General features: G+C 42.6%; 5 protein-coding genes across 8 annotated transcripts; 4 read left to right on the forward strand and 1 right to left on the reverse strand.

The window, feature by feature from the left end:
• Nucleotides 1–35,359: 35,359 nt before the first annotated feature.
• Nucleotides 35,360–48,114, forward strand: xpc (xeroderma pigmentosum, complementation group C). 2 transcript variants are annotated; one of them, XM_071903162.2, is made up of 14 exons: nucleotides 35,360–35,474; nucleotides 36,952–37,227; nucleotides 37,894–38,002; nucleotides 38,840–38,924; nucleotides 39,055–39,212; nucleotides 39,430–39,550; nucleotides 39,679–39,768; nucleotides 39,875–40,762; nucleotides 41,389–41,549; nucleotides 42,630–42,711; nucleotides 43,377–43,508; nucleotides 44,738–44,907; nucleotides 46,763–46,856; nucleotides 47,371–48,114. In XM_071903162.2, exons 1-14 carry the CDS (start codon nucleotides 35,360–35,362, stop codon nucleotides 47,725–47,727), a joined length of 2,838 nt encoding a protein of 945 aa, XP_071759263.2. In that variant the 3' UTR covers nucleotides 47,728–48,114. The 2 variants fall into 2 exon arrangements, with proteins under 2 accessions (XP_071759263.2, XP_078144367.1); XM_078288241.1 differs by lacking the exons at nucleotides 35,360–35,474; nucleotides 36,952–37,227 and having other exon boundaries at nucleotides 37,951–38,002; nucleotides 38,805–38,924.
• Nucleotides 48,115–51,751: 3,637 nt separating this feature from the next.
• arih2 (ariadne homolog 2 (Drosophila)) lies at nucleotides 51,752–75,597 on the forward strand. 2 transcript variants are annotated; one of them, XM_078288365.1, is made up of 15 exons: nucleotides 51,752–51,804; nucleotides 57,711–58,274; nucleotides 61,037–61,104; nucleotides 61,581–61,653; nucleotides 62,509–62,650; nucleotides 64,773–64,894; nucleotides 65,947–66,056; nucleotides 68,563–68,680; nucleotides 69,417–69,467; nucleotides 70,014–70,035; nucleotides 70,649–70,800; nucleotides 71,130–71,273; nucleotides 72,122–72,190; nucleotides 72,462–72,587; nucleotides 73,571–75,597. In XM_078288365.1, the coding sequence occupies exons 2-15, from the start codon at nucleotides 58,008–58,010 to the stop codon at nucleotides 73,640–73,642; spliced, it is 1,536 nt and encodes a 511-aa protein (XP_078144491.1). In that variant the 5' UTR covers nucleotides 51,752–51,804; nucleotides 57,711–58,007; the 3' UTR covers nucleotides 73,643–75,597. The 2 variants fall into 2 exon arrangements, with proteins under 2 accessions (XP_078144491.1, XP_071759261.1); XM_071903160.2 differs by having other exon boundaries at nucleotides 51,786–51,804; nucleotides 57,732–58,274.
• A 2,659-nt stretch (nucleotides 75,598–78,256) lies between these two features.
• impdh2 (IMP (inosine 5'-monophosphate) dehydrogenase 2) lies at nucleotides 78,257–90,876 on the forward strand. Its single transcript, XM_071903153.2, has 14 exons — nucleotides 78,257–78,756; nucleotides 81,206–81,254; nucleotides 82,451–82,552; nucleotides 82,655–82,729; nucleotides 83,433–83,639; nucleotides 84,195–84,282; nucleotides 84,556–84,755; nucleotides 85,618–85,708; nucleotides 85,833–85,928; nucleotides 88,752–88,895; nucleotides 89,289–89,433; nucleotides 89,635–89,778; nucleotides 89,928–90,011; nucleotides 90,386–90,876. The coding sequence occupies exons 1-14, from the start codon at nucleotides 78,659–78,661 to the stop codon at nucleotides 90,405–90,407; spliced, it is 1,545 nt and encodes a 514-aa protein (XP_071759254.1). The 5' UTR covers nucleotides 78,257–78,658; the 3' UTR covers nucleotides 90,408–90,876.
• Nucleotides 90,877–97,634: 6,758 nt separating this feature from the next.
• On the reverse strand, nucleotides 97,635–103,681 carry LOC139914764 (uncharacterized). 2 transcript variants are annotated; one of them, XR_013507156.1, is made up of 5 exons: nucleotides 103,146–103,681; nucleotides 101,632–101,878; nucleotides 98,518–98,830; nucleotides 98,184–98,270; nucleotides 97,635–97,664 (listed from the first exon to the last, which is right to left on the reverse strand). XR_013507156.1 is itself a non-coding variant. In XM_071903164.2 (2 exons), the coding sequence occupies exons 1-2, from the start codon at nucleotides 103,645–103,647 to the stop codon at nucleotides 101,580–101,582; spliced, it is 801 nt and encodes a 266-aa protein (XP_071759265.2). In that variant the 5' UTR covers nucleotides 103,648–103,681; the 3' UTR covers nucleotides 100,325–101,579. The 2 variants fall into 2 exon arrangements, 1 of the variants encoding a protein (XP_071759265.2); XM_071903164.2 differs by lacking the exons at nucleotides 97,635–97,664; nucleotides 98,184–98,270; nucleotides 98,518–98,830 and having other exon boundaries at nucleotides 100,325–101,878.
• A 6,191-nt stretch (nucleotides 103,682–109,872) lies between these two features.
• dalrd3 (DALR anticodon binding domain containing 3) lies at nucleotides 109,873–120,251 on the forward strand. The gene is made up of 13 exons (XM_071903163.2): nucleotides 109,873–110,318; nucleotides 112,064–112,371; nucleotides 113,320–113,660; nucleotides 114,706–114,764; nucleotides 114,972–115,073; nucleotides 115,175–115,239; nucleotides 115,963–116,021; nucleotides 116,202–116,284; nucleotides 116,559–116,685; nucleotides 118,154–118,212; nucleotides 118,480–118,596; nucleotides 118,797–118,865; nucleotides 119,574–120,251. The coding sequence occupies exons 1-13, from the start codon at nucleotides 110,082–110,084 to the stop codon at nucleotides 119,691–119,693; spliced, it is 1,746 nt and encodes a 581-aa protein (XP_071759264.2). The 5' UTR covers nucleotides 109,873–110,081; the 3' UTR covers nucleotides 119,694–120,251.
• The last annotated feature ends 15,355 nt before the right edge of the window (nucleotides 120,252–135,606 follow it).

Genomic DNA, 135,606 nt, shown 5'->3' on the forward strand with positions numbered 1-135,606 from the left:
CTTTTCTTTTCTTATTGCTTTCCTCCATTGTTGTTGTTGCTGTCCCCTCCCTGCTCTGTGGCCGCTAGCCTCACCTTGATCTAGGGCTGAACAATTAATCGAAATTTTATCGAAATCGCAATATGGCCTACTGCAATTTTCAAATCGCAGGAGGCGCAATATTTGTTAAAGGCGAAATGTGTGTCAAAATACCATTTTAAATGAAATATTGTCGTGCTGCAGAGATGTCCTGGCCTACACATCATATTCTACAGACTTAAGAAAACATCTTTGTTTGGTACAGATCCCCGCAAAAATCACACCGTAATCATTTTAATACGTTTTTCAATGAAAATGAGAATAATGATGTAAAAATTATCATTCCCTCTAATATCGCAAATCATATCGCAATTGCAATATCAGTCAAAATAATCGCAATTAGATATTTTTTCAAAATCGTTCAGCCTCACCTTGATCCTTGAGCTACAACCCAGTTCACCACTGGCCACGCCCACAGGAAATAGTTTACGCCCCAAAACCTCTCCAACATCATTGAAAAGCCAATTTTACGCAAACGGGGAGATTTAGGCATGAGCACAGACTGATAATGTGTAATACATCCTATTCATTTATTGTTATTTTAATGTGGGAAAAAGGTGCATATTGCAGCTTTAAATACACACAAACTTTTGTTTATAGTCATCCATCGAATCCTATAATGAATTCCACTCTCATTTAGATAGATGCTCAGTCTGATCCAGGATCCAGAGGTTTTACTGCAGAGTTCATATGTAGAAGAAGTAGAATCGCAGCTGATGGCACATTGCTACCAATGTGAGGTGTGTGCGGCATGTCAATAACACACACACACACACACATGCACACAAACATACACATACATTCAAACACATTAGAGCGTGTTAGAGCGGTGTAGCGTGTGTGTGTGTGTAGTGTGTGTGTGTGTGTGTGTAGCGTGCCTGCGTGTCCCGGTAACCATGTGAATCACAGCTGAAACCTAAATGTAGTGGAAAGACGCTGGGAAAATAGTGAGTGAATTTCTTGCTTGAACTTCTGATTTTGTGCTCGGGTGAGCGTGTCTGTTTGGTGAGGTAGGAGGCGGAGACGTGTGAGTGTATACGTGAGTGTGTGTGTGTGTGTGTGTGTGTGTGCGTGTGTGTGTGTGTGTGTGTGTGTGCTAAACCACTACTTGCAAGCAGATTTTGCTGTTTTTTGATGCAGAAATGGCAACACAGCGGTGAAAGTTGGTTAACTTGCGCTCCTTGCTGTGTTAAGCACACAAACACACACACACACACACACACACACTCAACGCCCAGGCGCCTGTATGTGGCGTCTCCAGTCGAGTCACAGTTGTCTTGTCACCCCTCCTTGCCATGAACCCACTTGACCCTGCCACACACACCTACACACACAGACACACACACACACACACACACACATACTCACAAGGAGAATTTCTATTCTTGTGGGAACATTTGTATCCCACAAGGAAGTAAAAAAAAAAAAATCTAACACACTCATACTCTCTATCACACACACACACCCACACACTTAAACACACACACACACACACACACTCAAACACACACCTCTTTTCTTACCTCCTGAAGTGCAGACATTCACACCCCTCTGTGACTCTGACAACAGGGCTCATCTCTCATCACGCACACACACACACACACACACACACACACACACAGAGGGGGAGAAAATAATGATCAGCATGCCTGTAGGCCTGTGTGTGTGTGTGTGTGCATGTGTGTATGTGTGTGTGTGTGTGTGTGTGTGTGTGTGTGTGTGTGCGTGTGTGCAAACAGCACGCACATTCCTGGAGCCGCTGACCCGGGCTCTGTGGGTAACCATGACGACCACTGCTTCACCATGGAGACGACCGTTACTCCTTTACTCACCCTCCTCCTCCTCCTCCTCCTCCTCCTCCCTTCTTCCCCCCTGCTCTCCTCTCTCAATCTCTCTTTCCCTCCAGCATTGATATCAGTCGATCCCCTAAAGACCAGCCAGGTGGACACCCATTACTCGGTCTCTCTCTCTCTCTCTCTCTCTCTATCTCTCCCTTTCTTTCTGTCCCTTGCTGTCTCTCTCTCTCTGTCTTTCTGCCCCTTTCTGTTTCTCTTTCTCTCTACTTTCTCTCTATATTTTCTCGCTTTTGTCCTCCTCTCCTCCTCTCGTCTCTATTTTCCCCACTTTCAATCTTTATTTTCCTCTCCATCTTTCTCTCTCTCTCTCTTTCTGTCTTTCTATCTCTCCCTTTCTCTCTCTCTCTCTCTTTCTCCGTCTCCCTGCCTCTCTCTTTCTTTCACTACTCTCTCTCCTTGTCTATTTTCTCTTGATTTCCTCCTCTCCTCTCTATTTTCCTCACTTTCAATCTCTTTCTCTCTCTTTGTCTCTCTCTCTCTATCTTTCTCTCTTTCTGTCTCTCTTTCTTACTCCATCCCTCTCTTTCCCTTTCTAATCTCTCATTGTCTATTTTCCCTCGCATTCCTCCTTTCCTCCTCTCTATTTTCCCCACTTGCAATCTCTCTATCTCTCTCTCTTTCTCTCTGGGTCTCCCTTTCTCTCATTCTCCATTTCCCTCTCACTTCACCTTCGTCTTCGTCTCAGTGTCTCGTTATTTCTCTCTCTCTCTCTCCCTCATTTCCATTTCTTCATCGTTTCCTCGTAACCTTTTCTCCTCTCTTTTTTCCCCATACCACGTTTCCAGTTGTAAGTTTCTCAGGAAAAGAGTCTTATCAGAGAAGACACTCCGATTTTTAGTAAGCGGATGAACACAGCACATGATTTGTTCAAATTTAAAGCTGCAGTAGGTAACTTTGCACAGTGGCGACCCCACATGGCAGCGAGAGGTAACTGTTTGTATTCTGAGGACTTCAATACCCAGAAATCCTGCGCAGTGAAGTCAGTAAACGTCACACAGCTCGCTCATGTTTACCAACCGGTCGGTCTGTGATGCTTTATTATACCAAAGAGACGAGAGAGGAGAAGATCTAACGTTGGTGAGTCCAGCTGCTCTCTGCTGTTTAGGAGACAGTTTGGATTTCACATACAAGTTTCAATTCGTCAGGTTTCCCGCCAGTGATCATGCCTGACATCTAGGGTGAATCTACAGCGTCTCAATTAGTGGGGATGACGCTCTTCTCTGTTGCAGCACTATTTACACCGACAAGACGGATGGATTTTTACATAAAAATCTTGCCTAGTGCAGCTTTAAAGGATAATGCTAGCCTGATATTCAGACTGAATGTCCATTTCATTCCCACTCCATTATTCAGCCTGAGATTTCCTCCTCGTTAGTCATTTTCTGTGTGGGGGGGGTTGATTTTCCCCGAGCCAATCACTAGTGACCGATGTATCTGAACCAATCACTAGTGACCGACGTATCTGAACCAATCACTAGTGACCGACGTATCTGAACCAATCACTAGTGACCGACGTATCTGAACCAATCACTAGTGACCGACGTATCTGAACCAATCACTAGTGACCGACCTATCCGGCCGCTCTGACTCTCTTACTTGAGTCACAAGAAAATATGTTGGTTAAGTCAGTGATTTCAACAAATCTATTCTGCCGAAACACCAATGAAAAACCGTCGCACAAACTTTAAAAACGTTAGTCCCGCCCACTAAGGCTCTGATTGGCTCGATTGTTTCTCCGATCTAGAACAAGCCGTTGACGAGGGAAACACCAGACTCTCTGAATCGCTCGACAAAATCCGAAGAGTGGGCGGGGCGAGATTCAGGAGTCTGGAACCAGGAAGGAAATGTTATGTGATGATGTGTCTTTGGCCTAATATTAGTCTAAAAACCATTAGAAACTGGATTCCAATGGTTTAGTCCTTTGGTAATTGCTATACAGTTATCAACAAAATTAATCTGTAGCAAATGGGAAGCAAAACCAAAGTCTTTCCTCAGCTGTTCCCCTAAACTGTATTGGCAGTAAGAGGAATGTGTTATATATTGTGTGGATGCCTTCTCTCTTCACTCGCTGTTCCTCCAAAAAGTCAATTTTTCAGCAGTTTAGAAAGGCAGCCTTATTTTAAGATTGATGACCATGGATCTTTGAAATCTTATTATGGGTTTTGAATGGATTTCGCCGGCCCTGCAGGGTCAGGGAAGTTGCTCTACCTCTGAAGCACCACAAAATCCTCCAGTTCAAGTAAAAACATGAAAATATGAGGTATGAGGTTTTTCCGCAAACAGCAGCAACTTTCTCTCACCCGCTGATGTGATTAAACAGTTCTTTGTTTAGCTGTTTATCGTGAGGATCGACAGTTGCTCATTTTCAGCATTGCCCTAAATAGTGTTATTTTCAACACATCCACGGGTTTAATTAGGATCGGCAAACATCTTGGGTCATTTTCCAAGACGTGTTTAGAGCAGCTAGCGTCATGTCCACATTTGCTGCTATTAACATATGTCAATAACAGTGTGCTGAAGGTCACAGAAGCTTTACTGTGCCTAATTAGAAACGCAGATGTGTTGGAAATCCATTTTGACAGTGTGTTATTCTGCTGTTAGCGACACACGCTACGTTGATCTCCACCGACATTGGCACATCCTTCACACGTTCGGTTTAAACGACACAAGAACGTCCTGCTATAGATCTGTTGAGGCCAACAGCGTGTACTGGCAACACCACAGGTTTGATTCCAGCTCGTAGCTTTTCTCTGTCATTCTTTCATTTCCAATCCCATCTTTCTGCACTGTAGATTTTTTCTTTTCCTGTGTATCTCTCTCTCGTCTCTCTCTCTCTCTGTCTCTCTCACTCTCACCCTCTGATCAGTTGAATGTATGTAGTCAAGTCAATACAAAGAGGCGAATGGAGCAAGATGGACGCAACTTCACTGTAGGCGGCGTGAGAAATTTTGACTGACGCAGTAAAGTGAAAGCAAGTCATCTTCAAGCGAGACTCTCGGCATTCTGTAAATTTCTCACCCCATCTAGCATTTACTGCAGGACAACGAGTCCACTGGGTATTTGTGACCAATAACAGCGAATGAAAGCTAGATGTTAGCAAGGTGTTGGAGGCTCTGTTGGAGCAACAATGTTAGTAGAAGTAGACGGATGCTAGGCACGGATTGGTGGATTGCTATGCCAATCATTATCGCAAACGGTCAATTGAAGGGGCTATTTATAGAATTCTTACACTATATATCATTGTTGAATTAATTGTGATACCTTGGTATAATTACTATAAACAAATAAGACTATGGTTTAGATGATTGGTCGCCTCTATCTCACACTAGTGGTATGGTTAGTGCTTGTGTTTCTCTAAATTAAGAGCACATTTCCCAAAAACCTGTTGCTTCCTGGCACAAAGAGGATGTTGTCCCCCCTCCCCCTCCGTGGTGTCGCTCTGCGTGTGTTTGTTTTCTCTTTGGCTTTCCTGAAGAGGATCAATATGTTGGAAGTGATTTTTCCATCGGCCTTTCCCTCCTCCCACCATGTGCCGTTGCCAGAAACTCTTTCAGCTTTAGCTCCGTTTGCTCTGGAAGAACAGAACCTCTTCCTGTTTTGTGCCGTAAAGCGATCCAGCAGATTTCCCTCCAGATCCACCAGGTGGAGAAACAATGTAAAATTAAGCATAGAGGCCATTAGAAACTGCCAATGTTCTCAGCGATAATCTAGTTTGTTCACGGCAATTATATTAATGTCTCAAAATGAATGTGGCAATGATTTATTGATGTTAAAATACACATAGCACCTTTAAACCCTCATCCTACCAACATATTTAACATACGAGGACTACCGGGACCCCAAGAATAAACTACTGTAAGAAACAACCATCATAGCAAAATGTTAACTTATTTTCTTCTCAAAACATTATTAGTTATGTAATTAATGTCATCTGAAAAAACAAACAGATTATTATTATTTTAGGAAAGTTACAGTTAATTAAATTATGTATTGTATTTCTGACTTTGAACATCATCTTACCTTAGGAAGAGCAGTATTTAGGGTCGTCGACAGAGCACATGAGGAAATCTGTGTCTGCTGCATCTGTGTCTGTCTCCTTCAAAATGACTGACAGAGTGCCCCTACCCCCCCCTGATAGTGTGTGATACTTTAAATTAGGACCCATGGCAAACATGAACTCAATAAATAGTTCCATCTATTAAAACTGCATAGGCGGAATTGGGCGCTTTTGACTGGGATCCCCCAGGACCCCGATACATTGGTATTTTTAAAAAGCACTAATTAAAACAACTAAAGAAAACAATGATATGAAGTCATTAGGAACAAATTGATTGACAAAGTCATGAAAAATTGGAATGATAGAATAAAGCACCTGTGAGATATGACAAAAAGTATACCTCTGGGGTCTGCGGGTACCCCAGTCGGTAGGATGAGGGTTAAAAACAGAAGTCAAGGAAGATGTCAAGCAAAGCCTGTCATCATAACAGCCGTGATGACTGGCCTCTGTCGGGTCAAGTGGAGTCGAGGAACGCGCTCGCATGTCGCCACGCCGATTCCTCCGCTTATTTTTCAGGTCAAGAGGATCAAACTCATGCGAGAAAAGCTCGGTGAAAGATGGAAATCGACGGTTATAGATTGCCGTCTCCCTCTTTCCGTCTCTTTCTCCTCTCCTCTAATAAAGATGAAATGCCATGAAATAATAAAAAAAATAAAAGAACACATCCTTATTAACAGGTGGAGGTTCGGGATGTGATTGCACAGCGGTGGCGTCATGCGCCGACACATCTGACACCACAGGTGCTAAAGTCTAATACTGCTGTGTTTTTTTTCTTCTTCTTCTTTTTTTTTTCCCTCCCTCCTGTCTTTCTTTTATCTCATCGTCTCCGTTCCTTGTCTGCACGCATCTTCCCTGTCTGTTCGTCTTCGCCATTTCTTTCCTCATCTCCTCCTTTTTTTTTTCATCTCCTGTCAAATGATCTCTGAGACCGGTTTCATCCCCAGACCACCCCCCCCCCTCCCCCCTTTCCCTCCCTTCGATCTGTCAGTCTGTCTCTCTTCTGTTTTCTCTCTCTCTCTCATTCTTATTCTCATCTCTCTGCCTGTCTTTTCTCTCTTTTCATTCCCTCGCCTTCTCCATCACCTTACAAGTCTTTTCCTCTCTTTCGATCTCTCCGTTCTCTCTCTCTCTCTCTCTCTCTCTCTCTCTCTGTCTCTTTCTTTTCTTCTTTGACCATTCCACCTTTCGGACTCTCATCTTCTCATCTCTTTCATCCTGCCTTCCCCCAATTTCCCCCCTCCCTTTCTCTCCCATGCCCTTTCTCCATCACTCTACTGGTGTTTTTTTTTTGGCCTTTTCCACTTTCTCTTCTCTCTTTCTTTTCCTCTTTGACCCTTCCGCTAATTCTTCTTTCCTTCTCCCTCTCTTCTCTCTCTTTCTTTCCCATACCCTTTGTCCATCGCACTAAGAGTTATTTTTCTTCTTTCTTTTCTTTTCTTCTTTGACCTTTTTCCACCTTTTTCGGTCTCTCATCTTCTTCCCGTTCATTTGCTTTCCTTCTTTCTCTTTCATACTCTTTCTCTATCATTCTACCAGTTTTTACCTCTTTCCATCTTCTTTTGCTTTCTTTTCTTCTTTGACCCTCCAACCATTTTTGTCATATAGTTTGGATTCCTTCTCTCCCTCCTTCTCTATCTCTCTTCAGCGCTAACACTCTTTCTCTCCTTTTCTATCTTTTTTGTTTTTCTTTTTCCTTTATTGATCCCCTCTCCATCATCTAACCCACCTTTCTCTCCCTTTCCATCTCTCTCTTCTTCTCTGACCCTTTCTCCATCTGTCTATCTTCCTCTCTTCCATTCCCTTATCTATCTTTTTTCTCTCTTATTGTCCTTCGCCATTAGCTCACCAGTCTTCCTCTTCCTTTATCTCTGCTGTTTTTATTTCAGTCTCTTTGACCCTCGCTCCATTCTCCCTCCACATTTCCATCTTTTTTCTGTTTCCATCGGTGTGCCTTTTCCCCTCTCTCCCTCTCTCATTGACATTTCTCTCTCTCTCTGTCCCTTTCTTTCACTCTCTGTGTCTCTCTGCCACGCCACCCCCTCTACACACACACACACACACACACACACTCTTTCTCATTCATATTCCACCTGTGTCACTCTCCTTGGAGTTGTCTGAGGGAATCCACCTTCAAATTCATCTTTTTTATTCTTCTTATTCCCTCGCCAACTCAAGGTCATATTCCATTCTCTATACTCTGTGTGTGTGTGTGTGTGTGTGTGTGTGTGTGTGTGTGTGTGTGTGTGCGTGCATGTTTGGTTGTGTAAGTAATGAGAGGCCATGTTAGACTTCATTCAAACTTAGCTGTTCACACAAACACATTTGTACATAATATCCACTAAATACCCACACATAAATATATGAAACACTTGCAATATTGTAAAATATATATTATAATGATGCATACATGTGGAAAATATATGCATTAAACACACATACATATACTGTATGTACGAGTGTCTCAATCTGTCCGGAGGGCAATTCACTAAGAACAAAAGGTAGAAAAAGAAAAAGGCAAGGTGACTGGTCACTGCCAAGCAGTCTAAACACCAAGGTCAAAAAATGAGGAAAATCTGTCTTCTTAGTAGAGAATAGTGAAGTCTGTTTGCTGCGTTAATGTTGACTGACCCCCTGTAATATTTCAACCTAGGGCTGGGCGATATGTTTGACATCAATATCATGATAATCATAAGGATGTTTCTCGATATCAGTATATATCACGATATGGTTCACGTATGCAAAATCACGTTAAATAATCAAAGTAATGTTCATCTCATTGAACCGAATGGTAATGTTAGGTGTGATGTCAAACAAAACAGAAATATCCAAATAATATTCCTACCATACCTCATTTTATGAGAGTTTTTAAGTAAAATTTGCTTGTCATCATCAATTTAGACAGCAGAAATGTGTGTCACGATATTAAAATATCTTCATATCATCACGATATGATTCCACTGAAAGACGATAAACGATAATATTGAATTATCGCCCAGCCCTATTTCAACCCTGTGGAAATAGTAAAATAAAGTAATAATTTGTGACATTTTTATATAAATAAATGTCCATTTTGCTACACTCTGTCTCTGATTGATAAAACAAAATAGTGATTCAGCCTACAGTATATCCAGTTGATGAAAGCTTCTCCACTGTAAATAAATAAATATCCATTTTGCTACTCTCTATCCCCGATTGATCTTACTCAATAGTGACTCAGGAAGTGATGCGTTTTCCGTTTCCCGTTTGTTTGGAATCAACAGAAGAAGAAGAACTGGGTAGTTAGCATGAGCAGCGATAGCCACCATGACTGAACAGACAAAGAAAAGAGAAACTCAAACTGCATCGACAGAAATATCCAAGCTCCGCCCCTGCACACTGTTTGATTGACAGGTGATCTGTGGGAAGTGCAGAGTGGAGATGGAGAGTAAATAAACAAGGAACTCACACTTATCACTTATCACTTTAAGCCAAGCAATCTGATTGTGATAAACACAGCTAGCCTTGATTTATTGGTTGCTATGCCAACTTGAGGCAACCAGGGAGCGAGTTAGCGATTTTTCAGGTTTTCTCTGCGGAAACAAATAAAACATTTGAAATGTGTGAGAGCTCACCTCCTCTGCTTCAGTCCTTCCCTTCCTCCCTCTCTCTCTCTCTTTCCCTCTCTCTCTCTCTATTTTCTATCGCTCTACCATCCTAGTTCCCTTCCTCCCTCCCTCCCTCCTCCTTTTTCCCTCTCTCCCTCTGTCTCTCTCTCTCTCTCTCTCTCTCTCTCTCTCCCCCCCTCTGACAGGCCGGTGGGTCTCCTGGTGAGAGCTGACCTTTCCTCCTGAAAGAGAGAGAGAGAGAGAGCCAGGCGGTGAACGGAGCGAGAGACAGAGCGATGTGTGCGTAAATGGATGAATGATAATTTACTGTGATAGAAAGATAATTCTGTGTGTGTGTGTGTGTGTGTGATGGGTGGGGGTGAGAGAAAGATATGTGTACATGGGGGTTGGGATAGAGACAGGTGGGTGGGGTGAGTGATGAGTGTGTGTACATGTATGTGTATATATATGTGTGTGTGTGTGTGTGTGTGTCACACTTGATAAAATGTGTGTGTGCGAGAGAGGAAGAGAGAGAGAGGCAGAGTGCTTGTACGTGTGCGTGCATACCTTATGTCCATGTTTGTGTGTGTGTGTGTGTGTGTTTGTGTGGGCGTGTGTGTGTGTGTGGTGATGGTAAATAGAGATATTTACAGCATTCCGTCTCCATGTGGTAACCATGACGATGTCACAGTGGGAGAAGCTGTCTGTCTCAATGCATCATGACATCAATGTTTAACCCCACCAGCACACACACACACACACACACACACACACACACATTTCACTCTCTCCATCATTCTCTCACTATCAAATATACACACACACACAACAAAAGTATACAGACACTCATTCACACACACACACACACACACACACACACACACACACGTCTGCTTGTCTGCGCATACATATACTGCATTTACACAAAACACACACACACACACACACACACACTATCAGACTCCAGGTGTTTGGCTCTCCAGCCTCGGCTGTTGCAAACACTAGAGTGGAGAGACACTGCTCTTACCCTCAGAGGGAGTCACACACACACACACACACACACACACACACACACACACACACATGCAGATGCACACACACTCCAGTGGAGCTGGAAGAAAACCTGTTAACACTCTCAGAGGGAAGCTGACTGGTCTCTGAAGTACTCTTAAAACACACTTACACTGGTAATACACTTTGTGTGTGTGTGTGTGTGTGTGTGTGTGTGTGTGTGTGTGTGTACTGCAAATACATTGTGGATATATGCGTATAAGTGTGTGTGGGTCCAACTGTGCGTGTGTGTGTGTGTGTGTGTCAAGTGTGTGTACTTAAATAAGAGAACATTTACACCGAAAAATAAAAAATAATAATAATAAAATACCCATTATTTGTACAGCACTTATCTAAAAGCAGAGTTTTAAAAATGCTTTACAAGAATGCATGAAAACAAGAATAATAAAATAAATGAATAATAAATGAGGAGATAGAAACTGGAAAAAAGGCATTAGTGTCAATACATGTGGGTGTGAATCTGTTTGTGTATGTGTGCAAATACAGAAAATACTAATGAAATACTCTGTGATAGCTAAAAAAAATATCCACTCTGTCATGAGCCTTTTTTCACTGGGGTTTAACCATCTGTGGAACAAAACATTTTAGTCTTCAATAGAGTTTCAAACTGACATTTATTCATATGAATACATGGTGGAGTATTAGTATAGGAAAAATCCACCTTAAGACACTTAAACATTAAGTTATCGGTGATGTATCTTGCATTTCTGGGTCCATTTTGTTGTTTGTTGTATTTTTCTTATTCCTGTGGAAAACTGGCCAAATGTAGACGATGTGATGTCATGTCAAGATATTTCCAGCAGCTAAAATGGAGATTTTTAGCAGAAAATGTTTCAGCGATCTGAAACATCAGCGGTAAACGTCAGGTTTTGGTGTCAGTCCCTCAGAATCAAAGAGCGAGGGCTTCTCTCTAATTTTGCACCAAGAGACGTTCAACAATCATACGGGGAGAAATCCATCGTAGAAGAGGAGAGAGACCAGTTTCTACACCGACAGCAGCCTCAATAGACCAGAATGCATTGCAGCCACAAGACATGTTGTGTTTTGAGTAAGGGGGACGCAACTCTCACTTTTTCTTGACTGGAAAAACTCGCTCTCTTGCTCTTACTGTACTATTGCTATCGCTTTCTTCACCTACACATACTTAAAGGGTAACTTCGGCATTTTTCAACCTGCACCCTATTTTCCCAACTTTTTGTGTCTAAGTGACTAAAGGGGACAACAATTTTTGAAATTGGTCCAGTATTGAGCGAGATCGCATCAGCCGGCAGCCGAGAAACGAGCTGCAATGTAATCCGACGGGGCAAATCTCACCGTCAATGTACGTCCACTAAAAGTTCTTGTTTTTGTCACTGACAGGCTCAGATTATTATTATAAGTGTCTGACAACATTATGGAAAGGACCCTACAGAGAAATGAAACGTTTTTCTTTACCTTTCGCTTGATCCGGTCTGTGTGTAATTTCCTGCAACAACTCAACTCTCGCGAGACTTGAGCGAGACTTGGTTACACACAGACCGGATCAAGCGAAAGGTAAAGAAAAACGTTTCATTTCTCTGTAGGGTCCTTTCCATAATGTTGTCAGACACTTATAATAATAATCTGAGCCTGTCAGTGACAAAAACAAGAACTTTTAGTGGACGTACATTGACGGTGAGATTTGCCCCGTCGGATCACATTGCAGCTCGTTTCGCGGCTGCCGGCTGAAGCGATCTCGCTCAATACTGGACCAATTTCAAAAATTGTTGTCCCCTTTAGTCACTTAGACACAAAAAGATGGGAAAATAGGGTCCAGGTTGAAAAATACTTAAGTTACCCTTTAATGCAACAAGTTCCGACGCGTTCTCTAGGGGTTGTCGAAAGGCATTCTGGGAAATGTAGGAAATCACCAACAGAAGTAGAAATAGACGAGACAGGTTGAGGAGAAAAGCGGGTACAACAAAAAAGTTAATTTAATAACATTTCATCACAAAATAACTCGTGGGATACACGGAACACAGACTGATGATATCTGACGCTGATCTGAAGGAGGATTTTTCCTTTGATGATACTGAAGTAAAACTGTGTCCAAGGAATATCCATCATCCATCCGCCTGTGTGTGTGTGTGTGTGTGTGTGACAGACAGTGTGTGTGAGTTACTGCAGGTGTGTGGGAGGTAGAGACAAGAATTGGACAGGGAGAGAGAGAGAGAGAATGAGAAAATGAACGAGAGAGAGAGAGAGAGAGAGAGAATCATTCCCAGAACAGACTTGCCTCGACAGCGTGATATCAGATGCATTATTTGATGATTGGATCGCTGGCTACAAAAGCTGATAGATCTCCGCCTGAAATTGATTTCTGTCTGGATGTGACTCAAGCAGACGCACACACACACACACACTCACACATACACACACACACACACACACACACACACACATACTTGAAGGAAAGCCAGGAGAAACTAATTACCAGTTCACTGAGTGTCTGAGAAACCTGAACATCAATGAAAACACCTGAAGGACTGGCAGACTGGCAACTAGAGACAAAATAAATCGAGGAATTAATGTTCTATTATTGGACTAAGAACTAAGAGTGTGTGTGTGTGTGTGTGTGTGTGTGTGTGTGTGTGTGTGTGGGAGGGTATTTGCAGATGTGTTTTTTGCTCGGGATATGGGTCTGTTTGAAGCATTTCTTAGAGGCATTTAAGTCCTTTTTGGGGGCAAATTTATTGAACTATAAAATAATACACTTGCATTGCATATTGGCAAATAAACACTCGGTTTGCACCACTAAGATTTGTATATTTTAAAAGATAATACACCTTTGCATACTGTAAACAGAGGAATAATCAGAGAAATGTTCTACTGCTTCAGGCTTCATGTTCGGTTGGTTTCTTATCAAAAAAGCGTTCCATTTTTCTTACCACTGGAAAGAATCACAGGGTCACAGGCTACGGTGGCCCATGAAGGACAGTAGTCACAGTCACTCATGATTATATGACAACTGAAGAACAAGTAATCAGTAAACATGTCGTCCTCCATGAATGACGCAGAATTGTAGTGGAGCAATGAGAAAGAGAATAGAAACTATGTTGGCTCATGTTACTTAGGTAAAAAGGCAACAGGTGAGTGTACCTGTCTTCAACAAAAATGGAAGACAACGTTGCAGTGCTTTCTTTTTTGTCTCCACAAATGTTTTTGCTGTGTTTATGTATTATATTCTATTTAGAATATGTTCTGTTCTGTGCAAAATGCAACTGTGCAAAATGCAACCTTTGGAAATGCATGGATGTATTGACTGATTTTACTATGTGGAGAGAAATAAATATTTTCATCAGTGTGCAGTACTGGTCTTGTGTGTTGTGTTTGGTCAATATATTCATGTACTTTACTCTAACAATATCTCTGAAAAAATCAAACCCAAGCTATATCATTAGAAAAGTAGAAATGTTAAAAGTGTTTTACATTGAGCACAGCAGTGTGTAACTGGTTCAAACAGAATCAGATCGTATGAACCATGTGTGTGCCATACGGTGACAAAATTGGGTTTTTATAAATTATTGTATAGTTTTGAATGAAGTGTTTCATTTTGCAAAAGATCTGAGGTGTTCTGCTACTTGTGTGTGTGGTTGTGTGAATTGTGTGTAGTGTTTTGACAAAATGAGCCCTGTTTTCAAAATCGTGCTTAAGCAATCGTAAAAAACTGTAATTGACATACAGACAAACAAACACTGTTGCGCCCCCTTTAGGCCAATCAGTAAGATTCTGAAACTGCAGAAATGGAGCAATGAGATGCATCATTTCCCGAAGTTTAGTCAAAATCCGTTAGCGGTGTCCGAGATATTGTGCGTGACACACAAGACAATTAAACAAACGTTGTAGCGCCCCCCTTAGGCCAACCAGTGACATTTTGAAAATGCTGGAAAGGAGCAATGGCTAGCATCCTTCCCAAACCTTTTGGTAAAATTCAATCAGTGGGCATCCCAGATATTGTCTGTGACGGACCGGGGCAGATCCATAGTCCTTCAATAATGTGTGAATATTGAGGTGAAATGCAAACAAAAACATCTTGTAATTATTGGGGGCATTTCTTACCACCTCATTTTTAATTTCACAGGCGTTTTATGAACTTTGAGGAGCATTTTTACCCCGAGCTCCCATTACTTTGTGTGTGTTTGTATCTGTGCAGCTAGATTCATATTTGTATTTGTGTGTATATTTGCACACATATTTCAAATAGTGTGTTAGGGAGGAGTAGAAATGGTGGCGGATGTGTTTGTTTGTGTGTTAGTGTGTGTTTGTGTGTGTCTAGATACATGTGTGTATATGAGTGTGGACACACTGCTAATAGTGTTCTAGGAAGATGAGCAGCAATTGAGGTGTGCTGGTGTGTGTGTGTGTGTGCGTGTGTGTGTGTGTGTGTGTTTGCTTGGAGTGTTTATGTGAGCATGTGTGTTTGTGATAGCATATAAGTGGCAGTGGTTGTAGTAGTGGTGATAATGATGGGGTGTGTATACGTGTGTTTACTTGCTTGTGTGTGTGTGTGTGTGTGTGTGTGTGTGCGTGTGTATACCTCTACCCAGTAATGTAAGGTGGGTAAACTATGACCAGTTAATGATCACCATAAGGCAAACAGCCAATGGTGCCAGCTTTCGTCTGCAAGCCCCCATGTCCCATGTCCCATGTCCAGCCCCCACGAAGATCAGTCTTTAGCACTTTTTGAATTTGCATGGTGATTCATAGCGGTCTGGTCAAGCCTATCCACCACTGATTCACCGACCTAATTTCTCACCCTGACCGATTGGTTGGTGTTAGTTGTCAGTTATCAAAATCTTTGACCAATCACAGTAGCAAAGCAGACTGACGTAATGTGGAAACGCCTGAGAGCAACGACAATCATGGCGGCGTTCACTTCCCAGCTTTTAAACAGCTGATTGTTCCTGTTTTAATTCATCGATGCCATGAAGTTTTTTAAAGGTCCCATATGGTGTAAAACAGGATTCCCCTTGCCTCTTTGATTATAAAGGAGTTGGATGTGCTATCTAAACATCGTGAAAGTATCAAAATGCACAGTAGCCAACTAAATCCACACAACCGGTTTTTAATGGACCTCAAGACATAAAATAAAACACTGGAAAATGTAGAATATGGGACCTTTAAGGACTGACAAAATCATTAAATCTAGTTTGCTATCATCCAGTTACTTTGCTGCCACTGTCATTTTGGTAGATGTTGTCACCCTCTGTAATGACATCATAAGTAGGTTTGTCCCGCCTACATAGACCATCCAGTCAGGTTTGTTGGACAGTATCTATCTGAATTAACAGCCGGTAGATAGGCTTGGTCCAGACTGCTGTGAATTGCCAAGCAAATACAAAAAGTGCTAAAGACTGTGATTCATGGCAGCTGGACACCAGGCGAGAGTTTAGTAGGTTAGTTATCGATTTTAGACAGTTGTTAGGTTCAATTTTTCGAATTTTAATAGCTGTAGGTAGCAAAAGCTTTAACTGGTTTTATGTTCATAGTGTGTTTTAGATAGTTGTTTGTATTTAGCGTTATAATTTGAGAAGAATGGGTGAACTCTATTCTTGCTCATTTAAAGCTGGGTAAACTGAGCGTAGGTGGTTTACTCTCCGCTACATCCCTTCCTCTTCCACTGTAGCAGTAACAGTAGTGGTCGTGCTGATGTTGCTGTTGTGTGTGTGTGTGTGTGTGTGTGTGTTGGGTAGGTGGGGGGGGGGGGTGTTACCTCTCTGTCAGAACTCTTCTGTCACACTCGGTAATGATCAAAGCTCTCCCTGGGACCCCCTACCGAACACACACTCACAACCAGTCAACTGGACAGGAATTGCTCAGCCATGCAGCCCACGCTCCACACGGCTCATACAGGATCTCACACACACACACACACACACACACACACACGCTACTCCTTGGCTGCTTCATGTCTTTCATCCCTTCAATTCCTTATTCTTTTTACATCGCACGGCTGACTCCTCCGCCGTTTCAGCCCCTTCAGCTCGGCTCCGCTTCCTCCTGTCGCGTTTCAAGTTCCCCCGTTAATCTGCCGCCCGCTCGCTGCTTTCGGGGTCGCCCCTCGTTTTCGTTTAGGCTCGACTCGACGTTACGCTTCTCGCGGCCGTCTTCGCGGTTTCTTTCTTTAAATTCCTCCTCACTTTGTTCACTTAGTTGTCAGATTCACCGCTGGAGTCCCTCGGGGTCAGCCTGTGTGTGTTTTCCTTCCCCGTCGCGTTCGTACGATTTCACCGTTTCAGTCTTTCACTTCTCTCTGTTTTGCACGACTCGCTCCTTCCTTCACTGTCTCCTCGCTCTCTTTCTGTAACATTATAATTCACGCCACTTTGTGACTCCTCCAACCCTTCATCCTTCGTTTCTTTCTGTCATTTTCACTCCTTTTTCCTCCATTCTGCTGCATCTTCCCTGTTTTTTTCCTACAGTGGATTATAGTCTTATTTCTTACCTTCCTTCCTTCCTTCCTACCTCCTTCCCTCACCTCAACTACTCAACTATTTCATTCCTTCCTTCTTTACTTTCTTTTTTCTTTCTTTCTTTCATGACATCACACTCTTGCTCTTTCAATTCATCTTTCCTCAATTCCTTTTAGCACCAGTTTGTCTCACTTTTCCCTTCCTTCCCTCCTTCTTTCCTTCCCTCCTACCTTCTCTCCTTAACATCTTCCCCCACTCTTTCCTTTCTGTGATCCTTATCTGCAAAGACAAATCTCTTTGCTGTAGTTTATTTTTTTATTTTTTCACTGCAGTTTCTCACTTCTCTGTCTCCGAGTCGGTCTCAGCTTCAAGGCGGTCCTCGGAGGATTTCGTTAGCCTCACTTTCAATACCAAAATATTGCTAGCCGAGGCTTACTCATCACTTTCCGCAAACTTCAAAAGGTTCAATATTGCTCTGATTCTTGCTGGGGTTTTTATTTTGTTTTGTCAAGAGGATACAACCCCAATGAAAAACAATACACTGTTGTACCGTCGTCTCTGTGATTATTGGAGTGAGTCAAACCCCCCCTCCCTCCCCACCCTCCTCAGGAACCTCTGATTCATGTTACGTCTCTTTCATTTTTCGGGAGAGAGGGCATCCCACCGCCGCCCCCCCTCCCTCCTCTCCACCGGTCCCTGTGACAGCCCACAGAGCGGAGAGACAGGAAATGGAGCAGAGAGACGCGACAGCTCAGCACGAGACTGGAACCAAACCCACACACTCACACACTCACACACACACACACACACACACACACGTAGCCTAACATCTGCACTGATCGGCCAAACCACCAGGAAGCCCCATTTGTTTTCTGACTCGTCGCCCCCAGAAATGCTTTTCTGTTTTTCACATGTAGAACACGCTGGGATATTGCTTCAAACAACCTAATAATGCTTTGGATTGCATGTCAGGAAATATTTGGAGTTGACCTCTGATCCTGTGATAAAATAAAAACACCTCGCACACAAATCTCCTAGCAACAACGGCTGGTGCAATCATGAAGGTCCACTGGAGTATTGACTTTGCACAAATATTGCATATATTATACAAAAGTGAATAGTCTGATAAGATAGATTTGTTTCCAAATTCAGGTTACTGTGTCACAGCAAACTGTCTTGTCTTTAGCTCATTTAACCTACATAAACAGTTAACTAGCTAACTAGCCAGCAGGCTAAGTTAGCTAAAGTAACTGATGTTAGCGGTAGCACTACAAGAAAAAAGGAAGTACGCACACCTGTATTGGTGAGGTGCAGCGCAGGCCAACGGGGCTCGACAAACTTAAACAAGAGTCGCTGCACACTCAATGTCTTAATAAATCTATGCATCAGAGCTACGAGTGTTCGGCAACTCCTTTTTGTTGAAGTATGTGACTATTAGCCACTACTAATGCTAGCTTCTACTAGATATGTTAGCTAAACCTAGAGAGTTGCATCTCCCATCCAGGTGTAACTGGAAAGTGACAGTCCAGACACCTGAGATGGAGCTGAGCTATGTGCTCCAATCAGAATGCACTCAACCATTGAGCTTTAATTTTTATTGGTTGCCAGATATGTCACTCAAACAAGGGTAGGCAGCGCCATTAAGTTCCTAGTCAGGTTAATACCAGTCAAATGTTAGCTAGTATGCAAATCAGATGTGGCAACAACAGAAAAGTGATGGTCAGCTGACCAGATACTATGGTTAGCTAGCTAACAATCTGACATTAAATCAGTGGTATCAATCAGTGGCAAAATGATCAGTTCCCAGTCAAAAACAGCACAAAAATTAAACATTTCTATTGAATTCTATTGAGGCGGACAAGTTGCATAAACACAATCAGCTGTTCATAGCCACTGTTGCGCAAGATCTGACAACCTCCAATATGGCCGCCAGAGACTGCATTATGTGTCCTGAAAGCCCTCTATAGTGCCAACCACAGTCCTGCATTAGTAATATATACACAGTGCACAGTGCACTACAGTGCTTGGCAATGCAGATTAAGTGGAAGTCCTCCACCCTGCAGATCCTGCAGTACTGCAGCATGCTCGAAACATTTCCTCCAGTGGAGCAAGTGTGAAAGTGGGACTTCTATAGTGTTTGTAGGTCATATTGTATGTTAAGCCACTTATTTCCCTCTCAGCATGATCACTGGAAACTGGAATCTCTAGTTTCATTTAGAACTGAGTGCTTCATAAGGGAGCAAATTTAAGGCTCATCATGTTATTAAATTAAATATATCTGTACTGCAGAGTTCCACCACTGAATAGCTGGGTCACCCTGTCTTGAGGAGCTGCCAGCCTACCTGAAAGAATCTCATTAGTATTGGTTTCAGTGGAGAGTTTTACCCTCCGGTGGACTAAATGCTGTTTCAGAGGCTTTTCCACTCTGCCAAGAATAAAATTCTGGGTGAAACAGAAATAAAAACAGGTTAACAGGATAAGTATGCTTTTTGACTCTCAGTCAATTAAACAAAAACAGCTCAGTCTAAAAAAAAAAAAGCTATTTATTTCTCACTTTCAACAACTAACCAGGTCAAACTGTAAAAGCATCCCACTGAACACTAGGCGTCATTTCAACGTTGCATCTATGCTTTAGCTCTCATATGGCCCAGGATCTTTTTGGCTATGTATAGCGCAGTTTTAGACCATTAGTACATATTTAAACAATGCATAAACATCTGTAATATCTAAAATATGCACCAGAGAAGTCCATATGTACAAGATAATGCTTTATTTTTCATATACCTCAGAAAACATATAAGATGTAGACGTTACTAAACTTAAACCCTATGGGGCCTGGTTTTAGCCTTGACGTCTATAACCATTTAGATGTCTTTTTTTTAAATGGCTAAACAATGTAAATTTGCTCAGTGGGATAGTAATAAACCACATAAATAAAATATGATAACCTAAAATCTACTCTATGTATCCTCAGGTGCAGGTCCTCACCCTGAAACCTGAACCGGACACCAGACCTGAACCGCTAACCCCGGTCACTCGCAGATCGCTACTATAGCCGGCGGGGGGCTGACTGTGCACTGTGTCCAGCAATACTGGAGCGAAAGAACAAAGGAGAGAGACAGCGAGAAAAGACAGACAGGATAAAAGAGAGAGAGAGAAAACGAAAGAGAGGGCGATAAAAAAAAAGAAAACCCTGCTAGTCATCGGCTCTGTGGAGCTGAAATCCCCTCTCTCAGCTCTCTGGCCGGTGAACAAGCAGGGAGCCACAATGGCCAGCAGATTCCCCTGGATTTGGAGCACAAAGGGTGGGCAGCCGTCCACCCAAGCCCCCCCCCTACACACACACACACACACACACACACACACACACACACAGCGCATCCCTCCTCTCATCCCTCCCTCTATCCCTCCATCCACACGGCCTTCCATCCGACCATCAATGGCTTCTGCAACCTCCTGAATCAGCAGCCGGCCAACTGAGAGAATAGGACACACGTGTGAGTGCATGTGGGCGTGCACACACACACACACACACACACACACACACACAAACACACACACACACACACACATAGAAGCATTCGCAAGCATGCATGCACACAGACACACACATATACACATCAAATTGTAGAGTATTTAGGCAACTATCACTTCTAGGCCAAGCATGAATGTTAGAGTTATGGTGATTGGAGTTTGGAATTAGGCATTGGCACACACACACACACACACACACACACACACACACTCTCATGTTTGTCTTACTATACTTGTGAGGACCTTACATTGACTGCATTCATTCCCTAACCTCCTGACTCTAACCCTAACACTTACTCTTAACCCAAGTCTTAACCCTCAACTAGCCTCAACCCTCAAACCCTAATTTAAACCTGATCGTAATTCTAATCTTAACCCTAAACCCAAGCCCTAACCCGAAACTAACCCTAGCTTTAACCCTGAACCTAACCTAAACTTAATCCTAATGCTAATCTTGACCATGAACCCAAGTCCTAACCATAAAGTAAGGATAGAAGTACAAGAGCACACATGCGTGTTCATAAACCTTTTCAGCCCTGGATCCAGACTCAGTTCAGCCTTGTCCTGGGCTTGTTAAAAGTTACCAGTTGTTCTCACATGTGGACCCACCAGAAGTCGGCCCGTGACCCATTTAGGGCCCCCAACCCTAAGCTTAAGAAACTCTGGCTTCAAGTTTATTGCAGCCAGGTGTTTAGTGCACTTGAGATTGGCATTATCATTAGGTTGGTCTCAGACAATTAAACAATGAGACAATTAAGCTCAATTAATGACTAATGTCTAATGTCTCAGGAACTGTTATGTCCCTGCCTGGAGCGTAGGTATGGAAACGGCAGCAGGTGGCTGAGTGTACCACAGCAATGGAGCATCCACTTAGCCAAGTTACAACTTCCAAATGTGTGTGTGTGTGTGTGTGTCTGCATTTCTGTGAGTATGTGTCAAAGCCAGACTCCAATCACCAGGATTGTGCCACTTGTGTTTGCCATGACAGTGATAGTAATTGCAGCAGCATTTGGCTCCGGCGCTAATAGAAGTGCGATGAGCAGCCAGGCGGACGCAGGGAGGGACCGCCTCTCCAGAAATGGACATCAGACGGTCTTTAATGCTGTTGGGTGGGGGGGGGGGGGTGGGGTGGGGGGTGGGGTAGCTGCAAGTTTTCTCAATTGCAATGAAACTTCAGCTGCGATGTAGGTGGAGAAGAGCAAAGGGTTTCCAAGAAGGCAAAATAATCGATATATATAAAGGGAGGGAAACCAATTCTAATGCAAAAACAACACTTTTTACGTGTTTTTAACAGTCGGATTGCTGCATGAGGAAGAGTGTATCAACTTGAAACACGTTGTCCATAGTGTACATGCATATTGTGCTGTATTTACTAGAGATGCTTATCTCATGATTCGATACACGATATGGGGTTCACAATTCAATACAACCACGATACGATGGAATAAATAAAAGTTCAGTGACAACAAAGTATGACTGTGCAGAATTATGTTTATTTCTGAGCCACAAATCTTTCTAGCGATGGCATTGGCTCGCTAGAATGTAAACAACAATTTCAAAATGTCGTTACAAAGTGCAAATAATGTAATTTCGATGACATTTTGTGAAATTGTGATGGTCAAGCCGTCTCATTTGTGATTACTACAGCAGAATAAAATGGAGCTAATATCACGATTCATTTTTCTGCCCCACAATACGCATTGTCTCATTTTTGTATTGCGATATATTGAATTCTGATATATCCTCCCATCCGTAGTATTTATTGTTCCACAGCCTTTTTATCTAGGCTTTTGTTAGCTTTGAATTGAAAATGTACTTTAGTGTCAAGACTCTTTGGACTCTTGAAACCTGTTAAAACCCAATTATATAATTTCAAAAAAATACCTGGAGCTCTTTTCTTCATTCCTGAGTGTTTTTTTTTTTTTTTTTTTGCAGATATGAGTTTTCTCCCTGCCAGCGGTGACACAGCGCATGGCGCCCGCCGTCCCCAGCATGGCTCCAGGAAGTGTTTTCACTGTTCAGTCTAGAGTTGTTTTTTTTTTATTTTTTTTTTTATAAAGGCTGGTTTCATGCGGTTCCACACATTCAATCAGTCTGAAAAAAAAAAAAAAACTACTACTGTACAGTTAACTCAGAAATGCCACACAATTTGTTACTGCAGTGTTATCAATCAAAAAGTCCTGGGTACAAGCTTTTCATAGACAGTTTTTTTTACTATCAATCCAAACTTTTTTTTTTTTTTTTTTTTTTTTTACAACTGTTCTTTTCAAGGCTGTCTGAGCAGAGAGAAGCCGCTCAGCATTGAGACAGCAGAGAGAGGATCAGCGGCTCAGCGCCACAAAAGGTTAAAAATCTGATTTTCTGCTCCCTTGTAAATGTAACCAGTGACTCATACCAGGCTGTCTTCAAAGCTGGCTTCCACTTCCAAACAGTTTCTGGGCAAATGACCAACGCTATCAAAGAAAAAGGCTTTGATTCCCGTGGCATATTTATTGATCATAACACTGCCTTTTGATATGTGCTGCTAGAAGGGGAGCTCTCCCCTGAATATCAATGAGGCCCCACTGACAGGCAGATAGAGTGGGAATATCATCAAGGGCCTATTCATATTTCATGTTTTTCTATTGCAGCCTATTCTGTTCTGTTGTATTCAATTCTGTTCTGTGCTATTCATTTCTCTGTTCTGCTCTGTTCTTTCTCTACTCCATTTCATTCTTTTCTCACCTCTCCTCCTCTTCTCTTCCCGGTAATGTTTTCTATATAATCAATGATTGTTCCACAGGTAGGCAGAGCGAGATAGAGTTTGTATGAAACATTAAAAAACACCAAATTCCCCCTGTTCTTTGCCAAAAAAGAAGATCAAACGCCGAAAGCGAAGATCAAAAGACACATCAGATCTTTTTTTTTTTTCTTCTGTATGTTTTTCCTTCCTTTTTGAATGTTTATATTACCATTCTGGTCCATCAGTAATGAAACATTTTAACAGTAGATATGAATGTGTTGTGGATCTGCACACAGCCTGATCTCCAATTCATTCAGGTTTTATTTCTCAGTTCAGGAGCTAAAATAATAATAATAAACATGTGCCTGAATGATTTTACTTATGCTTTATGTGTTTTAAAGTCAGATAAAATATAACAACATAATAAGAAATAATGTGTTGTAATCAAAACAAAACCGATGAGCCAAAATGTAAAGCCGACTGTAGCTTTTGCCTAAGACATTTCATTCTAATGAGGTGGAAATTACCTCCCTCTCTTCTCTGTGGATTAGAGGCATTGCCAGTGTCTCACTCTGTAAACTTGGAAAAGAAAAAATCCATACTATACGCGGAGTGTCGGCCAAGTTTGGTCAGACGCGGAGGCGTTTTTTTCTTTGCATATGCTGAGAAATTAAAGTTCCCATTACTTCCAGATTGACTGTGCTGGGTGTTTGATTGCAGCTGTAAAACGCCGGTGCTGCTTCGCTGCTGCCTGCTGCATCATCGTCGAACCTGTAATCACAGTAAAGAGCAGCCTCCTGGGTGTTATGGCTTTTATACAACGGTTACCAATACAGGTGCACTGACTAAAAAGTTTTCTTCAAAGTAGTTAAGACACAAAAAGAAGTGGAGAAAACAAGAAAAATCGCTAACTAGCTCCCTGGTTTCCTCAAGTATTGGAATACTAACCACTAAAGCACAGCTAGCATGGGGATTATCAGCTCAGTTGTAATGCATCTTTCATCAGTCAGGCTGCTGAGCTTAAAGTTGCTGATTTTGTTAAGCGATGTGGTGTTTCTGCACTGCACTTCCCAGACATCACCTGTCCATCAAACAGTCCTTGGATTTGCTGTTGCTGCAGTTTGAGTTTCTCTTTTCTTTGTCTGTTCAGCCATGGTGGCTATCGCTGCTCATGCTAACTACCCAGTTCTTCTTCTTCTGTTGATTCCAAACAAACCGGAAACGTAAAACGCATCACTTCCTGTGCGGAAGAGGATTTTTCCCAGGAAAGAGCTACCAGACACCGGCTGATTAGAACAGACAATGGAAAACGGACATTTATCAATATGAAAATGTCACGGATTATTACTTTAAAGTATTTGTTTGATATTATAAATTATCATGATGGACTGTTCAAGTGACTGAAATCTTATATCTGTCACACTGTTCACTCCAATGTGTCTATTATTGCTCTAAAGAGACATTTAACATATGAAAGAAACGTATGAAAAAATGCCTAAGATTAAGATTTGTAGACTATATTGTCAGAATGCACAGTATATTTCATCTGGGAGTAGTGTTAATATATTCTGTTGTTTAAGACGCTGTGTGCATGTAAATGTGTGTGTGTGTGTGTGTGTGTGTGTGTGTGGTATAAAATAAGACCTGGGTAGCGGTAGTGACATCATTTGGCATTTGGATCAGAGTGTGTGTCGTCAACATGAACAGTGATGCTATCTTCAGACTCTGGCTTTCCTCTCTTTTTATCTCTCTTCTTCTTTCCTTCTCCTCTCCGGGGTTTCCTCCTCTTCTTCTTCTTCTTCTTCTTCTTCTTCTTCTTCTGTTCTATTCTTGTTGCATTATGTTATGTGTGATTCTGCTGTTATTTTCTCTCACTCCTTCCTCCTTTGCCTCCCGGCTTCCATACTTCCTTCCCATCCTTCCCTTATTCCTCCACTCCTTACCACTCTTCCACTCTCCTCTTCTCTCCCTCTCCATCCCTTCTAGGGTTAAACTGATATATCAATTAGACAATATTGGGCCTTTTATTAAATATTGCATTTCAGCCAGTCGATATAATGATATAATCCTGCACTGCTACATAGAAACACTCTATAAAACCTGACATGAATTTTTATTTTCTTTGCACATTTTGTTTGTTTGTTTTTCATTTAATTGTACAATATTTTTTTTTGAACATTGATTTTTCACTTTAAGGCAGTAATATATCCCAGAGTTTCCCTACCACTGAACAGGTGAAATGGGTCACTTTGTCTTAAAGAGCTGCTAACACTAAAGGAATTTAATTATTATGGGTTTCAATGTTTTTTTCAGTGAGTTTTAGTGTCCCATGATGGTCTGAATGCTGTTTCTGAGGCTGTTCCACCCTGACAAGAAGAAAATTCATGGGGTAAACACTGAATACTTGTCATTTCTGGGCATAAAAATGGTCAAATTTCAAGATTTTAAATATCAGAGCAGAATATTGGTGTTGGCCTTCACAGCCTCATATCAGTTGAACCCTAATCACTTCCTTCTCTCCTCCTCTCTAATCCCTTCTTTGCTGTGCTTGTCTCTTCTACTCTTCTCACACATGGATCAAATATTATTTCTGTTTGTTTTAACCTGCATGTAGGAGCAGACAGGTGAGGTTTATCATGTTAGGATACTTCACCTTGTGCCAGGGAAGATGTCAAAGAAAAGTAGCCTAAACTGACTTTCAAATTCTTGCCTTTGTCTAAAATTCCTGAGATGTTGTACTGTCCTAAACCCCACCCATCTGGTATTCCAAGTATGTTAAAACAAACGCTACGACTTTCCAAACACTATTTCAACCAGGTGTTCCTCTGTCATCTCTCAATCTACTACTCCATCTTTCTCTCATTCTTGCTCTCCCTCTTTCTTTCTGTTTTACTTGTTGTTGAACTTTAACCAATCAGTCCCATACTCTCTTCTTCCTCCAGTCTCCCTCTCCCTCTCTCTCTCTCTCTCTCTCTCTCTTTGCATCTCTTTCCCTCTGCCTCCTCCTCCCTCCCACCTGCTTCTATCTTCCTACATATCATGACCTCTTCTCTCATCTCCCTCTCTTTGTTTCTCCTCCTCTTCCCCCTCCTTCCTTCCTTCCTTCTCCCCTCCCTCCCTCCTCTTTCTTCTCCTCTCCTCTCACTCAATCCTTCTCCCTCTTCTGTCCTCTCTGTCCCGTCCCTCACCTCCTCTCACCTCTCTCCTTCTGCTTTCACTCCTTTCTCCTCCCCTCTTCTGTCTTCCCCTTCCTCCTTTCTCCCCACTCTCATTTCACCCTCCTCTTCCTCCTCTCTTGTCCTTCTTCCCCTCCCACCCCTCCTCCTCCTCTCACTCCTTCCTCCTCACCCTCTATCCTCCCCTCTCCTGTCCTTCTCCCTTCTCCTCCTCTCATTCCTTTCTCCTCGCCCTCCTTCCTTCCCCGATCCCCTCCCTCTCTCCTCTCCCCTCTCTCCTCCTTTCACTCCTTTCTCCTCGCCCCCTTCTCCTCTCTGCCCTCCCTCCCCTCCTCTCTCCTTCCTCGCCTCTCCTCCTTTCTCTTCATCCTCCTCTCTCCTTCCCCTCCTCTTACTTCTCTCCTCACCCTCTACGTCCCGCCTTCTTCTTCCTCCCATCCTCCACCTTCTCCCTTTTCCCTCGCCCTATCAGTCCTCCTCTCCCCCGTCTTCCCTTCACCCCCCCCCCCTCCCCTCCTCCTCCTCCTCCTCCTCCTCCTCCTCCTCTGCCCGGCATGACGTGGGACCAGATCAAGGAGCCGTGTTGCCGGGAGTAACGGGGATTGAGAGCGACGCGTTGGAATGCAACTCCAGCCGAGTCCCTGAGAACAGGAGGAGGAGGGGAGGAAGGAGAGGAGGGGGAGGAAGGGGGGAGGAGGAAGGGGAGAAAGGGGGTCGAGAGCAAGTAATTCCACTCTATCCCTCTGAAGTGTTTCTCCCAAATTCTCTCTCTCTCTCTCTAACGTTTTTTCTGTTGCGTCTTGTTCTCTTTCCCCCTCTCTGTTTCAGCTTCCTTCTCCTTTTCATCCTCTCTCTCTCTCTCTCTCTCTCTCTCTCTCTCTCTCTCTCTCTCTCTCTGGTCCGTAGACATTTTGGGTTCCTTCCCTTTTGTTTCCCCCCCCCCTCCTCCGTCTCTGATGAGAGCAACAAGAAACTGGCGGCACCCGGCTGCCAAGGACCCGCCGCCCTCTGTCTTTCTCTCCGCCTGTCTCTCTCTCCTTCTGTCTGTCTGTCTGTCTGTCTGTCTGTCTGTCTGTCTGACCTGCTCACCTGTCTGTCAGCTCATCTGTTGATATATATTTTGGCAGGATCTACCTTGTTTATCAGGTGTTTAATTGGCTGACTCTCTGTCTCTCTGTCTGTCTGTCTATCTGTCGAGCTGAACTGTTTTTCTACCCTCTGTCTGACTTTCTGTCTGTTTATCCGTCTGTTGGTCAGACTGTGTGTCCTAACCGCCTGTTCGTCTGTCTGTTCGCAGTGTAAATGCCAGTGAAAGAGAGAGAGAGAGAGAGAGAGGCAGACAGAGAGAGAGAGAGAGACAGAGAGAGACAGAGAGAGAGAGAGAGAGAGAGAGGCAGACAGAGAGAGAGGGCAAACACACGGAGATGCAGATGGACCGACACTCAAACACACACACATTCACACATTCCCTCGCTTCACCACCCCACCTCTCTCTCTCTCTCTCTCTCTCTCTCTCTCTCTACTTTATCAGCAGAATGAAAGTGCTTTCTGGCGGTATTTGAATGAGAGAGAAAAGAGCCCTATTCAGCCCCTCTACCCCGCTTTTATTAACACTGCGCGTCACTGAGGCGACACAAGCACACACACACACACACACACACACACACACACAACCCTCCCGGTCTCTCTCTCCACACACACACACAACCACAGGGAGGTCCTGCTCAGGTATGATGATGCCCCCCCCCCTCCATCTCTCCCTCTCTCATCCCTCTTTTTCATTGCCCATTGGCTCCTCGTCACTCAGGGGGCTTTTGTCCCCCCCTACCTCCCCATCTCCTCCCCTCCTTTTCCACCACACCACCCTCTCTTTCTCTCTCTCTCTCTCTCTCGCTCTCTCTCTCTCTCTGTCTGTTTGCCTCTGCTGCTGAATGGAAATACGCACAGATGCGTAAAGGGGCGGTCAAACTCCACAGATCCACTGGTGGCGGCGGCAGCATCACCGAGCCTTCTCTTGGACAAGAAGAGCACCGAGCAAAGGGGGACAACTATTATTCTGGACACTTGTTCCGGGGCTTAAAACAAGAAGCCACGCGCCCCTAAGGTTGCAGCCCACCTGTTTGAAGCCGGATCCGTGTTTTCCCGTGCTCGGATCACCGGGGGTTTGGATCCCCGGCTAGCCGGCCGGAGGGAGCGCGGGGAGCGGGGGACAGAGGCGCCGGGAGGAGCCGGTGTGTCCCGGCTCGGCTGGGATGGATGGATGGATGGATGGATGGATGGATGCCGCTCCGGGCTCAACAGCCCGCCGCACTACGCTACTACCGAGCTGCTGTTATTTTGTCTGTGGCGATCCTGAATTAGCAACAGCCCGTCTAGAGGTTGTGTGAGGAAACGTTATCGCGTCTGATGTGGCTTATTTGCGGTAGCGCGTCTGTTTTCGGCGGTGATTAGGCGACGAATTTGTCTGTTTTGTGTGATTTTTTTTTCTTTTCTTTTTTACCCCTCCTCTATTTTGAGTTTGCAGTCTTGATGCCGCTTAGTCTGCTGGAGTCGTACTAATTAGCAGTTTGATTGACAGCTCGGTAATTGGATTTATTTCATATCCGTTCCTTGAAGTTTTGAAGCCTCTTACGCACGACAGGAACGGTCTGTCAGGCTTTATTTTTATACAAAACAATAATAACACGCCTATTCTAGAGATGTAGGGGTTTTTGTGGTTATTCCAATTTTAATGCTGTCACTTAACCAAATTCTCAATCCTGTTCAAGGCTTCCCTGGATCTCATGAGGCCTGAGACTGCAGAGGATACGGGACAGGATCTATCAGCCTCCACTGCACATTAGTCTCATTATCAGTCTTAAAGTCTTATTTTCATTAGAACAAGTGAGAAATTCTGCCAATAGGAGTCAGATTATTCCACTTGTTTCCAATGCAGGCTCACATGTTTCAGGAATGTTCCAGAAACAAGTGTCCATGTCCGTGAAAAAGGAAAATCACTAAACTACTATCGGGAAAACGACCCTTGATTCAAGAAAATAACTGAAACAAAGTTGATTTTTGTAGATTTTTTCCACTTGGCATCATTTGATATAAAATAGATTTATAACTCAGTAGCAGATTAAATGACGTGTTAAACTGGATTTTTTGCAGTGTCTGGTGAGATACTGGTTCCTGTCCAGGACTATACAACAGGTGCCACAGCGGGTTTTTACGCAGCGTTTACTGGAGGGGGAGGCGAGTCCTCTCCTTTAAGAGCAAATCATTTAAAGGGAGGGTTTGGATTTACTCCGACACATAATACCTAATTTGATTTTTAACTCTTTGTGGAACAGATCTGATCATTTCACAGCTGTCTGAACACGAAAAGACTGAGATTCCCTCTGTTTGGACAATAATGACATTTTTACTCTTGTATGAGTCTCTAGATAGGTTTACACGAGCAAACTAAATTATTTTTAACTCTCTGTGGCACAGATATGATGTTTTCATGGCTGTACAGCTAAAAAAAAATACTTTTCACATCAGCTATGAACTACAGAATATGTTTAGAGGTAGGTATGTGTTTCAAAATAAGCACAAATTGGCCAAAAATGTATTTGTACATGTACATGACATTCATTTGAAGTGTATTTCTAGTGGTCAAAATTGATTTTGAATATATTTGTACATATATGTTGTCAACATAGGAAGAAAATATATCTCAAGTGTCCAAAATATATTTCAAACGAATGTCATCTTCATGTACTAATGCATTTTTTTTTTGTTTTTGGCTAATTTGTGGACATTTTCAAACATTTGAAAACGTTTTTTTGCAGTATGGGTGTCTAAATGAGGGGAAACACCATGGAGACTGAGGGAGTTTTACCAGGTTGAGACAGCTTTAATACAAATTCTGCCATAATCGTGATGAAAAGCTGGATGGTGGTAACTGTATGGAGGAATGGCTGATTCCCATCATGCATCCTAATGGAAGTTGAGGAGCTAGAGTGTAGTATCTAGTATATGTAGTATGGATACAGTGGGGAAGAGGCCCGTCCTATGCTGTGACCCCAGCTGCTGGGTGAACACTAAATATCCAGAAAAATGCATGAGGAGCTGCTGTGACCTCACCATCCAAAACATGTCAGTGTGTTCAGGTTAACGGGTGAAAATACTCCAAATTCTCAGAAAAAAAAACGGTGTCCAATCACACGCCATCGTGGCCCGAGAGTCTGCAGGTTTTCCTAAAATCGGCTGCTGTAGTGTTTGGTTGGAATGGAAACCTGCAGACCTTAGACCAGTGGTTCTCAACGTGGGGTCTGGGGACCACCTGGGGTCCTTGAGGGCGTTCCAGAGGGTCCCCAGTCAAATTGATGAATTGTTAAACTTCACCTTTATTTCATTTAGAAGAAGTTAACACAATTAGAGAAAATAGAAGAATTATTATTTTGATAGGGTTACTGTTATCTCTCTACCTGCAATACAGATAGTCATGGAATTCTGGAGAAGATTGTATCTTAACAATAAAAAAATATTCTCAGATTTGGGTCCAATAGACAAAATCTCATCAGATGGGGGTCTGTGGGTCTCATGTGGACTAAATGTGTAATATGTACTGCTTTAGCTCTGTGGAAAAACATCCATGTTCTGTCTGCACTGGGTGGGCGTCACACCTGTTGCCATGCCTCTCTATCTATCTATCTATCTATCTATCTATCTATCTGTCTATCTATCTATCGATCGGTCAGTCCGTTGGGCCCAGTATGGCCCAGTATAATGCCATATTCCCAGTATTTCCAGTATGCAGTAATCTTTTATCAATTCTCTTTCCATCTTTCTCTCTGTCCGTATTATCCTGTTATCCGATTTTGCAGTCCACAGGGGTTTTTTATTCCACTCTCTTTCCATCTATCATCTATGCGTATGTGTGTGTGTGTGTGTGTGTGTGTTTGCCCTCTTGCCCTATAATCCAGTGTCTTCCCAATGCCCAGTGCGCTGTATGGCTTTTTATTCCTATCTGACTGTGCTGATGGTTCATATAGGGATGGAAGCCATGCAGCGCGCTGGAGGCACAACGCCCCGGATCGACCACCGCCAGAGGCCCTGTCGTCTCACACACACACACACACACACACACACACACACACAGGATATATGGATATGCACACACGCAGAAACGTATACTCCGAAAAAATGTATGCACATGTCAAGCAGCCCATGAAGAGACGACCTGTCACACACACTCAAACACACACACAAATGCATTCACACATGCGTATATGCACCCGTACGCATGCATATGTATGGGTATGGTCCATACATTTATGTGCATACACTCACACACACACACACACACACTCACACACACACACACACACACACACACCCCTGGTCCCAGGCCCGTACTGCAGCGAGTCCGTCTGAAGCTGTCTGCCTGTACCAGCTGACAGGCCGCTCTCTGAAGTGAAACACACACACATCTGCCGCCGAGTCGCAGCCGGATCGATACGGATCGCAGCAGAACTGAAATGAAAATGAAATTGAACTGAAATGAACTGAATTGATTTGGATGGAAAAGACAGAACTCGTTTCAGGGGGACGGGACGGACGAGACGTGTCGCAGAGTGAGGAGAAGATAAGTGATTCATTCGTTTGTCGCCGTTCAGGTCGCTTATTCAGGGTCTCGGGGGGGGAGGGAGCCAATCCCAGCATGCATTGGGTGGATGGCAGTCCATCATAGGGCTTAACACAGATTGACAGGCAGTCACGTTCATACCTGTGTGGGTGGTTTAGAGTCTCCAGTCCACCTGGCTTTGGGAGGAAAACAAGGTGAGAACATAGAAACTCCTCACAGAAAGGAACAGGTGGGGAATCGAACCCGGGACTTTGCTGCTGTGAGGCGACAGTAGTACGAACGAAACAATACAAAAATACTTACATTCATAATACAATAAATTAGAAATATGGCACACATGGGCGTCCTGGATCTGGGACTTTTTTGGGACTTTTGTTGCATGTCATCCCTCCCCCTCTCTCTCTCTCTCTGCTAAACTTTCCTGTCCGCCTCTACTATCAACTATGAAAATAAAGGCAAAAAAGCCCAATAAATAATCTTTAAAAAAAGGAAAGAAATATGTCACACATCAGAGGATCATGCAGCCCTCTTGTCACTGTGTCAGATGATTCACAATTCCACCAAAACATATAAAAAGATTGACATTCACAGTATCATCAGTGTTAATTTAACTCTGATAGAGTACAAATCAACAGTGTGTCAGTGTTTATAAGAGTTCACACCCATCAGAGTTCATTCAACACTTTCAGATCAGTCTTGAAAACCCGTCACAGCTCTCCAATCAACACTTGTCAAGTCCAAATAATTGCCACTGGAAAATCAATACTTATGAACACCGGGGAAGTGTGTAGAATATTGGTAAGTCATCTGAGGCGAAACATCACATGTCAGTCATGGTATCAAACAGTCTACTACACATTCACTGTCTCAGTAGAATAGAATAATAGATTTTATTTGGATCTGCCTGTAATCAGGGATGAAATCTAACACTAGCTTACCTGCCTGTGGCTAGTAACTTCCAGAAAAGGCTACTGCAAATTACAGCTGGGCAATAATTCAGTATAATCATGTATCGTCTTTCAGTGGAATCATATCATGTTGATATGATGAGATTGTGACACACAATGCTGCTGTTTAAATTGATGATAACAAGCAATTAAAAAGAAAAAACTCAGCCAAAATGAGGTATGAAACATATTAAAGGAATATTTTGTTGAAGATTTCAGACTGCAGTTCAATGCGATAAGCATCAATTTGATAATTTAACATGTGATTTTGCATATGTAAGTGTGATATATATATATCGATATTGAAGAAAATCCTTACGATTATTGGGATGATAATATTGATATTACCCAGAGTTGGCTGATGGTCTGATGTTCCAGTTCTTACTAGAATCAGTTCACCATCACAGTAAAATAAAATCCAAACCACAATGCAGCACTTCTGTCTCTTCAGGACGTTGTCACTGTGGCTCTGACCTTCGCCCTCCTTAATATTGGTTTCTTGAAATGTTGGGGAACCAAAGTTTATTCTGCAGCTGGACTCACTGTCAGTCCGTCTGGATAAAAGAGTCAGCTGAATGGCTCAAATTCCTTCTATCCATTAGAAATGATCTCCTGTACATGTTCAGTTGTGACCTGCTGTGTTTTATGTGACGTATTGTAATTGTTTTTTGTTGGTGTGGTAATGTGTGTGATGTATTTATAATGATTCTTGTTTATGTTTCTCCTAGCTGCAACCAAATTTATCCTGGTGGGACAATACAGACTAATTATAAAATATAAAATATAAAATGTAAAATGTACAGATCTTTGTTGCCAACACTACTGACTCTTCTATGAGAACCACAGGGATATAACTTCCAACATCTCACTGGCTGAAGCTCAGTATGACACTGTCAGTGCAGCAGTATGTGGAGCTGGAGGAGCAACATCACATTCACAGACTAAACTGATAAAGAGAGTAGAAAGTGTTCAGCGGCCTCTGTTGAACCTCTCAGCTGGAACCTGTTGAAAGCCTCAAAGAGAGAACAACATCGCCTCACAGAGTCTGACCTGGGTAGTACACTGATCTCTCTCTCTCTCTCTCTCTCTCTCTCTCTCTCTCTCTCTCTCTCTCTCACACACACACACACACACACAATTTATTGCCATTAAACTCTCCAGCAGTCTAGTAGGATGGTAGTGGACAGTGGATGTAGGCTATTCAGTGATGTAGTGGTAAATAAAATGATGGATAAACCCTGACTTCCAGTGACGCCCATCAATAGAAACCAAAATCAATGATATTTTCAGCAAAGGATTCATTCCTGCTTCCCCCCCCCCCACTAAAAGACTGTATCTTCATGTAATTTACATCACTTTGATTCTACTTACTGTCCTGCGACTTGTACTGTAAATGTGGTTACAGTTTATGTCAGCCTAAAAAGCTAGGTAAACTCTATTTTGCAAATAAAAACTGAATTTCAGTGGGTTTAATCTCCACTGTATCCCTGGATTTATGAAATAATAATGAAAAATGCTCTCCTCTCTTGCCCTGCCTCAGATCTCCATTCAATTTACAAGATGAAATTTAAAACGTCACTCATACCATAATGAGTTGCAGACCTAATATATATATATATATATATATATATATATATATATATATATATTAGGTCTGCAACTCATATATATATTGAAGCAACTGTGAAACTTAGAAACAAGAATAATAAGCTGACAAAATTTTCTAATTTATTTTACTATTATCTTTACTGTTACTGTTACTGATGTATTGTGTAACATGTACATTGTACTGAATTGAAATGAGGTAAATAAATAAAATCACAAAAAAACACCAAGACTTGCTGGTTTTGCCCATTTCTTTTAAAATCCCATCCACCTTTTCCACCTTTCTTCCACGAGATGTTTACTTATCCGTTATTATCTGAGAGTCGAAATGAATTAAGACGTAACTGACATATTTAATAACGCGGTGACATATTTTTGAAGGCTAGTAATATGATCAATCAAGATTTCAAATATAAGTTGAGGAGTTTTTGTTTCGGAACGGAACTCTTCTGGTAGCGAGGAAGCGGATGTGACGTCAGAAACTTGCCCACAACAGCCATGGCGGCGCAGGTCTCTGTTATGAAAGCCCGTGTGTGAAATGTTGGATAACGCGGCGTTTTCCCTGCGCTTACACAGCTCCGTGTGGACGGCAGAGGCACTCCGGCCTGTCGGGGAGTGCTAGTTCTGCCACAAGAGAGGAAAAAATAAAGTGTTTTTCATTCACAAAAGTTGCAGAAGACAAACATGGCGAAGCGGAGAGAGCGTGCCGAGACAGAGGCCGATACAAAGAGACTGAAGCAGCTGTCTAAAGGGAAGAGCAGGGCAGCGAAACCAAGAGCCAGAGCAAGGAAAGACCCAGGTAGGAAAGCTGTTATATCGATCCCACAACCTGCAGGTAAATAAAGAAACCAAACAAGAGAAACATCTGTATCTCCTGCAACGGATGAGGCCAGTTTGCATCCGAGAAAATGAGTAGGAAATCCAAAATTAGCTAGCTAAACAGTGTTTGCCTGTGTAAGTTAGTAATAATAAGGGGTGTAATCAGTAACTGCTATTCCAAATAAGTCGAAATAAGTCTCCTAAATAAGCCTAAATAAGTAAGATTTAACAAATTGTAATTTTCCTAAAGTGGATGGGATATGTCCAACATGTAGTGGAGAGTAAACCTAAATTTACCCACTTTTTATTAGTGGAAAAGAGTTTCATTTTGGCTAAAATCCTTATGATCTAAATTCATAGTATCCATCACAGTAAATAATGTCAAACTGATGTAAGTTGCATGAATATAGGCTCTTTTCAGGGTTCAAAAGAAAGCAAAGTAATGCTCTGTCTGCAAAGATAACTGATTTTTGTTTATATCGGTGGTGACTGGAGGACAGCTTTTTATTTACCACTGCTTCACTGTTAATAAGTCAAGGTTTAAGTCTGTATTTTAGCCAGTTTAATGTTCTTGCTAGTAGCAGGCCGGTGTGCAGGTGTGTGGATGGATGATGTGCTTGGCTGCTGGAGTGGATCTGCTGGAAACACACACAGGCCCGCACACACATCTGCGCTCCACTTTACTGAACCCGTCTGATCTTATCGCATGTTGTTGAAAAGTGTTTGTTTTTGTGTGTGTGCTATTTTGGGAAATGTGGGTTTGAGTTTCTAAAAGAAAAAGGTCTGGCAGCATCCTCAGCTACCATGCATTTAGTGTTTACTCTGTGTGTGTTTCTGTCTCTCTGATCTCATCACTGTCTTAAGATGCATGTTTTAGGCATCCAGCTGTGCTTAAAGGTGCACTTAAAGGTGCTATATATAGCATTTTAACTACTATTTTAACGACTGGCAGCCTCTATCTCACTCCAGGGGTGTTGTTAGTGTTTCTCAAAATGAAGACCACATTTCTCATAAACCCTGATGCTTCACTCCACCATCTGTCTCTCTGCCTGTCTCTCTGCCTGTCTCTCTGCCTGTCTCTCTGCCTGTCTCTCTGCCTGTCTCTCTGCCTGTCCCTCTGCCTGTCTCTCTCCCTGTCTCTTTGCCTGCCTCTCTGCCTGTCTCTCTGCCTGTCTCTCTGCCTGTCTCTCTGCCTGCCTCTCTCCCTGCCTCTCTCCCTGTCTCTCTCCCTGTCTCTCTCCCTGTCTCTCTCCCTGTCTCTCTGCCTGTCTCTCTCCCTGCCTCTCTGCCTGTCTCTCTCCCTGTCTCTCTGCCTGTCTCTCTCCCTGCCTCTCTGCCTGCCTCTCTCCCTGTCTCTCTCCCTGCCTCTCTCCCTGTCTCTCTGCCTGCCTCTCTCCCTGTCTCTCTCCCTGTCTCTCTGCCTGTCTCTCTGCCTGTCTCTCTCCCTGTCCTCCCAGGTAATGGCATTGCGGAGGAAGAGGAGGAGAAGCTGGAGAGGAAGGTGAAAGCTAAATCACGCTCCTCCTCCAAGCCAGCAGCAGTCTCCACCTCCACCACCAGTAAATACTTCCTGTCACCGCCAAAGAAGGAGGAAGAGACTGACGATGATGATGACTTTGAAATGGTTACCACGGCAGCGCCTGCGGTTACAACAGACACTATGAAGACGGTGAAGGAAGAGGAGGATGAGGAGGAGAGTGAGGAGGAAGATGATGATTGGGAGGAAGTGGAAGGTAAGAGAAGGATGATTAGGAAACAGTATTGGTGTCTATAGTCTGTTTTTTTCACGTCTTTCTAACTTATTTGAAACTTTATACGTAAAGTCTGGTAATCCTCTCTGAAAATGAGAAACTAGGAAAAACTGTGTGTGAATGTATATCGGCCTGAGAGGTGGGGACTCGAGTCACATGACTTGGACTCAAATCACAGTTTTAATTGCCTGAGACTTGACTTGATGCATGAAGACTTGACTTGACTTGGGTTCTGGTGACTTGGGACTTGACTCTGACTTGTACTTTGATGACTTGAAAAGGTTTCTAAAGTCTTGACTTGAGATCTTGTGTTTGTGTAAATGACTTAGATTGAAAGTGATGAGATTTGTTCCAGCAGACGACTGAATTTCAATTCTGTTTTCTGAATTTGTATGGAATGATTGAATTTACTGAAGTTGAAACTGATTATAGAAATCAAACTCATGATGCTCTTACCAAGTTTTTATCCTTTTAAAACCATATTGCATTGAAAAGTCCTAGATATTTAGTTTTCTTTAAGATATTAAATTGATGCTGGACTCGACTTGACTTGGTAATCTACATTTAGACAGAACTAAATGAGCCTGAGTCCAGAAAAAAACACTAGAACTTTGTTTGTGTGTGTGTGTGTGTGTGTGTGTTCTTCAGAGCTGGCTGGACCTCTGGGTCCAGTAGAACCAGCAGAACCAGTCCTGCCCTCTCAGCCGGTAGAGATAGAGATCGAGACTCCAGACCTCATACGTAAGAGACAGAAACGGTAAGTGTGTGTGTGTGTGTGTGCATTTAGAGCACTTAAGTTGTGATAACATGGAATCTGCTGGTCCATAACAGGTCTGAAAAAGTCTTAAAGTTAATAAAATTGAAGGCCTTAAAAAGTATTAAGATATCTTAAAAACAGTTATTAAAAGTCCTAGTTTTTTTTTTTTCCAGGTTTATTTTGATGTAAATATGAAATTAGATTCCTATTTGGTGATATTTAGTCGAGGCAGAGTTGGAAAGTAATGGAAACAAAATAAGGCAAATGCCAGGAGTTGTATAGTTTCATCAAAAGATGTGAATGGGACCAGCAGTATCGTCGGTTTTATTTTCTTATGTTGTATTACATTACCTCCATGCCCAGAGTAGGGTCAGTACATACATGTCTTGTTTTCATCACATCTGTTTTCATGAACACAGTTGGATATCAGCTCTTCTTTTCTCATCGTGACCATTTATACTTTGAGAACTTTAATCGGATACGTTCCATCAGAAATAGGCTGTTTTTGACAGATTTTTGTTTCTTTCTTATGGTTGTTAGATTGGTCTTGAATCTAATTCCAGGTAGCATCAAAAAGGTCATAAATGTCTTAAATTTGTCTTCCTGAAACCTGCAGATACTCAGCATCATACACAGTGTAATTAGGAATTTCTTTGCATATCCCTCTGATACAAATATATGAACACATTTCACCAGAGGAATCAGTGTAGGGGGCGTATGGATGGATGTTAATATGCATTTATTTTATGTGTGTGTGAGTGCAGACATTGCAGAAGCTTTATCTGCTGAATTTACTCTCTAGTAACTACTGATTAAACAACATTCCTGATTGGCCAGAGAGAAGAGGAAGGCGGAGTTTGAGACGTACCTGAGACGGATGATGAACCGCTTCAATAAGGACCTGCTGGTGGACACACACAAGGTGACAACACACACACACACACACACACACCAGGGTGTCGTGGTTAGTAGTGAGAGTTCAAGCTCTGTTAACTGGGTGTAAACCTCTGCTTCACCTCAGCACCAATACTGACTGCTGATTGGTCCCTTAGGTCCACCTGATGTGCCTGATAGCCAATGGGATGTTCCGGAACCGTCTGTGCAGCGAACCCGACCTGCTGGCCGTCACTCTGTCCCTGCTGCCCAACCACTTCACCACGGTCGCCAAGCAACGCATCGACCAGAACTACCTGTCTGGACTGCTCAAATGGTGTGTGTGTGTGTGTGTGTGTGTGTGTGTGTGTGTGTGTGTGTTTGTGTGTGTTTGTGTGTGTGTGTGTGTGTGTCTGTGTGTGTGTGTGTGTGTGTGTGTGTGACATGTGAAATGTGGAAGTAAAATAAATATCAGTTATTATTTAGTTGTGATATTTACCACTCCTATCTCCTGTCTTCATTTTCCTCTCCCTCTCCCTCCTCCCCTCCTCCAGGTTCGGAGCGACGTTCACCCTGAACCCCAGTCTTCCCCATGAGGAGTGTCCGGACCCCCGGGCGCTGCTGGAGAGACGGCTGGCCAGCCTCTCGGCCAGAAACCACCAGGAGATGACACACGTTAGTAATGCTTCCACCATACCAGTCCATATTACTGTAGTGTAGTACAGGCTTTGAGTGGTAGATCTTTATTGTCCCACACATGGCTGGAAAAGTATGTTGGTCCTCAGCTGTCGTGTCTCCTGCAGCTGTTCCTATTGGTCCTGAGGTCTCTGCAGCTCTTCTGCCGATTGGTTCTTTCTCTGCAGCCCATTTCTCTCAAACTCCCACCAGCCAAGGTAACTGTTCAACTTGTCCGTGGAAATTGATCAGTATCGATTATTCTGTTTATTACAGGTTTATTTTACACCATATGTGTGTTTTGTCTCTTTTGTCTCTGCCAAGGGCAAAGGGGCTAAAACCGCTGCTCAAGGAAAGAACCCCACGGGCCAGGACGCCTCCAAGCCCCGCCCCCCTGAGCCCAAGGTCTCCCCCGGCACCAAGAGACCGGCCAGAGGGGGCGGGGCCAAGGGGGAGAGAGGAGGGAAGAAAGCCAAGAAGAAGGAAATAAAGGAGGAAGAGGAGGAGAGGAGCGCAACGACCGGAGGGCAGAAACCGAAGAACGCGAAACGCCGCAGCATCGCCTCGAAAGTCAGCTACAAGGAGGAGAGCAACAGCGAAGAGGAGGAGGAGGGAGGGCTTAGTGATGAGGAAGACTTCCAGGCAAACAGTGAGGAGGACAGTGAGGATTCAGAGGGCGGGGCTAAATCCAGGAAGGGGAAGAAGGGGAAAGGGAAGAGCAAAGCCAGGACAAACAACAACAACAACGCAGCTCCGAAGAGAAGGAGCAGCGGAGGGAAAAAGAAGGTAAAGGACGAAGATGAGGAGGATGAGGACTGGGACGAAGGGGAAGAAGACGACGAGGAAGAAGAAGGAGGAGGAGGAGGAGGAGGGACGAGCAAGGGAACGAAGCGAAGGAGCGGGAAAAAGAGGGAGGGGCCGGGAGCGGACGAGTGGCTGGAGGTGTATCTGGAGAAGAGCTCCTCCTGGGTGTGCGTGGACGTGGAGCGCGGCGTCGGGCTGCCGCAGCTCTGCTCCCAGCACGCGACGGCGCCGGTGACGTACGTGGTGTCGCTGGACGGGGAGGGGCGCCTGAAGGACCTGGGCAGGAAGTACGACCCCACCTGGATGACGTCGTCCCGGAAGAGGCGGGTGGAGGACGAGTGGTGGGAGCAGACGCTGGAGCCGTTCCTGGGACCGGAGGACGAGAGGGACATGAAGGAGGACAAGGAGGTCAGGCAGACATATGTTATACACACACACACACACACACACATACACACACACGCATACACACTCTAACACACACATTTGAATCCCTCCAAGGGCTTGACGATGAAATGCAAAGACACAAGAGACGTAAACAGAGGAGACATGAAAACACACTCTCATACACACATAAACTTATTTCATACTGCAAATTCTTTATATCTTTTGGTATATTCTCATACATATTTTTTTTGTTTTTGTCCTTGTCTCAATTAGTTCTGTGCTATTTTGCACACCTTTTTTATGCTGTAACACATTCAGAAATTTCTATTCAACATGTTCTAGTGTTGAATGTTGGTTTGCGTATGTTTACATGACTCTATTTTACTATGTTCTTATTTATATTCTATTTTTCATTCTGTATTTGCTGTATTTGCTGCTGCAAAGCCCCGATTTCCCCTAAACTCCTAAAAACGTGTATTCCTTTAAAGTTTCATTTTGTATAAAAGTTGTAGGAGATAGTAAAAGACATGCAGTAGATTTCACACCAGATACACACACACACACACACACACACACACAAACTTTAGACTCATTGATTCCATCCCTCTCCTCTCCTCTCCTCCCGTCTCCCTGTGCCTCTCTCCCAGCTGGAAGCCAAGCTGCTGGACAGACCTCTGCCGACCTCTGTAGCGGAGTTTAAGAACCATCCTCTGTACGCCTTGAAGAGACACCTGCTGAAGTACGAAGCTCTCTACCCCGCCACAGCGGCGGTCCTGGGATACTGCAGGGGCGAGCCGGTGTACTCCAGGTCAGTGGAAAATCATTCAATCGTTGATTAGCTGTAATTAAATCACTTCTCAAGACACGTTTTAGCAGACAGGCTTTTATTTTCATTAGCTACAAACTGCAAATGTGAATGTGCCTAAGATTTAATTTCTAGTGAAGTCAGTGTTGAACTGCAGATGTGTGGATTGAAGGTGGTTGTAAGCTTTAGTGGGCAGCCGGTGGCGCTGATTCATGAGTTTAACTAAATAAAGAACTTGCCGCTCAACTCAAAACTCTTCTTGATGCCCTCAGGCTGCAGAATCTTATGCAAACAGGTTCAAAAAAGAAAGAAATTCCGCATTATCCAATAAATACAATTTTCTTTATCTGCGGCTGTGCATTATAATAAACATTTATATTTATTTGGTAGTGCAGACTTTCCTCCTTTTTTGAACCTGATTAGTTTAACTGTCATGTGCCCAAATCTTTGGTGTGAATCTCCACCGGCCTGCAGGTGGCGCCGGTCTGCTCCCTGTGTAAAACTACAGCTGTGATTGACTGCAGTAGTAGCTTTACAAGCCAGACTGGTGGCTCTCACAGCTACTGGCCTGTAGGTGGCAGCACTATCAGTGAGATAGCAAACCACATCTTTACAATTGATAGTGTTCTATAAGATGATATACTGTATGTCTGTTACTGTAGAGGAATCAGTTTCATGGTGGGTTGACATGTCAGTGTACTCTTCTAACAGTTATACTGATATATTATGTATTTTGCTGATACAAATTTGCCACCGTAGTTACATGATGTCATGATTAAAAACGGAGGCACTGAGAGAGCGCAAACCTCCGCCAACATTGAAAAAATTGTCCAACTTGCTGTTACGCCCAAACACATCATTCATATTACTTACATTTTAAGTGAAATTGATTTCTTTCCTGCAATTTGGAGTCTCTATCTCTGTTAGTTTCATAGTTATGAAAAAAACAAAAGATCGTTGTCTAATGGCAGAAATCCCAGATCCGGATCATCACCAAAATCTGATCGTCTGACTTGTCTTTGGACTTGCATTTCTAACATTTTTAACAGTTGAATATATTATGTTATATCCTCCTGTCTGCAGAGACTGTATTCACACGCTGCACTCCAGAGACACCTGGCTGAAAGAAGCTCGGACCGTCAGACTGGGAGAGGAGCCATACAAAGTGAGAGAGACACTCTTTTAGAGCTGCGACGATTCATCGATTAGTTGTCAACTATTAAATTAATCGCCAACTATTTTGATAATCGATTAATCGGTTTGAGTAATTTTTTTAAGAAAAATAAGTCAAAATTCTCTGATTCCAGCTTCTTAAATGTGAATATTTTCTGGTTTCTTTACTCCTCTATGACAGTAAACTGAATATCTTTGGGTTGTGGACAAAACAAGACATTTGAGGACGTCATCTTGGGCTTTGGGAAACACTGATCGACATTTTTCACCATTTTCTGACATTTTATAGACCAAACAACTAATCGATTAATCGAGAAAATAATAAACAGATTAATCGACAATGAAAATAATCGTTAGTTGCAGCCCTACACTCTTTCTTTCACCCTTCTCTCTCAAACTGTCCCTCTCTGTTTCTCTTTTTTGAGAAATTTGGTGGTTGTTTTATACCCTTTTTGTAACTCTCTCCTCATCTCTCCCTCTCTCTCTCTCTCTCTCTCTCTCTCTCTCTCTCTCTCTCTCTCTCTCTCTCTCTCTCTCTCTCTCTCTCTCTCTCTCTCTCTCTCTCTCTCTCTCTCTCTCTCTCTCTCTCTCTCTCTCTCTCTCTCTCTCTCTCTCTCTCTCTCTCTCTGTCTGTCTGTCTGTCTGTCTGTCTGTCAGATGGTGAGGGGTTTCTCCAATCGTTCCCGTAAGGCCCGGATGATGTCGGAGCAGAAGGATGAGAACGACCTGCCTCTGTTTGGAGAGTGGCAGACTGAAGATTACCAGCCGCCTCTAGCTGTGGACGGGAAGGTAGGAGTCTGGGTGGGGAGTGTGTGTTTAAAAAGCCACTAAGTAATGTGATCCACACACAGTCCAAAACGTACTGCATGCACTTAATATCCCTGTTCAAGATAAGGTAAGATGAAACTTGAATGATATGTGTGGGGAAATTGGGTCGTTGCAATGTATTGTATTGTAAAGATAAAGTAAGATGAAACTTGAATGATACCCATTGGGAAATTGGGTCATTCTAGCAGGGAATAGTAATAGTATACACCGGGGAAAAAAATAGAATATAATAAAAAAATCCAATATAAGCAGGAATAGAGCCAACGGGGGTTTCCTAAACAACCGATAATGCCAACACTAGAGATTTTTTGTAGAATGTGTGAATGGAAAAGTATGGGAGGAAAGTATGGATTACAGGATTATGAGAGCAAAATAACAGCTGTGGAAGTTACTGAGGCAAAGAAAGAATTAATACAGAATATGCATGATATGAAAATATACCAAAAATTTGAAATATATGTAGTATGAAACGGGTGAAAATGTTTATAAAAATGTCAATACATAACAACACCAACCAACATTTGAATTTGCAGCTAATGATGTATACATGATGTGCAAAATGTGTCGTATTGACATGAACAAGTCTGCAGATAGAAGGACATACATGTCAGGGTCGGGGTCAATTCATCAATTAACTCATCAATTCCAATTCAACTGAGGAATTGGAATTGGAATTTGAAAAAAACCTACAGGAAACAGACTTGAATTGGAATTTCAGGAAGTTTAATTTAATTCAATGAAAATCTGTGAATAAAATCCATTTTTTCAATTTCATTTTTTTCTTACCACAACTGAGATTATATGTAGTGTTATATATAATCAATACTTAATATCAGCAACAACAAATGGAAATGAGTTGAGAATTGATCCTGATTAATTGATTCATACTGTTTGATTTATAATTTCCTATAGTTTCCTGTCATTCCAATTCGATTCCAATTCTGTTTCCTTAGAGCTGGGTGCAGTTCCAGGAATTGAATTGAAATTTACCATGCATACTCAATTCAATTCATGAATGGCCCTAACCCTGACACATATGTATAGAAAGAGTTAAGGCGTGCATTGTAGAAATCATGCATTGTCTGTTCCCTCCTCCTGCAGTCAAACTAGGAAAATCCAGAATTCATTGGCAAATTCAGTGGCGTTTCCCTTTAACTCAGCTGACAGTGTTGTCGACCCGCTCCCTCCAGGTTCCCCGGAACGACTACGGTAACGTCTACCTGTTCAAGCCCTGCATGTTACCGGTGGGCTGCGTTCACCTCCGGCTGCCCAACCTGCACCGCGTGGCCAGGAAGCTGGACCTGGACGCCGCGCCCGCCGTCACCGGCTTCGACTTCCACGGAGGATACTCACACGCTGTGTAAGACAGAACTACGGAGGCCCTGCTGGGACAGGAGCGGTTCAGCAGGAGGGAGGAGGGGAATGCAATCAGCACAGGAGCATGGCAGTGATTTTAGGCCCATTCCAGTCTCTGGGTTGCATGCATATTCGACAATAAATATATTCAGTGACATCCAAAATGGCCACCTCAGGGCCTGTAGACCAATCAGACACCAGTATTTACAAAAACAAAAAAGGCACCAGAGGTTTCCAACCCCTTAAAGACAGAGAATCCCATTTTACAGCCAGAAACATTATTGCATTAATTAAAACATCTAAAGTAAATGAAATTACTCATTCATTCTATCAAGTTAAAGACTTTTAAAATAAAAACTTCACAAGGTGGCTCTTCATTTTACCAAGGGAATGAAGGTCTGTGGGCACTGAAGTGGCCATTTTGGATGCCATTGAACATATTTACTGTTGCCTATGCATGCGATCCTGTAACCCTGATGGCTATTACAGCTGAGACACGTTGGGTTTTAATATTAAAGCTTTGCCAATTGTTCTCCAAAAGTAGCTGAATTCTTCTCCAAGAGTAGCTTTTCATTTCTTTGGTTCGTCTTGATTCATGCACTTTGGAGGAGCTGCAGAATTGTGACAGATTTTTTGCCTTTAGTCCTGTTCCAATCTGCCATGTCGGTAATTTATGCATCCAGTAAATATTCCAGACTTTTTCACCTGCTATTATTTGCCCTGTAAAAATGATGTCAGGTAAAACTAGTCCAGACTAGCTGGATAGTAGTTCCCATTTGATAGTAGTACCCATTTGCAGGGGTCTAATATTATGTGTGGACGTCATGTAATTACATCCGCACAGGGAGTTTGCACCAAAAATGCATTCGAAACATTCCTCTATAGATTCCACTACTGCCTCGATTTTTCATAACGGGAGAAAGAAATCTTGCATCTTGAAGAAGAAGAAGAAAAGTAAATCGTGTAGCAAAAACAAATTCAGGCTGACATTAGAAAGAGTTTGATTCACACAGGATTAGCTTTATCAGGGAGCCTCTGTCTTCACCCACACACAGAAGGTAATTTGCACTGGAATTTTTACTTTACAAATTACTGACATGGCAGATTCGCACAGGATTAAAATTACCGACAATCTCCACAATTATTACAAATCACTTCACGTCCTCAGGTAATTTTACTCCCATGAGAACAGTTTGTGAAGCAAGGCCACCCAGCCACTCCACTCTGCATAATGTTGAGACAGATTACAGAGGTTTGTTATTCTGTGCAAATTGGCCACTGACATTACAGATGTCCTGTGATTACAATTACAAATCAGACGTGGCTCTGAACACTAATCCAATCCAATGAGGCTTAACACTAATCCTACTAGTGATAGTTTTTATTAAAACTCAACTCGTCAGCCCATCATTTCTGGTATGTCATTCATTTTAACATGTAAAATAAGGTGTGTGGTGCAATATAATTTATATATTCAGATATCAAATAGGAGAAGCAAATCATTCTTAGCGTTTGTTTTAACCCACTTTGAGTACCAGGTGGGTGGGGTTTACTACATCAGGGCAAATCCCATATTGTCAGGTAAATCAGTCAAGGAAAAGTATATTAAACTGACTTTCAAATACTTTCCTGTGATTGTGTAAACTCTATGGGACTGCAGCACTTACAGTATATTGTCCAGTGTGGTAAACCCAACGCATCTGGCACTACAAGCAGAATCAAACACTATTTGCAAATAACATCTGACCCAGGTATGCAAATGTTATACAAATATGTTAAACGCTGAACTCTCAGTCCGGTGAAAAGACTTTGGATATTATGTTTCAGGTTGTTATGTTTTTGGTGTGTGTGTGTTTCAGGACTGACGGTTACATTGTGTGTGAGGAACATGAGGAAATCCTCAGAGCCGCCTGGGTGGAGGAACAGGAGCTCCAGAAACAGAGGGAGAAAGAGGTGTGTGCGTGTGTGTGTGTGTGTGTGTGTGTGTGTGCATGCGGACACCACTGTGGTTTTAGTATGAACCCATATGAGACAAAATTTAGTTTAAAATGTTATTTTGAGTGTAACTTGAGCTTTTAAGCTGCAATGTGAGCTCACTCAAATGCACAATTCTTGCTAATGAATTATTGAAGTAATAATCATCAACATCTTCATATAAATAAATGTCCATTTTGCCAATCTTATGGATTACTGCTTATATTGTGATCATTAGTCTTGATGATTTGAGGCACAAAATTGATTTGCTCAGTGCACTCTGCATGAAATGTTTCAATATTGTCAATATGCCAATATTCTAAAAAAAAATCTGGAATTAATGCGCAATTAATTGTGCAGCCATGATGTGAGCTTAAAGAAAAGTCATCTCTTTAAAGTTGAAGCCAGACCGGTTGTTAAAAGCCTTTCAGGCAACAGCTGTACACGCACCAAAACACCACAAACCCTTTTCTTCTCTTCTTCCCTTTTCCAGAAACGAGAGAAGAGGGTGATCTCCAACTGGACTCTGCTGGTGAAGGGCCTTCTGATCAGAGAGAGGCTTCAGCAGCGCTACGGCAAGAAGAACCAGGGGCCCGGGGGTGCAGGGGCCTCCGGTGTGACCCGCCCCCAGGAGGGAGGGGCGGCCGGCGGGCTGTCGTCCGACGAGGAGGGGGGCGAGGGCGAAGGTCCCGCAGCTAAGACGGCAGCCGAGACTCTGGCCATGGCCTGGCCCCAAAACAGACAAGAAGAAGAAGAGGACGGCAGGAGCGCCGGCGGGCTGAAGAAGAAGACGACTAAACGAGAGAAGAGAGGGCAGGAGAAACACTTGTTCCCCTTTGAGAAAGTATGATGTTTGGAGATCAAAAACCAAAAAGCTGGCAGAAAGAAACTATGCTGCTCTTTGGTGCGAAGGGAAACGTTTGTTGTTCAAAGGCTTGTTCACGTGCCAGACGCTGTGGAAGCCTTTGCCAAAACTCTGCAGCGCCTGGGTTCGGTTCAGTCGCAGGTTCAAACAAGCCTGGGAAAAGAAGAGGCTGATTACACGATCTCAGATATTTCAGACACACAAAGAGCGCTTGATTGACTGTTTCTTACAACTGATATTTACTTTGAAAGATGTTCAAGTAACTTGAAAGTAGGATTAAGCGTGCCTGAAGTGGTTCAGATATTTGAAATCATTTTTGCCCAGGTTCTGTGTGCAAGCTGTTGTTTTAAGTTTGAGGGTTTGGCCCACCCTGGAAACTTTGTGAGTAACACTAAGGAGAGGAGGAGGAGAGGAGGAGGAGAGGGAGAGGAGAGGAGAGGGAGAAGGAGAGGAGAGGAGAGGAGAGGAGAGGGAGAGGAGAGGAGAGGAGAGGAGAGGAGAGGGAGAGGAGGGGGAGAGGAGAGGAAAGGAGAGGAGAGGAAAGGAGAGGGAGAGGAGAGGAGAGGAGAGGAGGAATACAGGTATGTAGATATTTAGGAGGTGGTCTGCTCTGTCTCCACCACCCCTGTATATGCCACCATAATATCATATGTCATTAGGTTGATAGGGGGGAGTGGCTTTGCTCTCTTAAGCCCCAGACAAAGAGCTTTCTTACAACTGATATTTACTTTGAAAGATGTTCAAGTAACTTGAAAGTAGGATTAAGCGTGCCTGAAGTGGTTCAGATATTTGAAATCATTTTTGCCCAAGTTCTGTGTGCAAGCTGTTGTTTTAAGTTTGAGGGTTTGGCCCACCCTGGAAACTTTGTGAGTAACACTAAGGAGAGGAGGAGGAGAGGGAGAAGGAGAGGAGAGGAGAGGAGAGGAGGAGGAGAGGGAGAGGAGAGGAGAGGAGAGGAGGAGGAGAGGGAGAGGAAAGGAAAGGAGAGGAAAGGAGAGGGAGAGGAGAGGAGAGGAGAGGAAAGGAGAGGAGAGGAGGAATGCAGGTATGTAGATATTTAGGAGGTGGTCTGCTCTGTCTCCACCACCCCTGTATATGCCACCATAATATCATATGTCATTAGGTTGATGGGGGGGGGGGAGTGGCTTTGCTCTCTTAAGCCCCAGACAAAGAGCTGGGTGGAGACGCATGCCAAGGAGCAAAATAACAGGAAGTAGCCAGGAAAAAAACACACTAGTGGAGCAGGCACTTAAGGTGAATATCACATCCAACAATGCCAAGTCGATCCTTGTGTTCTTGCGGAGAACGATCTTCCTGAACAGAGAGAACAAATGTCTCATGAATGCGAGAACAGAGAACTGTCCTCACAGTTTGAGATGGGCTCTGTGTTGGACACTGCACTAGCACTGCAACTCTTAATGATTTACATTATCGGTTAATCTATTATTTTTTTTGATTAATTGATTCATCATTTAGTCTATAAAATGTAAAAAAAAAAATAATGACAAATGCCAATCGCAAGTTACCAGAGCCCAAAGTGATTCTGACCGGCAGCCAAAAAAACCAAACTATTCATTTTGTCTCACCGGTTGATTTAAACCAAGCACGCTTTTTTTGGAGGCGTGCAAAATGGCCACTGATGGGAAGAAACAGGATCTCCTCTAGTCCAGCACACGTGTCTGTCTGTAGCAGCAGCAGCAGCATGTAGGTCAGTGTAAACTCTACAGACTGAAAACCTGCAATACACCCAAACCTGCACTCCTGCAGGTATTCATGGTTACCTGCTGGACTGTACACCATGTAAACTGACTCCCTGGACACACACACACACACACACACACACACACACACACACACACACACACACATATATCGGTGTTATCAGATGAAAGCCTCATGTCTCCAAAATGTCACTTTTCAGGAATGAAGAAAAATTGCTTTGGTTTTAGCTTGACCACCATGAATATCCAGTTGATTTTGACAGTGTTTGATAAGAATTTTTCATATTTAATATTTTCAGCTGAAGTTAAAACATGAAAATCACCAAAATTGGATCCCTCTCTCTCTCTCTCTCTCTCTCTCTCACTCTCTCTCTCTGTCTCTCTCTCTGTCTCTCTCCCTCTCTCATCGAGGCTGCTACATCCCTAGAGGTTCAGTTGTTTCTGTTGTATTCACTTCTCATATTCAGCCTTTTTTTCTCACACTGCCTCACACTCATCTCTCTCTCTCTCTCTCTCTCTCTCTTTCACACTTTGTCACTCTCTTTCACACCCTCCTCTCTATGTCTTTATATGTGTTAGTACGCGGCAGATGACAGCTGTATTGAAAATAGTAAACACTGTTTTTGTATCGAAAGTATTTTTCTAAGGAATGGTAAAATGCCAGTAAAATCAAAACAACAAATCTTACTCTTGTACTCAGTTTTTTTTTTATTTGTGTTGTCTGTATTTGTTTAGTTTATCGGACAGGTAGACATGTTGTTTCCAAATCAGCAACAGTCACACATCCTCACTTCCTCACAACCGTCACCGTTCACCGTGGCAACATCTTATTTTTTCTTTCACTTTTCCTTCATCGACCGGCCATGTGTGGATTTGAGCCCAATCTCAGATTAAGGGACACCCAGAGAGGGATTACTCAGGAGTTCAGGGTTCTCCAGCAGCACTCAAGGACACACACACACACACACACACACACACACACACACACACACACACACACACACAGCCTGAGGAGTGCACAGTCATACACTGACCAGACACAGTAGAAATAGCTTCTTCCATTCTTTCCATATTTCTGAAGCTACACAGTTCTGACTGTCTGGCAGCTGTTGTTGCTTTAAAAAAGGTTCTGACAGTCCTGGAAAAATAGGAAAAGTGATGTGATGTGATGTGAAATTGTGTTTTTGAGTATAGTCACTAATTTCACTAAATTACCTTGCTATATTGATATGTGACTAGCCAAATCAAGGCCTTGAACATTCAAAACCACTGAAATTGCACTAGGCATTCATTGCAATGAGTCAATCCATTCATTCTATATTACATCTGTAGCAACTGATCGAACTGTTTTGAATGACATTGTGTGTGCATGAAGACATGACATCAGCTGCATTAGACGATGGGTAATATCCTCCTCATCAGCAATTCACAACCAATTATCAATGCATTAACCCTAGGAGCTTGACCCTCTCTACTCCTCTCTCAAGTATTGCTGAGAGGCTCCATGCATTGTTTACAATGCCATGGCTCCCATACTTGCACAGTTAAAATACTTTCAGTGCAATGCTTCTGTTTTACTTGGAAACAGCAGTTTTCGCTGAATGAAGAAATGGCATGTCCCCTGAAGGATAGCATACTAGTATCTCAGCAAGATTATATGTATATGTATATATGGGAATATTGGAGAGACACCCTAGGACATAACAAATACCATATATCATAATATGGATTTTAATGGAGTGTTTTAGTGTCCCATGATGGTCTAAATGCTGTTTCAGAAGATTTTCCACCCTGGCAATACAATTCTGGGGGAAACACTGAATACTTGCAGTTGTTTTTTTTTGCCTTAATAAAGGTCAAATGTAAAGATACTGAATATCAGCATAAAATATCGGCTATCTGCATCTTCAGTCTAAAATATCAGAATTAGTATCGGCTTTCAAACACCCGTATCAGATGAACCCTAATATAAACCAAATGTAAAAAGTGTTGTTTTTTTTAACTCTTAAACTAAACCTCCTGTACTGCTCCCACAGTAGAGACGTGTCTATTTATAATGTAAGAAGCATGAAGAGGTTTCCCATCCTAGTAATGCTGCTAACACTAACGCAGCACGGACTGTGGACATGCAGTAAAAAGCGCCTCATCCTATGGCCTCATCTTTCCTGGAAGAGAGCAAGGAGGCAGCTCGAAATGAGAGACGCGGAAGTGACGTCATTTATAAATACCCCTGTAACCGTCTACCTTCCGCTCACCAAGCGACCAGAGTCTAATCGCTTTCTGGATCCTCTCAAACCGCTCCTGGCTGTCGCTGCGAGCCGAGCCGACGCTGCTCCGGGAGGTAAATATGAACAACTTCACCGGGTGGGAATTCATACAACGGTTGTTTGTGTCTGTCTGTTTATTCTCGGAGCTCCGGCAGGCCTTGTTTACATCTCAATCCCCGGACTAGAGTGGGTGAGAGGCGGAGGCACAGCGGGGGGGGGGGAGGGTTTGCTAACTTAGCTAGCTGGTATGTTTTTTTTTAAATTCGTGGCAGGGAACAATAGACACGGTTGTTTTTTAATAAACTTTCAAAAGGCTATTCCCAAAGTCCCAAACTGTGTAGCTACTCAAATGCGTGGGTTTGCCTTGCCGTTAATTCACTGCTGAATGTAATGTCAACACGCTAGCCAGGAAGCTAAGCCCGGCTAACTAGCTAGTAGCCGCTGTGTGAAATTGACTTTGCTGCCTTTTAGTTTAGAAGTCGGGCTGAATTCCCGTGGCTCTTGTAGCTAGCTAGCTACCAGCAAAACAACCCGAACCAGTTATATGTTGCTTACCTCGCCCCGAACTCATTTCCCCATCCCCCCACTTATATCTACGTGATCAACAACCCCTTGCTGAGTCGCTATGATATATTAGCCTAGCAATATGTATGTCACCCAGTTTGCTGCCTATTTTTAGCCTGGACCGGGCGGAATGCGAGCATTCGTCTGTAGCCGGGCTGGCACCGGGCTGGCTGGCCGACCACCGCGTTTTGGATCCAGGTGGATATTTGCAAAGTCATATTTGAACCCCGGTGGCAGCAACTGCTCTGATCCTGTGCCTCTAAACCTCGTAGATTCGTCAGGATCGCAGGTCGAAATAAGCCAACCTAAGGCCGGTGCTAAACTGTCATGGTAGAGGACTTTTCATTCAATGCATTCTCTACTTGCAACGGAATTTCATTGCCCTGCCAATTATATCAGGCACCCTGTCATGCGCCTGTATGCACATGCACTACTTCTCTGCTGTTTTCTACTTGCAGATAATGCCTATCGGTGTGGCTTTGGGGCAGGCTTTCTCGTCCCATGCTGTGCCTAACCTTATCACCCGGTTTGCCACCAAGTTAACTGCAGTTGTAGTTTCTCCCTCTCATCCCCAAAGCTAAAGCGTCACAGGCTAATCCTTTAAATCATGACCTTAAGCCTCTACGCGTGCCCTGTTGTGTCCCACACGTGTTTTATAGAGCTACAATGTAGTAGGGCCAAAAAGTACAGGAGATGCAAGCAAGAGCTGATTTTTAAATCCCGTCTTAGTGGAGTTAAATCCAAAGCTAGAGACTGATATACAGTGAACAGAGGTTGGATAGAGACAGGCAAGCAGATAGAGAGAAACAGAGTGGAATAAGAGACATGGAAAGGAAAGAGAAGTGGTTTCAATTGAATTGTATACAGCATAGAAAAGCAGTGAGTCAAACAGCGAGTAGTGTGGGTGTAGCTGTGATCTGATCAACTGTGCAGCAGGAGGGAGGGAGGGACCTTGGACCTGATCCAGCCACAACCCCTGGCCTCCAGATCTAGGCTAGCCGGCCTTCTAGCCAGCAAAGAAAACTAACATTTTGTCCACAGGCCACAATCTCTGGTAAATCCCCAAGTTCACCAGCCACTTTAACTGTCTGACATGCCAACTTGGCTTTTAGAATATAACATCTTCTGTGAGGGAAGTTTAGCTGCCAAGTAGAGTAGACAAATATATCAGATTTAGTAACATTTGGCTGGTGGCTGTGCTAATTTCTGTGCCATCCTTCTACTAGGCTAGTGGCTGGGGAGCTAGGCTAATATTTGAGGCAAATAAATATTGAAGAGCAATTTGGAACTTGGGACAAAATGAGTGTAATGTAATAATGTTTGGATATCTATAGCAAAACAACTACAGCAACTATCACACTGTTGGATTTTACTTAAATTGTGTGAGTCTGAAAGATACATGCATATAAAATGTGGGCAGAGCAGGAAACAGATGTTCTCACCTTCTCCACACAGTGGCTGGGAGTTTCCAAACATCATCGGCCAATTTAAGTTTTTCACCAGTGAAATATTATTTGTGGAAAATAAAAGAACCTCCAAACAATGGCTACCTGCCATAATCATTGGTAGTGTTGGAAAACTTACCGTCTAAAGCCAAAATGAGCAGTACTTGACTGGTAGCCAGTGGTCATTTCCCATCCTGCTTCTGAGGCCATGGCTGCATATTATCAGGAGTGACTTAGTTGGACAACCACAGGGTGGGGAATTGTCACCAGCCACCACCCTAACACTGTTAAATCTTTGCCTCTGGCTCGGAGGCTTTTCTACTTTTCGAGTCACTTGGCTAGGTAACCAGTCTTTTGGAGGTTATTTTCTACTCTAGGAAGATGTTTGGTAGGTGAAATTGTGTAAGCCTGCGTCAGCCACTGTGGCTGGTGGAAGTAAAAGTGAATTCTCTGCCTTAGAACCAAGAGGCTTCAGAGGACATTGGTGGAGGCAGGGTGGTGGATACATTGGAGGACAGGATCACAATCACTTTACTCACACCAAGTGCACCAATGAGCGAGAATTTGTCTTTGTGACATTGGTGCAGAGACAACTGTTTCACAGTATAGAACCTCACATACAGTGCAAAGGGAATTCACAAGCAAACACAATTTTGAAACACAAGATTGTAAACAAAGAAACGGCACACATTCAGTGAGGCTGCCAGGCACGGTGCCAACTGGAAGATACTTTGAGCAGAGGTTTTCAAAGACTTTTTAAGTCAAACGGTTTCAGGAAGGTCAAACTGGGTCCTGGAATTATGTTTGAGAAACTGGGATCCAAAGCTTCTGACGAGGTCTTGTAATCAAAGTCTCACCAAGTGGAAGAACCACTAGGTCTGCGGTTCTGAATGTTTCTGGTCTCACAGCCAGGAAACTAGCTTTTCATCCTCATGCCACAGTGACAACTGAATATCAAAACTCACCAGCTGCTGAACTATCCTTCCAGCCAAACCGTTTTGGCTTGGTTTTTACCATACAGCTCCCAAACAGTGTTACCTATCCAAGTGGCTGGTAGAGTAAACAAACTTACCAGCTGTCAGCCAAAGATTTCCCCATGTTTGGCTGGAGGCTGGTGTTAATTCCCCACTCTGAATTCACAGCACAGTTCGATTAGACTCAAGATTCCAAGCCACTCTATATTATTGATTGCTTGGAAATGCTATATAAAAAGACAAATAATGCAAGACACCACCAAGCAAACGCAGTGAGCTGCTGGACACAGCTCAAATTTCAATGTAGCACTACCTTGGCAGTAAGTGCGATTGTATGCGTAATGATTGAGCTTTTATATAGCCAGTGTTGTTTTGGGTTATTTTTATTTTTTTTGCTTGCATTGATATTCAAGGAAAGTCTTGAACTCAGTCTAGGGCACACTGTTTAAGAACCACAGTACTGGGCCAGTATTTTGGGTCAGGGTCCGAAGGTGGGTCGCACCTAGGGTCGTAATGCTTCTCCAATTATGTTTGAGAAATTATGGCTGCCCCATTTAGCGTGCATCATGTATTGCATTTTTTCCCCCACAGTTAATAATCATAAAGTATTGGAAACATTGACATTTTACTTAGCCTAGACCCCCCCCCCCCCCATTTTGAAATAACATGTAAAAAGTAGATTAAAAATCATGATCACAACGTCTCACATTGGATAAGTATAGAAAACAGATACATGGGTGTCATTTTGAAGTATACAGGTAATATATTTTCAGTGTAAAGCTGGGACCAGACGAGTTGGAATAATTTTGTGGAATAGGCTATATCTAATAAAACAAAATTATGCTGGAGAAATGCTGTTGTTAGGCTGAAATGCTGTTAATTGTTGGGAAAAAATGCCGCACGGTCTCAAATGATTGCCTGTGTGTGCTGACCTTTAGGGTGCAGCAGCCTTGTGTGTTTGTGTGTGGAAAGGATCCTTGACATAGGAGGTTGACCCTCAGTAGTGATGGTGCAGATGGCTGGACTTCCCGTCTGTACAGAGAAGAAATCCGATGGCCATGACTGAGTTAGTAACACAGTGTTCTGCCTTAGGGACATGAGATTGTAAGATTGTGGGGAGATTTCCTCCTTAAAACACTAGTAACACATGATTTTGAAGAAGTTTATAGAGACATTGCTTTTAGCAGAAATGAGGATAAACAGCTGGGAGCACGTCAGTGGGATTAATTTACTGGACTAATATGTGAGGAGTGAAAGCTTTGTGGAAAAATATACTCATGAAAACCAAATGTTTCAATAGTTCCTTTCCAAAACGCGATACTCTGCTTCATCACCTACAGTTCAGTTGTCAATATCACTGAAATACAGCAGCTCCAGTCTGTAAAAGCATCGCCCAAGCTACTCCCCAAACCATCCCAGAAAAAGCACCACGATATGACTCAGGGTTCAGTGACCATGCAGACGCCTCGGCCTCCTATCGGGTCGACGCAGACGTCTGATGACCGTGACACAGTGTCCTATTTTGTCTTATCTGTCACTATTACCTCAGATATTATTTATTATATGTTTTTATTATGTCTGCAACTAGATGTGCTGCTGCTGCCTTGGCCGAGTCCCTCTTGTAAATGAATTCCTTCAGGAATAAGCTGGATAAATAAAAGTTATTTCAGAAAATATCATAACATTTAAACCTAAATGGAACATACCAACTATTTTTTTTGCTCTTCCATACATTTACTGTTGTGTGGCAAGAAGCTTGAAGAGCAAGAAGCGTGTTAAGTGGGTTGTGATGCTTATGTTTTTGCTTTTGAGATGATGCCAAGCAAGCATACTTTTTCCTTAAAACATGAATAAAGTGCACTAAAGTGTTGGCACACAGTGTAGCATATTAAATATAGGGTTCATATACAGGTCTGGAAAGTATAGAAAACAAATTTGAAAAGTTGAGGAATTGGATGCAAAATATGGAAAAATAAGACACCCATGTGACTAAACATCTAATGTTGCTGGAGACCCCACTGTCATTTGACATATTTGTTATTGTAAAGAATAATGATCCGCTATAGAATAATACGGCCTAGCTGCCATTCAAACCGCCCCAGCCACTATCAGCAGACATCTTGGTGAACAGCAAACAAAATCTTCAAATCCAGCCAAAAAAATGAAGGTCTGGAACAAGTTTGGCATAGAGAAATGGCAAATGTGTAAGAAGCCAGAAAATAGATACTGAACATAGGAAGTTGAGATTGCTACCAATCCTCTCATCATTAGTCAGTTAACTTCAAGGCCTGATATCTGACAGCTGATACTAGGGCAGAAATATAAATGGGTTCTTTCGCCCCTTAAAAAACATTTTGTGTTTCCATTATTCCAAGTCTGCTGCAGCAGTGGGCACAATACGAGTTCCTGCACCCAGCAGGAAACTGTGAATAAACAGTTGAATGGGCTGTAAGTTGCAACGCTCAATCAACAACAAGAGAGCTGTGGTATTCTTTGGCACTTTCAGTCTTTATTTCACAAGTCTTCACTGACATCTTAACCACACCAGTCTGATGTGTGAACTGGTGACGTTAAGATGTTCAAGCTGCAGTGAAATGAAAAATGACTCTTTTCACCTTGTTAGCTAATTCTCCATATCATAACATACACCTACTTAACAGTAAATGCCAAAAAAAGGCACAAGATGTTTATTTTTCTCCTATTTTTATATAAATGTCTCATTCATTTTACTTAGTGGAAAGCAACATGTTTAGTGATTACCTCATGGCGTACCAGTAAAAATTCAAACGAATAACACAACATTTTTGACAAGCCTAATTTTGTCTTTTTCCACTTTCTCCACCCCCCCTTTCCTTTCTTTTCCTTTTTCATATCTTGCTTGCTCCATCCAATTCTCTTCCTATTTTCTTTCTTCCTGCCTTCTCGTTCTCATCCTCTTACCTTTCCTTCTCTCTCCTTCCTTCCTCCCTCGTTCCCATCCTCTCTTCTCCTCCCCAGTCTTGTTTTTTCTCTCCTCAGATCCTCCTGTACCCAGCTTTCCAGATGAGTGACGGGGAGTGCGACTTCTTCTGCTTCTTCCGCTGCTGCTGAGCGCGCTCTGTACGCGCCTCAGACAGGAAGAGAGGGCGTCTCTGGGTAGTGTAGTTCTCCCAGACGCGAGCGAGTGTAAGCGGGAGGGAACGAACCAGGAAGAGGGGAGGCGGAAGCTTCGAGCCATTTCAGCCAATCAGACCAGTAGGATCCGACAGGTAGGCGGGCCGTCTACCTGTCCGGGTGATTGATTCAATCGATTGGATGTCTGTGGACATGAACAGCCAGGCGTCGGACAGCAATGAGGAAGACTTCGGGGTGAACTCTGAGGAAGAGGAGGATGAGGACGACGGAGGAGAGGAGGAGGATCAGGGCGACATCGCCGGATACTACGACGGCGTGGCCAGCGACGTGGAGCAGCAGGGCGCCGACTCCTTCGACCCCGAGGAATACCAGTTCACCTGCCTGACCTACAAGGAGAGTCAGAGGGTGCTGACGGAGGAGGTCAACAACGTGGCCGCCGCACTCAAGGTGTGTGTGTGTGTGTGTGTGTCATATGACTAGCTGGGTTGCATGATGTGTCACTACTATCAAAGTATCCTCATAACTAAATCAAAGATTCTCATTGTAGTATAAGTACATGTAGGTAGGGCTGGGCGATATGGTTGAAATCAGTATCATGATTATCATAAGGATTTTTTCCGATATCAATATGTATCACCATATGGCTCACGTATGCAAAATCGTGATAAATCAAATTAATGTTCATCCCATTGAACCAAATGGTAATGTAAAACTGAAATTTTCAAATCATATTCCTACCATACCTCAGTTTTGAAATAAAAATTGCTCATTATCAGCAATTTAGTCAAACGATAACATTTGAATCCCATGGTTGTATACAGTCTTTGGTCTTTCCCTGTTCTCAAACTTTGTCCCTACAGGCCACCGTACACTCACTTTGACCATGAACCAGTCAAGTCAAAACAAATCAATAGCTGTGTATCAAACAAATTCTTAACCGAAACTTAACCGTTGTTCCCATGTGGCGAGTCACTTCATGATGAATTACAAACTTGATCCATTGTGTAAATGGTTGAGCAAGTTTTGAATTAAATCCCAATCTTCTCTCGTCTCTTTCTTGGTTCAGTACACTAAATGGCTTTGAAAAAGGAGTAGGGAGACGTTTCTATGAACAGTGTATGTTTGCTATTTTGGCTGGTAAAAATAATTCTTGGCAGGTCATTTTTTTTAGTTTACCTTCCCATGGCACGTCAGCCAAAATTTTTAATTTAGCACACTGCGCACAGGGCACAATCTTGTGTATTGCATTGAGATATGAAATTGTGAATAAAAACGCTCTGCCCGTGTTGACTAAGGCACTAGTGATTACTTTGGGCGCTTTGGCTCGAAAGCTCAGTTCAAAAACGCCATCAAAAGGAAAAAGGAGTCCACACACCAGCCAGGTAGGGCATCAAGCCTCAAAGAAAAAGGATACAAAAAAAAAGATTATTTTAGTTTGACATGGTGCAAAAAATGTAAATTGAACAGCAGAATAGAGCACTGATGATGGTCCGATGGGCTGACGTTTTTGCTTAAAATCAGTCTGGGGAAAAAAGTCAAATTTTAAAAGAATATTTTTTTTGCTATCATCTTTCTGATGTGCTTTTTTGAAGCTTGATGCCCTAACTGGCTTGTGTGTGGGCTCTTTCCATTTTTTGAATGGGTTTTTGAGCAATGATATATGGAAAGAGATGCATGCTGTTGGTTGAAGTTATGGTTGTAGTGGAAGTGTGAGGCTAACCTGAAACGCATACAGTGAGTTCACTCTTGAACGAGGCTTGCTAAAAATGTAATTTCCGGCCCGAGTGCCAGTATGACAGTTTACATTGTTCTGAGTGCGAGGAGGCTGACTAACAATAATCATGAGGTTACATTTTTGTGAATGCGGCCTTTCAGATTCATCCATCCACGCTGCACACTGGGCTTTTTTACTCTCCAGTTATTTAGGGAAACTGTGCTGAGCATGCACGCTCTTTTCCAGCAACGCCCTACTTCACATTCACACAGTTACACACATTCACACCTGGGAGAGCTGCTCAGTGCAACCAGTTCACTACTGCTGGCAGACCTGAGCAGCTCTAAAGGAGCAGCTGGGGGTTCAGTGCCTTGCTCAAAGGTACCTCGATCGCAGTAGATGAAAGAGGGGGGGAGTGTTTTCAGATTTTCCCAGAAATCAGCGACCTCCAGGTAGAGCTGGGTGATATACCGTATAATGTCGATATTGTGATATAAGACTAGATATCGCCTGGGATTTTTGTTATCGTAAAATTGTGAAATAACTTAAAAGTTACTTCTTCCTGGTCTTAAAGGCTGTGTTACAGTTAAGTGATACAATTTTCTGAACTCATTAGCCTGTTCTGGCTGAGTAAAATGAACAATGATTGGCTTTACCTGTTCATCATATCCACATCGCTTATTACTGATGATAATTACTAATGTTCTGAATTTTCTTGTGTGTAAATATCTTATGAAAACACGAATACTCATACCCAAAATATCATCACATTATCGATGTCAAGGTATTCGGTCTAAAATATTGTGATGCTTGATTTTGTCAGTATTGCCCGGCCCCACCTCCCAGGCTTCTCTAACCTCTAGGATTAATTTGAGCCGTTGGGCCTGTAGTGCCAGCTGATATGGTATGGTAGTGTAATTCTAGACACTCAGCTTTATCTTCCTGGCTCTTCTAATAGTATCACTGTATTATTACAGCTGAGAGAATCCATCACGTCACCCCGCTGGGAGATAAGTGACTAGATGTCAGGTTCCTAAACTGATAATTAATTGACCAGAACAGAGGGGTGTTAATGGAGTCAATACAGCCTTCTGTACTTCTGAACTTTTTCTTTGGGGCCACCAGAGAATTTAATTTGCCTCATCTATTTTTAGGAATTCACGGGGGAAAATGGTGGATTTTAACCACTGATGTCCTTGATTTTTATTTGAATGTATTACCATGTTTTACAGTGTTTCCCCACAGTATCTTCTGCCACCCATATTTAAATGTGGATCATGAAATATATTCTACACTTAGGCAGCAGTGTGTTGGCTTACTGTCAGTTACAGTGAAAACAGCTAAATTGAGGCAATATGACATTGCTCTGTGTCATCACAGTTCAGTTGAATTTCAAGACGGGGAGAGCTGACTCAACTGCGACTGAAGCAACACACCAAACTAATCTCTCTCTCTCTCTCTCTCTCTCTCTCCGTTTCTCTCTTCTCTCTGCCAGGTTTTACCGGCGGTAGCGAAACTGGTCCTTGTGCATTTTCACTGGCAGGTTTCACAAATACTGGACAGGTTTGTCTCTTCTGTCTTTCTCCCCTTCTCCCCCTTTCACAGTTGTTCCCACAGTCTGTCCGTTCTCCCTCTCTTTCACTCTTATTACCCATCTTGGTTTCTTTCTGATTCCCCCTCTCTTTCTCATTCTCCATCTTAATCCTTCTTATTCTACCTCCATTTGCTCAGTCTTTTCCTCAGATTTTTCCCTCTCTCGTTCTTTGTCTTTCTCATTGTCCTTTCTCTCAGTAACCCTCGTTCTCCTATTCCCTGTCTTTCTCTGATTCCCCCTCTCTGTCTCTGCCATTTCTCCCCGTTTCTCTCATTCTTTCTCTCATTTTCCCTCTTTATTTCTAATTTTCCTGTATTTTCTCTCCTTTTTCATTCGTTTTCTTTATTTTTCTTCTCTCTCCACATCTCTACTGTTTACTTTATATTCTCTCTCATAAACACTCAGTTCCTCACCTGACCTTATGTTCTGCTCATGTTTTCCATAGATATAAGTCCAACTCGTCTCTGCTGTTGTCGGACGCCCTGGTCCAGCCCAGCAGCACCTGCAGATCAGTCACTGTGAGTATCAGCAGACAGTGTGTGTGTGTGTGTGTGTGTGTGTGTGTGTGTGTGTGTTCCCTAAAGCCTGATATATGTTGCTGCTTGACTTCTGGTTCTAAAACTATACATCATTTTTTTATATCTTTCTTTCTCGACTCAAATCACATTTTAATCTGCATCATAGTTTCAGCCAAGTGATCTTGATTGGTCAAACATATCTTCTTGCCTTGTTGATTTTTCCCATAAATTCCCATTATTGGTTGCCATACCAACTCTGTGGCAACCAGGGAGCTAGTTAGCAGTCTTTTCTTCTGTTTTCTTCTGTTGTTTTGGTCTTTATGTCTACAGCACTTTGAAGAAAACTTTTCAGACAGTACACATGCATTGGTAAACATTGTGTAAAAGCCGTAATACCCTTGAAGACGCTCTTTAATGGGATTATGGGTAGTTTGGTGCTGCCAAAGGCTGAGCTGCTTCTTATAGCCACTGAATTTCCATCGTACCCATAATCACAGTAAAGAACGTCTTCTTAGGACATGAGGTCCACTCTTCGCTATAATGGAGCAAATAATTTTCTGATAAACATTTGGACTTGTACTTGGTGAATAATATGATTCTGATTTTAAGCTTATGATGAAATTCAAGCCATTGGTGTGACCTGTTAGGTTGTTTTTTCCAGTTTTGTATGAAAACTAATTTCTCTAACTTTCCTTGATATTAATGCTACAGATATTTGCATTTGTTTTGATTGATCTTTTTACAATTACCCATATATGTGAAGTGTTTGTGTCTTAGCTCGCCTCCCAGCTCTCCAGTGCAGTTTGTGTCTGTTGGTGTGTATATAATTTGTTTATGTATGTGTGTGTGTTTCAGGCCCCCCAGTCCCTCCAGTGCGGTGTGTGTCTACAGGTCGTACGGAGGGACGCCCTGCTGGCTCTGCCCTGCCAGCACTCCTTCTGCAAAGCATGCTGGGAGCAGCACTGCACTGTACTGGTCAAAGATGGCATGGGAGTGGGTGAGTAGTGAGTGTGATTTTGTGTGTGTGTGTGTGTGTGTGTGTACTCATCAAAGATGGCATCAGAGTGGGTGAGTCACATGCTCAGTTTGATCTGAGGCTCACAAGTATCTGTTCATTTATCTGTTATGCCATCTCTCCGTCTCTGTATTCATGTGTGTGTGTGAGCACGAGTGTGTGTTTGTCAGCTGAGGGTTACATTGTAGTTGAAGACCTCGGGTCCTTTGAAAGTTTATTTTAGCCTGAGCTTTCCTGGCAGACCAGACTGGTATTTAATTTAGCAAGGCAAGCTACATCAGTCACTTTATGATACTGTTTGTCATGACTGAAAACACTGTAGATCCTGGGTGTATGTTTCTGTATACGTCCATATTTGTTTACGTGTGTGTGTGTGTGTGTAATCCAGGAGTGAGCTGTGACTTTGAAGATAAAGGTGGTGTAATACTAAGTTTTGATGACTCCCATCTGGTGTAACATTTACCAGACAGGCATGCTCCTTGGACTACCGTGTTTGCGTGTGTGTGTGTGTGTGTGTGTGTGTGTGTGTGTGTGTGTGTGTGTGTGTGTGTGTCAGCAGGCGAGCAGATGGGTGTGTAGGTGTGCACATGGATTAGTTACAAGTTACTTCTTTGTATATATATATGTGTGTGTTAAAGTGTGCACAATTTACCAGTCAGTGAGACGCCCTGTCCTTTATTTGTGTGTGGGCGCATATGTGCGTTTGTCTTTGTCTGTGTGTGTCCCTGTGCTACTTCCCAACAGTCTCTCTGATAGTGTGTCATCATAGCAGAGTCCTTTTGACCTTGCTAAGTGTTTCTCTGTCAGCCGGACTGAAGACGGTTATATAACAGATGACCCCAATCCAGTTTCTGGGTCACTGTACCACTAGAAACTCGCCAGCTGAAGCCAAACCTCACCGAAATGGAACGTATTTGGTTACCGGTGGACTTGAAGAGTAACTCGACACCAAACCCAAGTCTGTGTAAAAGCCTGACATCTAATGGTAAAAAGCATGCTACTGAAATTGCCATCTGCTATTGGCCCATCTCCTCCTGGCACCAAAGATCAGCCAATAGCAGGTGGCAATTTCAGCTTTACACAGATAATGGGTTTGATGTTTAGTTACTGTTTAAAATGATGCGCACCGTCCATTGGTCCAGTAGTAAGGAGTGCAAGTGTCAGAGTTGGAGCCCGAGAGTCCTGGTAGCTTCCAGTGATAGAAGTTCTAGAAAAAGAAATAAAAAATAAGTGCTGAGAAGAGATTAATAGCAGAAGACGGTTGTTTTAAATCTCTGTATCGCAAAGGCTGCAATACAGGCATTTTTAAAATGCATTATTGTAATGCAATCAGTGTGTGAAGTAGTGATAATGAGAAGTGTTTGGCAGACAGTCCTCCCTCCAACCCTAGAGTATAAATTATGAGCTATTACTGTTGGGTTACATTAGCAGAGCAGGTCAATGTGTCTCCATAATCTACTGTTGTAGTGCTACAGTTGTGACAAAGAACATCAAAATGAGACTTGCAACTAGATTTATAAATATACATATTTATCACAAATATTGCAAATGCAGTATCTGTCAAAATAGTTAAAAACCATAACAACCGTGGTATATTAGGTAAAAGGCTTTGGTGCATTGATGATATTCAAATTAGAGTAGCTCTTGTATTGCTCAGGACTCATTCTAACTCTGTGTGTGTTTGGCAGGTGTTTATTTCGGACACCGTGTATGTGTTTTTTCTTTTTACATATTTAGCTATGTCTGTACTGCCTTCAAAGCCAAACAGCAGTAAAGTATTGTTAACAGTGAAACTGAGAAAAAAGGACTCTAAAATGTGCCAGCCAAACCTTTGTTAATATATAACTAGACTATATCATTTCATAGCATTTATGGGTGTACATTTTTGTTTATGATGTTAAATCAAAACCCCGCTCATGACTTTTGATCTTAAAAACACACAACACACTGGTGATTGGCCTTTTTTAGGGCAGTTAGGAGAGTGTATGCTTCTTTTCTCCACGTATCCTGCCTGTGATTCGGGACTCTCCATAATAAGCTCTCTCTGTGTGTGTGTGTGTGTGTGTGTGTGTGTGTGTGTGTGTGTGTGTGTGTGTGTGTCCAGGTATCTCGTGTATGGCTCAGGACTGTTCCCTGCAGATGCCAGAAGACTTTGTCCTGCCGCTGCTGCCAGGAGAGGAGCTGAAGGACAAATACAGACGCTACCTCTTCAGAGACTACGTCGAGGTGTGTGTGTGTGTGTGTGTGTGTCTGCGCGTTTTGAAGTTATCTGCTCAGACGCTACATTGAGGTCTGCATGTAACGTGAGGCATGTGGAGAGGGGGTGAGAAGAGGGAAAAACCTTCACACAGCATTAAATCTGAATCTCCTCATCACTCTCCCACTCTCTTTCCATCTCTCTCTGTCTGTCTCTCTCGGTTTCCATCCAAGTATATTTATGCAAATTATGATGCCTCAAATTAGAAAAGCTCAATGGAAACTGCAAGCTTTGATAAAGTTTCCTCAGTATTGCAAAAGGTTTTTATGCGTGCTTGAGCCAGAAAATGGTTTTGTCAATAAAGAAATGATGTGTTAAATAGCGATGGAAATGCATTTGTCGAATAAATAATAATGTAGTCTTGGCATGATCGGCTAGAATGGTTCACTGTCATTGCACAACAGGAAGTGGCTTTGGACTTGAAACATTTTGGAAAATGTCTGTAAAATACTATATCTATCCACCTTGATCTCCCAGAAATGTCATACATGCTGTTCCCATTTTTAAGTCCCTGTTGTAGTTGTATGGCCGTTAGTTGGTACATCAGAATATTGCCAAGTGCATTTCTTTGCTTTCATTTTCTGATGGCATGACATTTGGCCAATATTAGCTAGACACAAGAATAATAACAACCTGACCAATATGAATCAATTCTTATCAATCTTATCAATACGAATCAAGACTTTCCATTTTTTTATGGTGGATGTGTGTAGTTTTTTCTTCTGATGTACATTAAATCATTTTATTCACTTCTACTCAACTGAGGAAAATACACTTTACATTTTATTTTTTGCAGCATTTCAAAATTTTGCTTAAAATTTACATGGCAGTTGGATAGAAACATGGCTTCCTTCTATGCTGCACCTGATCTATCTTATTTAACCAAATCTCTCGCCTTGAAAGTCAGTAAGTTTTCTATGGAAGAATAACGGCGACCTCAGTGCCTCAGATCCACATAAACTTAAGCGTCCAGTTGTAGCGTATTATTTATGTCTTATCTAATCCTCCCTCTCTCCTCCAGAGTCACTTCCAGTTGCAGTTGTGCCCGGGTGCAGACTGTCCCATAGTCATCCAGGTCCAGGAGCCCCGGGCGCGCAGGGTGCAGTGTAGCCGCTGCACTGAAGTCTTCTGGTAGGACACACACCTACACACGCTCACACACTGTATGCAAATATTCAGAGCTACACGCAGACTTCATTGGGCCTCATTCACAAATCATACAATGAAATGAAAGTTGCGCGAGAAGTGGCATCAAGACCTACACAGTTACGGTGGCATACGTGATATCGCTTAGTTTGCACTGTTAAGTCCCATTCACACCTAGAACGACAACTATAAAACCTATAAAATAATGAACTATAAGATATACAAACTATAACGATACACTGTTGCTCAAGCATTCACGCTGCAACGATATTATCGGAGCATGATCACTTTACCGACGTGCTTTTATTTTACTCGCTCTCAAAGTAAATAACGACATAGCCGAAGGATTTGGGCTCATGAATTGCAGCAAAAGAGAGATGTGCTGGCAGAATCAATAATGCTCTTTCATGGCGCTTTCATGACATTATTGTGCTTTGTTTTATATGAGAGCTAGTGGTAGTCACCAAGTGAAGCTGTTCCTTTCTTTACCAGTAGGTGACTCTGAACATCACATCTACTGTGGATCAAAGAGGATAGTCTCCATGTTGAGAGAAACACCTGGAACTTCACCGTGGCTAAACGGGTTTTCAATACACGTTACCTTCCGGTCATAGCCATTAAAAAGATAGGATAATAACGCATTTGCCCTCGGCAGATCAGGTTGGCCAAGACATGATGCTATTTTGTTAGTTAGCAAGATAACTAGTCTAGTTAGCGGGTATATCCAAGTCAGTAAACAGCCTTACCGCTAATCCCAAGAGCTCTTCTGATCCCGACCGGTATGTCACGTTTCTTTTCAACATTTTTAGAGGCGATGGTCTTTGTCAGATAGCGCCGGGCTCCTCTGGACTTCTGTAATCAGTTCCTCAGCAAGCAACGGCATCACTGCAGCGAACTAACGAATTCTCCCACCGCTTCCTTTGTAGAACTTTATTTTGATTGGTTTAAAATGCTTTATCAGAATCGGAATCAGATTTATCGCAAGGTACATTTACACATACGAGGAATTTGATCTGGTGAGATTGCAGCGAAAGAAATAAAGTTAGTAAATAAAGTAATAAATTGGATAACAAATCAGAACACAATGAAAGTAAGTACAGAAGGAAATGGAACAGTGGTAAGACAGTAATGGCTCATGAAGTTGACTATGTTTAACTATTATAACATCCAATAGTTATGTCTTTTTGGATGTTTTTATAGTTGTAGTGTGAACACAGACATTCTGTTTACTTAGAACCATTTAAATCTTGTTATAGTTATCTTTTATAGTTATCATTCTAGATGTGAATGGGCCTTTAAAATTGTACAAAGTGCCACTTATATAGTATGTCACTACAATGCAGAGGGCAGTACAGAACACGTATTATACTAGGGTGCGAAAGCCAAGAGGAGGCGAGACATCAGTGGCCCGGCTTGCACAAGGTCAACCTAGTCTTGTTCTTTTGTACAAACAACATGAGTCATTTGAAACGTTCTTACGGTCAAACGCACTCAAGATTAATTTTTGTAGGCTTCATGCTGGATATAAAACAATTTTCTATGGTTAAAGACGTAAAATACGCTATCACAGCGGATATGATCATCAATGATAACATGTATTGGGTAGCTGAATACAGTGAACTCAGTTTGAAATGTGTGAAAAGCAGTATGTTTCACACTGTTGATTAATCTTGGTATATAAAGACCCACAAGCAGTGTGACAACTCTGACACTGGGGGAATGGCTTATTTGCTGCTATTGGATTACTTGCCAAATAGGGCTTTGGGGGGAGAGTGTACAGATAATTCCTCTTTTAAAGCCCTTTTTTGGTGCCATTTTCACATCAGAAATGCTTTCTGTGTCTGTGGTGGAAGCCCCAGTCAACACGTCATTTATGGAATTACCAGGTCACTGAGTTTTTATCCAGTAAAAGAACGATTGACAGTATTAGACACAAAATCAAGGCCATCCGCATGTTTCATGAATCCTACTTTGTTTTTACGTTAATACTTCTCTCAAGAATAACAATAAGACTAACTGAAGAAAGGTTTTGTGAATGAGGCCCATTGAATTCACATGTGGACACACAGCAGCTTCTGCGTTTGGCCCCAGAGTGAAGTGAATGCTTCTCTCACACAAGAAACTTTGAGGAAATTGCTCACCCATCGTTAAAATATTCCAAAATCCTGCATTGGTTAACTGTTACTAAAACATTATATGATGTCAGTGTTTGGCCACAAACTGACATCTAGTTCTGATGCTGTTTATTTACATACATTTACATGTGTTTTTACAGATCTAAACATATAGGTATATTCGTTCATGTTAGGGTTATCCATTTGTTTAACATTTTTTACTTTTAGATGGAAAACTAGCTTTTTTGAAACTTTCTTTAACTTATAATTTATAATACAGGTCTATTTTATGTCAGCCTTTGAAAACAGTACAAATGTAAATCTCTTTCTCTCTCTCTCTCTCTATTCTCTCTCTCTCTGTTCTCTCTCTCCTCCAGTTTTAAATGCCGTCAGATGTACCACGCGCCCACAGACTGTGGAACGATCCGGAAATGGCTGACCAAATGTGCCGACGACTCCGAGACGGCCAACTACATCAGCGCACACACTAAAGATGTATGAAGGACATGCACACGAAAACACACACACACACACACACACAGTTACTTCACCCTTACATTACCACACATACAGTTACATACACTCACACATGGCCACAAACACTCAGTCTCACTCAGTTACTCAAACACACACTTACAAACACTTAAGATGTATAACCGACACACTTGCACTTCTGTTTACACACATGCACACCTTTCATACTCTCACACACACACACACTTAAGACTGATGAGAGATGGACAGAGACACACACACACAAATATGTAGACACGTGCTTTTAAGTCACTAGTGCAGTGCCCGTTCAAAACATGCCTGTTCGGAACGGGCTGATTGCTTGGCCTCCGTTTAGTTATTAATTAATTAAGTTTATTAATATTAAACGTGTCGCGTGTCCAATCCGACACCGCACGTCCTCGGGTCCCCAGCAATACACCCGCCAAGTGTGAAGTAGATCGGACGAACGGTTCTCGAGATATGCGAAGGACACACACACATACAGACAGAGATTCCTTGCTTTATAGTATGATTATAGTTTTTTGCCATGATATCATTTTAGGATCAAAACTGTATCTGAGATGATGTCGGTACAGAAGTCACAACTGTGTCAGCGTGAAAACAATAACACATAAACATACATATTGCATTATAATTAAACAATGTGCCAACTTGTGGATTTCTCCCATCTGATATCTGAATTTGGTGTTCTTTTTTTTTTTTCTTTCTCCTCCAGTGTCCTAAGTGCAATATCTGCATTGAGAAGAACGGAGGGTGCAATCACATGGTGAGTCAGGCAGACCTGAAAATCACACTTTCCTGGAGCACAGCAAATGCTTAAAATACCTTCAGTGACTGGGAGCTGACAGCTATAGCTCCAAGTTAATGGAAAAGAAAAGAGGATGAGCGTACGCACAACCCAGGAAATTTGTAGCAGCTGCTGGAATGTAGTTGAACTTCAGTATTGAAGAAAGAGACCGCTGCACACTGCTGCCAATGCTCCCACATATTGGCTCTAAGTTACAATAACTTGAATAGTTTTGACATTTGGCTAGATCACACCTGGGCCGCAGTATATCTGAGCATGGTTCTTGCACATACATGACCTGTGTTACTTGAGGTGTGTTTGATTTTGTCTTAATAGACGCATGACCAGCCTCCAAGCTGGACTTGTCACACGCCAGATGAAATAAATCAAGCGCTCCATGTTCAGCTGCTGATTTGCTCAGATCTTCGTTGGCTCATGCTGAAGTGTGACTTGAGTAGCTGTCGTGTCAAGTAAAGTCCCCAGTTCACTAAATTGACTTCCTCCTTTTCTTTTTGTGTGTTTCAGCAATGCTCCAAGTGCAAACACGGTGAGTAGCGTATCTGAGGTTTACATTTATTTTCCTGTTTAACTCAGTGGGTTGAGCAAGCCTCTAACACTGCAGGGTTAGGGGTTTTTCTTTCCCACTGCAGTCACCCATGCTGTTGAAGCGTGCACTCATGGCACTGTAAGGCACTTTGAATTAAGTGGCATAGTTTCCAACCTAGTGGCATGTTAACATCTGTATTGGAGTAAAAGCCTTTTTTCTCAATTTGTTCCATGTTTGGGCTGTTTGCGACAGCTCACACTGTCTTGTAGGACATTTTGTTACGTTCAATGATCCAAGAACCAAGTAAAGCTATTTAAAAACTTGTTTAAAAAACTAAAATGTCTTAATGTATGTAACCAGGACAGGAAACTTTTTTCCCTTGGGGTCTCACACTGGTACATCGCAAACGTCACCAGCCTCTTAGGTATAATACCAAATTTGCTGGTATTATATCTCCCACTGTATGTGTCGGACATTACGCTAGACATTTATTTGGCACACAGTAAGTGCAAACAGAAGAACGCAAGCTTCTTCTTCTTGATGTGTGAAGCAGGGGGGAAAAAGCTCAGAATTTATGGTCATATCTGTGAGTTTCTGTTCTGTCTCCTCCCAGACTTCTGCTGGATGTGTCTTGGTGACTGGAAGACCCACGGCAGTGAATACTATGAGTGCAGCCGCTACAAAGAAAACCCTGACATAGTCAACCAGAGCCAGCAGGCTCAGGCCAGAGAGGCCCTCAAGAAATACCTCTTCTACTTCGAGAGGGTGGGTAGAGAACACTTTCACCCACGCTCGCACGCACACAAATTAACGGAATAGTTCACCTAAAAATGAAAATGTTGTTATTATCTAGTTACCGTCATGTCAGACGTAACACTGGTGATTGTTGGTATGTCCACATAACACACAGTGAGTGTGCTGGTGCAGCTCCGTGTCAGCCTTCTCCAAAACAACTGAAGTGGCTGGAGATTGGTTCTTTAGAGTTTCAAAAAAGGAAAACAAAATTCCATAAAATGACTCCCAACAGCTTGTGCAGCATAATCCAAGTGTTCTGAAGCCAAACTCATTTTGTTGTCGTCGGTCTTCCCCACCAGTGGGAGAACCATAACAAGTCTCTGCAGTTGGAGGCTCAGACGTACCAGAGGATCCAGGAGAAGATCCAGGAGAGAGTGATGAACAACCTGGGAACCTGGATCGACTGGCAGTACCTGCATAACGCTGCCAAGCTACTGGCTAAGGTACTCACACAGAAACGTGTGTGTGTGTGTGTGTGTGTGTGTGTGTGTGTGTGTGTGTGTGTGTGCACGTACTAGACAGCGAGGAAGGGAGGGAGCGAGGGCGACAGGCACACAGAGTGAGACAGGGAGAGAGATGGAGACAGAGAGTGAATGAATATGGAAGAGGGAGCAAGAAAGCAACTATGTAAAGTAACTATGGAACGCTGATTACTGTTGTAGTTATTCACCAATATTCAGTGTAAAAACATTCTGATCTGTCTATAAGTTATGTTATCATCTTGTCTTACATTTTGTTGTTTTTGTTGTTGTATGCTTTGGTAATATATACACATGTATCTCATGCCGATAAAGCTCACTGAATTGAATTGAAAGCTTGAGAACAAGAGCAAAATGGAAACATAATCATAAGACTTTTGAGTATCAATTAGCCTGATCAGCTATATTTAGCTACCAAAAATATTAAAAACTTGAAAAATTTCAACGATCAACTCAACTTTTACTAACTTTTACTTCTTCATTCCTACTGAAGTAGAGAGAATGAGCAGCAGTGCAAAATTTGTCACCAATCAAGCCAAAGGTCACATTTTGCCATGGAATTTGGCCAGAATATTTGCCTGTGTATCATGACCTTTTAAAATATCACACAAGTACTTCTATGTTGAAATATATCTATTAATATAGATGTGCTAGAGATCAAATGAAGTGGCAGAATCTGCAGATAAAGATTATGTCCAGATGAAGGTGTTTGTCTTAACTTTGATGCTATATTAAGTGGGGGAACATTCATTCTAAGTTCAGATGGCCATGTCAGTCCCAAAGTCCTGAGTGTCTCTTGTGTTTGTCTCCAGTGTCGCTACACGCTGCAGTATACCTACCCCTACGCCTATTATATGGAGTCCGGCCCGCGCAAGAAACTGGTGAGAAACAAACACCTCTCCCTGCCTGTCTGTTGAATGTATTTATTTACAATTGTACAGTATAAAGCAGTGTAATAATGGTAATCATATCAAGGGCGATCTTGTTTTCATCTCCCTTCCTTCCCCTCTCTTGCCCTCCTGCCCATTTTGAGTCTCGACTGGATAGTTAAAGACGCCACTCTAGAGATAAACACAGTCTCTTGTTTGTGTCATTGGGGGGGGGGGGGGGAAAGAGTAATTTAATCTCTGCTTTTCTGTCTTTTCTCTGCAGTTTGAGTACCAGCAGGCCCAGCTGGAGGCGGAGATAGAAAACCTGTCGTGGAAGGTGGAGCGGGCCGACAGCTACGAGAGAGGAGTGGTGGGAGGAGAGGGGGAGCTGAGCGCCAACGACAGAGGGGTGAGGGAGGAGAAATAATGATGGGGGAGGAGGAGGTGGTGCAACTGGGAGGGAAGGAAAGTAGGAGTAAAAGAGGAGAGGAAGTGTAAGAGGAGCTGAACAGAGGGGTAAGGGAGGAGGAGAAAGTACTATAGAAAAGATGAAGTTACAGAAGATTAAAGATACTCAGTCTATTGGTCAACTTAAGTGATGAGAACATAAACACCAAAATCATTCATGCGTCCCTGGTAGATCATTGGCTCTGCTGCTCCATGCTAACACTTTAGCTTACACTGTGTTGACTCAACATAGTGTATCTATGTTGAGTGATAGTAGGCGACTAGCATCATGTCAAAAGTGAGAAAATGAGAAGTTGTAGCAGCTCCAAAGCTAAATGGTGAGTAAACTTAAATGATATGCGGCTAAGTTTGGCAGTTTTGTGTGGAAGATTGGTAAACTTTACATGCAATATGATAGAAAAATAATGTACCGACCTACCAGGGACTACTTCTGTTCATCTGTTTCCATAGGAAGTGAAGCTGATGGGAAGCTAAAATCACTGCACAGTGGATGAATATGTAGTTTATCACCGGAAATAGTTCCAAAAATAAACCTGGCTACATCAGCTTTATTGAGTTAATAATATTTTATTTAAAAAATAGGAATCTACAGGGCATATAATTAAAAAAAAAAAACCTTTTATTGCTAAAAGGTCAGTTTTCTTACTTTGGATAATGCTAGTCACTAACTATCAGTCAATATAGTGAATGCGAAAGAGTTAGCATAGAGTACCGGAGCGAATGATCTACCAGGGACACATGGATGATTTTAGTGTGTATGTTGAACGGGCCAAACTCCCAAAAACTGTATGTACTGCTTTAAGAAGAAAGAATGTAGAAGTGAGAAGAGTTTAGGGCTACAATGGACTTTTTTTTTGTTCATTTGGTGAATGTTTTCATCTGAAGTGCTGTATAATAATACCTGAGGTTTTCTCCGCCTTGCAGGATCTGGAGAATCAGATGCACATCGCCGAGCAGAGGAGACGCACGCTGCTGAAGGATTTCCACGACACCTGAAGCTCCATCACCACTGCAAAGCACCAGCATCCTCCCTCCCTCCTCCCTCCCACCTTTCCTTCCTCTCATCCCTCGGTGCACACATCCTTCACACTCATCCCTCCTCGCTCATTCACCTCTCTGTTTCCGTCTTTCCTTCTCTCGCTCTGATTTGCTGCAGGGTCACAGAATGGCACGATTGTATCTCCCCTTCTTCTTCTTCTCCTCCTCCTCTCATGTACATCGTTTGGCTTCACGACATCACGTTTGCTCTGGCTACACTTGTGATTTCAACGCAGCTTTTAAGATCTGATCAGAAAGGGTCAAATTTCACATCCGACGCGACTGAAAACACTGATTATGCATTTTCCGTGGCTGTATTTATTTTACATATCAGGCATTTAGCTGACGCTCTTTATCCAGAGCGACTTGCAGTGGATGCAATTAGGGCTGAAACGATTCCTCGAGTAACTCGATTACTAAAAATCATCGATGCAAATTCTTTGCATCGAAGCTTCGTTTAATCCATATAACTATATACACACTCAGTGTTTCGCACGGATGATTATTACTGTTGCACAACGCGCTGGAGAAAGAGAGAGAAAATAGCGAGGGGCGAAGAGAAGAGACAGGCCAGAGAAAACGACAGAAAGTGTCCAAAGTTTCGGATCCAGTGTTGCCAACTTGGCGACTTTGTCGCTAGACTTAGCGACTTTTCAGACCCCCCTGGCGACTTTATTTCTCAAAAGCGACTAGCGACAAATCTGCCGACTTTTTCTGACCATTTTCTGACCATCCATGATTGCAGTGAGTAGGGTCAGCGGTGTAGGGCAACCCTTCAACATAGCAAATAAATGTACATTAGCCAGTCTTATGAACTTGTATGATATTTAGGCCTAGTAATAAATATCAATAATAATTATTATTTCACCTCGTTTTCAGTAAATCACAGTGTAGTATGGACAGCTTCGTGCGGACAGCTTTTCTCTTTTGTATATTTACTATTGCTCTTTAATAAAGCAAAAGTATTTCTTATCCGATTACTCGATTAATCGATGGAATAATCGGTAGAATACTCGATTACTAAAATAATCGATAGCTGCAGCCCTAGATGCAATAGCAGAATAAGCTTCATTTTCCTAAGATCACCAAAATTATAAGCAATGTCAGAGCTGTTTGTGCCCGGACTTTACTGCTGAGATGCTAGAATGACGATGTGAAAGAAGTACTCATAAAAAGTGCTAAGGAGAGATATTTTTTTTTTCCCACATTTTTGAAAACAAATTGGATCAGGTAGACGAGGAACATGTGGGAGACGGGATGATATTCGTTGAGGAGACGGTGATGGCTTTATTTCTGCATTACTTTGTCCCGTTCTTCCTCTCCGTCTCTGGACATCGCTCGTATTCGTCTTTATGTGGTTGTGTCCACATGATGCAGGATCCAATCCCAATGCGAGCCCGACTTCTTCCATATCCAGTTTAGGGGGGGAAAAAAAATCCAGTGATCAGATGCTAAAAGTCGTACTGAACCGCCAAGTGTAATCTCAGCCACTCACGCACACTACAGCACCACCCATTTTAAGCATGCGCGTGCACGCTCACAACCCGCACACACACACACACACAGACACACACGCATAACACATTCACACACTCATGCTCAAACACTCCGCAGTGGAAAATAAACATTAACTATTAATTTGCCCCCTCACCCCCCCATCTCGTCCATTCTTTCTTTCTTTACATCCATCCCCCCCCCCCCCCCCCCCCTCCTCTTCTCTTTGTTGCTTTATTTTCTGTTTTTCTTTCTGCTCACGTTGTTCACTTTTTCTTCTGGAAAATGGCTGTTGATAGATAGATCGTTTAAAAAAAAAAAACTGAAAAAAGAAAAAAACAAAAAAAATTGCTGTAATTTTCAACGGTTGTACATTAATACAGAAATAGAGTTACTGAGAGAGAGTTTTTAAAACCGGACCCTGTCTCTTGTGTGTTCATTATGCATACACACACACACACACACACACACACACACTCTGTAACAACAGGTTTGGAGGGGCAATGAAGGGAGATGACCCGGTATCTACCAGGAAATACATCACATTAAGGAAGTAAGATGCTCTCAAAATACACTTTCATTGTGACTTGAACAGCAAGACCACCTTGCTGCCCCAATTTTGGGGAAATCTACTCATTTTAGGGGGAAACAATACACTGTAATGGATACATGTTTACAGTCTTGATTTTGGTGACTGTGACAAACCCATTGATCTTACAGTGAGCTTTATTCTGATAACAACACATTGTTTAATGCTTTGTCTCTGTACTCAGATTTTGGATATAATCTCAGTACAAGAGCACAGCCCCAAATGATTTTACCAGAGGTGTGACCAAGTCTGCTTTGCTCAAGTCCCAAGTCGATCTCAAGTCTTGAGGCATAAGTCTCAAGTCGAGTCTCAAGTCCACATGTAGATTACTGAGTCAAGTCCATGTCATTAATGTCAAGTCTAAATGACACCAAGTCGAGTCAGAACAAATCAAGAGTCCAGTATCAATTTAATATCTTAAAGAAAACTAAACTTGGTAAGAGCATCATGACTTTCAGTTTCAACTTCAATAAATTCAATTCACAGAAATTGAATTCAGTCGTCTGCTGGAACAAATCTCATCACTTTCAATCGGAGTCATATACACAAACACAAGATCTCAAGTCAAGACTTTAGAAACCTTTTCAAGTCATCAAAGTACAAGTCAGATTCGAGTCCCAAGTCACCAGAACCTAAGTCAAGTCTCAAGCAATTCAAAGTGACTTGAGTCCTCACCTGTGGATTTTATTACAATGATACTGATACACTGGTAAGAAAACATCCATGTGTTGCTTTTCAAATACTTTAAGGGTTCAGATCTGCATTTGGTTTTCTCCTATGATACACACCCCACCCCACCCCACACACACACACACACACACACACACATCCTGCATCTGTCCTGCATTAGCACTGCTGCAGGCTTTTCCAGGGGGGGGTAGTAGGATTTCCTGTTGGTATATTGTTTTGTTCAGAATAATTAGATGCCTGTCACCATGCTGCAGACAGACTTACACAGCTTATGTTCGCAGGCTTAATTGTGACATTAACAGCCTGGCACCTCCTTCCACATAGGGGCCAGTGTGTCTGCTATGGCCTAATATAGTGTGTGTGATGGTGTGCCACTCGAGATATTATTAACTGCTCCACTGCACTCTCTGCCCTGATGTGTGTGACCCAGTTTCACCTTGATGGACTGCACACACCCACAGTAAAACTAAATGAAAGGAGGATTGCGCCCCCAAGTGTTTATCCCACAGCAGGACAAGCAGGTGTTCCCTTTTATAAAACAGATAGTTCTTGTCCGCGGTTCTGATTGGCTGAGGCGCGGAGAACAGAGTGAATTCAGCGCAAGTGGGACGCGTTTTGCATTTCTGACATCTGTGACGTCATTCAACCTCTATCCAACACACCAGCCAAACACATTATATGTCTGAATTTCTCAGTACATTGGCTAATCAAATAAGAATGATCCATGTTGTTATTATAGCTACAGGATGAATGACATGCATTTGTGCACAGTGTTCCCAAAGCCAAATTTCATTCAGCAGTTGGCAAAGTGGGACAGCTGGTTAGATAAAGTGGGACGCTCTTCTATTCTACAATGATATAATTCAAGTGAAAACTGTAGGCTATCCCAATTACAATTTAAGCACATTCATTTGTTCATAAGTAGCCTATGTACATTTTTCATGCATGTGTAAGTATTATGCAGTACAACAAACTATGGCATGGTGCAGTTTATGACAGAGACGTTATCCGCTGTGAGGGCTAAGCCAGAGAGACTTTGGCTGAGCTTTCTGAGGTTTGCTCCGCCCGTTTCTATGATGTCACATCAAGGATGTGATGTGATTTGGAGTCAGTAACGGTAATGAGGATTTTCATTTAGAAATATACACAAAAAACGTAAGTGTCCCACTTTATACGGCCAACTTTTGCTGAACTCATCCTTCCTGATAAATTCTCACCTGTGATCGCATCGCTGTTAATTTAATATTATCTGTTACCTTTACTGCCTTTCTGTGGGATTTCTACTAGCTTACTTGTCTCTATTGTGAAAATGTGACTATGTTTGTGGCAGCAACAGGCCACCCATGTGAAAAAGGTGGGGGTGAGACGGGGTGAGACCTGCTGATGCTGTTGCAGTTCTTACCGGTCGCCCATAGAGGTCGATAGAAGTCACAGATTACTCAATGCCCCTTTAAGTGTGGAAAAAGCTGAAAGAGCTTTCTGTGGCTGGATACTGTAATCATGGCGTTTGAGAGTTTCAAAGGAGACTAAACCACTTAACACTTCCCAGATGTATCGAAATAGCTGCTCGAAAATACCTCAAATCACCATTCATCGCTTAGCAACCACGTTTTTTAAAACAAGAAATATGTTGAGTAACAGGGTAACATTATTATTCAAATATTATAATGTGTAGCCTAATATAATGGTTAATAGTAAAAAAAATAAATAAATCAACATTTGCGGTTTTTGTCGCTAAGGGGGCGGGGCCGAGACGGAAGTGACGCCAGCCACGGAAAACCTGTCAGACGGGAACAACACACACGTGCCAGAGGCAGAACCGAAAAGGGCACGAGAGCGTGTAGCTTTTGGTAGCGGAGAAAGGCCCGAGAAAGGATCACACATGCCGACATTTTCAGTTTAAATTCCAACGGTTAACGGCAACACGAACGGCCAGAATCAGCCCCCCTCGGTCGGCCTGGACCACAGAAACACAGAGGAGGGCGACGGTTGATCAACTAGCGTCAAGTTGACAGACAACAAGCCGGATCGGCCGACAACAAGAAAGGCGAAGAGACGAAGAAAGTTCTCGGTGTCGGTTCCCGGGCCTGTGTGTGTGTGTGTGTGTGTGTGTATGTGTGTGAATTCGCTTGCTGTTTTCGCGGCTAGGTGATATTTTTTAGAGACTGAACAGACTAAATTGAAGTGTCGACCCGGACGGTATGGCGGATTACCTGATCAGCGGACAGACCGGCTACGTTCCCGACGACGGGCTGTCGGGACAGCAGCTGTTTAACGGAGGAGACGGGCTCACATACAAGTAAAGGCTGCATGTCTGCTCCTCTGCCCCGGGCTACACGGGCTACTTGACTCCCGCCATGGCAGTCCCTCGTGGTTTTGTATTTAAGCTATAATGCTAACGTTAGGCATCTGCAAAATACTTATGCAACCTTCTTCTTAGAGATGTGATGCTGCTGTTGTCAGATAAGACTGTGATGTTGCACTGATCTTTGAATGAAGGATTGCTGCCCAAATTACAGATGATCAATATTAGATGAATGTATGGTGGGATTTTGCAATGGAGGTTGCATTGAAAACAAAACTGCTGTTCAGTCCTGGGTACGAACCACTAATCGCTATTTACATTATTACAACCTCATATTTACATTAATTCACCCCTTAATTCATGCAAAATCCCCTTATATTTGGTTAAAGGAGTTATTAATGGAGAAGACCCCATCAAAGCCCTCTTAAACTTTGACTGCTTACTTTGTAATATAATGAGAAATTCAGGGAGACAGGAGCTTTCCATTAATAACTCATTAATAAGATAAGATTGCACGTTGATAACCATGCACAAAAGGCATTAAAAGAAAGTGTCTCCATGTATCAACCCATGAACAGATTCCTTAAAAACCCATGATACTAACCCTTTGTTTTTTTTAAAGCTATGCTATTTTTAATGAATAATTCAAGTGTATGTAACATGGATTTTAAGGATATTTCAGGGATAAAATGAAGGGGTTTGGTTTTGTAGTGGTATTTTTTTTTCCTGCTGTGTTGACTCTGATCTCACCCCTGTCTGGCCTGATTAATACCTGTGATATCTGCTGTGACACATCAGCTATGCAAATATGAATACAAAAGCAGCATAGTTTGTTTTATAAGGACAAGTTCTGTGCACCCCCCCCCCCCTTCATTTATATCACAGACTGGGTGATGATCGCTGTTATTCATAGCAGAGCAGAAATAGAGGTTTGCCTTTTTGAGCCATCAGTAAACTTTTATCACTAGTGTGAATTTTGTGTGTAGCTTTGATTTACCCATTGGCAGTTAAAAAGAGGACATACATGGAGAGTGAGATACAGTAAAACAGATTATGGCACTTTAAAAAATAGCTGGTAAGTGAAGTCCTTGGTTTACAAAATGAAAACACTTGTACAGTCTTGGAAGTGAAGTCTTAACAGGGGGATAGTGGCAACACATTGCTTCTCTGAACACAGCAGGTCCCAAATTTAGCAGCTGGCATACACAATCATGTGTTGTTATGCTGGACTGTGCCGACTTGGCTATATTTAGAAGATCTGCTTGGTAGTACACTTTACTACAAAGCAGAAGTGGGTGGCTGATACTTGCCTTAAAGTTTTGTAGCGGCCTAATGTTGGCATCAGCTCATGTCACACATATTACTGGAGCTTGTAGATTGTAATACATTTTGAAAAGTTGTTTTTGAACAGGAAACAAAGCCTCTTGTGATCACCACTTATCTTAAAAAGCAATATTTGAATGAGGAAGGAAGTAAAGCGCTATCACCAAAAGTCAACATTGGCAAAGAAATGGGTATTTTTCTTGTCTTTAATATTGATTTTGGTATCAGATAAGAAAATCCTGCACAGTGAGCTTCAGCTCCACACTTTTGATCCTGTGAGAGATAGGCTATTCCTCATGATTTCCTGGAAGGGGTTTATATTATTCACGGCATGTTAAAGCGTGGCAGCAGTTAGGAGGCTGACAGTCACTCGTACGTCACATGCATGGACTCTCTCTCTCTCTCTAAATGGAAATGTATACACACACAGGCATAGCATTGAAACATGGGCTTGCACTGCCACTCATACGCCACATGGATTGACACACTTCGCATTGAAGAATTGCTTGGCAGACACATTTCACACATGCACACACACACACACACACACACACACAGCAACACGACACCCTGTGGGGTTTCCAGAAAAAGATAATTCACCTGTTCAACAGGCTTTTTCAGTCGTGTTTTTCCTATCTTGGCTTCTTGATTTTCTATTTCTGAACTAGAAGACATTCAGCAAGAATGTATTTACTCACTGTTTACAGAAACATGAGTGGAAGGTTTGCCATAAACACTTAAAACATCCTGTTAGGGATTTCCCTCTTGTGCAAGCCCAAGGTTATTCATTTATTTTATTTTTTTAAGTCAAGCGCTAACCTTAATCTTGGATCATAGAAATTGGACTTTGAAGTTTCCCTCAGTTGCCATGTAGGCCTAATCTTGGTTTACAGTAGTTAATTTCTTAGTGTTTTAAAGTTTTGGTTTTAGTTCTGTCACTTTTGGCGTCAAGGTTGCATGTTGTGAAACGGATAGTTCTGGTCCTCAGTTCTGATTGGCTGAGTCATGTTTGAAGCCGTGGGGAGGAAGGTTGCCATGACTATATGTTTTCTGCTGCCCTAACCTGTTTCTCTCCTCCCTCTCCCCTCCTCCCTCCCCCTGTCCCACGTCTCTCCTCCAGTGATTTCCTGATCCTGCCAGGCTACATCGACTTCACATCAGACCAAGTGGTGAGTCTGGGTGCAGGAGGACACACCAAATCTGATTAAAGCAGCTGTTGTGGTATTAGAGTAAGCTGAGCACCTGGCTCGGATGTTTGGGTGAGAGCGGCTGTGTCGTTGGGATTATCAGCTGAGCCCCTCCCATCACAGGTTTTCCCTGAATTCGGCCCATGATGCCTCCAGAAGACTCGGCAGTAAATTCTGGCTTCCCATAAATCAGACATACACTCTCCAACACTACAGTTATGCTGCACCTACATACAGCCCACATCTCACCACATGTTTTAAGCAGCCCACACCAACCTCAACCACGACAGTCTAACTGGACAGCCGTCAGCACTCATCAGTTCAGAAACTACACTTTACCCCAACAACAACAACAACAACAACAACACTAGTACTACTACTGCTTGTCACAGCCTGCTCCACATTGTATGAGAAAATAAAGAGACTAAACTCCCTTTAGTCTCTTTATTTTCTCATACAATGGGGTTGACCCTGCTGGCTGATCATCAGTGTCCAAAATTAACAGTTGTCTCACCTGCCAAGGGCTGGTTAAGATAAAAAAAAAAGAAAAAAAAAAAAAGAAACCCACCAGGCTAATTTTTACTGGCCAAAATAATTCATATACATTTTTATACCCGTTTTCAGTGCTATTTTGTGTATAGAATCAGATAGGTTACTGTGTGAAACATTCAGTAACAAAAAAAAAAAAAATTCAATAACAGATAAGAGCAGATTTAGAGTTTTAAATTCTATTATAATTTAAAACTAATTTGAAACATGCTCGCTCGCTTACACAATGGATCCTTTTTTTTGTCTTGGTCTGTGTCATCAATTTTCAGCTAACACAGACAGAGGGAAAAACAGGAAGAAAAGTTAACAGAAACGTAGACGCTGCCACTTGGTGTCGAGCAGCGTAACAGGAAGCCAATCGGAAGCCTCTCTGATACAGAGCCGTTGTTTTGCTTTGATTCGATTGGCTGACAGTCAGAGAGAGTGTACGGTGGTCAGCAGGGACAAAGTTAGAGGCGTTACTGTCCAGTGTGGTGGGTAAAACTTGCTGATTTATCCACCAAAACCTAATTTTACCATCATTTGGCGCTTAGTGGGTGTTAATTTCAGACCCTTTATCACAATAGCCTGTCCACAGCAGTAGTTTATCGTTTATCATGTCAAATATCCCTCTGTTGTCTTCTGAGCAGGACTTGACCTCAGCGCTCACCAAGCAGATCACCATGAAAACCCCTCTAGTCTCCTCTCCCATGGACACCGTCACAGAGGCCGGCATGGCTATCGCTATGGCAGTAAGTATGACAGACGTATCTTACATTTGTTCTACACACACACACACACACACACACACACACACACTTAAACACACACACTGATGCATTGTCTCCTCCCAGCTAACAGGAGGCATCGGCTTCATCCATCACAACTGTACTCCAGAGTTCCAGGCCAACGAAGTTCGCAAAGTCAAGGTAGCGACGATAACTATCTTTTTTTTATAGTTTTCATTCTCTTCTTTCTTCTTCTGGTGTTTCCTTTCATTTCTCTCCTCTCCTCATTTTCATCTCCTCCTTTGCTTCAGTCTATGCTCTTTCTCTGTTGTAACCCACCCGTCCCTTTCTCTTCCTCAGCATGTTGTCTTTTTGGATTCTCTTTGTTGCATTTGCTCTGCCGTTTTTGCATCCGTTCATTCCTTAGATGGTCTTTTCTTGCTTTTTTTTCTTCAATTGTGTTTATCTTTTCATCCGTCTCACATGAACCTCTCTCTCATCTCATTTTCTTTCCTCCTGTGTAGTTTCTGCTGTCAGTTTTGCTGTAGTTAGATCCAGTGGAAGTGTGTTTTCTTCCTCCACCCATCGCTCCTCTGCTCTGTCATGTAGGCGGTTAACCATCCAGCAGGCTTTCAGGAGCCTAATACATTCCTTTACCTCCTTGTATTCCTCCCTTCATCTCCCTTCGACCTGTCTCTGCACTTCAACCCTCCCTTCTCCAATCCCTTGTACCCTTTCTAATGTACCACCTCTTTTCCTTTGACCTCCCCCTCTCTTCCCCTCTCTATCCACTCCTTGATCCACCCTTTCCTCCTCTTTTACCCCCTCCCTCCCTTCCACCCCATTGCCCCTTCCCCTTGTTCTTCCTCCTCCCTCCTCTTCCTCACCTCCCTCCCTCCTGCAGCGTTACGAGCAGGGCTTCATCACGGACCCCGTGGTGATGAGCCCCAACGAGCGCGTGCAGGACGTCTTCCAGGCCAAGGCGCGCCACGGCTTCTGCGGCATCCCCATCACGGACAACGGCAACATGGGCGGCAAGCTGGTGGGCATCATCTCCTCCAGGGACATCGACTTCCTGAAGGAGGAGGAGCACAACCTGCCGCTCAGCGAGGTGGGCGGGGTTTAGGGTGTGTGTGTGTGTGTGTGTGTGGGGGGGGGGGGGGGGGGGGGGGGGGGGGGGTTCGGTTAACTTTAGCTAAGCGTGATGTAATTTCCCTAAGGACACATGAATGAATGGTTGAATATGAGCATCAGCCCAGATTTCATTTTGTTCTGCTAGGCTTTCCAAGCATGAGGAACTGCTGGCTATCAGATGTCAATATCTGTCTCCTTCTACCCATAAACCCTTGCATTTCGGGGTGGTTTCCTGTAGTTGGTTTGGATCACATTCTCACTCCAAACAAACCGCACTGCAGTTCTCTTGGAAGAGGATCAAGACCTGCATTTATGAGGTTATTTGGTGCCAACAGAGTTTGAAACAGACCAAACTAAAGGAGTAAACGCCCGAAAACTGCTCGAAAAACATGCTAGGTGTGAACACGCCCTTTGTCACAGTGCTGCATTCTCATGACCTCTGCAGTCGGGGCATTGACCTAAATAATACTGGTTCAAAATGTTATCAAACGCCTACTTTATTTTCTGTCTCTGTGTCTCACTTCCTTCCCAGGTGATGACGAAGCGAGAGGATCTAGTGGTCGCCCCCGCTGGAGTGACGCTGAAAGAAGCCAATGAAATCCTGCAGAGGAGTAAGAAAGGTGAGGAGGATGTTTTACTTATCCGCTCATACAGATTAACCCTTTCATAGTGAAAGTGAATGACTAATTTGATTAAAAGGCAAGGATCATGACATAGCCTATCAATGTTTTTGAACCCCCTGTCCCTGTTTATGATAATTTTCATTCAAAATACAACAAAAAAACAGATTGGCAGAGGGTTCACCTACATTCTGCTGCCACTGTTTATACTCGCTTCCCTCTCTCGCCTGTTTTTACACTCTCTGATCTCCTCCGTCCCCCCTCCTCCTCCAGGTAAGCTGCCCATAGTGAATGAGGAAGGCTCGCTGGTGGCCATCATCGCCCGCACAGACCTGAAGAAGAACAGAGACTTCCCTCTGGCCTCCAAAGACTCCCGCAAACAGCTGCTGTGTGGCGCCGCCATCGGCACCCACAACGACGACAAGTACCGGCTGGACCTGCTGGTGCAGAGCGGGGTCGACGTGGTCGTACTGGTAGGGGGAACTGGTTTTATACTGGTTTATGTTTTATTATTATTCCTTTATTTAAGCAGATCTCATTGAGATCAAGAGAGACCTGCTAACAACAGTACAGTTATAAAAAAAGACACAAGTTCATTCACACATTGCCACACAGCAGACAATCTGCAAACAAAGACAAATCAGTGGAAACAGTTACAGTCAATGTTAAGAATCATCATGGTTTAAGAATTTAAACTTTTCTAAAGAAACAAGGGATTTTAATTTCAAAGACTTTTGCAAATCATTTTCCATTGCATATCCATTTATAAGGCGCAAAGTATCGAAAACCATTTTTGCTGAGCTCTGTATTTACATATGGGATATCTAAGATTAAGTAATCCTGAGACCTGGTTCCTTAGGTGCTGGATTTAAATGTGATTAAAGAAGAGAGATAATGGGGTCATTTCCCTTGTAGAGCCTTATACATGACCATGGTAGAGGTGGTAGAGATTGTGTGTTTATACTGGACCGTGTGGTGCAGAGTGGGGTAGTCATGGAGAAAGATTTTATATCTGTATTTTACTGGTTATTAAGTAGTTAAACCGCTTTACTATCAGGGAATCAGTGCTAGACCTGCTGCTGCAGAACGGGTTGGATGTGGTTGTGCTGGTATGGCTGACTGGTTTTAAATGGATAAACTGGATTTTCTATCAGCAAATCAGTTTATACTGGACTTGCTGGTCAGAATGTAGTGGATACAGTGGACTGGTTTTATAGGTTTTTGTGTGTGTGTATTGGCTCCATATATAAAGTGAAAGCAATGATGATTATTATTATTATTTTTTTTTTTTTAAACACTTCTCTCTCTTCTGTAATGTTTTCCTCCTTCGTACAGGACTCCTCTCAGGGAAACTCTATCTTCCAGATCAACATGATCAAATACGTTAAAGAGAAATACCCACAGCTACAGGTCATTGGAGGCAACGGTGAGGACACACACACACACACAAATAAAAATACACAAAATAAACAAGTGGGATCTTTCCAACAGGAGTGATAGTCCTCCTTCTCACCTGTAACTGTCCCTCTGTCTCCCCCTGGCGGCTGCAGTGGTAACTGCGGCTCAGGCGAAGAACCTGATCGACGCCGGCGTGGACGGGCTGAGGGTGGGAATGGGCAGCGGCTCCATCTGCATCACACAGGAAGGTGAGCGAACGACCGCCAAACCCACCAATCACACAGCAGCCCGGGTGACTGCTCCCGCCTACGCAGCAGCCCTCAGCCAATCTGGAGCCTCTGATCTGGTTATTCTAGCCGCCATGTGAGGGGGAAAAGGAAGAGCTTGAGTGCAGTTTGTTATGCGGTTGAACAAATTGATTGACTTTGTTATTTGGCCGTAGAATTCAAAGCGGGAGGTTTAAGCTTTTCGATTGTTTGCAGTACTTTGCTTATAGCTTGTTCATTTCTTGAGCTTCCTATTAGTTTGATTGGTCCTAAAACAAAGTTGTTGGTTAAACTGCAAGTTAAGGTTGTTGTGATTCAGTTTAGCAGAAAAATGAAGCCGATTTCAAACGAACTTTTTGGGTGCAAAAACAACTGTCAAAGAATAATAATTCGTTATTTGCTAGGTTTTGAATCCAAATTGCCATTGAGATCAATTTTGCTGTGGTGCATCTCGCACAGTTGAAAACAAAACAAAAAATATATATATATGTATTGTTCGTCTTGCTTACTCTATTTTATGTTTTTCTTGTTGTCTCTGACTTCATCTGTCTGTTCATGTTGGCCATGATTCCTCTCAAATCATGGGCAATATTTGTTTGTTTTTGTTTTTTTCTTTGCTTTGTCCTGTCTGTCATCTTGCTTATTGAATTCTTTCTCCATTTTTGTCTGCCGTCTTCATCTTGTTTGTCTTCGTACTCCCCCTCCCTCATCCCCTTCTCTCTATCTTTTGCTCTCTCCTTCCTTCTCCTTCCTACATTCTCTCTTGCACCCCCCTCCCCGCCCTGTGGTGTGTGTGTGGTGTTTGTATGGTGTGTGTGTGTGTGTGTGTGTGTGTGTGTGTCCAGTTCACCTCAGTGTACCACCAGCAATAAAGCTCCACAGCCCCAAAAACCCATCCACTGTTACGGGATACTCCAGTAAGTTCCCCCTCCCCCCCTCGGCCTGCGCTGGGCTCCCATTGGCTCCACTACCACAGTGTGCCCGCCCCCCCTCTTCACAGCCTGCTGCACTGATTGGTTAACAGCTCTGCATCAGTAGTAGTAGTGGTAGTAGTAGTTTTTTTGTTTTGAAAGCTGGCCTTGGGTGTTTTGGGGTTTTGGATGCTCGTTCCTGTGTCGTCCACTAATCTGTCAGTCATCCCACACCTACTGACCTTGTGGTCTTTTGGACTTGTGATGTCATCAAAACGAGACATGCTGTCCTCTTGTGCCTTGTGGATGCATATGATTGCCATCGGTCAGACGGTGGCTGCTTTAAATCGAGTCCGAACCCCCTGTGTGTTACTTTCTGACCGGGATGTGATGATGTTTTTTCAGGTTTTTGGACACACAACATGCATCCACGTCCAATAGAGATTCCCGCTTCCCTGCTCTCGCTCTCACTGCCATCCCTTGTCACTTGTGTGTTTTGTCGATCACATCCCTGTCATGAGTGTGGAGTGTGAGCAGCACCGGGGCTTTTGGGGTGATTGGGACGGGACAAGATGCGTGTTTGTTTATTATTTTTCTGCTTTGAGTGGTGCATTAGAGACGCTTGCTCATACATATATATATATTTTTGATGAATAACTGTAATCAAAAATCAGGATCACAATATCTAGCAAAATAATCAGGATTATCATTTTAGCCATAATTGTGCAGCTCCTAGCTTCACAGCACGCAAAACAACTGCTGGCATCAATGCAGTTTGTTTTTCCGCTAGGCAATCTTGACTCCCCCTCCCTCCCCCCCTTTGGAGAGTTTGATGTGAAAGATTTTTTTCTTGAAATCTTGGTCCCATGAAACCTTTTACCAGCCTTTACAGCCGTAACAGACGTGTCCCCAACCTGCCTTCTATTCACTGTGTGATTTTTAACATCACGTGTCAGGAGTGTCGGCCATGCATGCCTTGTCAAAAGTCAGTGCATTATTTCTAATTTGTTAACTCGGTTGAACATTTTTTTCATGTCACTTGTATTAGTTTATTGGATTTTCTGCTGTCTGACAATTATTTCTTTCAAAGCTCATCAGTATTTTCAGAAGCAAAGAGAGAAATGGTAACCGTGACTTTTAGGAGGATTTTTAGTGACCGGAATCACTAAAACCGGCAAATATAATAAATGTTCAGGAATTTGACGTTTCAGGAATTCAGCTCTTGCAACGAGTGCAGCAGTAAAATTAGCTTAAAACATTACAAGGAGTGAATAGTGAGGAAAAGGGTCAGAGCCACAGTGACCTGACAATATTCCTACAAACAGAATGATCATGTAAGAGAAGTGCAAGGAAAGTAAATAATGTGATGAAGAGCGGAGGAGAGAGGGAGACAGACAGGTAGAGCCAGAAGACATGAGAGAGGGATGTGAAGGATTTGTTGAAGAGGTGATTTAAAACTTATGATGGAAGATAAACGATGGAATGATGGAATAAAATGTCCAACATCAGTCTTCTGTAAAACTCTGTGTGGTAAGCTCCCTTAGCAACTGACTGTGAAACTGATTTTGGCATTTGGATAAGAAATATGTTTAAGCTTTCCTTTTAGAAAGGAACAGTCTGGTGTTAAAAACCTCTACAATTTTTACATAAAACCAGAAAGATGTATTTTCATATTTCCAGAGTGTTGCAGCATGAGTCTAAATGTATTCTCAGGTGAAAGGTGTGTCAGAGTCCTAGTCAGCGGTGATCGTTGAACTAGGGGGAAAAAAACAGGGTTAAGAGGATAAAGGGTTAACTTATTCAATGCTTGACATCTTTTCACATCATTTAATACTCACCCCCCTCCTCCCTCCCCCCCCTCCTCCCCCCTCCCTCCCTCCCTCCCTCCACCCAGTGTTGGCGTGTGGCAGACCCCAGGCTACAGCCGTCTACAAGGTGTCGGAGTACGCCAGGCGTTTCGGCGTGCCGGTCATCGCCGACGGCGGCATCCAGACGGTCGGACACATCGCCAAGGCCCTGGCACTGGGCGCGTCCACAGGTAGGAGGGGGGTGGGGCGGGGTTTGGGATCAAAATCCTTCTAAGATGTTCTGATGGATGACAGGGATTCTGTTTATATTTAATTGAAACCTACAGTCAGTAGTGAGCAGTAGGATCAGCTACATTATTAGGTTGAGCTGTTTTGTTTTGGGTTTTTTTTTTTTTGCTGTGTGTTCATCTACAGTGTAATGTGGATTTAATTAAAATCCATGATGTTACAGAAAGAGGATTATGAGTCAAACAATAGATTTTCAGCTTTGGATTATGGATTTTTACTGCCTTCCATGTGAAACCATGCTAAAACAATGAACACAGCAGAAAGACTCTATTTAGGCTTTAGTATCTTTGTCATTAACTCATTTTCCACCTCTCTCTCTCTCTCTCTCTGTCCAGTGATGATGGGCTCTCTGCTGGCCGCCACCAGCGAGGCTCCAGGTGAGTATTTCTTCTCCGACGGGATCAGGATGAAGAAATACCGTGGCATGGGATCACTGGACGCCATGGACAAGAACCTGGGCTCCCAGACCAGATACTTCAGGTACAGAAACACACACACACACAGAACAGTCCAGAAGCAACGCTGTGGAAGTTAAACACGCATGCTTCTATCCCCGCAGGTTAAATCACAACAGTGTCCCCAGTATCTCACTCTAACCTCTTTCTCTCTCCCCTCTACTCCCTTCTTTCTGTCTTCTCCTCCTTTTCCCCTCCTCCTCCTCCTCCCCCTCTCCCCCCACAGTGAGTGTGATAAGATTAAGGTGGCCCAGGGGGTTTCTGGGGCGGTGCAGGACAAAGGCTCCATCCACAAGTTTGTTCCCTACCTGCTCGCCGGCATCCAGCACTCCTGTCAGGACATCGGCTCCAAGAGCCTCACACACCTCCGGTAAGGACACACACACACACACAGTATTTATTATCTGCCTGTGTAACACTCTATTCCTAACCCTGGCATTGTGTGTGTAACAGTGTATTCCGTCCCCCTAATACCTGGCGTTTTGTGTGTAACAGTGTTTATCTTCCTCCCTCTTGCAGAGCCATGATGTATTCTGGAGATCTGAAGTTTGAGAGGCGAACAACGTCGGCTCAGATGGAGGGCGGAGTCCACAGCCTGCACAGGTACACACACACACACACACACACACACACACACACACACACGTAAAACATGCTGACACACTGCACAGAATAAACTGCCATTTCTTCAGTACAGATCCACCCAGCTAGGGACACACAGCTTTGTGTTATACAGTTTTGGTTCAGTTTCGGATTTCATGAGTGTCAACACACACGGCTCCTAGTTTCATGTCTCACCACACACACACACCAGCCTCCTTCAGTTAGGCTATCAACTTCCCCTTTTGCCCGTCCATTTTGGCCACTGCTGCCTCTGTCTCGTTTCAACAGGAAGCCTCGGGTCGCGCACAGAGATAGTCATGTGATCTCTCGGTCTAATTAACTCTCCCGTCTTCTCTACTTTTTCTCTCCTACAGTTATGAGAAGCGGCTGTTTTGAGGAGGAGAAGTCAGCCTTGTGGCCTGGAGATGGAGAGTCCTTCAAGCAAACACATTATGCAAACACAAATACACTCACACTCTCAAACACGGAGTACTTGCCATACCTTCTTCTACATGTAAACTACACACAAACGCACATACACTACTTATTAAGTTCTCATACAAAGTAGCCTTTCAGTGAAACATGCCTACACACACTCTTCCCAGGATCCATCAGTCTTCCTGTCTGTTGTTCCCTATGCATTGTGTGTGTGTGTGTGTGTATATCTGTATGTACGTCTGTGGGGGTGTGTGTGTGTGTAGGAGGGAGAGCCAAGCATTTATCAGTCAGTACATGTGTGATCCAAGTCCTCCGATGCCTTTTCATGTTATGATGAAATAAAATGTCTCCGATGTACTGACGTGTCCAATTCAACGTGAAAAAACAAGTCATCAAATAAATTAATAAAGCCTATTTTTTTCCACAAGCTGCTGTTTGTGTGTGGTAAACTGTAGAGTCTAGTCGTGTTTATTGTTTGGAGAAACATACCGGCAGGTATGAGTTGGTTTGGGAATTGTTTGTACATGTTAACGTGTGTGAGAGAGATTTTACACAATTATTTCTTCAGATAAAAGCATCATCTAGTTGACAATTTCTTTCAGATGTAAAAAAAAATTGTAAAGCAAAAATGCTTTCAGAAATAATGAAATAAAGTTTTTAAATATCCAAAAATGTACTATAAAGAGCAATCTACTGATGCACTAATGCAGAAACAAATAAACATCTAAGACAAAATGTATATAAAATATCTTGGGTGCTTAAGACTTTTGCACAGTACTGTACACTTACAGAAAATTAGAGCTGATCGATATTTGGTGTTTTCCAATAATAAAAGTGTACAGGATTCCTACACAGGTTTGGAAATATGGAAAAAGAATTTGGTAATTTACAGGTCTTGATAAGTTTGGAAATTGCACAAAGACCTTGGCAATATATGGGAAAATATTGTACTGGCCTGGTAGACATGACTATACATTTTCTGTTGTTATATAGACCCCAGTCATTTCACATATTCTGATATTTGTCGATGGGAATATTAATCTTCATCTATAGAGTGATGTGGCAGAGTTGGTAGGAGCAAGATGACTATCTGTAAATCATACTGGACCAAAATCTTCAAATCACAACATCAAAGTCTGGAAAAAGTCTGGAATTTTGAAATCCAAACTGTAGGAACCTGCATATAGTTTCCTCAGCTCTCCATCAATATCTCCATTTTTAACATTATAGGCATTTAGCTGTCACTTGTCACTTTGTCATGTCGTGACCTACTAGCATGTAGATCCGAGGCCCATTTTGTGTCCTGACCCACAGTTTGAGAAACCCCTGGCCGGGCCGTACGCAGCTGTGGAGACACTTTAACTGATCCGAGGTGATAGCGTTGGGTTCTCATGTTACCTGAGGGAAAAAAAAAAAAATAATAAAAAAAAAGCACAGCCTCAGCAGACGTGTTGCAGCGTGTGGTTTCTAATGGACGACCTCAACACCCCAGAGATTTACTTACTGCTCATCTAATGTGGGAAACATGGGCCAAAATCCCTTCATCTCACTGGGGAGTTTGTCATATTACGTCTGTACAGCTTATACTTTGAGAATCTTAATGTAACCTTTATTAAATCAGGTGCTGGATATTGGTAATTGAGATGAATAATGTATTTTTCAAGGATGAGCTGGCTGAGAGAGCAGCATCAGATGAACATGTTTCAGACCAACAACGTAAAGCAAAATACAATCACATTACATATAAAAATAAATAATTTTGCTATGTAAGTGGTAAAAAGGCACGATCAAGGGTCAAACCTACATAAATCTTGACTACTGCGTTTTTATGTTTTTACTGTTTATTTCCTTATATATTGATATTACTCTATTTTTTGTAACTCGTGTATTTTTTGAAAAGTGCTATATAAATAAAGTTTATTATTATTATTATTATTACTAGGTCATACCTTATCAAGACATTATGTTAAAATAATGTATTTATTAGTAAAAGCACGTTAGCATGTTAAAGCATGTTAACGTAACATGAATCTGGTGAATTTGAGCTTTCACACTTTAGATGTATCTAGCATTCAGCAATACCATACAACCAGCCTGCCATTTTCAAAAGAGGAGGCTTATTTTTTTCTTCAGTAGGCTTAGCAAAGGTTATTACGGAAACTTAATTCATAAACTTACCATTACTAAAAGGATGTAACTTAACTGTATGTAAAGGCAATGTAGTATCAATTTCTTTACTCAGTTTTCAGTACTTTGGAGAAGAAGGAGCCGAGCTTCTAGACAAACCGCCTGTTAAATCTCTCACTACCTAAACTCTGCATTACTGCTACATGAACTTTACTAAAGTGCATGTGAGGACAGAGCGTGGGAGTGATAACCAGGTTTCCCACATCAGAGAGGAAGGAGTCCAGTGTTTTCTGCCTACCTCCGCTGCTGGAGGCCTCCAGGGAGGAACAGGTACCCTGCAAATCCACCGGACTTTCCAGACTGAACCAGCCAGGCGGATGGGAGTCACACTCTGTTGGACACACCTGTCTCCCTCCATCCATCATCTCACATACAGACAGACAGCTCTAATTAACACCAGCAAGGGAACAGAGAGTCCATTTACAGGCCTCAATTACAACTGACACATCTGCTTTACGTGTGGAATAACTGCTGACGCATGGAATACTACTAGTACTACAACTACTACTACAGTATTACTACTACTAATACTGCAACTTTTACTACTATTAATACTACTACTACAACAACAACAACAACTATTACTACTACTAATAATGCAACTATTACTACTATTACAACTACTACTACTACAACTATTAATACTACTAATAATGCAACTTTCACTACTATTACAACTACTTCTACAGCTATTACTACTACTAATACTGCAACTATTACTACTATTACAACTACTACTACTACAACTATTACTACTATTGCAACTTTTACTACTGTTACAACTACCACTACTGCTACAACTATTACTACTACTAATACTGCAACTTTTACTACCATTACAACTACTACTACTACAACTATTACTAGGCCTACTACTAATACTGCAACTATTACTACTATTACAACTACTGCTACTGTTACTACTACTACCACTATTACTACTACTATTAATAGTATGCATACTACTACAACTACTACTATTACTACTAATAATACTACAACTACTGCTAGTACTACCACTACCGCTACTACAACTACAACTGCTACCGCTACTACAACTTCTACTACTGTTACTACTACTACTACTACTACTACTGCCACTGCTATATTACTAATATCACAACTATTACTATCACTACTGCTAATAATGAGCAGTTTTTACATAGCACTTATCTAAAAGCAGACTTTACTAAGTTCTTTACAAAAAGGCATAAAAACAAGGAATAGAAAAATATATGAAAAAGGAAAACAGACACATTAAAAAGAAAAAGATCCATAAAAGTGCATTTTAAGAAGTGATTCAAAGGATGATACTAAATTTGATGATGATGAAGTGGTTTGATTTGATGATGATTTGATTTTAAAGATAAAAGATGATACTGAAAGGCCCTGATCGTAAATGTACAATCACCTTCAGTCTGGAGTTGAGACTGAGGGACATTGTGAACGGCCCGAGGATCTCCAGCTGCACTCCGGCTCCTAGGGACATAAAACATCACGAGTAAAAACCACATCAATAAGTAACTAAATCAGTCAAGGTCACATCCTGTATAAACTGAGTCTGAAATGTCTGAACTGAATACATTTCAATCATAACAGAGGTGTTGTTTTTTATATCTAAACCATTAAAACAAATGAGTATCAAATTACAAGTACCGATTGTGCTTCATGTGTCTTGATTGTGCTTCAAGACTTTAACCGTCAGAAGTCTAAGCCATTTTTTTTTTACGTTTTGCTATAGTTTTAATTTTGCTCTATTTTACCACCTTAAAAATTGTTTTTAAGCGCTTGGTGTCATTTTTTTCAGCAAAACTCAGCTTTTAGAATATATCATTTGTTTTTCACTGTCAGATACTGTATAGATGCAACAGATCCAATAACAAACAATAAGGAGAAACCTATAGAAAATCACACATTTTGTATGTAGAAATGCAAACCAAGGCCCAAATTAAATGTTTTCTGCACAGAAAAGTGATGTTCAACAATGTATATAGACATACGAATGGAAAATGTAAAAAAAAAAAAAAAAAGTTTTTACTAAGTTTACTGAAGCGAGAAAAACATAATTTTTCTTAGATTTCTCTCTCGCGTATACTGGAGATATATACCAGGAGAATACTAGACTAGGAGAGTCTCATTCATAGTGAAATATTGATTTCCTAGCCATGATATCTGAATCATTTGTAAATCTGATATGACACCTAATCAGTAAAGGCGCTAATAACCACTTAAAGAAAAGAAACCTATAACTTCATACAGTGGTTATTTGTGCTGAAATTATTGACCTTTCATGGTGTAATCTGAACTATCAAACATATAAAACTGTAAAGATGCACAAAGCCTAGAACTAAAATGAATCGGCCGACACTTTTCTATTCATTTTGATTTAAAGCAATCAAAAGGTTCTAGCTGTTGTTTCTCTTCAGCAGGGAAAGGCAGAGAAGGAGGGAGTGGATGGAGGGAGGAAGGAGGAGTTTTGGTGGGCAGTTGACGGATCGGGAGAAGTGAAAGTGAAATCAAACTTGTAGAGTATTTAAGAGGAAGTTTGGAGTGGCAGATCTGTTGGCAGGCGGAGAGCGGAGCTGCAGACGGAGGAGCACACACCGGCGCGAGGTGTCGGTAAGCTGGAAAACTATCACACCTTTTTTATTTTGAACTGCTTTATCAGTGTTAATGATTCATACAAGTCTCTCTTTTGTTTTTGGCGGCTTTCTCCTTACCGATGTACTTTCACTTTGTTTTTCCCTCTCTTGGCTCGGTTTGTGAGTGCCTTGAATGTTTTCTGTCCTCATTTCACCCCTCTCTCTCTCTCTCTCTCTCTCTCTCCTTCCTGCACTTCTCAACTCCTTAACTTCTTTCTAAAGTCTTGTTATTGCTTATAATGAATGTGTTTGTTCTGCGTTCTCTCATTCCCTTCCTTGTTGGCAAGCTAGACACCCATTCTGGTTTCCCTCTTAAAGGTGGGTGGTATAAATGAAAAACTGAAAGTATGCTTGAGCCTCTGTCTCTCATTATTTTGTCTCTCTCTTCTGTCCTCTGTCTCTTTTTCCATCAACCAACCTGTTTCTGGAGACTTGAGGATTCATGGCAGCAACAAATCACAGTTTCTAACTTATTTTAAGTTCCACAGGAAGAGCCCTACCATGTATTATACCTCTTCCTTAAATCTCTCTCCTTCCTTTTATCGCTCTATCGGCTCCTCCTCGCCATGCTGACCTCCCATGCCCTCTCTGTCTCTCTCTCTCTCTCTCTGTCTGTCTCTCTCTCTCTGTCTGTCTCTCTCTCTCTCTGTCTCTCTCTCTCCGGATACAGAACAGGTTTTTCAAGATGGATCAGAAGTGCAGATGCCTATTTATGTGTGTGATATGTCATGAATCAAGTATCTGCTCAAAGTATAACAGGCACTCTAGCAGAACAGTTGACAAAGCTTTAATATTAACAGGTGAAATAATATTGATTCAAATACACACTTTTTTTTTTTTACATTTTAGGCATTTAGTAGGCGCTCCCATCCAGAGTGAGTTACAGTGAGTGCAGCGGTAGAGTAAGTAAGAAGTTACCTAAGAATATATTTTAATACATTCTTAAAAAGGCTCTTAATTCACTAATAATTTCTTCAGATTATTCTGATCTAACAACAAACTTCTCTTGGTTTCTTACTTGGAAATTTTTCAAACGTCGTCTGCCTAGCAACCGCAATAAACTAGGATAACAGGGGGATTTCCTTCGTTAGCTGCACATAGAGAACAATTTGGAACAATTATTTAGAGTAAATATATTTATGGTTTACTTAAATAAATAACTTTTAAGTATAGAAAAAGGCTCAAATATTGTTTGCTGCCTTTTGACAAAATCCTACTAAGTGCGACTGTGTAATTTACTTGGTATATTTACACCAAATATACTGTAAGTAGTGACAATCCAAGCATAACAATAAAATGTTAATCTTAAAATGTAAGATACAGTAGGTAAAACTAATATTTTCAAATGTGTGTTTAAATGAATGAATTAAGAGGCTTACGTCTTCAGTACAACAATTTAAAGACAAATAGGCTTCAGAACAAATTTGAGAACTTTGCTTTCAAGAATCAAAGTTACCTAAGAAGGTTTTGGGCCTTAGGTAACGTTAGTCTTCAGAAAAAACACAGAAAAAAACATATTCATTTCACTTCCAAAGACAATGGGAAAAGCCAGTTTTGGGCCTTAGTGTCACTTCTTCATTCCTGTGACTTTCGAAGGACTTGTGACCTTAGAAGGATCATGTAAAAGCAAAGTTTTAGGAAGGAAACTGGAGACTGAAGGAATTTTTTTAACTGCCCTCACCAGCCTGCCTCTCTGCTGTGGGACGGACTGCACAACACCACAACGATGAGTTAGTGGTTTCTGAGTTAAAAACAAAAGGCGTTGGGTCAGAGTTGGTCACTCTGGCAGCGGCTCCAGTAGTGGGTGAGGCCTGTGAGCTCAGATGTGTCTGTTTTCTATTTTATTTTTTTACTTTTGAATATTCACTCAAGTTAAAAGTTAGTGTCTACATCATCATTATATTTAATTAGCTCATAATCAAATCTTTTCCTCCAAGCTTATGGATTTAGGTCATTGTATTTGCAGGGTCCCTTGCGTATTCATGCAAGGTTTTCAGTGACATTTTTAAGCAGTTGCTAATTTGGCTACGGAAAGTTTTAAACCACGGAGCTACAGGTGGGTGGATGGAAGATATTAATAGGTGTCATCTTCTGTTATGATCCAAACCACAATCCAGTAAACCCCGGCTGGATTTCCCAAAACCAGTTAAGACTAAAACCATGTTTGTTCAGCTGATGTAGAATGAGGTAAAGATGATCTGTTCATTAAGATGCTTTTGGTTAACCCGGCTGTGGGCTTATTGGTGCTGACAGCTGACAGACAGCCAGGACAGAGAGGAGGTTTGGTTGAGACCCACCTGACAGACGGACGTCTCTGCAGCATGTTGTGATGGATGGTGAGTGGTTCTAGGATCCAGTCTGGAACAGTGATCAGACACTTAAACATCTGCAAAAGTGGACAGACAAAATTAATCGATAAGCTAAACCAAACACCAAAAATGTGTTTTTTTTCATCAAGTATCCAACATGTTGCTGGAAGTTGTTTCCAGTCCAGTTAGGAGCTGCTGCTGAGACAGTATATTGCCACTGAGGAGAATGGGATTTTCCATTCAAATCAAATGTTCAAACAGTAATTATCTGGTACACCTAAAACCACAACTGAAGAGCTTTTGATAATTAGATTAGATGACACTTTAATGATGCTGGGAAATTGGGTCACTGCAGCAGCAAAAATCAGGCTAGAGAGAAGAATGGAACAAACAGCTGATGTGTTATTATGGTTGTTTTAATCTGACTGAACTGTGTGGTTGTCAGATGCGGTCCGCATTTGAAACAACGCTCATTTCCAAGACATCATCAAACTCCTGAGCGGCAGCCAAGCTCTACTGAAGGAGATTACATGACACACTGGCAAAGGGGCGTTTCTATTCATTTTAACTCAATGATTTAACCCTTTCCCTCCTACCATTAGTACGATCAGACACCAAAACCTGAGAACGATTGGTTTCCGATCAACTGAAGTAGGCAGAGGTGAAAGCAGAGATCCGGGTATCTGCAGGTTTCAAAAACACAAATTTAAGACTTTTTAATGCTACCTGAAATTGGATTCAATACCCATAATTAATCCAAAATTTAAAACAAAGAAACCATTTGTGATCCAGTGTAGCTAATGAAAGCTCTGCAACTATAAATGGGCAGAATAAGAACTTGCAGATACTCTGGAGCTATACTATTTGTTATTTTTCTCAGGATATCAGAATATTCTGGCCCACAATTTCCATTCATTTCTTCAAATTCACCTGTTTTTGCCTCCATGATTTCCTATTCTTTCTGTGTGTGCCGTCCTGACAGATCCCAGACCAGATCCCAGACCAGACCCCAGATCCCGGAGGCTGTTTTGGTGGGTGGGGTTGTAACGGAACCCATAATGCAGCTGTGATTCTGAGCTCCAGCTGGTTGTGGGGTCCGTTTCCATCCCACAATGCACAGGACGTCCTGATCCGACCGGCTGAAGGTTTGTTCCTGGTGTGCGCTTCTCCCTTCATCTGTATGAACATAAACCAACATGGCGTCCTCCTTCCTAATCACCGCATGCCTCCTCCTCCTCTTTAACTTGAGATTACAGATGGAAAATAACAACTTCACCACCCCTTTAAAAAGAAAACAAAAAAATAGACAGATCCTTTGCACTGCTTATATTGGCCTTGTTCCATTCAATTCACTTCCCTTCAGTGGAAAACTTTATTGTCCCATAGGGGAAATTTGGTTGGCAGACAGGGGTAAAAACACACACACATAATAAAAAACACAATAAAAGCATATAAAATAGTAGTAAGTAAAACTTTCTATCCAAAGGGTTTATACAGTATATCCATTCTGACTCAAAACAGATAATGTTAATTGCTCAACATTTCAAACTCAGACGGTCCGTTCAGGCTCGACGTTCAGTTTTCTTTCTCTCACAACAATAAGGAAAGTGAAACTAACATTCATAAGGCTTGTTTGTAATGTTGTGTTTCTGTTCCTGAATATGAGAAATTGAAATGTGATGGTCGCATTTCAGCCTGGCTCCTGTCAGTCTGATGCACAAGGTGTTTTTCCTTAATGACACGTTTTCTCCCGGATTGCTGAATAGCGCAGAGGCAACCGGGAATTTCGTGTCAGCCAAGAATGACACCGAACCACAGCGTCGCAAAACTATTTTAACACAAGGGGAGAGCAATGACTGATTCTCATTTGTCTCTGTCTGTAATATCTACAGCTATATTTTAAGGTTTTTGCCCGTTATTTCTAAACGGATGTTGTGGCCCATGCAGAGGCGTTCCTTGAATAATCCATCTGCTGTATTAGTTTTCTGTTTCTAATAAAGATGAGAATTTTGAACTAGGTCAGCTTCTGTCTATTTTCTACAATATCCATCAACCTACATTACAGTATTATACATGAACCACCTAAGACTAGCTTTTCTTCAATAGGCTTCACTCTTGTATGTATTCAGTCTTGTAGTTTCCTCTCCCTCCATGAGCATCACATTTAATGACTTAAACATGATATCACCATATTTATGGACCAAACGTCAATATTCAATATGTCTTGATATAGCAACTTTTCTCTAAACTTCCTTAATTACACAATTCAACAATGTACTTCTATGTTATATGAAATACTGAAATCAGACTTCAGAGTAACTCATACAAACTACAAATGATAAATCTCAAATGAAAACTAATACTGAATACTCTACTCTCTACTGCTTTCATATAAAAAAAGAGACTGCAGCTGCCAGTGTGATTTATTTTGCAGGGCGTTGCTGTCAGAGTCAGTCTGACCCAGTCAGACTCAGATCTCATATATGAGTGACTCATATCTGGAGATTTTCAAACATGTTTGATTTTGTCAGCACAAACTCTGCAACGCTCTTGCAGAGTGAGATATGTGAAGACAAGTTTTGAGAACGGTGATGAACAGCAATAACCAACAAGAACTCACAAGCAAACCAGGAGCAAGAGGCAGAAAATTAATATTTTGAAATTATTGGTTAGGGAATGTTATTCCTGACATGATACTACATATATTATGAACATCAACCAATGCACAGTCTAGCTAGTTATTTTGATTGGACTTCATTGTTGTTATAGTTTAGTTTAATAACTGAGCTCCCCCTCTCTGCAGAGCAGACGGCCCACGCTGCCTGCGGCTCCCAACACTTCACTGTCTAGCTCTTCTCCTTTTCAGCACAGATGGAAGGGTGCGCACGAGGGCTGCAACTAATGATTGTTCTCTTTATCGATTATTCTATTGATAATTTTTTCCGATTAATCAATTAATCATTTAGCCTATAAAATGTAAAAAATAATGACAAATGCCCATCACGAGTTACCAGAGCCCAAAGTGATTCTTAAAATTGCTTATTTAGTCTGAACAGCAGCCAAGAAAAGTATTCATTTTATAAAGATATGAAACAGAGAAAAGCACCAAATCTTAGCATTTGTGAAGCTGTAACCAGCAAGTTTGGTATTTTTACTTGACAAATTAATAATTAATTGATTATCAAAGCACTAGTGCGCACGCAATAATTACTGCTCTTCCTTTTCAAGTTCCATTTTGACACAAGCAGGTGAAAGACAAAGTCGTAGTAGTTTCGTGTTTGTTTTGGGGAGACAGCGGGGCACCAAGATCCCTCACCACCAAATCCAAGTGAAGAATCTTTTATTGTGTGACATCCCGTCTATTCCACATCATTTAGTGTGCCATCACTACAAGAAACTACAGGAAAGACAGTCGTTTAATGTGAGCAGTACAGAGATCTCAGCTGTTTGACAGTCGTGTTAAGTGTGTGTCCGGCTTAAATCTTTGTGTCGCTTGCTTGAGACAACTGTAATCATTTTGGCGTCTACAGCAGCTTTGCTCATCCACGAGACACAACAAGGAAAAGAAAGCCAAATAGCCGACTTGACTGGTATTTGGGGAGACGCCCAAATTCAGTCAAAACTCGAAGGCACAAACTGTAACTGAAATGTGTTGGAAACAAGCGGGAGAAGCGTAGGAACAGAAACGGATGTGGAGTGTCTTTTGCACATCGCTGTCAGTTCACATTGGTGCTGGATATGGGTTACATCCTAGAATAGATATGAACCGTCATCTTAAAAAAGAGTCAAGATTAAAAAGGAGAGGCAATGGACAGATAAAGAGATGGTTTCACTTAATTATTTTGCCTTACACTGTTGAAAAATACACTAAAAACAAAGAGGGGGGGGGCAAGCCTGAGTGTGGAGGGAGACAAGGAGTGTCAGCTAAACCCCATTAACCCTCTTCTAGACCTTTCACACACACACACACACACACACACACACACACACAGTTAAGGCCGTGAAGGGCCTGGAGGTGAAGGTGCGGGCAGCCTGGAGAGTAACCTGTCCATGAGCTGCAGCTGTCTCTCATGGTTTTCCCGGCTGATCCTCTCCTGCATGGCCATGAGCTGAGTCATCAGGCTGTTCTGCAGCTCCCTCTCGTGGTCCATGAGCCTCTGCAGCCGGGCGTCCTCCTGCGCCTCCATGGCTGCGTCCATCTCCGTCAGCTGGTTAAACATCATGGTTGACAGCAGATCGGCGGTTTGTTCCGTCTTCGTCTTTTTCTTCTTCTTTGGTGGAACGGTGCACCCTAAAAGCCAAAGCAACACACAAATCAGCACGATGCAGGAGTAAAACAAAATAAACTCTGGGGCCTTACTCAAACAGTGATGACAGGTACGAAGCAGACATTAATTTAACGTGTAATTAAAACTACACTAGGCAACTTCGCATGTTGGCAGCTCCAAATGGCAGCAAGAGGTAACGGTTTGAAAAATTATAACTTTAATACCCAGAAATCCTGTGCAGTGAGGTCAGTAAACGTCACACAGCTCGCTCATGTTTACCCACCGGCCGGTCTGTGATGCTTTAAGGAAACCAAAGAGACGAGAGAGGAAAAGATCTAACGGTGGTGAGTCCAGCTTTCTCTGGACGGAGCGCTGCTCACTGCTGTTTAGGAGACACTTTGGATTTTGCTCCTAAGTTTCAATTTGTCACTTCCTGGATGTGGAGAAGTGACCATACCAACACTAGAATTTCATTTGGCCAAATAGGGCAAATCTACAGCATCTCAATTAGTGGGGATGCATGGGACACTCTTCTTTGTTGCAGCCACATTTTGTGATTTGGGCTGATCAGATGGGTGTATTTTTACACAAAAATCTTGCCTAGTGTAACTTTAACTAATTAGGTTTAAATACGGTTTGAACTTCTATGGGCAGGGGCTTGTTTATGTGGATTTGCCCACTCTAGAGCAAACGGGCCTAGCTAAACCTTGTGTTCTTTTGTTTCTTGGTAATATTCTCAGATTATCCCGCTACGGGTCCGGGACAAGTATGTTCTATAGGCCCGACAAGCACTGCCAGTGGCCACCATTCAACCCTGAACATTAAGGCAGTACATTATGCATCTGACCTGTTAAGTAGGCACCCAGCTAAACATCCACTCCATCAGATTATATCAGATCAGGTTAGGAAAACAATACTGTAACTTTCTCAATACTACTATAGACTGCCAACATAGTCTACAAATTTGCACGAGGGTGTAAATTTACAGTTAAACTAGAAAATACATTTCTTGGAGAAAATGTGTGGGCCAGCTGTAAGCAGCTGGAAGTATAAGAAAACCTAATATTTAAATGGTTACTATGGATATACTAGGTGGTTGCTAGGGTCTAACAGGTGGTTCCCAGGGGTGTTTCTAGGTGGTTGCTAGGGGGTACTTGGTGGTTCAAGTAATAGTAGTAGTAGTAGTAAAAATAGTATTAGGGCATCATCCGGGCCCTTGGTAGCCAGGGCGCGTGCCCCTGCTGATAACCCATGCATGTTTTCTGAGCACAACAAACAACACGAGCTGACCCGGGGACTGCAGGCTGTCTGAGGCGCTGGCCTGCTCCTGCTCCTCCTCATCTTCCTCCACAGGAGCGAGGATTGGTTTTTTCTCCTCTTCGGAAGCTTCGTCCCACAGGTGAACTTCAACCTCTTGGTACTCGCTGCAGGCGGGCGGGGTGGGTGAAGGGGTGGCTGTAGGTGTGGCTGTGGGCGTCCCGGGCCGTCTGACCGGGTTCACCACGGCGGAGTTACCGAAAACACTGTGGCACTGCTCATAAAACGGCCAGTTGGTGCGGTCGATGCCGCACCTGGCCTTCTGCTGGTGAGCCTTGGCGTACTGCCTCTTGAGCGTCTTCAGCTTGCTCACCACCTGCATGTGGGACCGGTGGACGCCTCTTTCCGCCAGGAGCCGGACCATTCTGTTGTAAACCACCGAGTCCTTCACCGTGCCCGTTATCTGCGTGCGAATGTCCTCGCGCCCTCGAATGGAGAGAAGTTCTATAATCTCGTTGTCTCTCCAGTTGAACATTTCTTACTTTTCGCAAAATGTTCCTGCCGCTGAAACGTCTCAACTTTGTAAATACCAACGTTGTACATTTGCGCCTTTAACGTCACATTAGTGTGCCGGAAATACGAACCGTGGAGACGTGGCCAAAGATCGTCTATGTTTGAGAAGATGAATCACTCAATAGCTTAAAAACAATGGGCTCAATTCACGGTCTGTGCATGTTAACTCTCATGTCCATGTTATTTTCATGATATTTTAATGTTGACACATATGCTACATTCCATAGGAACAATGTTGAAATTCTTAGCCAGAACTGAGGCAGCAGAGCCACAAGCCACAAGGACAGAGGACCCAGACAGCAATAGTGAGCCGGACAAGAAAGTGCCAGTATTGGTCAAGATAAGTGACATCACCGTTCTTCTGTTAACAGTTCTAAAGCCACTGCAGTCTTGAAGGTCCTCATTTTAAGCTCATGTCCACACAAGAGAGAGATTCACCTTTGTATTTATTACATTTTATTTTGATATTCATGTGCTATATCTTATAATAGGTAACAAAAATACAGTGCTTTAAACACAATTTTTTTACTCAGTCTTTATTGCTTAATGGCGGGTAGGATATTAATCTCAAAATTCTAAAAAAAAAAAAAAAAGAAAATTTTGCCTAGGGCCTCCATCAGTTTAGAGCCGGCCCTGCCCATGTTTTTGACTCACACAGACACAAAGCTAGATAAGACAAATACAAAATAATAGCTAATATTCATCTAATACTAAATTAATAACCTTACCTGGGTGGACTCTTTCACACTGAAGGTCGACCTATGTATTTCCCAGGTCATTAATCTGGTATGAAAGGCTCCACTTTATTAAACAGTCTCATTCTTAAATCGTGGTAATGTGAGCAAAACAAAACAAATCTCATTTTCAATCTCATTCAGTTTGTTTGTGATACGGGACATTCACTATCGAAATCACATATCACATATCATCAATCACCAAGCATGCCAATCATATCCCAGCCTCATCCCAAACTGGACTCTGCCTTGTGTTTGATACCTCTAGCATTTTGACGAGTCATAATGTAATAAAAAATATCTTAAATTAGCATTTTGACTAGTCATAATGTAATTAGAGATATCTTAAATTTGCATTTTGACTACTGATAATGTAATGAGAGATATCGTAAATGATAATTTACGATATCTCTCATTACATATTGGTGAAATATTTTAAAGTAGCATTTTGGCTAGTCATAATGTAATGAGAGATATCGTAAATTATCATTTACGATATCTCTCTTTACATTATGACTAGCCAAAATGCTACTTTAAAATATTTCAGATATCTGTAATGAGAATTACTGGAACTGCCACTGCTAGGCCTATACTGCTGCAACAGTTGTAGTAGTAGCAGCAGCAGCAGCAATGTTGTTGCTTGCCACTACTGACTAATACCACTCGGCTTAAAAGTACTGCTGCAGCAGCAGCAGCAGCGGCAGCCGCCGCATTCCCTGGAGCCCCTGGTAAAGCCCAACTGTGGACTTTGACAAAGGCCTACAACCCTATAAGATTAGATAAGATAAGATAGCTGCCACACCACCTGGTGCAAACTATCAAAATTTACTAGAATTTTTTTTTTTTTCCTAGTTAATTTTGATAGTTTGGACTGGGTGGCAGGTTTTGCGTCTCTTTGTACCAACCACCTCTTCTAACCCTACCCTCCCCTAAATCGCAACCACCAGACCACCTTTTGTAGGCTCCTGGCTGGCAGGCTAGCTTCAGTGGGAGGCGAACCGCATCTGTTCGTACCATCCACCACCTCTTCAACGAACCGTCATCGCCAACTGCCAGACCGCACCTTTGGAGCGGCTGGCAGGTTGGCTTCAGCGGGACGTGAACGGCGCCTCTTCGTACCAACCACCAACTCTTCAACGAACTGCGTTCGCTAGCTGCCACACCACCCAGTCCAAACTATCAAAATGAAGTAGAATTTTTTTTTTTTCCTAGTTAATTTTGATAGTTTGGACTGGGTGGCAGGTTTTGCGTCTCTTTGTACCAACCACCTCTTCTAACCCTAACCTCCCCTAAATCGCAACCACCAGACCACCTTATACAGATACATTACAGATATCTGTAATGAGAATTACTGGAACTACCACTGCTAGGCCTATACTGCTGCAACAGTTGTAGTAGTAGCAGCAGCAGCAGCAATGTTGTTGCTTGCCACTACTGACTACTCCCACTCGGCTTAAAAGTACTGCTGCAGCAGCAGCAGCAGCGGCAGCCGCCGCATTCCCTGGAGCCCCTGGTAAAGCCCAACTGTGGACTTTGACAAAGGCCTACAACCCTATAAGATTAGATAAGATAAGATAGCTGCCACACCACCTGGTACAAACTATCAAAATGAACTAGAATTTTTTTTTTTTCTAGTTAATTTTGATAGTTTGGACTGGGTGGCAGGTTTGCATCTCTTTGTACCAACCACCACCTCTTCTAACCCTAACCTCCCCTAAATCGCAACCACCAGACCACCTTTTGTAGGCTCCTGGCTGGCAGGCTAGCTTCAGCGGGAGGCGAACCGCGTCTGTTCGTACCATCCACCACCTCTTCAACGAACCGTCATCGCCAACTGCCAGACCGCACCTTTGGAGCGGCTGGCAGGTTGGCTTCAGCGGGACGCGAACGGCGCCTCTTCGTACCAACCACCAACTCTTCAACGAACCGCATTCGCTAGCTGCCACACCACCCAGTCCAAACTATAAAATTTACTAGAATTTTTTTTTTTTTCCTAGTTAATTTTGATAGTTTGGACTGGGTGGCAGGTTTTGCGTCTCTTTGTACCAACCACCTCTTCTAACCCTAACCTCCCCTAAATCGCAACCACCAGACCACCTTATACAGATACATTACAGATATCTGTAATGAGAATTACTGGAACTACCACTGCTAGGCCTATACTGCTGCAACAGTTGTAGTAGTAGCAGCAGCAGCAGCAATGTTGTTGCTTGCCACTACTGACTACTCCCACTCGGCTTAAAAGTACTGCTGCAGCAGCAGCAGCAGCGGCAGCCGCCGCATTCCCTGGAGCCCCTGGTAAAGCCCAACTGTGGACTTTGACAAAGGCCTACAACCCTATAAGATTAGATAAGATAAGATAGCTGCCACACCACCTGGTACAAACTATCAAAATGAACTAGAATTTTTTTTTTTTTCTAGTTAATTTTGATAGTTTGGACTGGGTGGCAGGTTTGCATCTCTTTGTACCAACCACCACCTCTTCTAACCCTAACCTCCCCTAAATCGCAACCACCAGACCACCTTTTGTAGGCTCCTGGCTGGCAGGCTAGCTTCAGCGGGAGGCGAACCGCGTCTGTTCGTACCATCCACCACCTCTTCAACGAACCGTCATCGCCAACTGCCAGACCGCACCTTTGGAGCGGCTGGCAGGTTGGCTTCAGCGGGACGCGAACGGCGCCTCTTCGTACCAACCACCAACTCTTCAACGAACCGCATTCGCTAGCTGCCACACCACCCAGTCCAAACTATAAAATTTACTAGAATTTTTTTTTTTTTCCTAGTTAATTTTGATAGTTTGGACTGGGTGGCAGGTTTTGCGTCTCTTTGTACCAACCACCTCTTCTAACCCCACCCTCCCCTAAATCGCAACCACCAGACCACCTTTTGTAGGCTCCTGGCTGGCAGGCTAGCTTCAGCGGGAGGCGAACCGCGTCTGTTCGTACCAACCACCACCTCTTCAACGAACCGCAATCGCCAACTGCCAGACCGCACCTTTGCAGCGGCTGGCAGGTTGGCTTCAGCGGGACGCGAACGGCGCCTCTTCGTACCAACCACCAACTCTTCAACGAACCGCATTCGCTAGCTGCCACACCACCCAGTCCAAACTATAAAATTCACTAGAATTTTTTTTTTTTCCCTAGTTAATTTTCATAGTTTGGACTGGGTGGCAGGTTTTGCGTCTCTTTGTACCAACCACCTCTTCTAACCCTACCCTCCCCTAAATCGCAACCACCAGACCACCTTTTGTAGGCTCCTGGCTGGCAGGCTAGCTTCAGCGGGAGGCGAACCGCGTCTGTTCGTACCAACCACCACCTCTTCAACGAACCGCAATCGCCAACTGCCAGACCGCACCTTTGCAGCGGCTGGCAGGTTGGCTTCAGCGGGACGCGAACGGCGCCTCTTCGTACCAACCACCAACTCTTCAACGAACCGCATTCGCTAGCTGCCACACCACCCAGTCCAAACTATAAAATTTACTAGAATTTTTTTTTTTTTCCTAGTTAATTTTGATAGTTTGGACTGGGTGGCAGGTTTTGCGTCTCTTTGTACCAACCACCTCTTCTAACCCTACCCTCCCCTAAATCGCAACCACCAGACCACCTTTTGTAGGCTCCTGGCTGGCAGGCTAGCTTCAGCGGGAGGCGAACCGCGTCTGTTCGTACCAACCACCACCTCTTCAACGAACCGCAATCGCCAACTGCCAGACCGCACCTTTGGAGCGGCTGGCAGGTTGGCTTCAGCGGGACGCGAACGGCGCCTCTTCGTACCAACCACCAACTCTTCAACGAACCGCATTCGCTAGCTGCCACACCACCCAGTCCAAACTATAAAATTCACTAGAATTTTTTTTTTTTTCCTAGTTAATTTTCATAGTTTGGACTGGGTGGCAGGTTTTGCGTCTCTTTGTACCAACCACCTCTTCTAACCCTACCCTCCCCTAAATCGCAACCACCAGACCACCTTTTGTAGGCTCCTGGCTGGCAGGCTAGCTTCAGCGGGAGGCGAACCGCGTCTGTTCGTACCATCCACCACCTCTTCAACGAACCGCAATCGCCAACTGCCAGACCGCACCTTTGCAGCGGCTGGCAGGTTGGCTTCAGCGGGACGCGAACGGCGCCTCTTCGTACCAACCACCAACTCTTCAACGTACCGCATTCGCTAGCTGCCACACCACCCAGTCCAAACTATCAAATTCACTAGAATTTTTTTTTTTTTCCTAGTTAATTTTGATAGTTTGGACTGGGTGGCAGGTTTTGCGTCTCTTTGTACCAACCACCTCTTCTAACCCTACCCTCCCCTAAATCGCAACCACCAGACCACCTTTTGTAGGCTCCTGGCTGGCAGGCTAGCTTCAGCGGGAGGCGAACCGCGTCTGTTCGTACCATCCACCACCTCTTCAACGAACCGCAATCGCCAACTGCCAGACCGCACCTTTGCAGCGGCTGGCAGGTTGGCTTCAGCGGGACGCGAACGGCGCCTCTTCGTACCAACCACCAACTCTTCAACGAACCGCATTCGCTAGCTGCCACACCACCCAGTCCAAACTATAAAATTCACTAGAATTTTTTTTTTTTTTCCTAGTTAATTTTCATAGTTTGGACTGGGTGGCAGGTTTTGCGTCTCTTTGTACCAACCACCTCTTCTAATCCCCTAAATAAATAAAGAGAAAGTCTCCAAAGACGCCCATCAAGCGTCCAATAGCTACTGGTCTGAAATGAGAAACCGTGTAAAAAGGTTCCCAGAGAGCCTCTTGCCGCGGTCCAAGCATTAGCTTTACCAGTGCCCAGGGGATACCTTACCGTGCATGGCAAGGTATGAAGCTCAATACCTCGAGCACGGCCTTTTATGCTCTGGGCTGCTGTGACCAAACACGTCAGAATTCTGAATATGATGTCATCAGTGCAGCTGTGATGTCATCAGTGCAGCTGAGACAGGCTCTGATTGGTAGAGCACAGTCCAGCTCCATCCAATGATGTCATAATCGGTTAGAATGGCGACGCGAAGCCATGTTCTGATTGGTTCCGGTTTTTTTGTTTTTTTTTAATCTCTAAATGAGACATGGTCAGGGTATCTGCAGGGGTCTGATATCAGATAGAAAACAGTGGGACAAATTATAATAAACTGTAATCAGAGGACATATGAGAGAATGCAACACATAATAGACAGAAGAAACAATATACCTTCCCTCTTTTATGTTATTCTACTGTTGATGTTATTTTTATGTAACTATAATTATAAAGATACAAATTAATTTGCTAGTACTAGATGTTACTTTTGCTTGTGGCACTGCTCCTACTTGACATTATAGGAACCTGTGCTGCATATAATTGAGGTTGCAGACAGTATGCCATACACGGGATGGCGCTATTTCAGAAATGTTGCACTGGTTCGCACGGAAATTCATCTCGAAAGAAACAAGCATTGCAATTCACAGTTCCGCACAGGAAAAACAGCCAATGCAGTTCTCCTCTGGAGCCGATAAGAGATCGATCAATGATCAACCGTACGGCTGGAAGAACGTGCTATTCGGCTGTTTTGAAACCTAGCATAGGTGGCGTTAGCGAAAATCAATGTGACATCGTTGTAGCTGAAGGTATGAACTCGGTGTGGATGTGTTGATAGCCTGGTAGCAAGCTAACCTGTTCGTGTTGTGGTGGTGATGGAGAAAATCGAGGAGTCGTCGCCTTTCCGGATCACCCCTACCGTCCGGGCGCTGAGCTCCGCACTACGGGGAAAGCGTGAAAATGTCCCCGATGCCAACGGCCGGGGCGACGGCGACAGGATCTCTGGCGAGCCGGAGAAGCTTTGGTTCAAGGAGAGCAGCGCTAAAAACCTCCGAAACAGGGATTTCTTGTCACCGACCACGATGCTGAACACGCTGTATGCGGACGGCCAGGTCGGTGTGGTTGTTACTGTTACCTGATGGGTTTGTCGCTATTGTAATGCCTTTTTTCGTTGTGCTTTTGCGGTCGGATCGTTTTCAGTTGGATGCACTGATTGCAAAGCTAAAACTCCTCGTAACCGTCCTAAAATCACTGTAAAGTACTGCTGCTAGTGGCTTATGCTTTTATTACGACGGCAATAAAGTATCAAAAAAAGACTGCACTGTTAAAGAAACACTGTATTTCTTATTGTTAATAATAGTATATATAATTATGTTATCCGTGAAGCAATGTAGTTCTTTAACAGTACTAAACATACCTGGTTGCTGTGCGACACGTGAGTGCATTCATATTCATATATAGTCTAATGAACGGTTTCGAACCCGACTCAGCCAATCAGAATTGATGACAGGAACCATAAAGATATAACACAAGTGTTATATCTCTATGACAGGAACTGTCTGCTTTATAAACCTCAGCCGGCACACACCTCTCTCACCTCCATTCCCAGCTGGCAGGTTGAAAATCTGGGGCCAAGGCTAATTTTAACCCCACCAATAGCGAATAAAATGCATCTAAAAACCCACATGATTAATGAATTTGACTAATATCGAGGCAGTCTATACCCCTTGATTACTCTGAAGCCGTTGGCATTGGCCCATCATGATCGACCAGGCACTGACAGCCCGAGGCAGCAATCATTAACCCCTGAGTGGCAGATGCAATATGGGTCAGACAGACGCACACAGCTGCAAGGCAACAGCCACCAAGCTGTCTGTGCAGCTAAAACAGAGATATTCCCTAGCTTGTTCATGTCAATCTACAAGTCTGTTTGTCAGACGGGTATTAGCTCATGCAGATAATGTCCGGCTGTAAATGCATCTTTCAACCCCCCATCTATAGCTTTGATGAGGCTCATTACAGTTACACATGCCTTGGCCTAAACTCAGACTTATAACAGAGATGTAGAAGTGCATTGGCCTCTGCTTTGGGTGTGTTTGTGCATCGTGGAGTAGGAGGAAGTCTAATGTTTTTGCATGTTTTGTGTCGCAAAGAAGTCTATATGCCTCATGTATCTCAGTGTTGTGGGTTATGCATGTATCTCTATAAGTGTGCATGAGATACAGTATGTTTTTGTGAGGCGGGGACTCGAGTCACGTGACTTGGACTCAAGTCAGAGTCACAATTTTAACTGCTTGAGACTTGGCTTGACTTGGGACTTGACTCTGACTTGTAGTTTGATGACTTGAAAAGGTTTCTAAAGTCTTGACTTGAGATCTTGTGTTTGTGTAAATGACTTAGATTGAAAGTGATGAGATTTGTTCCACCAGACGACTGAATTTAAATTCTGTTTTCTGAATTTGTATGGAATGATTGAAGTTATTGAAGTGTAAACTGATTATAGAAATCAAACTCATGATGCTCTTACCAAGTTTTTATCCTATAAAAACCATATTGCATTGAAAAGTCCTAGATATTTAGTTTTCTTTAAGATATTAAATTGATACTGGACTCTTGATTTGTTCTGACTTGACTTGCTGTTCTACATGTAGACTTGTGACTTGACATTAATGACATGGACTTGACTTGTTAATCTATTTAGACTTGGGATTTGACTTGAGACCAGAGCAAAGTTGACTTGGTCACACCTCTGCTTTGTATGGACTGAATCTTTTCCCTTCATTTCATCCTTCCACCACTCACTCATACATTAATTCATGCATGTATAAGTCTGTAACGTGTCCCTGTGTCCCTCCAGGTCCCTCCGGCGGTGATGTCCAGGGTGCTCTCCCTCCGTGGCGGCGGGGTTCTGCCTGTGGCCGGTGGGGAGGTGATGGGTGAAGGGCTGAGGGTGAGGGTGGACCGGGCCGCAGCCTTCAGGGCCGTCCTGGCGGGCGGAGCTACGGAGTACCTGAAGCCCTCGGGCCAGAAGCAGGGCTGCGTGGTGCTCAACTGCCCCGCGCTGCACCCTAAACCCAGCGCACCCACTCCTGACACGCTGACTCTGGGTCAGCTGAGGACTGTTCTGCTGGCCGACCACATGGGGGCGCTGCTGAGAAGACAGGGGTGAGTCTGGGGGTAAAATCCAGTATGACATTGGGGATGTGTGGATGGCACAATGTCAGGAAGATGGTGACTTTTGCAGATACATGTACTTTCTATAATTCTATGCAATTCAGAATACTGACTCATGTCCCCTCTCCCAAATCTTCCACCTCTACTTGCTTTAATTTGCTTTTATCCTAAACAAATCCCTCCTACCTCTCTCCTAAACTCTTTATTTTTTAATTTCTTTTCCTGGCTTTGATCACTTTCATGACCAATCTGTGGCTACAGGAATATTGTCACAGCACTGTGGTTCTGAACCTAATGATGGCTTGTAGTTTTGGTGTAGAAGAGGCAGAGATACCGGTTTCTCCACTGACAGTAGCCTCCACTGCACTTCACTGGAAAAAACTCACTCCCTTCCTCTTACTATGCTATCGTTACTGCTCTGTCCACCTGCAGGTACAACCCACAGCTGTATGCAACCAGCCGAGAGACATTTTCTGGGGGTATTCTGGGAAATGTAGGAAGTCTCAAAAAAGTAGATTACAACACTTCATCACAAAATAGGCTTTGAAAGAATGCTTTGAACATCACAGATTGATTATAGATAACAGTGTAAGATTATAAGAGGGTGGAATTTTGCTTTAAAACACTTCTTGGAACCATGGTGGGCGCAGGAACTCTGCTCTGTAATAATAATGTGATGTTATTGATCCTCAGAGAGGTCAGAGGTCAGAGGTCAGCTACACAGCAGCAGCCCTGGAGCTGGTAGGGATTCAGTGTCTTGCTCAAGGACACTTCAGCAGGGCGGATGCTTGTCGACTAAGGGGGCTTGAACCCGAGTCCTCCGGTTGAAGGATGATGTCTGGCCATTAAGATGAAAAAAGGAGCGGGTAGTACAACACACCTGGTGGTAGCGCAGGACAAATAGACGAAACAGTAACAATCCTTCCGTGCCTGTCTCAGGTTCACAGTGTCCTACTGCCCCCTGCTTCCCGAAGACAGCGACATCGCCGCCTTCCTCAGAGCGCTGGGCATCGATTGGCCGACGGCCCCGGCCAGCTGGACCAGCGAGGAGCGGGAGGAGAAGATCCAGGAGGCGCTGGAGAATTCCCCGTACAGAGAGAGCGAAACGGAGAGAGGCAGGAGGACCAGCGGAGGAGGAGGAGGGGGAGGAGGAGGAGGAGGAGAGGGAGGGAGCAAGGCGGATGAGGCGGAGAACGAGGGAGCGCTCCGGGTCAACCTGAAACGAGTGTTCCAGGAGGAGGGGCTGCTGGGATACGACCCCAGCCTCGGCACCTGCACAGGTGAGGCGGGACGGGGCGCGTTTGGTTTAGCCGCCTGGGGAAGCTTCTTGACAAGCAGATGGTGTTGTGAAAAACTTGTTTGTGTGGTCAAAATGTCAGTTTTGAGAATCCACTGCAGTTGTTGCTGATCCGTTTTGCCGCAGTACACGGTGAGGTTATTAGGCCGTTTTCACACTGTTCTGCTTTTTTTTTTTTTTTTTTGGCTCAACTGCATTTTGAGCTGTTGGTGGTGAGGAGGAACAGAAACCACAACACAGCCAGTGTTTTCCCATACAGGCACTTTATGATCAGGGTAACGGCTACATCCAACTTTTCTACCACTAGTTTCTCTAAGTCTGGTTGTTGTTGTCGGAAACTAGTTTTTATTTCTTTTATTTATTTACCTCTATCACAAGCATGTCTCAAAGGGCTGTACTCCATTTACATGTCATATGCCATACTACATCATGTACATTTGCATAAAATACTACGTCATACATACTACATGTAGATCATATACTACGTCATATACAAACTACATGTACATCATATACTACATCATATACCATATTACACACACACACACACACTCACTCCTATTGGCAGTTTAGAGTCTTCAGTTCACCGTACCGCTGTCAGCTGTAGTGTGAAACCTCACCTCTTCTTCACCGTGATTGGCTCACAAAAAGCTGTCAGTCTCCTGTAAAAAGTTTAAACTGTTTTCCGCCTGCCTTGACTTTCATATTTAAAAGGAGCTGGCAGTTTGAAAAAAGCAAAACAGTGTGAACAGACTGTAAATCAGTCAGTCTGTGATGTGACCTTTGACCTGAGAACTGTTAATTTCCATACATGAGAAGAGCATTTTAGGTTAGGCTCTGTTTGAATCCTTCCATCATTTCTTCTTCTCTTCTTTCTTTTCTTCCTTCATTCCCTCCTTCCTTCATCTAGTCATTCATTCATTCATTCATTCATTCATCTGTCTTCCCCATCCTTGAAATCCATTCATTCCCTTTGGGTGAATTGGTAAATTTCATAAATTGGTAAAGCCCTGGTGTGTGTTTTTCAGTCCACAGAGACAGTGTTTCCCACCTGGCACAACTGGACCAGGCCACAGCCGACTGCACGGTGAGACACACACACACACACACACACACACTCAACACACACACAGACACACACATACGTACGTAAAATGGCATTATGCATGTAAATGCAAATATACAGCATCGCTACCACTGATGACAATGATCCTGGTTTCCCTTTTCTAAGCCTGAAAAAAAAGAGCAGATAAACAAAACATTGATTTGTATATCCTGGGTGTGTTTTACATAGGTCTCCACGGCAACAGCGTTACATGTGACTTCCTGTCAGGATGAGTTCCGCCAGCAGCAGATAGCAATGCTGTGGAGAGCCAGCGGAGCTACACACACACAGGTAACACACACACACACACACACACACACACACACACACACACACAGCATCACATACTGCACTGTGCTCTTATTCTTACCTGTGTGCTGTCTGTCCTCCAGAGACATCTGGTGTGTGGGCCAGTGAAGACTCCCGGGTCTCACCTCACTGCGGCACAGTACCTGCAGTAAGACTCTCTGCTTCTTTCTCTTCTTCTTCTTCTTATCCTTCCTCATCTTGTTTACTTCACTTCTTCTTTGCTCCTTTTTCCTTCTCTTCTCTTGTCTCCTCTCCTCTCCTCTCTCCTTGTCTCCTCCTGCCATTTCTCGTCTTCTGTTCCTTATTTATTTTCTCTTCTCCCTCTTCCTATTTCTTTTGCTTTTTGCTTTCTTTTGCTTTTCTATTCTTCTGTCTTTTTCTTTTCATCTTCTCTCTTTCCTCTTCTCTCTGTTCTGTTCTGTTCTCTTCCCTTTCCATGTTTCTTTTTCTTCTCTTCCTTTCTTTTTCTTAATTTTTCTCCAGTTCTCTTCTTTTCTTTTGCCTTCCCTCGTCTTCTATCTCTTCCCTTTATCTTGTCTTCTCTTCCCTCTCTCTGTCTTTCTCTTTCACTTCTTTCTTTTTCTTTCACCTCTCTCGTCTCCACTTATCTTCCTTTTTCTTTTTCCTTCTCTTTCCCTTCTCCACCTCCACCTGCTCCCTCCACACCCCCCCGCTATCCATGAGACAGCTGTTTATTATCATAAGAGATGCACCGTCTCTGTGAAAATTAAAATTCTGATTAAAAGAAAAGAACATCAGTGGGCGTTGGTCGTTCTTCTCTTCGCTCCTGTTTTCTAACAGCGTCTCTGTAGCCTGGTTCGCTGTGTAAAGAGTGTTTATATAGTGTTGATATCTTCACTCTCTCCTCCAGGTTGAGAAGAGGTCAGATGAAGGAAGCCTCAGAGATGAAGTATGGAGATCAAGTAGAAGGTGTGTGTGTGTGTGTGTATATATACAATTTCATCAATGATCCCTAATTAATTAATCAAGTGCTTACATGTTACACTCTGATGGTTCTTTGCTAAGGTAAATTGACTTTAATTGATGTTAATTACCATTAAGTACAGATGAAGTGAATTAACTGGAGTGAAATGCCGCCTCCTCCCGCAGGTCAGACGTGGGATGACATCATCAGGGTCATGACCTCTGCCACTGTCAGATTTGAGCTGCTGTCAACAGTCCACACCAGTCCTGTGAGTCCTCACTACTATGTGTGTGTGTGTGTGTGTGTGTGTACGCACCTAAATGTGTTATTCACTTGATGATGTGTTAATATATGCTAATGTGTGTGTGTGTGTGTGTGTGTGTGTGTCCCAAACGCCCATATTGATTAATTAAGCATGACTGTATTTGACTTGACATTCAGTCTTCTTCTCTATTCACGCTGAAAAGTTCCTCTCAGCTCGACCACAGTTTGCTCTGCGACGTGATTAGACGAGACAGAATGATTGACAGCTGTCTCTTCAGGTCACACTGGACGTCCAGAGGGAAGGGGGCGTGTCCACCAAAGGGCCGAGGGGAGGAGTGTTTGTCATGTACAACTGTGCCAGACTGCACACTCTGTTCGACAGCTACGAGAGAGGAGTGGAGAAGGGTGAGAGCTGCTGTTTACGTCTCTGACGTTTCGCTGACACGACTTCCACTGAGCGCAGCGGTAGAATGAGTTTCAATTCCCTGAAAACCAACGTTACAAGCAAACAATAGCAGGAAGTGTAAGTGTCAGACCACAGTGCCCTGACAGTATCCCTGTAGCAAGAAAAGGAAGACAGGCGTGAACAGAAATTAAATAAAAGCTAAGGAAAGGGGTTTTTTGAGAGTTCAATGGGAAAAGAGGCAGAGAGAGCGAGTGCTGAAGTTGATCTTGAAACTCAAGCAGGAGTGTGATGATTCAAAGCTCATAAACATCAATATCCTTGTCAAATTAATTGTGATACCTTGGTATAATCACCATAAACAAATGAGACCACGGTGGAGACGATTAGCAGCCTCTAACTCACACCAGTGGTTTTGTTAGTGCTTGTGTTTCTCTAAATTAAGACTACATTTCCCATAAACCCTGTTGCTTCCCGGCCCCCCTCTTGCCTTTGTTTTCTCTTTGTTTTTCCTGAAGAGGATAAACATGTTGGAAGTGATTTTTTTTTTCCATCAGTCTTTCCCTCCTTCCACCATCTGCTGCCAGAAACTCTTTCAGCTTTAGCTCCGTTTGCTCTGGAAGAACAGAACCTCTTCCTGTTTTGTGCCGTAAAGCGATCCAGCAGATTTCCCTCCAGATCCACCAGGTGGAGAAACAATGGAGAATGCAGAGTAGAGACCAGTAGAGGCTGACAGTCTTCTCAGTGATGGTGTCATTTGTTTACAGCAATTAGACTAATTTCTCAAAATGAACCTGGTAATGATTTATTGGTGTCAAAATGCCTCACGCAGCACCTTAACCAGTCAGGTACTCCACACTCATTCAGAATAATTTAGAGCTGTTGTCACACTGAATCCTCATAGAGACACAGTGAGCTCCATAAAAATTGGGACAATAATACACTTTTCTCATTAGACTGAGCTTTAAATGGAGATTATCAATGATTCAATTTAAAGGGATTTTCAGGATTATTGAGCACAATTAGCGCATCAGACATTCTTGTTCAGCCATTGTCATTTTCTTCATAGTCAATGTGTCGTTTCACACTAAAGAGACAAAACCCAAAAGTGGGTTGATGTCTAAATAATTATACTGTTCACTGTAATAACAGGTCGCCATTGTAAATAAGAATTTGTTCTTAATTGCTTGCCTGGTTGACTTGCCTGGTTAAATAAAGGTTAAAAAAAATAATAATAATAATAATAAAGCTAGAAAGACAACCTGACAATTAGATATCAACAGCTTGCTCATGTTAATGGGTTGAAGACTTTTAGAGATCATTGCACAAGAATCTTTCTATCTCTTTCTCTTTCTATGAAAAATACTTGAAATGAAATACTATTGAATCTAAACTTATTCTGTCTGGTTTCTCATGCTACATTTAAATGGAGAGATGAGCGTGTGTGTTGATTTAGTTTTTCCTCTACAGGACTTTACCCAGAAATCCCTGAAGGCTCCCAGCTAGACTTCTCTGCTCTCAAAGAAGAGGTAGCACTCTATTCTATTCTGTTCTATTCTATTCTATTGTATCCTTTTCTGTTCTGTTCTCACGTCTCCCCTTATGTTTTTCCTTTCCTTTACTTTCCTTTTCATTTAACTTTTCCATTTCCCTTTCCTTGCCTTTAGTTACCTTTCATTTCCTTTCCTTCCCTCTCCTTTTCATCCTTTCATTCTTTCTGAAAAAGATTAGCTTTACCTTGAAATCAACATTTCCTTTGAAGTCCTGATGTCCTGTTTCTGTCTTTTGACTGACAGGGCGAGTGGCTCCTCCTGTTCAATTACCTCATTCCGTTCTCCGAGCTGCTGGACCAATCAGGACAAGCGCTCGACTGTGAAGGGGGAGGAGCCAGGGTCAACATTAAGACTGAACAGGTTGGAGGAATCGGACAAATAGATGAATTTTTAAATCAAGCCTGAAATCGAAACTCGTATCATGAGAAAGGATGTTGTGAATAATTTTGCATGATGAGCTTCCTCCTTGGGGATCAATAGAGTATTACAAAATAAAACGGGTGTAAAAGCAAAGTGTATTGTTCAGATGTTATGGTAATGTGTGTGTTTGTGTCTCGCAGATCTGTAAGTTTCTGGTGTCGCTCAGTAAAGACTTCAGCTCCTACTACAACAGAGTCCATGTGCTGGGGGTGAGGACTCGTGTGTGTGTGTGTGTGTGTGTGTGTGTGTGTGTGTGTGTGTTTCTTTAAGAGAGGAGACTGGACCATTTGATTTGGATTACAGCATAGATATTGTAAATATGAAAACAACAGGTGTGTGCATATGTGCATATACAAGTATTTATTGCTTCAGAGCGGATTATTTACATGGAATTATAGCACAGATAATGTTAACATAGTATTTCAATGTTTGTGTGTGTGCAAGTATCTGTTCGGGATTGTGTGCAGCATATGTGCGTGTGTGTGTGTGTGTGTCCCCTCCTGTTGTACACCATATGGAGTGTTAATAGCCCATTGACCCGTCTGGTGACTTTTTTTTTTATCACACACAGAATGTGATTACTGATTATAAAAAAAACCACCAGTTCACTATGAGTTCAGCAATATTTAATCTTTTATGTCTCTCTCTCTCTTTCTCTCTCTGTCTCTCTCTCTCTGGCTCTCTCTCTCTTTCTCTCTCTGTCTGTCTCTCTCTCTTTCTCTCTCTGGCTCTCTCTTTCTCTCTCTGTCTCTCTCTCTCACACTTTTCTCTCTTTCTTTAAATCCTTGCACTGTTCTGCCTGTCTATGATTTCTCTGCCAATCTCCCATTTCCATCTTTTTTTCTTTTTCTTTCACTCCCACACATTCTCTCTCTCTCTCGCTCTCCCTCTCTCTCTCTCTCTCTCTCTCTCTCTAGGAGCCGTTGCCTCATCTCTTCAACCAGATGTTTTGTCGTCTGTACCTGTTGAGAGCGTTGAGAGAGCTCTACCACAGCGCCCTGGACTCCCTTAACCTTCCCCCTATCAGGCAACTATAGCCCCAACTCAGTTCACTCCTCGTATGATCACTATTTGGCAACTATAACACCCCCTCCCACTCGCCTCAAGGTACTCTTAACCTCTCCCCTATTTGGCAACTGCAGCCTCATCAGATACACACTTCATCTTCCCGCTATTAGGCAACTATAGAGATCAATTTTAACTTGCCCCATATTTGGAAAATATATCCAACTAAGATACACCCTCACCCGCCCTCTTTTTTTAGAAATTATAACCCACAAGGTATCCTTCAGCCATAAATTAGGCAAATATAGTCCCACCTCAGATACTGTTTTTATCTACCCACTATGTGGCAATTATTCAAATGACTCCTATTAAAGCTGCACTAGGCAATCCTACACTTTGGCGGCCCAAAGTGGCAGCAAGAGATAACTGATGTTTTGGAAAAGTTTGAAGGACTTCATTACCCAGAAATCATGTAACGTGACGTCAGTAAACTGTGGACGAAGTGGTCGCTCACTGCTGTTTATCAAATTAAATGAAATCAAAGTTATTTATAAAGCGTTTTAAAACTTTTAAAACAACACAATGTTTTTCCTGCCAATGATCATACCCGACACCAGAATTTCATCTGGGCAAATAGGGAAAATCTGCGAGGTCTCAATTAGTGGAGATCAGTTTTCTCTGATAAGATGTGTGTATATTTACATCAAAATGTTGCCTAGTGCAGCTTTAAGCGACTCTAACCGTTTAGTTTCTAGCTAATGGTCCAGTGTTACCCCAGTTAGTCCATGGCTACTGACCCCCATATGACTACTCTAATCCCCTGAATATACATGTATTATTCCCTCACACCCTGAAGCCTATTATGGCTTTCATACCGTACCACTGCTGTCCTAATTAGCATGAGTAACAACCCACAAAACCGCACCAGATACCTGAGACTTTTACCTTTTACTGTGATTATGGTGCCAAATCTCCACCAGTACCTTAACTAGTGGACCCAACTCACTCCCAGCTGTCCTGGACGTCCCATCTAGAGTGTAAACCCTATCCAGCTTTCTAAATTGCCTTATTATTGTCACAGTAACCCCCCCCACCCCACCCTGCCAAATATCACTAGTAGCCCTAGTCACTAGTCACTGCCTGAAGATGAAATAGTAGTTTTTATGAGCCTTGTTCAACTGGTGAAAATCCCCTTCACATTTATTGTATGTTGCACACCTTGTACTCAATGCCATAGAAATATTTATTGTTCGTTAAAAAAAAGAGAATTGTACAGAATATTCCTTATATTGCCGTCTCCATATGAGTATTCAGAGCGCTCAGTTTAGTCACTGAACATTTATCTTGCTTGACAAATACCAAATGTTCAGTATCAAACAACTTGTGCCAGCGAGTGACAGGTGTTCCTAAGTAAATGGCAGGCACAGTAAACGAGCAGTATTTAGGGCATCGTGCCATATTGGTTGGAAATGCATGAAACGGCATGAGGATGATATGAATATATGAAGAGTTTTATGCCAAAATGTTATTTATCATGTTTGGGAGGAGAAAAATACAATCATTACCTGAATTTGATCAGTGAACATCTCTGAAATACAGAGAAGCCAGTGTGTGAAAGTGTTGTCATTTTGCCAATCAAGGACTACAGTTACCTATTATCCTGTAAAATGTACCATAACTAATTTAATTTTGTGCCATAAATCATTTTGTAAGTAGGTGTCTTATTATTTTGGAACAAAACTGTTGATATGTACCATACACCAAGAAAAACATCACACAAGTCCCACTTTTTACTGCATGCAATGTTGCTTGTGGAGGATTTAGCTTTTTTTTTTTTTGCCTTCTATCGACCGTCGGAAAGAGGAAGGAATGTTTACAATATTCTGATTTTTGTCTGACTGAACTGCTACGGTACTAAAGCAGGAGTGATGCATGATGGGGGACTTGCATCGCTCCTACTATATACACAATACGCTGTCCCGTTGCATCTGTCAGCAGAGGTTATAGATGGGGAGAGTTTGGTCTGTGTTGTGTTTCTCTTGCTGCCATGTTGCCGCCCCACGGGCATCAACATCCTTCTTCTCCCATCCCTCCCTCTTTTCCCCTCTCCCTTCTTCCCTCCATCTTTCTACTTACAGAGCCCTTATGGTATCCCTGATGTTATGTATTATAGATATGAAGCCCTCCCTTTATAGAGCGGAAACGTGCCCGCTCTTTTTTCACCGGCCGTGGGTCTAGAAGTAACTTTCCCATTCATTTGCTTTATAGAGATTTTGGAAAATTCAGATATTAAGAGTTTTAAGCTTTAAACTGAATCAACAAGCTATGAGATGAATCACAAGCTTATAACAGAGTCAGGAAAAAAAAAAAAAGAAAACAAACAAAAAAGCAAGGGTACAAGACTGTGTACATAATGTTTTTAAAGAGGGAATAAATAATAGAATAATATAATGGTGTTTACTGTTTTGTAATGAATTTCGCCACCGCACAAATTCTTGTCCTCATCCCTAAAAATAATAAATCATGTCTGACAGTAAAACTGCGATAAGGATGCAGGTTACTAGCCGACTAACGTTTCTTCGCTCTGGTCCGACTACCAACCACACACGCACATCTTAGTATCCATGGTAACGATCTCCGATTGGCAGGAACTCGCTGAAGCTTGTGGGCAGTGTAGTATTTCACAAGGAACTCGGGAATAAAACACAATTTCAATCAGATTGACTGATGTCTCACACTGATAGCTCATGGTAATGCGAATTTACTGATAAAATGGTTATGGTGAATGATCAAATTCTCTATAATATAATATATGATAGTCAAATGGCTCTCTCCTTCTACCCCTCCCTTCTTTCCTCTGCAACTATTCCAGCTCTTCATCTCTTTTACTTCTCAAAAAAGGGTTTATTTCCCCACCATGATCTCAAATGGAAACACTGCCAAACTCTCACTGTGTATGTCTCAGCTTATAGGAGAGTCTCCCCATCCTGCAGAACTCTGTATATTTATTTGCCCATCCTCTGAATCTGAATAACACTGCCAAACTCTGTGTGTCCGCCTACAGTTTCAGTGTCTTCCCCGTCTGCAGAATCAAAACAACCTTGTCCAGCTCTCTCTCTCTCTCTCTCTCTCTCTGCACGTCTCTCTGGCTGTGGAGAGTCTCTCCTCTGCTCGTCCCACAGATGTAGATACTGATACTGTTATTCTATAGATAGATCTCCTCACGCTCCACTACCGCCCGCTGCCCTTAGGGCCCAGTAGATACACACACACACACACACTCACACTGCATGGGTATCCTGTATATGCTGTTAACAGTGATCCGTCACTGTGGATCAAACCCTGGTAATGTGATGTTGCCATTTGTCTTTTCCTTGTTTTTCTCTGTTTACATCCCTTCCTCGCCCTTCGTTTCCTTACTGGGATTTTCTTCTTCTTTGCTCCCATTTGCTGATCATCCTCATCCTTTTCTCCTCTTTTCTCCTTCCCCCCCCTCCCTCCTTCCTGCTTTAACTCCCACACAAACAGTTACTACGGACCTCATTTATAAAAGGAAAGGCAAAGGTTAATTAATGGCCGAATACAAGCCAGAGTTCAATGCCAAAATCGGTGGTTTACGTTATTTTCTTTTGGGGTTTTTTCTCTTCAGATTTTTTGTAATATATATATATATATATATATATAAGGTTAAACTTAATTTATTTATACTAATTATTAGGTATGAGTCCTGTGGGTTGATCATTTAAATTTTTTCTTCTTAAATTATCATACAGTGGAATCTGGGATAAAGTGAAAGAGCATTTTTTTATATTTTATAAATGAGGCCCCCTATCTCCTTTGTAAATACAGACTGTATGTTGGACTGTATAGTTTGTCTCGGTATGAAACACACACACACACACACACACACACACACACACACACACACACACACACACACACACACCTAATGTATCTCCTCTGTCAATACATACATATTACATAGTGCAGCTGTTCTTTTGGTCCTTGTTTGTCACAGCGCTCTGCTCTATTCTGCTGTACTCCCATAATGCATTGCACCATATTATTCAATGAGAGTTTAGGCCGAAGCCATTGGTGCTTACTAGTCAGCGGATACTGACTGTGAAAACTGTAAGTAAACTAGAAAGTGTGATGGATGCCTAGATAATGTAATGTGCCATTGGATAGATAAAGCAACTCAACAGTCACAGTGAATACAGATGCAGAATGTCTGACTGTAAACACTGTGTCAGTATGAAATATAAAAAGATATCTATTGTGCCATAGATGACCGGACCCTGCTCTGATACTCTGGAAAGTCATCCTTCCTTCCCTCTACTTTTCTTTCTTACTTCCTTTTTTCCTTCCCTCATCCCCTCCTGCCTCTTCTTTCCATCTTTCCTTCCCTCCTTCCTTTCCTCATTTAGTTTCTGTCTTCTTTGCTTGCCGTTTCCTCATGAATCCTTATTTTCCTCGTAAGATTTTTCTCTTTCCCTCCCTCCCTCACTCCTCCCTTCTTTTTCCCTTCAGCCAGTAAGAAAGACATGAAGAGAGGAAGGAAGAGAGAGGGGGGGAAAAGAAAGCTAGAGGGGTGGAAAGGAAGGTTGACTGACTGATTATGAAACAGCAGGTAACTCTGGAGTGAAGGTGCTTCAGAGTGTCACAGCAGGGGTCCTGTGCTGTCTCCCGCCCAGCGCTCCTACCTGATGTTCTGTGCCATATGTGGGACGAACCACCTTGTGTGTTTTCATCACCCAGCCACACACACACACACACACACACACACACACTAGGGTTCGACCGATATCGGTGTTTTGAGGTCAGTGCCGGTGTTTTTGTATTGAAGCTGCTGATATTTTGTGTCGATGTTCCATATTATCTTTAAATTAAAACATTTTTATGCCCAAAAAATGACAAGAATTCAATGTTTCCCCATGAGTTGTATTCTTGTCAGGGTGGAAAAGCCGCTGAATCAGCATTTAGCATTACAGACTGATGCCGTTCTTTTAGAGTTAGCAGCTCTTTAAGGCAAAGTGACCCACCACACCTGTTCAATGGCAGGGGAAACTTTTGCATCCATAAAATTAAGAATGAATTTCCGCAAAATATTATTGAAGAATTAAATGAAATTTAATTTAATTGCAGAATTTACTGTTTTTATCTAGCAGCAGTGGATGACACCGACTGACCGATATCGAATATTTAATAAAATGCCAACATCTGTCCTATTTATCAGCAAACCAATATATCAGTCTAACCCTAACACACACACACACACACACCTCTGTGTCTCGCCTGCAACCCTCTTCTCTTAAGTTCTCTTGTCAGCGGTGCATCAGATCTGTATTTTCCAACCTATACTACCTGTACACATGTGGGATCAATAAATTATGACTGAATACACTGAAACTTGTTGATTTTGTTTTGTTTTCGTTTTTTTACATTTTTGTTTATTCACATGGTTTTGCAGTCAGACAAAGAGACAAAAACGTAACCGACACTTGCCTGGTAGCAGACATTAGTAGAGGGTAGACATTGTAATAGTTGTATGATAAGGTAATAACTGGAATAATTGGTTTGGATTTTAATTAACTGAGCGGCAGAGACGAATCAGGCGATTACCCTAATAATTATGCGATTACTAGAGAGTTTCACCATGGTTAAGGTCACCAGAAGCAATTAGTCTGTAGCCTAGAAAGGGGAATAGGCAATTACTGGGTGAAGATGGTAAAGGAGGATAATTGGTTAATGTCTGAAATCTGTCATTGTTTGCTAATGCTGCTGCAGTTGATTCCCAATTAACTCAAGTTAACAATGAATGAATGTAAATATTAATTATCTTGCACAATTATCATGAGTATTTACATCATTAAAACAATGTTGATGATCATGTGCTTGCACTTCAGACTAGGTCCCAGCTGTATTTTCCTATGAGTTAGTATAATGTGAATGGATATGGTGCAGGTCTTGTTTAACTCGATGGGTAGAGCAAGGCACTGACTTCCATCCGGGGTTAGTGGTTCACTTCACCCATGCACCCATGGCACTGTAAGGCACTTTGGATAAAAGCATCCAACACATGGCATGTTGGAAAAGTCACAGGTTCAATCCCCCAAAAACTCAAAAAACTCAAACTGGAGCATTAATTAGCTGGATGGCCTGTTTTGGTCTTCGTCTTCTTGACTAGGACTCGATTTGCTCTAGTCTCTTGATTTTGGACCTGGTCTTGACTTGGACTTGACTAAGGTGGCCTTGACTTCAGCATCATATTAGTTGAAAATATGGAGCCGCTAAGTTACTCTGTGAAGCACTTATTTTATCTCATGATGGACAGAATGTTTTCAGCCCTCCGAAAACTGACACTGACGAAGGCTGGAGGGCGGAAAACGTTCTGTCCATCATGAGATAAAATAAGTGCTTCACAGAGTAACTTTATCGTGTGCGACCCCATATTTTCAACTAATATAATTTAATAATCGGACTCGACTGCAGCATCCACATGTCCTGTTGAAGTGCTTTTGAGCAGAACGCTGAATCCCTACTTCCTCATACTTCCTCAGGCATCGTAAGTCGCTCTGGAGAAATGCCTAAAATATAAAAGAATCTGTTTCTCTGTCATCCTGTTGCTAGTCTGATCACAGGCAGAGTTCAGTCTCTTTAGAGGAGAGGGTACAATCATTTGACCCAGTTGAAATTTTGTTTTCCTTTTAGCGGATATCTCCGTGGATCAAAAGATTGAATTCATGTTCTATCCAGAGGCAAAACACTGTCTGTGATCCTCCACCTGCTCTGGCACTCAACTCTTCCTTCAGCGATTTATTTTTAACACTTCTTCCAAGATGGCGAAGAGAGAGAGAGAGAGAGAGAGAGAGAGTGAGAGAGAGAGAGAGAGTGAGAGAGAGAGAGAGAGAGAGAGAGAGAGAGAGAGAGATGGCAGCCAACATCCAAGCCCACGCAGTCACGATACATCTGACTGCCAACACAGCACATTTCACCAAGATCCAACACACATAATGTTTCCCAACCTGAGGTGCTGGGCTCCCTGGAGGGCGGCCCGCAGATGTCAAGGGGAGCGCAAAAAAAAAAAACAACATTCTAGACAGTAATAACTAGTCAAATTTTAGATGTGATTTAAAATAACGCCGTTAAATCCTGACATTTACTGCCCTGAAGACTCCCGCGCTGCACAGGGATGAAATGTGGGAACCAATAATGTGTTGAATCCACAGAGCAGTTAATGATGTCTCTCCTGTCCTCTGACCTGCAGTAATGAGCTGCAGTGAGCTGTGTCTGTCTCTGCTTTATACCACAGTTACACCACATTACATTACATTTACTTGCACTTTAATTGTTATATCACTGATCATATGTAAATGTATTTAACATTGCTCATTGCACATATCTGTACATAACTCGTATCCTTTATTTTTACTTATATTGTTTTTTATTTTATTTATTTATTTATTTATTTATTTTTAACCTTTATTTAACCAGGCAAGTCATTAAGAACAAATTCTTGTTTACAATGGCGACCTGTAATGTATATATTGTTTTTTTATTTATTTTATACATTTTTTTTTACGTTTTTTGTTGACATCTGCACCAAGAGAAATTCCTTGTACATTGTACCTGGCAAATAAAAGTTTCTGATTCTTTACATGTTAGATATTTAGCTGATGCTCTTTTCCAGATCGCTTCCAACAGCTGCAGCGGTAGAACAAGCTTCAGTTCCCACATGACAAACATTAACATCGAGTACTAAATGGTCAGAGCCACAGTGACCTGATAACATTCCTGTGATGCATGTGAGAGAAAAGCGTTAGGAAAAGACTAAGGCAGGGTCCCACTGTGGCCCTGATGTAAGATCATATGACTTTTCCATGACTTTCCATAACTAACTGGCAGTGCTACCATGACTTTAAAGGGAAAATCCACTTAAAAACAGCTATTGGCCATGTACCTTGCATTTCTGGGTCCATTTTGTTGTTTGGTGGTGTATTTTTCCTATTCCCGTGGATAACTGGCCAAACGTAGACGACATAATGTCACGTTCAGATATTCCCAGCAGCTACAGCTGAGTTTGATATAGCAGAAAATGTCTCAGCAACACAGCGAAATGGAAATCAGTAATTGAAGTAGAAGTAGATGAGGCAGGTTGAGGTAAAGTGGGTAAAACAGTAAAAGTAAATTACAACACTTCCCCATCGCAAAGAGAAATGACTCCTGGTTTATATGCACTGAACATAGACACAGATTGATGTATCCGACTTCGCTTGTCTGGAATAAACCTCTCAAAATCCATCCATGATACTCCACTGTTTTTCACTCTTTCTCTTTGTCTGTGTTATAAACGTCATGGTTATGCGTATCTATGTGCACATTAATTTAGATACACACACACACACACACACACACACACGCTTCCTCGTCCTTGTAAATATAAGCCCTGCATATACATTTGTCTATTCATACACACACATATAAGGATATACCGACTTGCTGCTGTGGCCTTGGACCTCTGCATTTTCATTTTCTATTACACTATTCCTTACTCTCCACCTCTCTCTCTCTCTCCCTCTCCCTCCCTCCCACACACGCACACACACACACACACACACACACACACACACACTCTCCCTCCCTCTCGTCCAAGCTGTTCCCTGGCTTATGCAGTTGGAGACAGGTGGGTTTGTGTCTCAAAGGGAGTGTGCTCTAGGGTGCTCCGTGTGTGTGTGTGTGTGTGTGTGTGTGTGTGTGTGTATGTGTGAGAGAATGAGTGCACAGATGCATGTGTAAGGTAATAGAGAGGTCACTGTTGAATTTTCTCATTTGGGGAATCATCTGTTTGTGCTCCCAGTGTCTGCTGCGTGCCTAGCTGGAGAAACAACACAGCTGTTTCCGTAGCGTTAAACTCCCTGTTTCTGCATATTTATATCAGTTATATTCACACAGTGTATTCTTCATTTTCAATATTTGATTATCAAGCATGGCTGCATGGAAAATGCTCACAATGCAATTTGCTTCTTGCTTTTTTTTTTTTCAAAGATGTGTGTGTGTGTGTGTGTGCATGGCTGTATATGCAAATACTCAAATGTGAGTAAAAATGTGTAAATGTGCATGTGTGTGTACGAGTGAGTGTGTGATACATACATATACTTGCATGTATATACGTATCATGTATATGTATGTGTGTGTCCATGCACTAATGTGTGTTTGTGCAGATGTGTGTGTGCATGTGTGCATGTATGCCTGTACATGCAAATGCTCAAATATGTGAGTATAAGTGTGTAAATGTGTGTGTGTGTGTGTGTGTGAGTGAGTGAGTGTGTGATGCATACATAGCCTAATTGCATGTATATATAATGTACTGTATATGTATGTGTGTGTCCATGCACTAATGTGTGTTTGTGCAGATGTGTGTGTGCATGTATGCCTGTACATGCAAATGCTCAAATATGTGAGTATAAGTGTGTAAATGTGTGTGTGTGTGTGTGTGTGAGCATGCACGCACCATATGTCAGTGTGTGTGTCTCTCTCACTGTGTGGAGTGTGTGTGTGTGTGTCGTCTCTGGATCGGAGAACTCCCTCAACCTCACAGCTCATGAGAGGAAACACAGCTCAAACTGACAGCCGGCGTTCAGAGTGATGATGTAATCTGAGCGCAGCGCAGCGGCTTCGCCACACGGTGGCGATCTTCTGACAGGTTTCCAACCTGCTGACACCAGAGCAGAGCCAGGCGCCCAGCCCAGCCCAGCCCAGCCCAGCCCAGCCCAGCCCGACACACACTGCAAAAAACATGACCACACTTGAAGGTGATGTAGTGGTGTATTCAGTCGTCAAATCTTGCTCCTCTGAAAATCTGTCAGTGGCGTGACATCGCAATTAAATGCAATTAAACTGGTTTCAATAAGAGTCATACAGGCTAAAGACCATAAGATATATTGAAATATGCCAGATCATTCCATTGCTTGCCATCCAATCCATCATTCCATGTTGCTTGCAATAATGAACAACGAAGTTTTCTTGAATCTTGAATCACTTCACTGATTTTAAGGCAATATCATATATGATTCCAGGAAATTCTTTAAACAATCTGAATGCTCATCAAAAAATACATTTTTAAAGTGATAATACTCATACTCATACTCATACTAAGTCTCTTTTTTGGGGGGATTTCTTTTTTTGTTTGAATTTTTTTTTTTTTTTTGTCTCCATCTTTGCTGCTAATTTTATTTGTTACGATGGAAGATTTTTTTGCAGTGCAGACAGGGCAGATCCTGGAAGCTTTTTCCTTTTCATCTCCCTCAGCACCAATCAGAAACTCCCCTCTGCAGGACCCCCGCTCGCCTGTCAATCACTCCCCTCCGGCAGTCGGTTGGACAGAGACAATAGAGGGAGGAGAGAGAGAGAGAGAAGGAGAGGGAGAGCAAGGAGAAAAAAGGGGGGGGGGGGGTGTGGATCTGAAAGTGGTTGAAAAACAGGGATGGGATGTTAGAAAGAGCGAGAGCGGAGTAATCGCTGAGAGCGAATCTACTGTCTTGAAGAGAGATGAATGAATGGGGTCAGGGACGCCCCTGAGAATAAAGAGAGAGAGAGGGAGAGAGAGAGAGGAAGCTTGATAGAGGGAGAAAGAAGGGGATAACAGAAGGTAGGATGAAGTAAGTGCATGAGGTGGAAATGGATTGAGAGCGACAGCGTAGAGCAAATAAATAGGTAGAGAGAGAGAGAGGGAGAGGAAAGGTGGAAATGAAGAAAGAGTGCAGGGAAGTGTGTGGAAAAAGAAGGAAGTAGAAAGAGAAAGAGAGGAAGAGTGTGAGGAAATGGATGGACAGACAAAAAGGGAGATTAAAAGAGAAAGGGAAGAGAATGAGTCAGAAAAGGAGAGATGAGGTACAAAAGAGTTAGGAAGCATGGAAAAATAGAGAGCGAGAAAAAGAGAGGACAGAAGGGATGAGGAAAAAATGGTGGGAAAGGGAGAATAAAGAGCGAGCATAAGGAGAGGGAGGGAGAGATAAAGAGAGAGAGAGAGAGAGAGAGAGGGAGAGATAAAGAGAGGGAGGGAGGGCTACTGATATTGATGTGAATTTAAGTACCTTAGCCAACTGAGGCTTGGCTTATCCAAGCTGAGAAACACACACACACACACACACACACACACACACACACACACACACACACACACACACACACACACACACACACACACACACACACAGCAGCAGCTTGCTGCCAGGGAGGGAAAACAGACAAATGATGACAAGGGTAAAGTAGACGGCTAATATTATTTCAGTTCATTTTATTTCCTGTTTCCCTGTGTCAATCACTCAAATAAATTGTTTGTGTGAGAGTGTGTGTGTGTGTGTGTTTGTGTGTGTGTGTGTGTGTGTGTGAATGGCCGAGAACGAGAGAGAGTGTGTCTGTGTATGTGTCCGCTTGTGTTCATGAGCCTATGTCTGAGTGCATGTGTGGGAGAATGTGTGTGTATGTGCGTGTGTGCCAGTCTTCTTGCACCGGTATGTGTGTGTGTGTGTGACAGAAACTATGGAAAGACAGCATGTCTGTATTGTATGACTCTGTGTGTGTGTGTGTGTGTGTGTGTGTGTGTAATCCACAGACAGTCAACATGGGAGTGAGCGAAAAACAAGATAAAAGAGAAAATGGTAATACAGTACGGCAGCAGTAAAACATTTCATCCAGCAGTCAGCATGCAGTGTATTTATCTCTCCTCTCCACGTGCGGAGAGACCTTGGGAGAGACGCTCTGCTTTCAGCCGACTGTGTCTCTCCCCGCTTCATCCGGGCTTCTGAAACATTCATACCAACCAGATTTAATACTCAAGATTGCACGCAGCTCATATCTTGGCTGCGCGCTTTGCTAAGTCGCTCTATTTTAAGCTGTTTTCATCCTCCACAAGCCAAACGCTCCTTTATTGACTCAGCAGGAAGGCTCAGAGAGAGGAAGAGGAGGATGCTGGGAAGGATGGAGCTGTGAGGCAGGAGGTAAATGACTGCTGGTTTAGTCGGTCTGCTCACTTTACGTAATAAATATAAGACTTGTTTCATCTTGAGGCCAAGTCTTGAGTCTTTTTGACTGAATGAATGCTGGTTTGGACTGATGGGGGCTAAATTCAATTCGGTTCAACTTTATTGTCATTCCACTTTACACAAGGCTGGTGATGCTGAGAGGCTGAACGAGCTCGTCCAGAAAGCTGGTTGTGTCCTCGGTGTCACACTGGACTCTGTGGAGGAGGTGGCTGAGAGGAGGATGAGGAGTAAACAACCCCTCCCATCCACTGTGCGATACTGTCAGAGCGGAAAAGTACATTCAGCAACAGACTCATCAAACTACGGTGCTCTACGGAGCGGTTCAGGAGGTCCTTCCTGCCAGCTGCCATAAGATTTCACAACTAAAACTGTTAAATGTTAAAACTGTTAAGTGTACTTTTTTATGCACTGCTCTGTGTTACTTGTATTTAATTTGACTGTGTCCCTATTGTATTGTACTGTACTGTGTTTTTACAGTTTTTTCTGTTACTCTATTTACTACTATTTGTTGTTTGTTGTGCTTGTTTTGTTGTTATTAGTTGCTGTAACGCCCTAATTTCCCTTCGGGGATAAATAAAGTGCCTAATCTAATCTAATCTAATCTAATCTAATCTAAGTGTAACACGAAACAAAAAATGCTTTCTTGTGGTCATTCCAAACAAGAGTAAAACTGAAGGCAGCATATATAATACAACATATCACGTGTTGTCATGTGAAAGATTTTGATGATTTTCATGTTTTTACTTCAATCGAAGGAATGCTCCTCTATGGGTTGCGAAAATTCAACCAGCCTTTTCTTTATGAAGCCATTTCAAAATCCATTGGATAACCTCAACATGCATGGCGATGAAGCTAAAGATAAGATACCAGACAGCGACAATATATAGCACAACAAACCAGTGGAACAAGGCATCATGGTCCAACAGTGCAATGGTAGGTCAAGTATCAGGTATGTAAGTAATCACAACTGGCAAGTGTTGCAAAGTAGTAGTATGAGTGACTGGTGCCAGGTGATTCAAGTATTAAAGGAAAATTCCCGCCTCAGATCCTCTCACTCTGTTAGATATCATCAGTCTGTGATGTTCAAAGCATCCCAGGAGTTATTTTGGGATGAAATGTTGTAATTAATTTTTTTTGGTTGAACCCACTTTCCCTCAACCTGCCTCATCTACTTCTACTTCAGTAAGTGATTTCCTACGTTTCCCCGAATGACCCGCCGCAACCCTTACTCAAAACACAACTTGTTGCTGCATTGCATTCTGGTCTATCTCCTGCTCATGTGGGTGGAGAAATTGGTCTCTCTCCTCTTCTACGATGGATTTCTCCCCTCTCCCTCGCTCTTTGATTCTGAGGGGCCGACACCAAAACCTGACGTTTGTCATCGATGTTTTAGATCGCTGAACATTTCTGCTATTTAACTCCATTGTAGCTGCTGGAAATATCTTGACATGACATCACATCCTCTATGTTTGGCCAGTTATCAGCAAGAATAAGAAAAATACACCACCAAACAACAATATGGGCCCAGAAATGCATTTGTTTTTTTTAACAATAAAGTGTTTTAGGGTGGATCTTTCCTTTAATCAGCAGGGATTACAAGGTGCAAATGAGCAGTTTCCTGGTGCGCTGACGCACTGGAGCTGCTGTTAATTGAAATGAGGGCAGGGCTGCAGTCCTTCTGCGTGCTCCAAATAGCCATTTTGGATTTTGTGAACAAGCACTCATCATGGATCCAGCGGATGCAGCACTGCACAGAAGTTGATTTAGCACGAGGATGAGAAGCTGCAGATATCACTGTGGCTACCGGTGTGGGATAATCTCTCCTCAGCAACGACACGGGACTCTGCTGGATTCAACATGTGGAGCGTTTTCTGAACCGTGCCCCTTCAATTAATTTCCAAAACAGCTGCAAATGCGACTGTCAGCCGCAGCAGCGGTGTTGGTGACAGGCGGGGCGCGGTGGGGGTTTGGTTATGTATGACAGGGGCAGAGGGGGCTGGGCAGTGGAAGCAGGGCCTGTGTTGTACAATAATTGAATAAATTGTGAATTGAATTAAATTAAATTGTATAAATTAGAATTCTGGGCATACCTAATTGCTGTAAACTGTGGTGGCTTGCCTAAGGCCAGCTGAGATGGGGGTTAGGTGGAAGACAGGCAGGAGCTGCAGCGGTAGAGACACAAAGAATTATTTATTTTTAATTTGTTCTTTGCAGTCGTTCTTCTAGACCCATTTTTTTTTGTTTGGTGTATTTCTCTTTTTCCCACAGACGACTGGTCAAACGAAGACAATGTTTACGTCACGTCGAGATATTTCCAATCTTATTTTCAGTGATCTAAAACATCAAGAGTAAACGTCAGCATCAAAGAGCGAGGGCTTCTTTCTAGAGCCGCCATTTTGCACCGTCGTTCAACAATCATACAGGGAGAAATCCATCGTAGAAGAGGAGAGAGACCAATTTCTCCACTGACAGCAGCCTCAATAGACCAGAATGCAATGCAGCAACAAGACAGGTTGTGTTTTGGGGCTCGACTCTAACTTCTTCTCAACTGGAAAGTCTCACTCTCTTGCTCTTACTATCACTATTGCTATTTCTCTCTCCACTGACACTCACTGAATATAAGTTCACACCGTTCTCTGGGGGTTGTCGAAAGGCATTCATGCAGGAAATCACTAACTCAAGTAGAATTAGATGAGGTTGAGGGAAAGTGAATACAACAAAAAAAGTAACTTATAGCACTTCTTTACAAAATAATTCCTGGAAAACACTGAACATCACAAATTGATAATATATTACAGTATAAGTGTAAGTGGATTTTTAACCAGTGTAACGGTGGCAAATGTAACTGTGACAAATAGTCTGTCCTGATCACAGCTGAACAAGACCCGGGCCTGGCAGTGGAGGGGGGTTGGGGGTTTGATTGAGCCATGGATGGACTTGGAGATCATCCAAATGAAAAGAATAAATTGTAAATCAAATCAGATTAAACGGGATAATTTGTAATTCATTCATAATTGTGTTTGGTTGTAGTGAAACAGGTAGCCAGTTGTTTGGCTGATTTGACGGTTGACAAGAGGACACAATTAGAATAGAAGTGGAGTAATGCTGCAGCTGAAGCTCAACGTTGCGTGTAATGCATGTGATAAAACATGGGACTTCTGTCTGAGCAGTAACTGCATGAGCAGTGAAACTGAGAAAATGACTGAGGATAATTCCCCTAAATGATGGCCATGGCCTTTAAAACAGACAAAACGTCTTTAGTGCGGTTTGTGTTTATAGGGCAGCGATGCCGTCTGCAGCTGTAACTGGGTCCAGGTTTCAACCTGCCCGACTTCTTCTATAGGGACTTGATAAGACAGAGCTGACTGGAGGAAGACGTAAACAGTGGACCTCCAGATGTAAAAACTGTAGAAGTCACATGTTTTTACTGCATGCTACCTGAACTACTGCACAAGAGAAATTGTTTGAAAAGAGAAAGTTTTGCTCTTTTTTTCAGCCATTGGAAGTTATGAGGAATGGCTCAGTAACTATTTGGTAAAGATATGTTAGAATTTTGTTTTAAAATATATAGAATTTGACTTTCACTATGCCGGGTCTTAAGAACAGCAAATGTAAAAGCTTTCCTGAATATAGGCAGGATATAGGCTGAATCACTGCTGAGTCACTGATTATTACTTTAAAAGGGAAACCAAACACAGAGATGACTTTTCAGGTTGGACTGACATCTAGTTAAAAGCATGCTATTGCAATTGCAATCTGCTATTGGCTGATCTTCATCAGCCAATAGGAGATAGCAGTCAGTCCAACCTGAAAAGTCTCTGTGTTTGGTTTCCCTTTTAAAGTAATAATCAGTGACTCATCAGTGATTCAGCCTATATCCAGCCTATATTCAGGAAAGCTT

This window comes from Centroberyx gerrardi, chromosome 14, assembly GCF_048128805.1.
Source record: "Centroberyx gerrardi isolate f3 chromosome 14, fCenGer3.hap1.cur.20231027, whole genome shotgun sequence".
NCBI lineage: Eukaryota > Metazoa > Chordata > Actinopteri > Beryciformes > Berycidae > Centroberyx > Centroberyx gerrardi.

What these genes read in the sequence shown, in the direction of transcription:
- xpc (XM_071903162.2), top strand. Translation starts at nt 35,360, where the DNA reads ATGGCGAAGCGGAGAGAGCGTGCCGAGACAGAGGCCGATACAAAGAGA. An exon ending in TGATTGGGAGGAAGTGGAAG is followed by an intron (nt 37,228 to 37,893) that starts GTAAGAGAAGGA and finishes TGTGTTCTTCAG; the next exon opens with AGCTGGCTGGACCTCTGGGT. An exon ending in CTGTCTGGACTGCTCAAATG is followed by an intron (nt 39,213 to 39,429) that starts GTGTGTGTGTGT and finishes CCCCTCCTCCAG; the next exon opens with GTTCGGAGCGACGTTCACCC.
- impdh2 (XM_071903153.2), top strand. Translation starts at nt 78,659, where the DNA reads ATGGCGGATTACCTGATCAGCGGACAGACCGGCTACGTTCCCGACGAC. An exon ending in GGAGACGGGCTCACATACAA is followed by an intron (nt 78,757 to 81,205) that starts GTAAAGGCTGCA and finishes TCTCTCCTCCAG; the next exon opens with TGATTTCCTGATCCTGCCAG. An exon ending in ACGAAGTTCGCAAAGTCAAG is followed by an intron (nt 82,730 to 83,432) that starts GTAGCGACGATA and finishes TCCCTCCTGCAG; the next exon opens with CGTTACGAGCAGGGCTTCAT.
- LOC139914764 (XM_071903164.2), bottom strand. Translation starts at nt 103,647, where the DNA reads ATGTTCAACTGGAGAGACAACGAGATTATAGAACTTCTCTCCATTCGA. An exon ending in AGACAGCCTGCAGTCCCCGG is followed by an intron (nt 101,879 to 103,145) that starts GTCAGCTCGTGT and finishes TTTGGCTTTTAG; the next exon opens with GGTGCACCGTTCCACCAAAG.
- arih2 (XM_078288365.1), top strand. Translation starts at nt 58,008, where the DNA reads ATGTCTGTGGACATGAACAGCCAGGCGTCGGACAGCAATGAGGAAGAC. An exon ending in CAAAGATGGCATGGGAGTGG is followed by an intron (nt 62,651 to 64,772) that starts GTGAGTAGTGAG and finishes GTGTGTGTCCAG; the next exon opens with GTATCTCGTGTATGGCTCAG. An exon ending in TGAGCGCCAACGACAGAGGG is followed by an intron (nt 72,588 to 73,570) that starts GTGAGGGAGGAG and finishes TCCGCCTTGCAG; the next exon opens with GATCTGGAGAATCAGATGCA.
- dalrd3 (XM_071903163.2), top strand. Translation starts at nt 110,082, where the DNA reads ATGGAGAAAATCGAGGAGTCGTCGCCTTTCCGGATCACCCCTACCGTC. An exon ending in AGGCCACAGCCGACTGCACG is followed by an intron (nt 114,765 to 114,971) that starts GTGAGACACACA and finishes TGTTTTACATAG; the next exon opens with GTCTCCACGGCAACAGCGTT. An exon ending in GTATGGAGATCAAGTAGAAG is followed by an intron (nt 116,022 to 116,201) that starts GTGTGTGTGTGT and finishes CTCCTCCCGCAG; the next exon opens with GTCAGACGTGGGATGACATC.